Source organism: Leptosomus discolor, chromosome Z, assembly GCF_034619465.1.
Source record: "Leptosomus discolor isolate bLepDis1 chromosome Z, bLepDis1.hap2, whole genome shotgun sequence".
Taxonomy (NCBI): Eukaryota; Metazoa; Chordata; class Aves; order Leptosomiformes; family Leptosomidae; genus Leptosomus; species Leptosomus discolor.
Window position 1 is genome coordinate 5,734,553 of NC_141419.1, and position 118,640 is coordinate 5,853,192.

At 64.6% G+C, this 118,640-nt stretch overlaps 5 protein-coding genes across 9 annotated transcripts; 3 read left to right on the forward strand and 2 right to left on the reverse strand.

Annotated features, from left to right (window-relative positions):
- Nucleotides 1-27,012: 27,012 nt before the first annotated feature.
- Nucleotides 27,013-47,372, forward strand: ADGRB2 (adhesion G protein-coupled receptor B2). 3 transcript variants are annotated; one of them, XM_086480396.1, is made up of 31 exons: nucleotides 27,016-27,814; nucleotides 31,761-31,844; nucleotides 32,867-33,031; nucleotides 34,328-34,492; nucleotides 35,600-35,764; nucleotides 36,549-36,713; nucleotides 36,795-36,896; nucleotides 37,052-37,158; nucleotides 37,576-37,770; nucleotides 37,861-37,929; nucleotides 38,030-38,138; nucleotides 38,213-38,359; nucleotides 38,992-39,067; nucleotides 39,139-39,241; nucleotides 39,494-39,537; nucleotides 40,602-40,728; nucleotides 41,292-41,395; nucleotides 41,685-41,787; nucleotides 42,065-42,215; nucleotides 42,483-42,552; nucleotides 42,685-42,751; nucleotides 42,871-42,956; nucleotides 43,524-43,622; nucleotides 44,576-44,747; nucleotides 44,821-44,916; nucleotides 45,118-45,157; nucleotides 45,326-45,984; nucleotides 46,386-46,421; nucleotides 46,724-46,828; nucleotides 46,973-47,026; nucleotides 47,178-47,372. In XM_086480396.1, exons 1-31 carry the CDS (start codon nucleotides 27,028-27,030, stop codon nucleotides 47,370-47,372), a joined length of 4,647 nt encoding a protein of 1,548 aa, XP_086336522.1. In that variant the 5' UTR covers nucleotides 27,016-27,027. The 3 variants fall into 3 exon arrangements, with proteins under 3 accessions (XP_086336523.1, XP_086336522.1, XP_086336521.1); XM_086480395.1 differs by lacking the exon at nucleotides 34,328-34,492 and having other exon boundaries at nucleotides 27,028-27,814; XM_086480397.1 differs by lacking the exons at nucleotides 34,328-34,492; nucleotides 35,600-35,764; nucleotides 43,524-43,622 and having other exon boundaries at nucleotides 27,013-27,814.
- A 6,984-nt stretch (nucleotides 47,373-54,356) lies between these two features.
- On the forward strand, nucleotides 54,357-75,636 carry COL16A1 (collagen type XVI alpha 1 chain). Its single transcript, XM_086480343.1, has 71 exons — nucleotides 54,357-54,432; nucleotides 56,531-56,593; nucleotides 56,738-56,855; nucleotides 58,641-58,764; nucleotides 58,853-59,128; nucleotides 59,220-59,300; nucleotides 59,619-59,750; nucleotides 60,097-60,150; nucleotides 61,098-61,133; nucleotides 61,609-61,635; nucleotides 61,818-61,880; nucleotides 62,062-62,103; nucleotides 62,184-62,228; nucleotides 62,437-62,472; nucleotides 62,609-62,671; nucleotides 62,811-62,855; nucleotides 62,935-63,030; nucleotides 63,174-63,212; nucleotides 63,504-63,548; nucleotides 63,814-63,849; nucleotides 64,047-64,163; nucleotides 64,269-64,304; nucleotides 64,407-64,442; nucleotides 64,531-64,617; nucleotides 64,689-64,701; nucleotides 64,748-64,785; nucleotides 64,908-64,943; nucleotides 65,041-65,094; nucleotides 65,283-65,399; nucleotides 65,476-65,511; nucleotides 65,648-65,755; nucleotides 65,866-65,988; nucleotides 66,065-66,118; nucleotides 66,189-66,230; nucleotides 66,320-66,355; nucleotides 66,591-66,644; nucleotides 66,721-66,789; nucleotides 66,912-66,965; nucleotides 67,099-67,125; nucleotides 67,203-67,268; nucleotides 67,350-67,403; nucleotides 67,499-67,552; nucleotides 67,654-67,707; nucleotides 67,806-67,850; nucleotides 67,946-68,062; nucleotides 68,494-68,529; nucleotides 68,792-68,872; nucleotides 69,051-69,095; nucleotides 69,462-69,506; nucleotides 70,971-71,024; nucleotides 71,132-71,185; nucleotides 71,589-71,642; nucleotides 71,774-71,818; nucleotides 71,936-71,989; nucleotides 72,090-72,125; nucleotides 72,422-72,484; nucleotides 72,622-72,693; nucleotides 72,898-72,951; nucleotides 73,045-73,089; nucleotides 73,347-73,391; nucleotides 73,504-73,557; nucleotides 73,638-73,691; nucleotides 73,829-73,879; nucleotides 74,031-74,120; nucleotides 74,237-74,272; nucleotides 74,412-74,456; nucleotides 74,563-74,751; nucleotides 74,829-74,895; nucleotides 74,983-75,159; nucleotides 75,259-75,336; nucleotides 75,434-75,636. The coding sequence occupies exons 1-71, from the start codon at nucleotides 54,357-54,359 to the stop codon at nucleotides 75,634-75,636; spliced, it is 4,851 nt and encodes a 1,616-aa protein (XP_086336469.1).
- A 1,054-nt stretch (nucleotides 75,637-76,690) lies between these two features.
- On the forward strand, nucleotides 76,691-80,020 carry PEF1 (penta-EF-hand domain containing 1). 2 transcript variants are annotated; one of them, XM_086480356.1, is made up of 6 exons: nucleotides 76,691-76,711; nucleotides 76,857-76,889; nucleotides 76,956-77,073; nucleotides 77,649-77,804; nucleotides 78,371-78,514; nucleotides 79,076-80,020. In XM_086480356.1, exons 1-6 carry the CDS (start codon nucleotides 76,691-76,693, stop codon nucleotides 79,303-79,305), a joined length of 702 nt encoding a protein of 233 aa, XP_086336482.1. In that variant the 3' UTR covers nucleotides 79,306-80,020. The 2 variants fall into 2 exon arrangements, with proteins under 2 accessions (XP_086336482.1, XP_086336481.1); XM_086480355.1 differs by having other exon boundaries at nucleotides 76,857-77,073.
- A 3,928-nt stretch (nucleotides 80,021-83,948) lies between these two features.
- Nucleotides 83,949-91,041, reverse strand: TINAGL1 (tubulointerstitial nephritis antigen like 1). Its single transcript, XM_086480357.1, has 11 exons — nucleotides 90,735-91,041; nucleotides 89,935-89,998; nucleotides 87,972-88,064; nucleotides 87,763-87,877; nucleotides 86,586-86,709; nucleotides 86,307-86,457; nucleotides 85,796-85,979; nucleotides 85,460-85,505; nucleotides 84,840-84,963; nucleotides 84,269-84,314; nucleotides 83,949-84,089 (listed from the first exon to the last, which is right to left on the reverse strand). The coding sequence occupies exons 1-11, from the start codon at nucleotides 91,033-91,035 to the stop codon at nucleotides 83,949-83,951; spliced, it is 1,389 nt and encodes a 462-aa protein (XP_086336483.1). The 5' UTR covers nucleotides 91,036-91,041.
- Nucleotides 91,042-96,583: 5,542 nt separating this feature from the next.
- On the reverse strand, nucleotides 96,584-115,284 carry KCNQ4 (potassium voltage-gated channel subfamily Q member 4). 2 transcript variants are annotated; one of them, XM_086480345.1, is made up of 15 exons: nucleotides 115,022-115,284; nucleotides 104,743-104,833; nucleotides 103,853-103,979; nucleotides 103,596-103,771; nucleotides 103,379-103,504; nucleotides 103,158-103,295; nucleotides 102,932-103,027; nucleotides 102,571-102,659; nucleotides 101,052-101,207; nucleotides 99,865-99,909; nucleotides 97,841-98,058; nucleotides 97,613-97,715; nucleotides 97,230-97,361; nucleotides 96,930-97,065; nucleotides 96,584-96,802 (listed from the first exon to the last, which is right to left on the reverse strand). In XM_086480345.1, exons 1-15 carry the CDS (start codon nucleotides 115,282-115,284, stop codon nucleotides 96,584-96,586), a joined length of 2,115 nt encoding a protein of 704 aa, XP_086336471.1. The 2 variants fall into 2 exon arrangements, with proteins under 2 accessions (XP_086336471.1, XP_086336472.1); XM_086480346.1 differs by lacking the exon at nucleotides 99,865-99,909 and having other exon boundaries at nucleotides 103,158-103,268.
- Nucleotides 115,285-118,640: the final 3,356 nt, after the last annotated feature.

The following is a 118,640-nucleotide window of genomic DNA, read 5'->3' on the forward strand; positions in this document are numbered from 1 at the left end:
ATTTGCATTTAAATGTGCCTAATCTTTGCAAACTCCACTTGGTATTTTCTTGTAGACACATAAAATACTGAGCGTTTCAGCACATCGTGAGAATGCTGCAGCTCCGGAGGAGCGCTGATGAATGGTGGCAGGAGCAGGTGCCTCGCAGCCGGGGATGCTCACGGGGACGGTGGCAGGGGACGGCTCTCGCTGCAGCGGCTCCGTCTCGGAGCTGCAGCGTGGCACGGCCAGCTCCGGTGCAGGCGGCGGTGTTCAAACCGTGCCAGCTTCGCTTGTCCGTACCGACTCACCGTGCTGCCGGGAGGGGAACGCAGCCTCGCCGAGCTGCTTTGCTTTATTAATAACCTGGCCCTTGATCTTTATTGCTGCCTCGTTAGTGAGAGCCCGGGGGGAACCGGTAACACAAGTGATTTATGCAGTGGGACATGACTCCCCTGGGATGGGCAGGCTGGGGAGCTCCAGGAGGGGCTGAATGTCCCCGTCCTGCAGGGATAACCCAGGGGTGAAGGTGGCATCGGGGTGTCCCACGCACTGCCCATCACCTCTGGGTCTGGGGCAGCCTCCTGTGCTGCTGCTTCAGGTCTTGGCATCCACAAAGGCAGGGGCTGTGGGTGAGCAGACACAGGGTTTGGGTCAGCGGGTGCCTTTGCTGCCTTTATGTCCCACTGGCATTGCTGGTGACAGGAGGGATGATGCCAGGAGAGGCGAGCAGGCAGGGCTGCATGAGCATCGCCTGCCCAGGGAGCGGGATCACAGCCGCAGGGTGGGCTGCTTTGCCCCTAGACCCCTTGCTGCACACCCACGCTCACTTCCACCAGGGCTGCCGCAGTTTAATTCTTCATTAGGCATAAATGCCCTTGGTTTTAGGAGATCAGAATGGACTCGGAGCTGTTGAAATTGGACTTTTCCCTGGCTTTGGCAGGGCAGAACTGCTGCAGAGGAGCCGAGAGCAAAATCCCCCCTGTAGCTTCAGCGGGAGATCAAGAGTAGTCAAGAAATCACGATGAATCCTTGGTCTAATCTTTGTCTTCCTGAGTAATGATCGTTCCCAGCTCCTTGTGCGTGGGCTGCCTGCAGAATGCCTGGGCCCTCCCCAGCTGCTGAGTGGGGAAACTGAGGCACAGGACAGCAGAGCACCAGCCCAACCTGGGGTGGATTTGAGGGTTTGATGGAGGATTTCCCTAGTGCCAGGAGGCAGCAGTGCAGGGACGCTCCAACCCCTGGGATGCTTCCCTCCCGCCTCTTATTTTAGGATAAATGTATTTGTCTGGAGAGGGGAAACATTTCCTTTCATCGGTGGAAAAATTACTGTTTCTTTCATGCAAAGAGTAACTGCGGTGGCGTCAGTGCTTGTGCCCCATGGAGCTGAGGCTGCTCCCCGCCGCAGGCAGGAGCCTTTCCAGGGGCTCATTTTCCAGGGGTTTATGGCTCCACAACAAGAGAAAAACAGCTGCTGAGATAAAGAAATTGCAGATGATCCAGGATGGGTTTGTCCAGGCGGTGGTGGGGTCCCAGTGGCCTGCGGGTCCCTTCCCTGCCCATCCAGGCAGGTTCCCTCTGTGCTGTGTCCCATCCCAGAAGCAGCCACCTTTCGGGTTGGGTGCGAGGTGCTGGGGGTGCAAGGTGCTGGGGGTGCTGGCTGCAACGCTGGCGTGATGCGCTGCACCGCTGCCCTGCACGGCCCTCAGGGGCTTAACTCGCCTGGTTGTGCTTTATGGGCAGCGCACTCGGATCCTCCCCGCGCCTCCGACTCCATAAAAAGCAAACGGCTGCCTTAAAAACTAAAAGGAGGAGGAAAGCACTCCCTGGCTTTCTCCCCCCGCCGTGTCCTCTCCTCTCTGGCTCCAGCTTTCTGATTGCTTTTGCTCTTCTCCGCTTTCCTCCCACCAGGGTTAGACCCTTCGCGGACCCTGCAGAGGGGCAGTGGCAATTCCCCCTTTGGGACTAGTTTCGGGAGCATCCACGAGGCCCCCAGCCCTGTCCCACCCCCTCCAGCCCATGCCACATGCTGGGGTCAGGACTCAGCCCTGGGGTCCCAGTTCCTCGGGAGGGGCATGGTGAGGGGACATGGGGACAGGAGGGAGGGATCGGTGCACGCAACACCAGGGCTGTCGGCAGCAGCCGGGGTTTATTGCTGAGCCCCCGTGCCCTTGGCACGTCCCTGGCAAGGCTAGGGGCAACGGGAGGACCCTCGCCAGCCCCTTTCTTCTCCTGAAGTTCTTTCTCCCCTCTCCGCTTCTGTTTTCCTTGCAAACAGCTTGCTTTTGAAATTCAAATGTTGCTGTAGCCCTTTCCTCACCCGCTGCAGGAATATCTCCCTTTTCATCTGAAAATAATTAACAAATGAACAAAACTCCTGTGTGAAATTAAAATTCATGCCCAGAGGTGACCTCTGAAGCCCAGCACTTGCTGCTGATGGGTTGGGCTGGGTTTTATTTTCCCTGAGTATTTTTTTTCCTTCTTTCACGCTCTCCCCTGCTTCAGAAGGATTCCTTTACACCTCCTTTTCTCTCTCTTTTTAATCGCATTAAATTGCATGCCTCCAGAGATGCTCTCCCTCCCGCCATCACCGCCTCCTCCCCGGTCCTGGCTGTCCCCGTAGGCTTCCAACTCTCCCCCCAGCGAGGGAGCAGGCTCAGCTCGATGTTCCCCACGGGCTCTGGCTCGGCGGGCGCAGCATGTCGGGCTGTCTGGCAGATCAATAAGGTTATTAAATCCCCACCAGCCGGCCGTGGCCGGGCTCCATCTGGCCAGCTGGCACCCAGACACGGGGCCGAGGTCAGCCGCCATGGGAGGATAATTGTTTATAATTGGTAACGAAGAGCCGCGGGCGGCAACTTCGCTGCCGGGGCCCCATGGCTGCTCATCTGCCCGGGTGAGGGGACTTCCCTGCTTGATCCCTTAGGGGCTGGAGATGTCTCGTCGCTGCTCATTTGAACTTGAGTGCTCTGGCTTTGCCTGCCTCGGTGCTGGCTGCTTGCAAACGCTGTGGGGTTCGCAAGGCTCTGCCCTGCCATCACTCCTCCTGCCGAGCGGCTGCTGGGTGTGATGGACCCTTCTCACGTCCACCCGTGGAGAACCAGCCCAAAGCCAGTTTTCTCACCAGAGCAACACGGTGGCCCTGGCAGGAGTAGGAGGAAATACTGAGCCAAGAATGGTGCAAGCTGCAGCCTGGGGTGTTTGGCGGGGGAAGCACAAGAAGGCACGTGCCATCTTGCTGCGTCCGCATGCGTCCACACATTGGGCTCCTGCACCTGATCCCCTTGGTCTGGTCTTGCTTTGCACCCCAGTTGGGATGGGTGGTCGAGTTGGGCCACCCCGGTGCGTGTGGTGGGGTTCAAGGTACAGCGAGGGTAGGAGTGAGCCGGGGCAAGGTCTGCCAGGGACACTTGTGGCCGTGCCACGAGGAGGAGGAAGATGTTCTTTCCCCTGCACAAGCACAGGCTCTGCTGGCTTTGCCTGGCATCCAGGTGGACACCCAGCATGGCTAGCCACGGGTGGGATGCCAGCGGGGCATCAGCTCGGCCACACACCAGGGTTGCTCCTTGAGGATGCTCCTTTGGAGCTGGGCAAGGACCCTCCAGCCCCCCGGGGGAGCCCATGGATTCCCATCAGCTCCCATCCTGCTGCCCTGGCTCTGGGGAGCAGTGAACAAACAGACCCCCACCTCCACGCCCCCCCCCCCCCCCCGAGGCAGCAACCAGCTCTGTAATTAAGCCAAGTGGGAAAGGTTGCCATGGTACCAAAAGCGAGAAGAAACGAAGCTGCACCTTTATTGCTGCTCCCAAGCCTCTGGGTGTTCCCAGCCCCTCTGCCCCGGGGCGGTGGGATGCTGTGGGGTACAGCCGACTCCACGGTCCCCCTGCCTGCCCCTGGCCTCTGCCCTGTGTCTGCGGAGGGGCAGAGGCATCAGGATGGGGCAGCTGGGTCCCGTACCCGGGGCTGGGCCTTGTCTCTTCCCCAGGGATCTGCGGTTGGTCCCCGTGGGCTCCTTGCTCCATCCCGCTTTCCCCATGGCCCCGCAGTGCCCCATGCCATGGGGTAATGTCCTTGTCCATGTGGGGCCCGCTGGGCTTCTGTCAGCATGGTGCAGGGGGCTCTTGGGGGGTTCTCCGAGGGGCTTATATGGATCCCAGCCTTGGGGGGGGGGGGCTTCCCCAGCACCCCAAACCTGCTGGCTGATTGCATCCCCCACGCCCCAACGTCTCCCTGCGCCTGTGATCGCCCTGATGGAGATGGCTCCATCACATCCCGTTGTCCTGGCAACAGGCAAGGATGCTGCTGAGCCAGCCCTGGCCGGTCCCCTCCGGCTACGGGGGAGCTGCCCTCACCCTCAAGTACCCCCTGCACCTGGATCTGAGGGTCTCGCTGCATTTCCCAGCCAGCGAGAGAGAACACTTCTGCCCCAGGGACGGTGGGGACCGTCCCGTCCTCACAGCCCCAGCTCCCTCCACTGCCTCCAGCTGCACCCAGGACAGGGGTGCCTGGTGGCATTCGTGTCCCTTTGCCCACCCCACTGCCCTGTTCCTCAGCGGGTCGCGATTATTTACAGGGCGAGGAGCAAAGCAGGGCTGGCTGCGCAGCGGAGTGTCAATTAGTTAATTATCAGCAGGCCGCCTGCCTTGCTACTGGCTTTAAGCCATTTGCTGTAGGGCTCTGCTGGGACTTAAGAGCCCCCTGCCATGAGCAGGTAACAGCGCTGGGGTGGGGGCAGGCAGAGCCCCGGGGGTCTCCTCTCCAGGGATGGGGTCTCAGTGCAGCCCCTGGTGCCGGAGCGTGACCGTACTGCACCAGCCCAACACCCACCCACACCGAAACCATCCGTCTCACCCTCCCAGCCTCCTCAGATGCGAGGCTTTAGTGCAGACTTGAACCCTGGCTTGAAGGTGCCAGTTTAGGCCAGGGGGACGAGCGGATATTCAAATGACATTTGGGTGAATTTCCCACATTTAAAACCCCCTTGGATAAAGCCACTCTGCATGGAGCAAACGTGCCTTTCACACCCAGTTTAATCTCATTAGCAGCCGCAGTTGCTCCTGGCTGAGGCAGAGGGACACGGGCACAGCCAGAGGCTCAAGGTGCTGGGTGCAATGAGTGAGAGAGGTCTCAGCCACTCGTGTGACTGGGTTGGGATTTATTTTTTCTGCCTCTGCCCCACATTTCAAGCTCGTTCCTTGCCCTTTCTCCGGCCTTGGCCTCCTGTTGTGTTTCTGCTGTGACAAAAATAGCCAAAGAGGTGCTAAAATAGAATTAAGGCGCTTGAATATGTAAATGCCACTTCTGCTCGCCCTCTTGCCTCCTTAATTTCAGCAAGAACGATGCTTTTCCTCCAACCTCAGCCCTAGGAGGCGATTTTGGACCAGGGAGTGCTGGGACGCAGAGCCATGCCAGGGGGTAAGGATTTGTGAGCTCCCCTTGGCACTGATGACCCTCAGTCAAAATGTGAGCATTTTTCCACCCAAAAATCTGCCATCGCTTGTGTCTGGCGGCAGCACGTGAGGTCCCTTTGGCCACCCCGGTGGGACATGGCATCGCTGCCAGCTGGTCCGCGTCCCATCGAGGGATGCTTTACAGTCAGCATCTTCCTGGGAGGAGGCGGGGGGGAATCAGGCTCAGCCCTGCGGCGCAGGGTTGGACCTCTCGTAGAGGAAGAGCTTCACAGCCCAGAGTCGATTCCTTTTCATGCGGTGAGGGGGGATGTTTCGGGAGCGCTGCCATGAATCTCGGCTGCTCCTGTGGCTGCCGAGGGGAAGGAATTAAACACTTTGAGAAGCTGGCAAAGGTCCCTCTGGGAGCCCTGCGGTGGCTTCTTCAAACCCATCATTGGTTTTTCCCTCCCATCAGAAGTTACAATAAGTGGTTGCTGCTGGTGCTGATGCTGCTGATGCCCACTCCGCTCCGGCACCGCAGCCCCCTGCTCTGCACGCTGCCCGGCTCGTGATGCCGGGGTGTGCATCCCCCCATCCGTGCACCAACCTCCCTGCAAGGTGGCTGAGAGACCTGGGGGACCCTTAAATCCCTGCCTATGGCTGCGGGCTCCCATCCCACGCCATCTCCCCCTGTGCTGCTTGCTCCTTCTTTCCCCGGTCTGGTTTCTCTCCGCTGAGGCTGGTGTCGGTGTACGGGGAGGGCTGGGGAAGGCTCGCTCCGAGACGAGGAGGTTTGGGGCCGTGGGTGTGAGCTCTGCCAGTCGGCACAGATGCTGTATTTGCTCACACAACAGCTCTGCTTCCCCCTCCAGATTTTTGCCCTGAAAAACTAGGGCGCAGCCATGCTGCCCACGTCTCCTAATCCCCCCCCCCAGCATCTGCTGCTCCCTGTGCTGGGGGTAGGGGAGCAGACGTGTCCTTCCCGGGGTGCAGCACCCACGGGGATGGAGGGCTCCAGTGATGGATCTGGGGGTGGGGATCAGATTCAGGATTGACCCATTGCTCCGTTCGGTCTCTGCCTGGCTTCCCACGGCAAGCTGCAGTCAGGGCAGCCTTCGGTCGCGGTGCTGTGCCTGGTTTGGGAAGGAGCATCAGGGCATTGCGGGGACGTCGTTGGAGGCGTTTATTCTGGATCCTGTCTTCCCGCCGCAGGCTCGAGTGGAGCAGCATGTCAAGGTCCCAGCATGGCCATGCACCTACCGGCTCCGGCTCCGCACCAGGCGGTGGCAGGGAGGCAGCACAATCTGCATTTAAATGGGGATATTTAAAGCCGGAGTCGGGTGGGAAGCGAAGGAATCAATTTCCCAAGTGGGAGGGCGGGGTGTTATTTTTATATATTATTGGATATGCAGCTTAAATCTGGCCCTGGAAAACGAAGAGGAAACGGGGCGGGGTGGGGAAGGGAAATCGCGTCCCGGCATTCTTGCTCTGCAGTCACCGGCTCTGGATGCGCCGGGAGAATCGCCCGTTGCTGCCAGCCCCAGGCCGTGCCACACCGTGGTGTCCCTCTCCTGCCCCGGCCCCAGCTGGTGTGGCAGGAGGGGACATGGACCCGTGGGCATTCTTGCTCATGTCCCCATCGGGCACCTCCCTGCAGCTCGGCGTGCTGCAGCAGGCGCTGGGTACAAAATGCAAACGGTTGAAGCAAGGGAAGGCAAAGCCATCGAGTTGCCATCAGTGCCCAGGGCTGCTCTGCGCGAGGGGCCAAAGGGCTCGCTGCCCTCTGCTCCGAGCATCCCTCCGGCTCTGAGCATCCCCTTCAGCTCACGGCCGCATGTTTTGGGACATCGCTGGCCCTGGCCTGGCTGCACAGGGTGTTTCCCATAGAGCCATGCATGCTCCTCCAGCAGCAGTGCTGTTTTTTGGAAGTGGGCAGGGGCTCCTTTTGTGCTGGTTGATAATTAAGAGGATCATTCAGAGCCACTAGTAGTGTAGTGTGTTGTCTTATAATAGTTGCGATTCTGTCTCTGTGCCAGCTTCCATTAGCAACAAAACCCACTTATCTTGTTCTTTCCTATCTCTTCCCTTTATATTTTTATCCTTCCCTCTCCCTGCAAGACTCTCTCTCCTCTTTTTTCAGCCCCAGCACCGCAGTAATAATTCTACCAGTCGTCATCTCGGTTGACAAAACACTGTTGATGTGACAGCTCCGAGCTATGAAATCTCCGTTACCGCTCGATAATTAATTTACTAATTGCATGCGCTGCTTCACCATGCAGCTCAGAGCCAGCTCCGGGGCCGGTGGTGCCATCCTGACCCCGGTGCTCGCTGGCCTGAGGGGAGCGATGGGGTGGTCCCCTCCTTGTGCTGGGGACTGCGGGGGGGGGGACACACGAGGACCTCCATGGGGCTGGGGCCATGCTGCTGCTGGCCGTGCTACTCCATGGGGGGCTTTGCCATGGGGTGCCCCCCCCGGTTGCTCCCTCTGGGAGGTCGGTTTGTGGATACAGTTCTCCTGGGAAATGGGGGAAAGTGGGATGGAGGGGAAGGAGAAGAGGGAGGGGAAGGGGCTGGCGTGGGATGGAAGGGGCTTGTCGGGGCAGCTGGTGTGCCCTGTTGGGCCCAGCTTTCTGTCCCAGTGAGCTGCCATCACCACCGACCGTGCTTGAACGAGCAAAAGTGTCATCTCCGTTCTCTGTCCCACTGGAGAGAAGGTTTCAAAACTGGTCTGTCATTTAGAAGAAAAAAGTCCTTCCTCACCTGTCTCCTGGCCAATAAACGTGGGTGTGTGCTTTGCCCCTGTCCCAGGCATCAGATGGGACCGGCTGCTGCCTTCTCACCATGTGAGGGGCAGGAGATGTCCCCAAAACCCCTCTGTTCATCCCTTCCAGCACACCGCAGCCAGCTGGTTTCTTCCTCTCTGTTAAAGACTTGTCCCGTGTCTCCTGTACGATGGGAAGGTGTGATGGAGGGGAGAGGGGAGGCTTCTCCTCCTGCCAGCTCCTTTTTGAACCAATTCAGAGATGGCCTGTGCCTGCTGACCAGCTCCGTGATGGGGAGCTGAGGCTTGGCAAGAGCTGATGGTTCCCACACGGGAATTTCAGGGGCTGTGAAATGTTTTGATTTTCCCTGATTGCAAGAGTCAAAATGAACAAAGTCTGCCGGAGCTGCCGTAACCAAGTGGCAGCTCTTACTCTGACATCGCCACTTGTTTTGTTCCTGGAGGGAAGCGTCAGGTTTTGCTTCATTTTGTTGATTTTTGTTGTGTTTTTTTTTTTTTTTCCCTTTGACGTCTCAAGCCCCAGATGATGCGTCTTCATCTGCAGGAAAACTTCCCCAGGTCTCCAATGGGAGAGATGGGCCAGGATCTCAGCCATGCCTCTATCCGGGGAGCAGCATTTGGGGTTAAACTGCCCTGTTTGGGGTGGTGCAGGGAGGAGAGACCCTCCCCGTGCTCCCTGACCCAAGGAGCTCTGCCACGGCATGGTGCCGCGGGTTGGCACCGGGAACGGACGGACCCTGTGTGTGCCTGCTTGGGCTTTGCAGCCGAGGAGGTGACATGTGCTGGGCTCCTCGTCAGCCTATTTTTAGGAGATATCACCTGAGACTTGGTATTGATTCGTTCCCACCACCTCTACCTGCTCGGGCTCAGCTGCGTTGGCACATTGTCACCCACCACTGGTCCAGAAGTGGGGATGGGGCATCTTGGGGGGGGACCAGCTCCACCACATACAGAGGCAGGAGTGGTGCCAGTGCATGGCTGGGCTCAGCGCCTCACAGGGCTCTGCTCTGAGAGCATGAGGATACACACAGGGGAAGGGAAACTGAGGCAACGGGCTGGTGGCATGCAGGGGAGCTCCGTGCAGGGCTGCCCAGCTGGGGTGGGTGTCACCGGCACGGCACGGCACGGCATGGCCAACAAACAGGGGGTTAAGTGCCCTTCCCCGGTGGCAGGGGACCTTCCAGGGCTGCCGCCTCCTTCCAGGGTAAATAAATACTGTCTCGCCTCTGAAGCCACGAGGCTGATTGTGTGGTAATTGCTTTTTGGGAGATGCAATTCCCGGGCGATGTTGTGGAACGTGTCCTGCCCGTTCACTGGCGCTGTCTCCTGCCAAGATCCGGCCCCAGCCGAGGGTTGGGTGCTGGTGGCAGATGGTGCCGTCCCTGCGGGTGCTGAGGGCGTCGCTGCCACTCCGGGTGCTGCTCACGGTGACCGCGGCACCGCCCTCACCTGCACCGGGCTCCCCTCCACCACAAGCTGTGATCCCCAGGGGCAGGCACCGGATCCAGCCTTCCCATATTCTTCCCAGCCAGAGCCCCCAAACCCACCTGGCTTTAAACCCTCCTCTGCTTTTCGCGCTTTGGGACTCCCTCCTCCCGTTGGCAGGCTGGTGGGCAGGGGGACACGTGTCCCCCCCCCGTGTTTTGGGGGCTGTGGCTGCTCTTGGCACCCTCAGCCAGCGTGTGGGAAACGCTGGTTTGTAATTTGGGATGGGAGAGGAGGGGACGGCGAGGGAGGGCAGGAAGTGCTGAAAGCCGAGGCTGTTTGGGTAAATGAGTGATGGTTTTGAAGCACGAAGCTGTGGCTCTCAGCAGCTTTTGAAGCCTTGGGAAATTTGTCTTTTTGACTCTGCAAGGTGCTCAGGCGGGGAGGGAAATGCATTACAAGTTGAAATGCTTTGAGAGCAGAGGGGAAACGTTATGTGATTCAAGCCCCGTTCCTCCCAGCAAGAGAAACCCGGTGAACACAATATATTGTATTCTTCACATTCCTTCGTCTCTCTGTGCCGTGTGTGTAAACACACTCGTTCCCTCCCCAGCTCTGGGAGCCTGGGTGGTGCTGCAGCACCTGCTTCCCAACCGGCTGGGCACCCATCTCAGCCAGCCTGGCCTGGAGTCATGCAGGGACTGCTGGGCAGGAGCTGGGGGAGAGCCAAGTTCCTGGTCAGGGATAAAGCCCCTTCCCATCCCGAGCATCCCAATGCTCCCCCAGCCTCCCCCCAGGTGGGCTTTACCCCCATCAGAGGTGGAAAGGGAGCCGAGAGCAGATGGAGGGGCCTGATGCTGAGCATCCTGATGCTCCCCCGGCCTCCCCCCAAGGTGGGCTTTGCCCATGGCAGAGCGGGGCACTGGGGGCCATGCCTCGAGAGAGTACCAGGCTGGGGGGGGGGCCGGAGCCGCACTGTGCCAAGCACACGCCGCCCCGCTGGGGAGCCTGGGAGCTCAGCGTGACGTGTAAGGAGTCGAAAATAGAAATCAATGCCGGTTTGTTCATGATAATAAATGGGAGCAAATAGCAAACAGTGGGTAAGTGACTGACAAACGCTGGTATTTTAATGTCCTCACAAAAGACCCATGTGTAAGTGGGACTTTGCATGAGTAATTCCATACATTTTTAATGGTGGACCCTGGGGGAGAATCAATCACGCTGCGCAGTTGAGTTTCCCTAATGCAAGGCACAACACAAAGCAATTTCGTTAGATAAGGCGGCGCTGAGAGCGGCCGGTTCCCCACGCAGCGGAGGGTGGCACAGAGCCACTGGCTCCTCTCCCTCTCTGACGGCAAAGTCCTCCCCGGGGACCTCTTCCTGGGAAACACCCCTTTGGCAAAGCTGCCTGCATCTCCCCAGGGGTTACTGGTGGAGCTGGACTCTCACTGGGAAGGTTTCTCCAGCTTTGTGGGACCGAGCGGTTGTTACTGGGGGTTCGTGCAGGGAAGAAAGCTGCTCAGCTTGGCCCTGGGTGATCCACGGTATGGAGGTGGGTGTGGAGGTGCTGGCTGTCACAGCGATGCTCTCCCCAGCGGCACCCAGGGACACTGGGGTCAGGTCCTACCTTGGGATGTGGGGTCCCGCCTGGCCGCCTCCAGGGCTCCTGGTTTTTGGGAGCATCCCAGTGCTCTGCTCCAGGCTCACCTGCGACCCACGGTGCTGCCTGCGCATCTCTCCTCAACCTTCCCAGGGTGCTGCTCCCACAGCAGGAGGGTGTCACTTGGGAACCTGGGCCAGTTTTGGGCCAGCTCACCCACCCTCTGTGGTCCCGAGGGCTCAGCGTGGCCCCGAGGGTCCCGCAGCCACACACCGTGGCAGAGGCAGCAGGAACCTTTTCTGCAAGGGCAGGCAGCAAGCACTGGCTTTTTGTGATGGAAATGTGGCCCTGCAGGAGCAAAAGGCTAATGTGCTCTGGGTAGCTGCTAAAACTTCTGCCGGGGATATATAGCACCTCATTTATGATGATATTTTTTTATGCTGAAATGGAAGAAAGCAGCTGCTATCTGTACAAACAAAATTAGGCCAAAGGAGGAAAGTAATTTGGTTAAAGAAATAGGGAGATGCAGGGGGAGATGGATAGGAGACAGATGAATAAACACAATCTACATAGAAACTGATAAAAATTCAATTTCTGCTCACACACGTCCTGGTCTAGCTCACTCCCTTCCTCTCCTCTTCTCCACACGCTCCGACGTTGTCTGCAGCCCTCGTGCATCCATCTGGGATGTGGGAGGCAAACACAATGATCCTATTCTCTCGTCAACATGCTGCAAAATTTTCTTTAATTATGGTTCTCTAATTCCTCTGACTCTGGCTTTATCTTCAATATTTTTCCCTTGCAAGCAGTGGGTGTCAGGGTGAGCATCCCACGGGGTGAGTTGTTCCTGGTGCTGGGGGGTCTCTCTGGGCGTGACCCCACTCCCACCACGGTGCTTCCACAGGGCAGGGCTACGGGGTACCCGGGTGGGGGATCCGGGACTGTAACCCTGAAGGATAAAGGGGGTCAGAAGAAATCAACAGCTCTGTGAGCAATCCGTGGTACCCACGAGTCTGGCTTTATTCCCATTCTCAGGACAGGTGTTCCTGTAAACCTCAGCTCCTGGAGCCGTGGTGGGAGCACACTGGGCTCTCCCTGATGCTTTTCAAGCACATTTAGTGCCTTTGGCTGTGGGTTATAAAAAAAAAGCACGTCCAAAAACTTCCCGGGGCCACCTGTGCCCTGCACACCAGCGGCTTCTCTGCGAGCTGGAGTTCTGACCGGCTGCGCAGCAGGAACGATGCCAGGGAGGGAAGGACCTTCCTTGGGTTCATCACAGCAATCCTGGCTGGAAAACTCATCAGCGTGAGCTTAATGACTGACCACAGGCCGGCCTGGAAGGTGGAGCTGGTACATACATTGTCTTTGATCTGCAGCTCCGGTGGCCCCGTGCCCGTCCTGGTGCAAAGCCTGTGCAGAGGCAGTGCTGCCGGGCTTGTTGCCTGCTCCTCCGGGTCCCCGGCCAGCCCGGCACAGGCAGGCAATGCATGACCCCCTGCCTGCATAACTCTGCTCTCGGAGGAGACTTCTGCCTCTTCCTTCACCCTCTGATCGCAGGGGAAGCACCTCACCTGCCAGTGTCAGGACTCACCATCTATGGAGAATGGTCCATTTAGGTGCATTTTTTGCAGAGGCTGCGGGGAGGAATCTGATGCAATGGCTCTGTTTGATGCTAATGATGGTGACCTCTCTGCCTTTCTCAAATCAGGGGCTAAAAGTTCACTCGGACAAGCAAGAGGCCCGTTGTGAAGTGTGGGGCTGAGGTAGAGCAGCTCTGTTGAAGCAGGGCTGTCTTGGGGGGTTGCAGGGCTGACCTCCACCTTCCCCTCCTCCTTTCTCCCACTGCAGCCTCCCTGGCCCACCACCGCGCTCTGGATGCATCCCAAGGTGCTGCACGTCCGTGCCTGGTGTGGGGTGCAGGCATGTGGGGGGCTCTTGAGTGTCCCCTATAACTGGGGACATGGGGCACAGGGCTTTACACCGGTGTGGTCCGTGCCCACGGAGCGAGCGACAGCTCCGGGCGAGACAGGATCGATGAGAGCAAAGTGAGCGCACTTTTGAATCTGTTCAAAGGGCAATGGAGCATGGAAACGGCCGTGCCGCCAGGGAGCAGGGCGTGTGCCACTGGGGCATGGGGACAGCCGGGGCTGAGCCCTCCTCCTGCCGTATACAGAGCCCCAGAGAGACCAGATCTGATTCTGCCAGGTGCTGAGCACCCCTGGCTGGGCCCTGAGGGCTGGGGGTGGCGGGGTGGCGTGGAGCATCCTCATGGTGTGGGACCTGCATTGACCCCAGGGACATCTGCTAAGGGGGCACCCAGGGGTGGGTGCTCTGCTCTGGCCCACACCTTAGGTGTTTGGGAGGCTTCACGCTCTGCACCAAGGGTCACCGTGCTAGAGAGAGACGGAGGGGAGATGGAGGGTGTGGGGCATCCGTGTCCCCGTGCACGCCCACGTCCCCCCGTACACGCCTACGTGTGCGGAGGCTGAGCCGAGCTGCAGCCTGGTTTCCCTAGGAAACCGAGCGGAGGCCAAAATCATGTGGGGAGGTGCTGGAGGGGCTCCGAAACGTGGCCCGAAGAGCTCCGTGCCTAGGGAGCCTCGCTGTCCCAGCCAGTGCTCGGGAGACACCAATGGCAGTGATGGTGCGGTGGCACTCAGGTGGCTGGGGGTGCAAAAAGGGGCTGTGCTGGTGGCAGCTTCATTGCGGTGGGGTGGTTTGGAGATGAAACCTCTGGGCATTCTCCCGGCACTCACAAATGACCAAGATGGGGTGGTGAGGGGCTGTCACCAGTGCTGAGGGGCTGCCACGGGTGTTGGGGCATGTCCCTGCCTTTCCCACTGCTGTGGCCTTGTGCAAGATCTGCTCAAAGCTCACCCAGAGCATCCCAACTTGAGCAGTGGGGAGTTTGAGTCTATCCAGAGCCCCCAGCCCAGTGCAGCCTGTAACCCTGCTGCCCAAGGGGGGCACGTTTCCCCAGGAAGGCCCCATGGAGGGGCGGGGGGTGGGTGGAAGGAGAGCATTGTTTCAGGGCCGAGCCAGGGCATCAGCCCTGGCTCCTTGGGTACCAGGCAGGCGTGCACAGCAAGAGCTCATTGCAGGCAGCAGGGTCACACCATCACCCTGAGTGCTGCCTGCATGCCAGCCCTCCTACACCTCCTTCTCCTCCTCCTCCTCTTCCTACACCTCCTCTTCCTCCTCCTTCTCTCCTCCTCCTCCATGGGCCTTTCGCAGGCTGCCAAGCGAAGATGCATTTGTCGGGCTGCGCGCTCCAAAAGTTGGTAATTCCCCTCCAGGCAATTAAAAGGAAGCCATTTCTCCTCAATCAGCCGTATTTGAATATGGAAATGGTTTTTAATTACTCAGAGTCAATATCATTTTATCACTGAAATGTGTTTGAACGAGGTTTGCCGTATTTGCAGGGCGTCTAATAAGCTGAATGCAAATTCACTGTGATTCACGGTTGTTAAATGCTCTGATGAGCGAGGGAAGGTGCTGCCCTTTGAAGGTTTCGTTCCCAGGCTCCTGACCGGGCACAAAATGCCAGCCGCCCCTCCTGCCCCGCTGGCTGCCACGGCTGCAAAGGCAAGCGGGGACATGGCAGAGGCCACGAACCCCACGGGGACATGGGGACCGTGATTGTCCCTTCCTTGCGCACGGCCATTCCCGGCTTGCCTGTCCCCGAACATGCCCGGGGTCAGCTCCACACGGAGCTAATGACAGCTCGGCAGCGTTAGATCCCTGGCTATTGTCTCCTGATTAATTTGCTAATTATGTTCTGCTTTTATCCAAGGAGCCTGGCGGCCGTGCGGAAATGTCAGGCACTTGTTTATGCCCCGGGTTTCTGGCAGAGTGACAAAGGCAGGGTCCCGGAGGAGCCACGCGTAACCTGGCCCTGCCAACTCCAGCATCACCGCACCGCGGCTCCCACGGGGCCAGGACCGAGCTGCTACCTCTGCCACCACCTCCCCCCGCAGCCCTGGGCCTGTCCTTTTGCCTCAGTTCCCCCCCATGGTGGGAGCTGAATATATCCAGACCCATCTCCCTGCACTCTCCAGGGGTGGGGAGCACTGGCACGGTGGCCTCAATGCCACCATGCCATGGCAGGGACAAACTGCCCGTGGGTGCGGTCCCTGTGCCTCTGCAGGGCTGTCACCAAGGGGCGCAAAGCACACAGCACCCGACCAAAGGCAACCAGGGCAGCCTCCCTCGGGTGCAGCTTGGCGTTGCCCTCATCTACCGCAGCCTCCTGCACCCCGTGCATCCCAGTTCATGGCTTACTGGGAGGCACTGGGGCTCCAGCCTCCTGGGGAAGAGGCCCCCGGAGATGCCAGCCTGCTGCTGAGAAGGGGACAGGGGACGTGGCTGAGTGGCTTCCCAACATCCAACCTCTGGGTTTTCCTGCTGTGAAAACCCATCAGGTGTCGGCGTTGAACGCTGCGCTCCCGCAAGACTGAGCAGCTGAGATAACATCCCCGCTGACGGCTTCGGCCGGGCTTTCTGCAGCCCTCATGTATATTAATCGAGATGAATATTTATGCAAAGTTTCTTGCTCTTGAGCGGTTGCTCATGTGCAGGCGTGATCCGGCTACTGCTGCCGGTTTCGGCAGTGAAATGGCTCCCGTGGCCGGAGGCTGAGGGCAGCCCTGCAGTGGGAAGGGGCAGGCAGGCAGGGCTGGGTGTAAGTTTGCTCCTTGCCAGGCTGCTCTGGCTCAGAGAGGATCTCCCAGCACATTGGGATCCAGAAGGATTTATCCTCGCTGAAGCCCTGGGATGGAGCAGGGCTGCTTTCTGGTGCGTGGAGAGACGGGGGTGAAAACCCCACAGGTGTCCCACGCACTGGTTCCCCACCGATGCTGTGCTCATTCCTCGATCCCACCGGTCCGGGAGGCAGCCTCTGCACCCTCACCCAGCAGAAACTCCCCCAGTTTCTCCCAGAAACTCTCCCCAGCGTGTCTGGCCCAGAGCCTTGAGTCCTTCGAGCTGGTTTGCTTCGTGCCAAGGCATCATCTCCATGTTGGCGCAGATGGACATGGATCAGCCCCATCAGTCCATCCTTCAGCACACAAAGTGCCTGGAAAAATAAAAATGAAGATGCTGAGCTGAAACCCATCTTCTTGGGCACAATGTCCACGTCTGTAGGTCTGGGAGCCGCTTGGGATTGGCGGCTGGCTGTGCCGCCGTGGCAGCGCTCCTCAGTCCAGAACAAACCCCGAAGTGAAATTCATTTCAGAGCTTATTCATATCCTTCCTCTTCTACTCACCGCGCGGGCTTCCCTCACTCCTTTTGCTTTGCTTTTCTCCCTGCCACCTCTAGCAGAAAATTTCACGTGAAGGTTCCTCGGAGGGGAGCAGCGGCCGCGGGTGCTGGGGCTGGTCCGTCCATCCCGGTGATGGTCACCAAGCGACTGGCGAAGGCTCCTCCGCCGGCGCTTGCTGCCTCTTCCCATTAGAGTGGATTATCTTCCAACCCAAACTTTCCTGTTTATCGCTGCTTTTGTTTTTCCACTGGAGCAATTCACAGCGAAGTTTATGGGAAGTGATTCAGACAGGCGGCTGCAGTTACCGGCTTCTCGGGGGCTGCCTTCTGCTCCCGTCTTGCCCCGCGGTTCGAGCCGAGATGCTCCTGCTAAGCCATTCTGAAAAGCTGCTACTCTGTGCCCTGCTCGGGGGAGACAAGCCCTGGGGATCGGGCCCATCAGGGACCACGGGAGCTTGGGGGCTGGTTGCAGCACCCCTGCATTCTCCCAGCTGGGAGCTGGACTCGCTGTCTTCCCCGAATCCTCATCCAGGACCAGGCACAGAGGAGCTGCCACCTCGGTGACTCTCCCCTGTCCCTGATTTCTGTGCCAAATGAAGGGGAAATAAGAGCCCCGTGTTGGAAACGCAGTAGTGCCGGGTGCTTCGGGAGCCCGTGGCCAGCGGGGAGGATTCGGCCGGTCTCTGCCCAGCACTGGGTCTCCCAGTGGTGTCCACGGCAGTGGATGCTGTTAGCCACGGTGGCAGAGCCAGTATAATGATCGTGGCGGCACCAGGGACCTTGTGTCACCCTGGTGGGTTATTATTGCTTTAATGAACAGGTCTAATTCCATCCAGCAGGCAAAGCCCCGGTGTTACAACCTCTGCACGCGTGGGCTCTGCTCTAATTACGCCCTGTGAGCTGCTCTGCTTGCGCTGACACCCAGCCCCCCCAAATCCACAGGCACCAGTGAGGCCGAGAGCCCTGATCCGGCGTTTTCCCCATATCCCAGCAGTTCACGAGGGTGAGGAGGATGCTGGGGGCTCCAGGCACTCGCACGGATCACTGGGGAGATGCTTTGTTTTGGCTGGGGGTCGTCTCCAGCACTTTCCCAAGCCCTGCTGGGCCCAGGGGGCTGGGGGGGGGGGCGGGTGGTGCTGAGCACCCCTCTTGTCTTGCTTTGGGCTGGGGTTTTGGCTGGTGGCAGAGCTCACGCTGGGGGAAGGTTTGCAGGGATGCAGCAGCAACAAGCAGCTACGGAGAGCACCCAGTTGTCCTGGTAACTGTGGGTGCCGCCAGCTCCTGCAGCTCGCACCCCCCCCCCCCTCCCCCCCCAACAGCACCAGAGCCCTCCAACCCCTCCTTGCCACGGGCAGGGTCCCACCTGGGGCAGAGGAGACTTTTGGGGACGCTGCCTGCAGTAGTGGGGAGCCTGGGGCAGGGGAGGTTGGAAACGACTCCCTCGCTGGAAGGGCAGCAGCAGGCACAGGGGGATGTTACACGTGCAACCACGGAGCGTGGCCAGGCCTGGTGGCAGGGAGCTCTTGCAGGACAGAACGATGCAAGCCAAGCTGTGCCACAGCCAGCACCGGGGTCAGGGCAGAGCCCGCGGGCAACACGCAGGCAGCGCATCCGCATCGCGTCCCACATTGCATCGCATCCCGCATGGCATCCCGCATCACCTCGTGTCCTGCATCGCATCCCACATCGCTCGCAGGGCAGCGGTAGCTGGTGGCAAGTGAGGCGTTTGGCAATTTGGAAGGCTATCAAGCGTGCAGACCTAGTCGGCTGCGGGAGCAAATACCTCGCGGGAAGCAGAGAGTGTGACCCAGAGCGCCGTGGGTTTGGGATCGCCCTTGTGCTGAGCTGCAGCCGCTGCAATGATCTGTATTTACAGAGACGGGCCCTAGAATACCCTCCGGTTATGTCTGAGCTAATGATGTTTTTCTCCCTGGGGTAAGGCACAGCCTGAAAAGCTGGTGTGCTTCCTTTCAGCCCTGACCCGGAGGGGATGAGTGTCTGTCTGGGGACACTGGGTCAGGCACCCACAGGCTGCAGGGGAGGACTGGGAAAAGGGAACAGCTGGGGAGGGAAGGAGCTGAACTGCACAAAGGTCTCAGGTGGATACAACGCTGCTTTTCCAGCAGTGCTGGGCTGGATAACGGCTGGTGCTGAGCTACAGATCCCCGGGGTGCTGAGCAGTGGTTCTGGTGGTGCCCCCTGCTACTGGGTTTCTGCCTCTGTCGTGCCCAGCTCCAGCCGAAGGCTGCAAGGGGCCACCCGGAGATCTATGCACCCCCGGGGCTGAGCACAGCGCATGCAGCACCAGGCAGGATGCGGCCAGCAGAGGTGGACGGGTGAGGCGATGGGAACACGCTGCATTTCCAGCTGCGCTGCTCCCGCAGCGTGGCGGTGAGGCCGTGCCGCATCCTGCTGGGCTGCTCGCTGCGGGGCTGGGGCTCAGTGGTGGTGACACCCCGTCCCCTCCAAGGCAGAGCTCGGCCCTGGGCAGGACCCAGGCTGCCGTGGAACCTCTGTGCCGGCTGCTCTCAGGCACCCACAGCCCACCAAGACGCTCAGGTTCACCCCATCTGCGCACGGCCTTCACACGTGAACCTGCAGCTCTGCAGCTCCCCACCCCAAACACCACTGTGGTTCTGGGAGTCTGACATCCTCTGTGTCACACACACTCGTGCCACGTTTGTGCAACCATGGGGTGTGCCAGCCCCATTTCTCACCTGGGGCTGATGCTCCAGGTCTCCCTGCATCCCACACACCCCCCCCCCCCCCCCGCAAAACAGGCCGCACCAAGGCCTGCACGTGCGTGCAACACGGCTGCTGGCAGGGAGCACATGTGCCCTGCACAGGAGGGTGCCACGCACGTGCGTGTGCACGCCACAGCACCCACCGATGTGCACGGCCCACGCAGCAGCCAGCACGAGCAGACCCCTTGGGCGCACGCACAACCTTGCACACGCACGCACGGCCCACGCCTGTCCACGCACGAACCAATTCACGCGTGTGCGGGCACACACCTGCAGCCTGCAACCCCCCCACCCGTGTGCGTGTGCATTCCCCCCCCCCTCCGCCTGCATGCACGCCCCCCCCCCCCCCCCCAAGCGCTGCAGCATCCCGAGGGTCACCTTCCTCCCCCCCCCCCCCCCCCGATCCGGGGGCGGCGGCGGTGCAGCGGGGCGCGGGGGGGGGGGGGGAGAGACCTACACACCCACCTCCCCCCCGTGCCCCCCCCCGCCCCTCCGCCCCCGGCCCCCTTAAGCCGGCCCCGCCGCCGCGCAGGCTCCCCGCCATGCCCGGTGCTGTCACACCGCCCCGCGCCCGGCGCATGCAGCAAGTGCCCGAGCAGCGCGCGCCGCCGCCGCCCCCGCCTCCCTCCCGCCGCCGCCGCCGCCACCACCGGGGCCCGGCGCGCCGCGCGCCCGCTCCCGGCCCCGCGCGCCGCCGCGCTCCCCCGGGCGCGCCCGGGCACCGGCTGCTGCTGCTGCTGCCGCCGCCGCTGCCGCCGCCGCCGCCGCCGCCGCCGCCGCCGCTCGGGGATGGCCAGCCCGCTGCACGCCGCGCCGCGCCGGGGCTACACGCGCTGCTGACGGAGCGCAGGTAAGGGCGGCGGCGGGGGAGCGGGGACCCCCCCCCCCACCCGTTGCACCGAACCCCCCCCCCCCCCCCCCAGTGCACCGACCCCCACCCCCCGCATTCCCGGTGCACCGAGCCCTGAGGTGCGGTGCACTCCGCTCCACCCCCCCCCGCCCCGACTCCGCGGCGCAGCGGGGGCGGCAGCTCGCCGGGGATGCGGGATGCGGCGGCCGGTGCTGCCGGTTGGCAGAGCCCCGGTTCCGCCGTGCCTCCCTCCCCCCCCCCCCCCCCCGCCCCCGCCCCCCGGCTCCCAGCCCCGCCACCCCCGGTCAACTTTCCTGCCCCGGCGGCGGGGCTGCGGGGCCGGGGAGTTGCAGCCGCGCCGCGGTACCGGGGATGCCCGGTGCTCGGTGCGGGCAGTGGCATCCCCGCGGCGGCCCCGGCCCTGCCTGGAAGTTGCGCGGGGCTGCGGCGGCGGGGCGGGCTCGGCACCGGGGCTGGCTGCGAGCGGCGGGCATGCCCGGGGCTGCCGGTCCTCCTCCGGGGCTACCTTTCCCCCCCCGCCGGGGGGTGCCGGTCTCTCCCCGCAAGCAATGCCAGGGCTCCGGCGGCTCCACGGTGGAGGGGCTGCACGCGTGTCGGTGGGCACATGTGTGTTGCTGGGCACACGTGTGGCACCGCAGTGCCATGGTGTGTCATACGCAGCAAGGCCATGGGCGCCCGGCAGCCTGCCGGCATCCCTGCCAGCCCCGGCGTGGGCACACGTGTGCTGCCAGCCCGGCACGCGTGGGTGCTCGACGGGTTGGTCTCTCCACGGTGGGTCTCACCCCACGCCGTCACCCCTGGTCGGGGCCCCGGGGAATCAGCACGCGTGGGCAGGCGTGTTGGCAGAGCCCCGGCCGCAGGCGGGCGGTTTTGCAGCTCTCCCCTGCGTGGGGGCTTTGTTCGGTGCCAGCGTGGAGGGCTGCGGGGAGCCTCCGTGCCACAGCCCTGCTGCTGGGGTGAGCGGCACCCGGGGACCGTGGGCGTGCGGTGAGGGCACACGTGGGCGCCCAGCGTGTGCCGGCGCGGGCACGTGCAGCATGCAGGTGGCAGCCGGATCTGGGGGGGAGTGGGGGAGCTGCTTCCCTTCTCAAGGGCCCTGCGAGGCCTGGGGTGCGTGGCAGGAGCGATGCCACATGTGCCCACGCGTGTGCCCACGCGGGTCACTTGTTGAAGCACGGGGAGGTTTTCCGTAGCCCCGAACGGTGTGTGTGCACCGCGCCTGCACGGTCGGTGCCGGGGTCTCGCGGCAGCGCAGCGTGTGGACAACCCTTTGCTTTTCTAGGTCAAGTCACTGCTGCCTGTGCTGGATGGTGCCTGGCAGCCGGGGCCACCGGTGATGTGGGGAGGTGGCCCCGGGGTGGCCGGGCTGGGCTGTGGCAGAGCATCTGGTCGGGGTTTCTGGCGGGGCGCTGCCAACGGCTGGGGTGTGCGTGGAGCCGGGTGCGGGGCGGTTATTTGGGACTGTCCTCTCCCCTCCTCGAAGGCGGCGGTGGCTGAGCTGAGAAGGGCTTGTGGGGAGGGAGCCAGCCTGCGGGGCTCGCAGCTGGCACCCGTGGGGAGGAGCAGGGCGGCACGGCTGTCGTCACCGTCACCTGGCTGCTCGCTGGCCACCCTCAGCAGGGAGGCTCAGCGCCCTGTTTCCCAGCGGGGTTTGTTACCAGTGGTACGGATGGCGGCGGATGCTGGAGTTGGCCGTGGGGCAGTGCCAGCCCCTCTGTGCCGGAGCCCAGAGCCTGGCAGTGGCTTCTCTTCAAGGCCTGCCCGGCTGCTCATCAAGCCTTGTCACCAGACCTTGCTTTGATCCAAGGAATCTGCAAGAAGCCAGGATCCTACAAATTTGGTCTGTGCTGGAGAGAAAATGGATACGGAGCTGGCACTGTGAGTGGTTTGCTCTCCAACCGGCAGCTGCGTGGCAGAGGTGCTCCAGCGCTGGCTGGGACACACTGCCTGCTCTTCCCGGCTGCCTCTGGCTCTTCTCAACGCCTCCAAGGACCTCCGGCAGTGCAGCTCTTCTGGCCAGTGTGACACCTCTGCTGTGCCAGCGTTGGGTGTTGCGCCGGGTGCCAGGCTCTTCCCGGAGAGCTGCGGTGGGCTCTGTCCCCCGCAGTGGGCTGATGGGCTGTGGAGAGCCCTGCCCTGGCAGCAGCCTCCCGCACAGAGCAGTGGGACTAGATGGGATTTCCTTCGCCTGGGCTGTTCCCGTCGTTACGGAGTCTCCTTGCTCCAGGCTCGACGAGGGCTGCAAGATGGGCTCCTCATGCCCCCCTGCCTGGAGGAAGATGATGCTCGGATGGACGGACGCACAGACCGTGGGACAAGCTGCTAGCTCTTGTCCAGCCCCCATGCAGCCCTTGGGGCTGGGCTGCTGCGATGCCTCAATGCTTCTCCATGGGAATTTGGGCCGAGGCCCTGCAAACTCATTTCCTACCAAGGAGCTGTCCTCTAATGGGGACGGGGCTGGCTCTGGGCCACCCGGCTTGGTTGCCAAACGTCAGAGGCTCTGTAGCTCCTCGGTGCTCACGGCCATTGCATTCCCGCCTCCCCCGCTCTCGTCCCGTCTGTTCGTTCTTGATGTCCTCCAAGAGCGGGATGGAGCCAGGCCCCTTCTCCTCAGGGCACCTTGGAGGCTCCTGGCAGCTCTGGGTCTGGCTGAGACAGTGGGTTACAAAAAATCCCCCTCTGGCGTGAGGATACATCCAGGCTACCACCCCTGCGACTCAGACCCCCACTTTGGAGCCCTCGTGGGGCTCAGCCCCCACTCCCTTTGCAGGATGGAGCTGATGGAGAAGAGGGAGCCGCATCCCAGCGACATGGAAACTACTTGGAAGAGGCCATGGGAGAGCGGTGGGAGCAGCTGCGGCTGCTGCAGCCCCTGCGGGTGCCCTGCTGCTGGGGGGGGGGGGGGGCGGGAGGGAGCTCACCTCCAGGGACCCCCACAGCCACAGAGGGGGAGGCAGCACATGCTGTTCCCTGGCAGAGCGTAATCCCTAATCCCAGTGGAGATTTCACTGTGCTGTCTCTCGGCCTTGCTTTTGGAGTGGAGTTTTACCAACAGCAGTTAAGTAAAATAAATAAAAAGGCCTGTGCTTGCCAGTGCTAGCGAGGCTGAGCCAGTGATTGGCAAAGCGGCACCATTAATTACAGCTCGGCGCTGCTGCCAGCCTGCCTGCTTCAGGAAAGGTGGTGGCAGCGCGCCGGGGAAGCCAGAGGGAGAGGGGGAGTGCGGGGGGGAAGGGGGAGACATGGGAACGCGGAGCCAGGGGGGAAACGTGGTCCCAGGCGCCGGGGGGATTGTGCCGCAGCGGGTGGAAGCGGCACGGATATCCTTCTCCCCGCTGAGCGCCCGTGCATGCATGGGAGCCCATGTGTGCACACGCATGTGCGTGCACGCGCCTTGCAAGAAGCCGTGTTTTCGGGGGGCGAGGGCTGAAGGTTGTGATGGCGGTGGAGTTACGCCGGCGCTTTCGCCCGGCGATGCTCACGGCGTTAATGAGTTGGCAGAGAGGCTGTGTCGGTGCGGCTGAGGGCCGGGCTGGGGTTTGGTGCTGGGGGTCCCTCGCGCCGGGAGGATGGGCGCCGAGGGGCCAGGGCTGAGTGCGGAGGTGGCGGAGGCGGCTTTGAAGTTCCCGGATGCCTTTGAACTGCTGGTGAAGATCCTGGAAATTGGAGGGTCGCAGACTTTCCCGGCGGGAAGAGCTCGTTACGGCGCTTTGTTCGATGGCGTCACCTCTGGGCAGGCAGCGATGTGCTCCCACGGGATGGAGCCCGTTTCGTGGCCACATGGCTACCGGCCAGCCTGCTCCTCCCCAGATGCCATTGCCTTTCAGCAGGGAGCGAGGCCGTTCCCACTGTGGTTCAACACCCCGGACTGCCCGGCCCTTCCTGACCCTTTGTCCTGAACCATCCTCGTGTTAGGAATTCTCATGGATCGTGTATTTTCTACAGCCTATTAAAAGAACACTGTCGGGTTAAAAACCGTGTCTCTCAAAACCCAAATCTCCTTTACTTTGCTATTAATCGTTTCTCAGATTATTAATGCCAACGGGGTTTAGTGCCGCCTGTTTATCACTTTGGGGGCTGGGTGGTTGTTTCTGGTTTTGCCTGGCTGGAGCGGGGCGGCCGTGGCCGAGGAGAAGCGCGATCGTCAGGAGCCGCCCCTTGCCGTGGCGGGGGGATGGAGCTGGACCAGGTCCATGCCGAAATCCCTGTTCAGGCGGAGCATCTTCAGGGGAAACAACCTGTTTGTGCGGTGCGAGCAGGGCTGGTGTGGAGCAGTGCCTCCTCCTGCTGTGCTGTGGCTGCTGGCGAGGGAGAGGCGAGCCCTGGTCGGATCCTGCCCATTACCGGAGCCAGGGGGGATGCGATGGCAGCGACGGAGAGGGACCGTGCTCCAAATGCAGAGGATGGAGAACCTGGGATGTTGCTTCCGCACGGTCGCTTCCCAGCTCTGTGATGGCTCTTTAAAAGCTTTAATTAAAAACCCACCCCCTTCCCTGCGCCCGGGCGGGGAACAAAGGCAAATGGAAGGGGCTGGAGCGGGTGCATGCAGTGGGCGAGCGTGCCAGCCTGTGCCAGCCGTGCTCCGGGTGCCATCCCCATCCCCGGGGAGCAGCGCCTGCTCCTGCGGCAGCCCAGCGAGGCCGTTGGGTGCACCGGGTCCCCGGGAGAAGCCGCCTCCCCCCATCAGCAGGCTTTGCCGGTGGTGCTGGGATGAAAACGCCGGTGCCCGGTGGTTTCTTCTGCCTGGACCGAGGCTGTTTTGAAGGGGCGATGGGCAGCGGGGCTGTGCCCTGGCACCCTGGCGAGGCTGGGCTCACCCTCGCCGGACCACGCGGACGGCCACGCTGCAGGGTGTGAGGTCCTCACCGCGGTGCCAGGTAAGGGGGTGACGGTGGCCTCTCCTCGAACCACTGGGCAGGTCCCGCCGGGTGACTCGGTGCCCCAGATGTTAAATATCTTCTCGGGCCCAGCTTGCAGCTCAGTGAAATATTTTCACTGCAGCAGCAACAGCAAGCGCTGCAGGGAGCGGAGCTGGTGCTGAACGAGCTGTATCAGATTTGATCTGCTCTTAACGAGCTCTGGCCTTCAGGAGCAGCTACGGTGCAGTGCCGTTCTCTCGGGCAGCTGCAGCCTTGGCTCCAGTGAATTTTTGGGGTGGGGGGAGGCTGCCCGTGGCCCAGAGCACCTGGGTCTTGCACAGCGCTGTGTTTCAAACCTGGGGAGCCCTGGGAGGTGCAGCGGTGGGTTGCCTGGCCATGCTCGTCCCCATCGAGCTTTCCAACAGCCGGTTTGCCCCAGTGGCAGCCGTGCTGGGCACCGGGAGGGACGGACGGATGGCGGTGCCGGAGCATCCCTCCTCGCCGCTCCCGGGCGAGGGAAGCAAGCACCATCTTGTGTCCCTGCCAGGCTGCAGGAGCCCCAGGAGCTCGCTGCAGAGCGGCAGCGTGTCCCTGCCTGACCTCCTCCTCTTCCACCTCCTCCTCCTCCTCCCATCCCAGGCTCTCCCGGAGCAGTGGAGGACTGTGACTCTCAGGGAGACCCTTCTCTGGCTTGGGAAGCATCAGTGGGGGATGCCTGTGGGGTTCCCTGCTCTGGCTGCCCCATGGCTCCCTGCTGCTGCCGTTGGGGGGGGGGGGCGGGGGGGGTGTCTCCTGTCAAATTCTCCGGGGTCTCCCGATGATGGAAGTGGCTGCAGGAAAAGTGGGGTTTTCTTTTGCCCCAGATCTCCCTGCTTACATTGCGGGGGGCACCTACGTGGATCCAGCCCCAGGCCTGGCTGCTCCCACCAGCTCCATCCCAGCCCCTTTCTCCCCATGCCTGCATGCTGCTGGCGGGGGCCAGCGGCCGGCAACGAGCCCCCACGCTGCCGGGGCGGCGGGAAGCCAGCGCCAGCCTGTTGCATGAGAGCCGGGTTATTTTTAGCTCTCTAATGTGCCCGTCGTGGCTTCGGCGCAGGCTCGGCCGAGGCTCAGATTCCCTCTCTGATGAGCAGGGGGATGCCCCGGTACTGGGGCCTCGGCCAGGGGTGATTTGGGAGCAGGAGATGTTGTTTGGGGATGGAGAAGAGCATCCCTGTGTTGTGCTGAGTGCTCGGCATGGCTGGGACAGAAGGGAGTGGGGACCTCAGTGATTTTAGAAGTCAACCTCTGGAGTGACATCCATCCCCTGCGGCCACCTCCTGAATGTCCCCCGGCGTCCCTGGGGCTGCCCCCTCCCCACCGCCGCTGCCCAGAGCGCAGGCTTGCCTGGCTGAGCAGTGCCGACACGCGTGCGGTGGCCTCAGCCTCTGTAGAGCCACGCTCTGGTCCCGCTTAATAAGGCCACTGCGTGCATTATTTTATTAATGAGTTATTAAAAAGCTATCCACGGCGATGCTGCTGCGTACCCAGCATGGTGTCCAAGAAATATGTGCTTGAACGATTGCTCACCCTGTGCTGGGCTCTCACAGCAGGTGAGAGGGACACCACGCTGTTGAGGTGCCCGTGCACCCCCGGTACATCACCCCAGGCTCCTCCGCTGAGCAGCCAGCCTTTCCCCACGGTGCTCCAGGGCACCAGCAATAGCTATGAGGCTTTTTATAGCCCCGTCTGGGCAGAAACTGTTTGGTGGCTCCTTGCCCACATTGTGCTTGGTCAGCTTGGCTGGTTGAGTCCAGGGCAGGGGGGGTCACTGCGGTGGGGGTCATCCGGCTGCGGGGTGGGAGCTAGGTCTCTGCTCTGGCGGTTTTGGGGTAAAGTCCCCAACTCGAGGGGTGCCTTGGGACAGGGCAGGGGTCTCTGATGGATGTCCCCTGCCTGCAAGGTGGAGGCTGGGGATGTGGACCAGCTGGGATGCTGCTCCCATACCAGCTGGGGCTCAGTGCAGGGTGCTGACCCCCTCCGCGTACCAGCCAGGGGGCCTGCAGCAGCGTGCCTCCTGGTAAGCATCTGTCTGTCTGTCTATCCGTCTGTCTCTCCCCCAGGGCAAATGCCATAGGATGACCGCTGCTGGTCCCCTCTTACTGGCTGTGATATTGTCTGTCCTGTGGCTCACGTGGGCCTTCGACCCGGCTCCCAGCGCCTGCTCCGCTCTGGCCTCCGGCGTCCTCTACGGCTCCTTCTCCCTCAAGGACCTCTTCCCCACCATCTCCTCCGGCTGCTCCTGGACCCTGGAGAATCCTGACCCCACCAAGTACTCGCTCTACCTCCGCTTCAACCGGGAGGAGCAGGTTTGCACCCACTTCTCGCCCATGGTGCTGCCGCTCGACCACTACCTGGCCAACTACACCTGCGACCCCCGTGGCGAGGCTGCCAGCCCCTCGCCCGCCCGCCAGCGGCCAGAGGAGGAAGAGGAGGAGGAGGAGGAAGCCGAGCTGGAGCTGTGCGAGGGCACAGGGCCCTTCACCTTCCTCCATTTCGACAAGAACTTTGTGCAGCTGTGCCTGGCGGCCGAGCCCGAGGCGGCCCCCCGCCTCCTGGCCCCGCAAGCCCTGGAGTTTCGTTTCGTGGAGGTGCTGCTCATCAACAACAACAACTCCAGCCAGTTCACCTGCAGCGTGCTCTGCCGCTGGCTGGAGGAGTGTCTGCAGGCGCCCGGCGCCCGCCGCTGCGGCTTCACCCACGCCGGCTGCAGCTGCCAGGCGGAGAGCCCGCCGGCACCCCGGCGCAACGGCACACGGCACGCCGCCCGCACGCCCACCCCGCCGCCCGCCGCCGGTGACTGCTGCCCCACCGACCTGCATTCTGCGAATGCCAATGATTTCGACCTGCCTGAGGTCCCCCACGGTGAGCAGGGTGTGGGGGGGACCCCTGGGGATGCACCCCCTGCTCCGTGCATGCTTCCCAGGGGCGCTGTGCATGGAGCAGGGAGGCTGTGCAAAGGATGAATCCTGCCTGTGCACGCTCCCTGGAGCAGGAGGGTGCAAATCAGGTGCTGTGTGCGGAGCAGGGAAGCCGTGCAAAGGGCGAATCCTGCCTGTCCACGCTCCCTGGAGCAGGAGTGTGCAAATTGGGTGCTGTGTGTGGAGCTGGCAAGCCACACAAAGGATGAATCCTGCCCGTGCACGCTCGCCCGGGCAGGAGGGCACAAACGGGGCACTATGCAAGGAGCAGGGAAGCCGTGCGAAGTGCAAATCCTGTGCACGCTCCCAGCTCCAGGTGCACCTTGCCCAAGCGATGGCCGGGCTCGGTGGGGCTGCAGCTCTCTCTGCCCTGGCCGTGGTCTGCCTGGCCCCGTTAGTGCCGCTCCCCGCCGTGCCCGGGCCGGCTGTTTGCCACGGCTGCTCTGGCACAGCCTGCGTGGCCCCGGGGCTTCGCTCACCGCCTCCCCGGCACAGGGCTGCTGCTCGCCTGTCTGTGAGCCCGGAGCAGGAGCCCTGTCACTCTGCATTGGTGGAGACGTGGAAAACAATTTGCAGGTAAAATGACCCTTTCCCGTGGCAAATTACCCTTGACTGCTGCAGCCCGGGCGCTTGTTATTCCAGGCAGGATGTCACGGCACGGCGGCACGGCGCGGCCACGCTATTAACCAGGCGGAATGAAGCCATTTGCTCGTTACGGAATTGCAGGAACCTCAAGTGAAGATAAAGCAGCCGTGCTTCCCCACGCCCCGGGCACTGGGGTTGGGCTGCCCGTGGCTGGGAGCCACCTCGCCCAAGCGCTCCTTTCGCCCGTGGGGCATCTCTGCTGAGCCCGGGCGAGGTGATGCAGGGGTTTTGGGGCGCATCTGGCCAGATGTTCCTCCTGCGCCAGCCCTGGGTGATGCATGGGGAGGAGCAGTCCCCAACTTAGCTGTGTGGAGTCTTTATCCAGCAGATTAGATGGTGGTGATGGGCTGTGGGTATATATATAATTTCATTGGGCTTTAGCATTTATTTCAGGAGCTAAATGTCATTACAGGCAGATCCTCCGACTAAATCCCCAGTCCGTTACAGCTGCAGGGTTATAAATCACCTCATCCTGGGGGGAGATGCTTGAGATGATTTTTTTTTTTCTTTTTCTTCCTTTTTTTTTCCTTTAAATGTAACTCCACATGGATGATAAAGAGCTCAGTGCCAGTTTCTGGTGCCATCCCCATGGTTGGCTTGGCTGACCGTCTGTCCAGGGATGCTGCAGGGGCTGACACCCACCGTATCCTAGGGGAGCAGCAGGTGCTGCAGGCTGCTGGCATGGAGCAGGCCTGCAGGTTGCCCCATCCCTTTGCTTCTCAAGTGGATTCTGCACCTCCCCACGGTTGGTTTGGTGGGGGTTAGTAATGCCGAGCATGGCTCAAAGAGAGGATGCTGGGCTGGGTGCTGGAGAGATCCCTGCAGACCCAGCACGCTCGGGCACCGAGCCGCCTGCCACCTCTCCGCAGACCCGCATGCCGACCGGCTGCAATGGCGAGAGCACGAACCTCTGCTCCTTCCCCAAATTACATTTGACATTCAATTAAAACCTGGAGGCGCCCGGAGGTACAATGTTATTGCGGTGCCGGAGCCGCAAGGGTAATGCGCTTGCCTCGGCCGCACCGTCCACCGTGCCGGTGCAGCCCCCGCGCCACGTTCCCCCCCTGGGGTGTTCGCCTGCATCGCTGGGCTGGGCAGCGGGGCTGTGGGGCTGGAGCACAGAGCGCCCTTCATGGCAGCGAGGGGGGGTCCTGGGCTCCCACCTGGCCTCCCCCCCAGCGCCCTGCGGGGTGGAGAATGGCTGCCTTTCAGGGTGGCGGTGGCAGGCAGGGCCGGGGGGCTGAATGGCGCCTGTGAGCCGAGCCTTGGCGGGCGCCCAGCGCTGATCTCACCGGCTCTCCTCCGCCGAGAGCCGCAGCGACGCGGGGGCTGGCACCCGCCCAGCCGCTCCCGGGGCCTCCCCGCTCCCAGCCGCAGCGGTGCCTCCGGGGTCCCTGACCCCCGTGACATGCCCTCTGTGGCATGGCTCTCCCACGGGGCTGGGGAACGGCGTTGGAGCCGGGGAGATGCAGCCTCAGTGCGATATGGTGCTGGGTCCACGTGGATGGAAAGCACGGATGGGTGTGGAGATGGGGTTGAAACTTTGTGGGGTGACATTGGGTGTGTTGCAGCCGTGCCATGGCGGGGGGTCTTTGGAGCGGGCACACCCCCGCAGAGCCCGCAAAGCTGGGGCCAAGTTGTTCCAGCTCTGGGGCTTGCTCCGGGCTGCGTTTCCCCTCGCCCCAAACCCATCACTCTTCAGCAACCAGCCCCCGGGGAGGTGATGCCGGGATGGGGCTGTGGCTGCTGGCTTGTGGGGACACGACTGGCCTTGGGGAACATCCTGAGGTCCTCAGAAGACTACCCCTGCCCTTGTAGCCCAGCAGCTGTGCCACGGTGTGGGGTGCTGCAGGACCCCCGGCGCAGGACCGGGTGCCAGGGCGGAGGGTGCCGGGAATGGCCACAGCCACGCCGTGGTGACGGCCGGGGATTTAGTGCTCTCTCAAGGAAATTGAATTTGGTGTCTCTGTCGAACACAGCCGAGGAGAGCGCCCTCGTATATCCTTGGGATTTATGGTTTTCCCCGGGCGCTCACCGTGACGTGCGTAATTCTGCCGTGCTGCTCATGATGTGGGCAGGGGGAGCCCCTCAGGGAGCTCAGCCCCGCGGCCCGACAGACCCCCACAGGGCAGCCCCTTGGCCTCGCCAGGTCTGTCTCCCCCCCCCATGCCATGGAGAAAGGAGCCGAGGGCGGCCAGCTGCGCTGGCGGTGACAGCGAGGAGCCCGGGCAGGGGTTACGCTGGGTTGAAGGCAAAAGTCAGTAAATTTGGGTCTGGTTTATGGCACTAATAAGTGTCAGTGCAGGCAGCGCTCCCTGCCTGGCGCTCGTATATCACCTCTGTGTGTTGCAATGGGAGCCGCAGCGTGCCCAAAGCATGGCTGGGGGCTCCCTCGCCAACGCCAGGTGTCCTCATGTCACATCCCCGCTGTCCCTTGGGGACACCACTGTGCTTGGCTGGCAGTGCCAGGGCAGCTCGGTGAGGCGGTTGTGCCATCCCTGGCTGCTGTCCTGGCTGGCACAGCGGCAGGGTGCCCATGGCATTTTGGGGGGCCACATGCCCGGGGTGGCATTGATGGTGCTCAGGGGAGCCTTTACTGTTTCCCGTGGCACACGGCGTCTGCCGGCAGCCACGGCCCCTGTGCTGCTGTGCCATGCCTGGGGCGAGCGCATGGGAACTTGCCAGCACCCTGCGCCCGCATATGGGGACAAGGGGCCCTGCTGCAGGACAGTGGGGTGGTCCGGGGGGTGTGGGGGAGGCTGGGGAAGGTGTCCCCACCCTGCACCCGCAGCTGCACCTCCCGCCGAGCCCTCCACATGCCAGTTAATTTCACGCCAAGTGCTCTTGATGGATCTCTTGTTATTTTTGGTGAGCCGAGCCATAAATTTGTGCCACCTCACTGCAGCGAGCTGTTAAAAGGGGACAGGAGAGCACCTCTACCCAGCACGGTGGGGGCACAGGCACCCTGGCCACACTGGGGATGCGGCACCCTGGGCCGTGCTCCAGCTGGAGCCGCTGTGATGGGGGGGGTGATGTGTTTGGGGGAGCTGTGACACATTTTTGGGGTTCTGTGAGTGTGCTTAGCCATGCTCAACCATCTCTAGCCCTCGGGGATGCCATGCGGTGCTCAGTGTGGGGCCAGGCATCCCTGTGTCCCCCCTGCAATGTCCCTTGACCCATGGTGGCCCATCCTGAGCCCATCCCCATCCCCTGTCTGCTCTCACTGGAGTGCTTCTTTCTTCCAGGCAATGCGGTCGAGGAGAACCAGAAGGTGAAAACCCAGTGGCCACGGTCAGCGGACGAGCCAGGCATCTACATGGCCCAGACAGGTACCAGCGCTGGCACGGGGACAGGCACAGGGTGCTGGCGGCGCTGGGCTCGGGTGCCCGTCCTTGGGCAGGGATGATGGAGATGGAGTGACTCCCTTTGCTTCCTGCCCACGGACTGACTTAATTTGCTCCATTTGTATATTTTTCCTTTACACCTTCCTCCGAGGGTTGTAAAGCAAAAAAAAAAAAAAAAAAAAAAAAATTCCATTAATTGTTTCGTTCAAATGTATTTATTTGGCAAATCCATCTGGGTAATTTCAGCATGCTTCTCCCCCCTCCCCAGCCCCCCATGATTTATGATCAGAGGGCTCGGAGGCGAGCAGGAGATGGATGAGCCCCGGTGCTGGGAGAGGAGCTCCCACTCCGTGTGCCTGGCATGCAGATCTCCTCCCAGCCACGCTTGGCTGCTCACGGGGGTCCTGCCCCCCCTGGAAGCTGTTGGGCAGGGCGTGGGGTGACCCCAGTGGTGACTGGGTCCAGCCCCGGGGTCCCCGTGTGATGCAGTTGTCATCTCCGTGGGAGCTGTCCTCTGGAGCCTGCGTCCTGCCTGTCTCCAGGACAAATCGTCCCCTTTGGAGCCCTCCTTCATATATTCCTTTTTAATTTAAACTGATGGCCTTTTCTCCTGGCCTGTCCAATAGCTTCAGAGACATCATCAAGCTTAATAAGAGCTGGGTTGTTGTAAATGTCAATGCTCTGCCTGGGTGGGGAGAGGGAGCCATACCAGGCTGCCCACACCGCCCCAGGCTGGACGCTGTTCCTCGTGCTGGGTGCAATCCTGTACCCCCACCCTTTCTCAGGTGCAGCTGGTCTGGAGGGTGGCATGGGCTCCTCCTTCACCCCACTTGTAGGACATAAAGGACAGTGTCATCCCTGCCACCCACGGCACCTTGTCTTCATCCCTGTGCTCACGGGTGCTGCCTGGGCGCTTTCCCATCCCCCCCCCATGGGGTGTCTGCTCACAGGACCTTCCCCAGCCCCCCCAGACAGTCACTGGCTCTCAAGCTCCATGTCTCCCGCAGGGGACCCAGCGGCGGAGGAATGGTCCCAGTGGAGCGTCTGCTCCCTGACGTGCGGGCAGGGCTCCCAGGTGCGGACGCGCTCTTGTGTCTCCTCACCCTACGGGACGCTGTGCAGCGGGCTGCTCCGGGAGACGAGGACCTGCAATAACACAGCTACCTGCCCAGGTACGGGGAGGGGGGGGCATGGGGGCACTGGGGAGGGGGGGCTGCTGGTTGGGGGGTACCCACCTCTGGCTGGGCTCTGCGTCGGTGCTCAGAGTGGGTGCCGAGTGAGTGGGTGGCTGGGAAGAGCAGGGACATGTGTTGCTGGGGGGGGTCTCTTGTGGGTGAGGGCTGCTGGGGGTGGATGAGGAGGGCAGCTCTGTGCGGCAGTGCTGTCGTGGAAGCAGGCATTGCCCATCCCGCGCTGGGCTGCTCCCAGCCCTGGTGACATCCCCCCATTGTCTCGCCTTCCCGGCTGTATCAGCTCTTGGGAAACCCTGTGGGGAGCAGTGACCCCGGGGAGGCGGCTGGAGTGAGTGTCCCAGTGCCCCATGCTCCGCCATCGGGGGTTTTGCCTTGGGAGCAGCTCAGCCGGCGGCCCCTCTCCATCCTCCCTCCCGGCAAAATCTGGGCTTCCCCAGGGTGTCTCTGAGGCTTTGTGCTGGGGAAGAAGCGGGGGCTGGAGCCTGCGCCGGGGGACTTGGGGCCAGGCAGCTGCCTGGCCTGGCATGGTGGGGGGAGCCCAAGCTGCTCAGTGCTTCGAGGTCAGTCGCAGGCAGGAGTGGGCAGGCAGGATGCTGGGGGGTCTCACTGGGCCACATACTGACCCGTTTGTCCATGGTGGTGTCCGTGCGTCTTGCACGGGATGCTGGGAATCAGAGGAGCCTCGGGGTGCTGCAGTGGCAGCTGGTTGCCCTGTCCAGGCCTGGGATGTTCTGGGGGCTTTGCAACCCCAAAACATGCGGGTGTCCACTCTTCCCCATACCGGGGAGTGAGCCCTGTCCCGGCACTCCAGGGACATCGCAGCTCACGGAGGAGCATCCTTTAGGATGCTTGTGCGCCACACGGGTCCCTGCTCTCTTCCTGGGTGAGCTGAGCTCCCGTGGGTGTGATGTGTCTGAGGGGGTGGCTGTGCCTGGTGGATTGGCATGGGTTGGGGTGAAGTCAGGCTGTGCGTGGGTGTGGGGGGACATGCGCCGCCAGTGCCGGGACCCTGAAGGGGAGGATGGAGCAGGGCAAGGAGAGGCAGCGGCACCGCTGCGTCCTCGGTGCCCTTGGGGTTTGGGGCGTGATGGTGGGGCAGATGGTGCCGGCAGGACATGGAGAGGGACTGGGAACCGTGCCTGGCTCTACCACGGAGCCCTGGCCCAGGGCACGAGGGGTCTGCCATGGCCAGGACCCCTTGGTGCCAGGAGGAGGAGGAGGCTGGAGCCCCGCGGGGCCGGGAGCGTGCGACGGCGGCGCTGTGCTGTGTTGCAGTTCACGGCGCGTGGGAGGAGTGGTCCCCGTGGAGCCTGTGCTCGGTGACCTGCGGGCGAGGGGCCAGGACCAGGACGCGGCGGTGCGTGGCCTCGCGGCGCGGAGGGAAAGCCTGCGAGGGCCCCGAGCTGCAGGCCAAGCCCTGCAATATCGCGAGCTGCCCGGGTCAGTACCTCCCTCTCCCCCTGCTCCTTCTTCTCCCCTGGGAACGTCAGGAGACTGCGCCGGCCAAGAGCCAGGGCCATGCTCCCGGCACGGGGCTGCAGTGCTGCGAGGGATGGGTGGCACCGCCATGGGGACCCGCGACAGCCCGTGGGCACATGGGTGCTGTGACATGGGATGCACCCTCCTGTCCGCACTGGAAACCCGGATGGAGAGCCGGCTCTGTCGGCTTGAGCCTCTGCTGCGGACAGCGGGGACCAGCCTGGGGAACACGGAGGAGCCAGCTCCTTCCCTCACCATCTGTTGAGGCTGACTGTCCCCTGCAACAGGCAAAGCGCTGGCACTGGGTTTGGCACAGGGACGTCGTGGGGCACCAGGGAGTTGGCTGGAGGTGGCGAAGGGGGTCGGCTGCAGGGTCTGTCTGTGCGCGGGTGGCAATGCCATCTCTGTCCCTTCCTCCTGTGTGCCAGGAGTCGCTGTGGTGGTGGCCGTGGGGTTTCTGCGGTGATGGCCAGGGATGCCACATCGGGGCCAGTATCCCTGTGGGGACTCCACGTGTGGCATGGGGAGGCTGGCGGCAGGCTGGGAGCAGGAAGGAGTGCAGGAGCCGAGGGTTGTGCAGGGTGCACCCCCTCTGCAGCAGCTCTGGCAGGGACATGCCAACCACAGCACGTGGCTTTTGCCACGGGAGCCCCATGGAGATGCTACTGGAGTGATGAAAGCTCCCAGCAGCTCCTTCCCCGCCTGCCCTGGCCCGTACAGCCATGCTGGGGCTCAGGGGTTTGGTGGGGAGCAATGCCAGGGCTGCTGGGTTTGGCAGGGAGCGATGCCGGGGTCCCGCAGCGTGGCCACGCAGCAGGGCTGGGCGTTGCGGTGCAGCAGGTCTGTAGGAGCAGCTGCTCGGTCTGTGGGGACCAGTCCCGGTGACAGTCCCACTGGCCGGGGCAGGATTTGGCACTGGCTGTTGAGGTCGGCACATGAGGAGCCGGCACATCCATAGGTTGGACCCGTTGCACGGAGAGCCCGGCGTGGGTCACGGGGAGCTGGGGCCGCGCGGCCGAGGGGCCGCTGGCCAGTGGGGGCTGACGCCGCTCTCGCTTGTCCCCGCAGTGGAAGGGCAGTGGCTGGAGTGGGGCGCCTGGAGCCGCTGCTCCGTCACCTGCGCCAACGGCACGCAGCAGCGGACGCGCAAGTGCAGCGTCTCGGCCCACGGCTGGGCCGAGTGCCGGGGGGCCCACGCCGACGCCCGGGAGTGCTCCAACCCCACCTGTCCCAGTAAGGCCCCGCGCGCTGGGGGGGAGCGGTGGGGGAGGCCACGCGTGCTGCTGGCACAGCGCGTCGGTGCACAGCGCGTCACCGGCCGTAAAGCCGCTGCGGTGTCACCTCCGGTGACACGAGGATGCTGGCCCTCCACTGCAGATGCGGGCGTGGTGGGGAGCAGGAGCCAAAGGGTGATGCCAGGGACCAGCAGCCGCCCACCTTGTGCCGGTTGCTGTTGCCGGGCATGTCCTGTGTCACGCTGGGGGGGACCCGTCGGTGCCTGGTGACCGCAGGTCATGGCGTGTTTTGGGCGTGCAAGCACCTACGAGCATTCGCGTGTGCACATGGGGCAGCTTGTGGGGCTGGGGCCAGCTCTGGGGAAGGGAACACTGGGCAGGGGGGTAGTCAGGCCAAAGGATGGACCCCGTCCTCATCCTGTCCTTCGACCCCATCCTTGTCTCGTCCTTTGACCCTCCGGCATCAGTCGCGAGCACGGAGGGAGGCGGTTGCTGCGCCGTGGCTGCCGCGGCAGCCGAAGGGAGGGAGCGGCTCTGCCATGCACTGAGGGTGCCCTTGGGCTGCCGGCGGGGGAGCGGCCGGGTGGCTGGATGGGGACGCTGGTCTTGTCTGAAAGAGATTCCGATCATTGATCCATGGATTTCATACCCTGCGGGGCTTTCAGTTCATGGCACGGGGGGCAGCCGTCGATGGTGCCCACCAGCCCCGCTCTGTCCCCGTTCCCCCCCGGTGCCACTTAGCATGCCGAGCCAGGTGTCCCACGATGTCCCCATCCCCACAGCCGACAGCAAATGGGGCCCGTGGAACCACTGGAGCCTCTGCTCCAAGACCTGCGACACCGGCTGGCAGCGCCGCTTCCGCATGTGCGAGGGCACCGGCATGCAGGGCTATCCCTGCGAGGGCACCGGCGAGGAGGTGAAGACCTGCAACGAGAAGAAGTGCCCAGGTATGGGACAACCCCCCCGCCAGCCCGGTGCCCATCACCCTGCATCTGGGCTGCGCCTGACACCCCCCTCTCACCCCGCAGCCTACCACGAGATGTGCAAGGATGAGTACGTCATGCTGATGACCTGGAAGAAAACGGCTGCTGGGGAGATCATCTACAACAAATGTCCCCCCAACGCCACGGGTGAGGGGCACGGGGCGAGCAGCCCCAAACCCCCCACGCCCTGGAGCAGGGCAGGGGGCGGCGGGTGGTATTGGGGTGCCGGGCAGCATCACCCGTCCTCAGTGTGCTGGGGAGGTGGTTCCAGTGCCGACGTTGAACCCGGTTCTCCCACGCAGGGTCTGCCAGCCGCCGGTGCCTGCTGAGCCCCCACGGGGTCGCCTACTGGGGTGTGCCCAGCTTTGCCCGCTGCATCTCCCACGAGTACCGATACTTGCATCTCTCAGTAGGTGCACGCTCTGGCGCGGCTCCCTGCCCCTGCCCTCCCCTCCTCATCGCTGGGGGTCTGCTCCGTCCCTGGGCAGGGAATCCCAGCAGCCACCTTGCTTCACCGGTTGGCTACTGCATGGGGAAACTGAGGCAGGGCTCCCCGGGCAGGGCTGGGAAAGGAGACCCCATCCTAAAGCAGGAGGGGGACCCTGGTCTGAGCTGTGCTCCTGGGTCCCTGCGAAATGGCTCTTGGGATGGGAAGGACCCGCCCCGCCATGGTCCTGTGTCCTGCTGCTGCCCTAATTAGTGCAATTAGCTCTGCAGTGTCCCCAGTGCCCCCGCTCTGGGCACGGTGAGGACATGGGGACATGGAGCACTGCTGGGGAGGGGGGTGCTGGTGGCCGAGTGACACCGGTGTCCCCCCCCATAAAAGCTGCGGGAGCACCTGGCCAAGGGGCAGCGGGTGCTGGCAGGCGAGGGCATGTCACAGGTGGTGCGGAGCCTGCTAGAGCTCATGGCCCGCAAGACCTACTACAGCGGGGACCTGCTCTTCTCCGTGGAGATCCTGCGCAACGTCACCGACACCTTCAAGAGGGCCACCTACACCCCGTCCTCTGAGGACGTGCAGGTAGCGGGCAGGGGACGGCGAGGGACAACCCCGGGGAGGTGGCGGCGGTTGGTCCCCAGACCCCAGCCCTGCTGAGCCCCGTCCCTGCAGCGCTTCTTCCAGGTGGTGAGCTACATGGTGGATGCGGAGAACCGGGACAAGTGGGAGGATGCCCAGCAGGTGAGTGGCAGAGGGCAGAGGCAGGTGGCAGGGTCAGCCGGCATGTCCCCACCGTGGGGACATGTCCCAGCGGCTGCGGAGCCTGGTCCCTCGCCCGCAGGTCTCGCCCGGTTCCGTGCACCTGATGAAGGTGGTGGAGGACTTCATCCACCTGGTGGGGGACGCGCTGAAGGCCTTCCAGAGCTCCCTCATCGTCACCGACAACCTGGGTGAGCGGCAGGGTGGGCACGGGGCTGCGGCGGGTGCAGGGAGCCGGCCGGTGACACCCGCTGTGCCCTGGCAGTGATCAGCATCCAGAGGGAGCCCGTCTCCGCTGTCTCCAGCGACATCAACTTCCCCATGAAGGGGCGCCGGGGCATGAAGGATTGGGCCCGCAGCTCCGAGGACAAGCTCTTCATCCCCCGGGAGGTGCTCAGCCTCGCCTCCGCCGGTGAGCGCGCACGTTCTGCGTGTGTGTGCACGTGTGCGAGTGAGTGTGCGCCTGGGGCTGTGCGGGGGTGCGCACGTGTGTGAGCGTGCACACGTGTGTGAGTGCACATCTGGTGCTGTGCACATGCATACACGTGTGAGCATGCACGTCTGGGGGTGTGCACGTGTGTGTGCGTGCACGTATGTGAGTGCACATGTGGTGCTGTGCACATGCGTGCACACGGAGCATGCACATGTGGTGCGGCGCACATTCGCACGCACGTGTGAGCGCACATATCCAGGAGTGTGCAGCGCGTGCATGTGTGTGAGCCTGAACATGTGTGAGCTGGCATGCGTGGGGCTGTGCACGTGTGGGAGTGCACATCTGGGCATGTGCACATCTGGGAATGTGCACATCTGGGGAAGCACGTGTGTAAGTGTGCATGTGTGTGAGCGTGCAGGCGGCCTCCTGCCAACCCTCGTGCCTGCGTGTGTCCGCGTGTGCCGTGCCTGTGTCAGGGAGGGGGCGCATGTTCCCTCACACGTGTCGGGGGCAGGCGTGTGGGCTCTCACGTGTCCGTATGTGCTCTCCGAGCCCACGCGTGTGCCGGGCGCTGCATCACGGCGCTGCTCTTCCTTCCTCTCTCTCTGCAGAAACGGAGGAGTCGTCCCACTTCGTCATCGGGGCTGTGCTGTACCGCACGCTGGGGCTGATCCTGCCCCCGCCCAGGTGAGTGGGGCTGCCCGCTGTCCCCCGTGCCGTGACCCCATCCGTGAGACAACCGGTGCCCCTCCTTGCAGGAGCCCCCTGGCCGTCACCTCCAAGGTGCTGATGGTGACGGTGCGCCCACCAACCAAACCCACGGAGCCCCTCGTCCTGGTGGAGCTCTCCCACATCATCAACGTGAGTGTCTCCTTCCTGTCCCATCACCGCGTCACCTCTCGGGCCATGTGGGTCCCACCGGCCCCTTTACCCTCCCCAGGTGCTGAGAGCCAGGCAGGGGCCAGCAGCTCCCAGCTGGTGGCCACAAGTACTCAGCTCCACACCCGTGGTGGGGACATGCTGAGAGCCGGGCAGGTCCCCACGGACCAAATACCCTGGTGGGGGTGGGAGCAGAGCAGGGGGTGAAGCACTAACCCATCCTTCTGTCCGCAGGGCACGTCCCACCCGCAGTGCGTCACCTGGGACTACTCAAGGACGTGAGTGAGGGACAGGGACACCCTGGCTGTGCCCTCGCCGGTGGGCAGAGCTGGACGACGGGGCTGGGCTGTCCCTGGGGAGCTACTGGGAGGGACAGGGAGCGGGGACCAGTCCCTTCCCATGGCCGGGCGCCTCTGACTTGCGCTGCCGCGGGATCGATGTGCCTCGGCGTGATGCCGGGGACGGATGCCGCCAGCCTGCCAGATGCGATTTGTTAGCGCGGAGCCCAGCGCTCTGGCAGGAGCGAGGGAAAGTAGGGCACGGCGGGGGGGAGCGGGGGGGGTGGCAGTGCTGGGTGTCCCCCCCCAGCCCAGGTGCCTGTGGGTGCTCTGCGCCTCGGGGCGGCTGGTTCCAGTGCAGCTCCCCTGCTGACGGGGAGGCATGTGGTTGTGATGAATGTGGCAGTTCTCAGCCTGGCCCCGGGGAGCTGCGTCCCCAGCTGTCCCACAGACCCAGTTCCCGGTTTCCCTGCTTTGCTGGGAGCTGTGGCTGCTCTCCCTGTGAGCGTCACTGTGGGGTACCCCCTCCCAGCTCCCTCCCGGGGGTTCCCCACGGCAGAAGGGGAGCATCACCCACTCCCGGGCAGGTCTGGCTTTGGGGTAGCACATCTCTGCTGTGTGAGCCGTGGCTCATGCTAGGGGGGACATGGCTGATGGGGGGGCTCCTGGGTCTGCTTCTGCCTGCCCCAGCGCTGCCTCAGTCCCCCTCCATCCCTACCATCCATCCTCCCGGGCCTGGCCTCCTCCCTCTGTGGTTTAACACCCTTCGGCCCCCCCCAAACCTAGGTGGGATGATTAAAAATCAAGCCTTCATGTTGCACCGCTCCCCAGGGGGATCAGCACCAGGGCAGGCGGGGGCAACCGGGGCAGGGATGGCTTCACCCCCCGCGGTGGGCTTGAGGGATTAACCTGTCCTCTGGCAGTGCCCCCCCCCCCCCCCCCCCCCATCTGCCTCCCCTCCCAGGCAGGGACAAGCAACGGGTTAACTCGGGAGAGGAGCGAGGGGCTGCGTGTGTGTTTGATCATTTCAAATTGCTCTCCCTCGCTCTCGTCCCATTAATCAGGGATGCTGGCTTGGGAAACTGGGACACGGAGAGCTGCCAAACCCTGGAGACCCTCCCAGCACACACCAAATGCCAGTGCCGCCAGCTCGCCACCTTCGCCGTCCTCGCCCAGCTGCCCAGAGACCTGGTAGGGGACAGGATGGGGACAGGGACGAGCCTGCTGGGGACACAGGCCGTGGATGGGGGGTGATCCCCGGGCTGCCGGGCTTGGCTGAGGTGGGGGTCTCGAGGGAGGATGGGGATGGGCAGGGGCTGCATTGCCTGCAGGCACCTCGGTGGGGTGGGGTGGGCACTGGGGGGATGACGGGGGTGTCTCCCACCACCCAAGGGAAGGGCTCATGCACCCCCTGGCACCCTGAGGGTGGGCTTGGGCAGAGAAGGGGGTGTTGTGGCTGACAGGGCTCGATATGGGGCGTTGCTGTGTGCAACGAGGGGAGGGGGCAGGCCCGTCCCAGGCACCCCCCCACCCCATTGCTATTCCGCCCGCGTCCCCCGTTGGCATGGAGATGGGCACGGGTCCCCGGGAAGGCGCCTTGGCTGCACGACCGCTGCCACCGACCCCCTCCGGTGCCTGTGGGTCCCCAACTAGGGGGATTGGAGGGGCCCAGCGGGGGGCAGGGGGCTGGCAGGGAACAGCCATGGTGGGGGGCTGGGCTCAGCCACTCCCCCCCTCCCTACATTTGCCACCAGGCCATGGACCCCTCGGGCTCGCCATCGGTGCCACTGATGATCGGCTGCGCCGTCTCCTGCATGGCCCTGCTGACCCTGCTGGTGATCTACGCTGCCTTCTGGAGGTGACCCGGGGACAGCTGGGGACCTGGGGGGCGCCTGGGGTGCAGGACCATGTGGGGAGGGGGCAGCGAAAGGGGGCATGGTGCAAGCAAAGGCTCAGCATCAATGTGATTAAATGCAATGCGGTGGGAAGAGAATAACCCCGGTGGCAGCCGGGTGGGAGAGGTGTCCGGGCTGCCTGGCACTATCCTTGGCCCAGAACAGTGCCCACGTGCTGGCAGCATGCAGGGGACATGGGACAGGGACGTGGGACAGGCTGGCGCCCCGGCCCCACGCTGCTCCTGCCCGCAGGTTCATCAAGTCGGAGCGCTCCATCATCCTGCTCAACTTCTGCGTCTCCATCCTGGCCTCCAACATCCTTATCCTCGTGGGCCAGTCCCAGATGCTCAGCAAGGTGGGTGCCACCACCGTGCCACCTTCGCAGGGTCCCTAGGCGGGCACGGGGGCTGTGGTGGAGTCTGAGCCCTCTTTTCCCTGCTGGCCGCCTCATCCCTGCTGGCTCCTAGCAGCAGATTGGATTTGGATTAACTCGATCTCGGGATTAAATCCTTTGCGCCGGCAGCTTTGACACAAACCTTGCCTGAGCGTAGGAGTTTAACTGCCGCAGTGCCGGGCACGCGGCCGCGGTGGTGCCGCGATGCCTGCCCCGTGACGTGCCCGCGTCCCCGCAGGGCGTGTGCACCATGACGGCCGCCTTCCTCCACTTCTTCTTCCTCTCGTCCTTCTGCTGGGTGCTGACGGAGGCCTGGCAGTCCTACCTGGCGGTGATCGGCCGGATCCGGACACGCCTGGTCAGGAAGCGCTTCCTGTGCTTGGGATGGGGTAAGAGGCTGGCAGGGCTTGTCCCAGGATGGGGTGGAAGGGAGGCACCACACACCCCTCCCTGGTACCCCCCAGGGTCATCAGAAGGGGAAACTGAGGCACAATGGAGGAAAGCAGAGCCAGGTCCCTTCAACGTGGCACTCTCTGACCAGCCAGACCACGGGGAGCTGCCAGAAGGGCCCCATCCCTGTCCCCATCCATGGGGGCTGGCACAGGGGGGTGGCGTCATTGTTCCCCTGCAGCTCCAGCCTCGTCTCCCTTCTCCAGGGTTGCCAGCCCTCGTGGTCGCAGTCTCCGTCGGCTTCACGCGGACCAAAGGCTATGGGACGGCGAGCTAGTACGTGGGGACAGGGGGACACGGGGCTGGGCGTGGGGACCACTCCAGGCTGGCAGCAGTGCTGGGAGCAAGGGATGGGGACAGGGAATGTCCCCTCTCCATCAGCCCCTGACACACTACGGTCCCCTGCAGCTGCTGGCTCTCGCTGGAGGGCGGTTTGCTCTATGCCTTCGTGGGACCCGCTGCTGTCATCGTGCTGGTGAGCTGACCCGAGCCTTGGACCCCCAAAAGCCACCCCGGTGCATGGCAGCTCCTGCCAGCCCCGGCTCACGGAGGGCTCCATGCCTGGCCCTAACGCCGGCGCTGCTCTCGCCCAAGGTGAACATGCTGGTTGGCATCATCGTGTTCAACAAGCTCATGTCCCGCGATGGCATTTCAGATAAGTCCAAAAAGCAGCGAGCTGGGTAAGTGCCCTGCGCCCCGCGGGGCTGTCCCTGGGGCTGGCGCGGAGGCACCCTGCCCTGCCGCGCCGCGGGGCATGGCATGGGGTCTCCTCTGGGAGCGGGCTGAGGACGGGGCAGACTTCACCTCATCAGTGGGCGGCAGAGGCCAAGCCCAGGGCAGCCGCAGCCCCTTGTGGAGGGGCAGTAGCTGGGGGGGGGGGGGGCACAGTCACCCCCACACCTTCCCCCGGGGAAGGGGGAGCCGCACACTGCGGACCCCCCTCCCTGCCACCAGCGGAGGGGGCTGAGCCCTGCCCGCCCCATCCCGCTGCCGCTTGGCCACCCCCGCTTGTCATTAACAACTGCCGCTGCCCTCGACTAACCCGGCTCTCTCTCTTTCTCTTTTCCTTCTCCCATTTGCTTTTTGCCTGTGTCTGTCCATCCATCCATCCATCCATCCGTCTGTCCATCCATCTGTCCAACCCAACCCCACCCCCCCTATCCCTGCCATCCTGCTCTCCCACGGCCTTGCTCCTGGCCCGGTCCTGGCCGCGGGGCGCCGGGGGGGTGGTGGTGGTGGGCACGTAGCTCCAAGCCCCCCCAATGCGGCAGCCTGCTGCTGAAATGCACCAAGTGCGGCGTGGTGTCCAGCGCGGCCATGACCTCCGCCACCGCCAGCAGCGCCATGTTAGTGCCCGCCACGCGCCCGCTTCGCCCCCCACCCCGAGCACAGCCTTGGACCCCAGGGAGCAGGGTGGGGGGGGGCTCTGGGCATCACCCTAGGGAAGGCCAGGCTCTGGGTTGGGGGTCCTGTGGGCAGGGCGAAGGCTGTGTGCTCGGGGTGGCCCTGGGCGCGGGGTGCGCGTGCCCCACCGCGGCCATCACGTCTGCATGGCATGGCTTGCCGCAGGTCACGTCATCTCCGGGGTTGGGGAGCAGGGGGGCTCAGCTCCTCTTCCCCAGGGTGGCTTGGGAGCGGGGAGGGCATGAGGGGCACCACACCATGGGGCATGGGATGGTCCTGGCCTCGGGGGCATCACCGGGACCCTCTTCCCGGCATGTGAACCCCCATGGGTGCTGGCTGGCATGTGTCTAGAGGGCTGGGCTGTGACCACTGCCACCCTGGTCACAGGAGGTCCCTGCTCCCAGGGGCTTGGTTGCAACAGAAGCAGCCCCAAAATTCACTGCTAAAAAAGAAAGAGATCCCCTTTCCGCTCTTCTTGCGGCTGTGGGAGGGTGACGGTGACCCCGCATCCCCCCAGCACCCTCAGGCTGTGCTGCCTGTGTGGGGACAGGGACACAAACGGCTGTGCCCTGCCCGGGCTGGCTCATCAGTGCCGATGGCTCAGCCTTGAGGGGCAGAAAGAGCCTACGAGTCCCCTCGCCCTAAGACAGGCAGTGCCCTGAGCACCCAACCAGCGCCAGCTTGGGGACACTGAGGAAGAGGGGACAGTGGGGGGCCTGGTGGGGTGCACAGCATCCACAGGGTGTTTGGGCTTGGGTCTCCGTGCTGCGCTGTGCGTGTGCGGTCAGCCCCGGCCATGCTTGCGAGGCGGGGGGGGGGTGATGCTCGGGGGGGTGCTGTTGCGGGGCAGCCCTGGCGTAACGGGCTCACCCCGGCCCCTCTCTCCCTGCCCCAGGGCATCGCTGTGGAGCTCCTGCGTGGTCCTGCCTCTGCTGGCGCTGACCTGGATGTCGGCCGTGCTCGCCATGACCGACCGGCGCTCCATCCTCTTCCAGGTCCTCTTCGCCGTCTTCAATTCCGTCCAGGGCTTCGTCATCATCACCGTACACGGGTTCCTGCGCCGAGAGGTGGGACGGCCCCGGAGGGGTGCCATGGGGGGTACCCCTGGCTGCGGGGCCGTGACCGGCTCTGTCCCCGCAGGTCCAGGACGTGGTGAAGTGTCAGATGGGGGGGTGCAGGAGCGAGGAGAATGAAAACTCGCCCGACTCCTGCAAGAACGGGCAGGTGCAGATCCTGGTGAGTGCGGCAGCGCCGGCACGGGCTGCAGCGGGCACCGGCAGGGCTGGGCAGGGCTGTTTGTCCCGGCTGGGGCAAGGTCCCCCTTGCAAACGCTGTTGCTCCCTGTGTTGGCCAAGATGCATTGATTTCCCCATCTCTCTCCCTCTCTTTCTCTCCTCTCTCTCTCTCTCTCTTTCCCCTCTTTCTGTATTTTTATAGACAGATTTTGAAAAGGACGTTGACCTGGCGTGTCAGACAGGTGAGGTCTCCTCTGTCCGCTGCGCTGGGGATGGGGATGTCACCATGCCACGTCTGGGAGGGACAGGCAGCATGTGCTGGGGGGGGCATGATGCCACCACGCGAGGGGTCGGTCCAGCCCTCCTGAGGGACCCCCAGGACCAGCTCTGACCCTGCTCCCTGCCCGTAGTGCTGTTCAAGGAGGTGAACACCTGCAACCCTGCCACCATCACGGGCACTTTATCCCGCATCTCGCTGGACGGGGACGAAGACCCCAAGCTCAACACCACCTCGGAGGGTGGCCTGGGCTTCTCCACCCTGCCAGGAAACATCCCTCCCTCCAGCATCCTGGTCCAGGTTCCCAAGATGACGCCCAACGTGGTGGCGGGCTTGAGTGAGCTGGGTGACCCACCAGCGCAGCCGCTCGCCCTGGAGGCACCGGGTCCCGTCTACCTGTGCACGGAGAGCAGCCTGCGGCCGCTGGAGTACGGCTGGCTGCGGGCCCCTGAGCCCCCACGGGAGAGCGACTACATGATGCTGCCCCGCCGGACCAGCAGCCTCAAGCCCTTCCCACGGGAAGAGAGTACCCTCGGTCCTGGCACCGAGGAGGGGGTGCCCGGCGGGACGGGGCGCCCGGTGGCTGAAGGGGACACCTACCCTGGCTTCGTCGCGGTGGATCACGTCAATGTGAACTTGAACCAGCCCTACGGGACGGTGAAGGCCCCCTATGGCCTCCAGTTCAAGCAGCACCCCACCGTGCGGCAGATCCTGGCCTCGGAGCTCTCGGAGCGCAGCCGCACCATGCCCCGCACCGTCCCTGGCTCCGCCATGAAAGTGGGGTCCCTGGAGGTGAGTGGGGGGAGCTGGTGTGTGAGCGTGTCCGTGGGCACATGCACGGGGAGGGAGATGTGTGGGAGGAGGTTGGGCGAGTGTGCAAGAGCATGTGTGAGCACGTGCACACGTGCAGGGATGCATGAGTTGCCCCCGTGCTGGCTGCTCGGCATCCCACCCTTCGCTTGGGGCTGCCATCACCCCAGTAGCGCAGTGGATGAGCTGCACGTCCCCCACCTCGGCTGGGAGCCCCCTGTCTCCAGCCGGGCTCTGCCCCCTGCGAGTGGCATGGCTTGGGGCTGGCGTGAGCTTCCCCCCACCCCTCCCTGCTCCCCTCTGCACCCTGGACCTGCAAAGACCTTTCCCTTTTCTTCTCCATCTCCTCCCCCCTGCTCCGGGCCCTGCGTGTCCCTTGCCAGAGGAAGAGGTTGCGATACTCTGACCTGGACTTCGAGGTAAGCCCTGCCATGGCAGCGGGTGTCACCGGTGCCCGCCGTGGGGTCGGGTGCCATCTGGTGACTGAACCACTTTGTCCCTGGTTCCCCCTGGCTCGCTGTCAGCAAAGCAGCAGCCGAGCTTGGATTACAACACCAACGCCGAGCGGGAGTGTTGCAGTGGGCTCTGACGCTCACCTGCACCGTCTGCCCGGGGTCTGGGGGTGCCCTGGGAAAGCAGGGGGTGAGAGGGGGATGGGGAGCGGGTGCGTGCCAAGGAGTGCTGGATGCCGATGGCCGTGGGCTCTGCTCTCGCCCCGCAGAAGGTGATGCACACGCGGAAGCGCCACTCTGAGCTCTACCATGAGCTCAACCAAAAGTTTCACACGTTGGACCGGTACCGGGCCCCGGCTGCTGGCTCCTCCAAGGTGAGGTCCTCGGGGTGCCGTCCTACCCCAGTCTGCACTGCTCCACCTTCCCCTGCATGGACTGGGGCATCCCGGGGAGGAGGGGGGAGACGAGGCATCCCTGGGATAATGCTGGGGCTGAGCGCTGTGGGTTTTTTTCCACAGCGAGAAAAGCGGTGGAGCGTCTCGTCAGGCGGCGGGGAGAAGAGCACGGCCAACGTAAGTGCCTGAGCCCTCCCCGGGGGCTGATCCGGGATGGGGACGGAGGATGGAGGTGGGTGGCTGTGCCCCGGGGCTGGGTGCCGGTGGGACAGAGCCACGCATCACCGTGCAGCCCGGCCGCTTGCTGCAGCTGCCCCTCGCCCCGCAGGATGCGGCCAGCCCCGAGGAGCAGCAGCCGCAGGCGCCGGCCGCGCCACTGAAGCCGTGGAGCACGTTCAAGGCGATGACGTTGGGGTCCCTGCCCAGCGCCCAGCGCGACCGGCTGGAGCTGCGCCGCGCGGACTGGGAGGGCCCCTGCGCCGGCCTGGATGCGGCCGACGGCGACTTCCAGACGGAGGTGTGAAACCCCGCGCCCGCCGCCGCCGCCTTCGCCCCGGGGAAGGACGAGCCGAGACGCGGGGTTTGCTCCGTCCTCCTCGGTGGCTGGGGGGGGTCCCTGCTTGGCCGGAGCCATCCCCATGGGAGGGACTACGCTCCCCCCCCCGCCCCGGCTGCAGCCGCCTCCCGCCCGTCCTCGCGCGGTTTCTCCTCCCTGCCACCCTCCGGACACGGGTGTGGAGGGGACACGTGCACCCCCCATGCTCACCCACCGATCACGCCTGCACCCCCTTGGGGCAGGACCAGCCGTCGAGGCCGTCGGATCTTCGTTCTTTTCTACCGGGATGTTTCTTCACGCCGTGCACCATGTGCACGCGAGCGGTCGCCCCCCGGGGCCGGGCTACCCTCGCCCCCCCCCCCCCCCGGGGCCCCGTGGCCGCCCCCTCCCAGCCCTCCCCACCGTCCCCACCCCACGGGGCAGGTGCTGTCGTTGTTGGAAATAAAAGTTCACTCTCTGTGGTGCCGTGGGGCTGCGGCCGCCGCCTCGTGCTTTGTCTCAGGAGTCTGGTCAGGGAGGGGGGTGGCTGTCACCCATTGGGGACCCCTGGTCTCTCTGCTCCCCCCCTGGCCACCTCCCTGCTCGGGCTGTGCCCCTGCCTGGAGCCTGCAGGATCCTGCTTGCTGAGGCTGAGCCCGCGCCCACGTGCTGCCTTGCAAATGAACGTCTTATCGCGGGAGCCAAGAGCCGTAAATTACATGGTAATTAATCTATGAGCAAATTAGTAACTTTGGAGGCAATTACAATGCAATCTGCAGAGGCATGTAGCGTGGGGCGCCTCGCGCTGCCGGAGCATCCCTGGCATCAGCACAGCCGGAGCTGGGCGTTGCAAAGCCGGTGTGCTGCCCCCGGCACCGGGACCGGAGCGCTGGAGCAGGGGGGGCTGGCGGTGCGGCAGTGGGGCCAGCAGCCGTGACCATGAGCCATGAATGCCAGGCTCGTGCCGGACCAGGAGCTGTGGTGAGAGAGCAGGGGCAGGACTCGAGCTTGGGGCAGGGCAGCGCTGGAGGAGAGGACATCTTTGCATCACGGCTCTCAGCAGCTCATGGCATGGATCAGGTGCCCAGGCAGATCACCTGGACTGTGGCGCCGAAACCCTCCCGCTGTGGCGTGCCGTAACACACCAGGGAGGGCCACACGGCTGCTATGATGGTGGGAAGAGTGCCCTGGCCGTGGCTACGGCTTCTCTTTGGAAGAAGCCACCAGAGCTTCCCTAAGGGCTCGTTGCGGTGAGGACAGGCTCAGCACAGGCTGCGGGCGAGCAGGCAGCACCCTCCAGCCCTCCCGTTTCAGGCAGGTGACTCTCCCGCAGGGATGAAGCTGGTGGGAGCGGTGGAGCTGGCAGTGACCCCCTGCTCCTGGGGGATGCCAGCACTGTCAAGACCTCGGGGTAAAGGATGCTGCCCAGTTTGGAGCAGTGGCCCCCAAAGTGCAAAGTTTCACTCCTCATCTGCGCCATGGTGCTGTGCAGGTTGCTCAGCACCCTGCAAGCCCCGGGGACCCCCCAGCCCGTTGGGTGCTGGGGATTGAGGGCACCACCAGCCCCCACCATCCTGGGCAGCTGCGCTTTCCCCTGACGCAGCATCAATTAGTGCTCATCAGCACAGGCCTGGGGCCGTGGAGACGTGATTGCGAGACGAGACATGAATTTAGGCAGGCGAAGGGGAGCGTCATTAACCGAACCCACCTCGGGAGCCTGTGGAGCTGCCAGCGCCCACAACGAGTCAGTCAGCGCCGGCGCAGCCAGGAGGGATGAGCTGTGCCTGTGCCCATGGGAGGGGGGACCCCCATGGAGCCAAAAAGGGGTGCTGGAAGGTCCTGCACCAGGGTGCTGCAGGAGAGGACTATGTATTTGGGGGTGGGGGGACAGAGGGGTGGCAAGGCTGAGGGAGGGAGGGAGCAAACATATCCTGCACAGAGCCCCGGTTCAGCCTGGACATGCTGCCAGTGCCACATGGCGATCCCTTCCCTGCTCCCAGTGCTCTGCCTGTGATTTCCCCACCAGCTCTCTCGGCCTCCCAGTGTCTCGCCAGAGGCTCACTGGTTCCCACTGGCACAGGGCCCATGGCGGAGCAGTGCCGCAGGGGGGGTGCCTGCAGGCCGGGACAGGAGATGCTGCTCCTGGCCCCAATGCAGCCGTGCTGGGGCACCAGCGCAGGATGCAGCCCCTGGAGTAGGGGTCTCTCCCCGGCCCCCTAGGCAGTCCAGTTAAGGCTGAAGCGCTATTTGCATAACCCAGTTCATCCCAGCACCGCCCAGCTCAGGCCTGGAGCATGGGAAGAAGTGGGCTGGGGGCTGCGGCACAGTGATGGGAGCAGGGAGGAAGCGAAGGAAAGGGCCAAATTCTTCCCTCCCCACTGTTAGGGCTTCCTCAAACAAAGCAGAAAGCAGAGACGGCGGGTCCCGGGCCTGGCACAGCCATCTCCTGCCCCCAGGTTTGCCGACACTGGGCTGGTGCCAGCTCCAGTTGTGCAACAGATGCTGGAGCCACACACAGGGAGGAGGCCAGGCCCAAGCATGGGGGCTTCGGCTGCCCATGCCGGGCAGGAACGGGGCTGCAGGAGAGGTTACAGGTGGGTCACAGGGTCCCACGTGGCGAGGGGCTGCGGTGAGGCGCGGCCGCAGCTCCTTGGCCCCGTGGAGGCTGTGGGGCAGGAGGCTGGGCAGTGGTGTGGGGGCGATGCTGTGGGTCAGGGGCACCAGCCCCCTTGGCCTGGCTGCTAATTTTGCTAATAATAGCAGCTGCGTCCTCTCGCTGCTCTTGCTGGGAGCCGCCACGCACTGGGATCCCCCCACCCTGTGCTTCGGGGGACCCGGGGCCAGCTCCAGCTCCCCTCCTCTCCTTTCCCAGCCAAATACAGCCGTGAGAGGCAGCGTCAGGGTTTCCTGGGGCATCTGTTGGCAATTAGCAGCTTTTATTACTCATGGAGACGCCATATGCGGTGAGGGAACGGAGCCCGGGCAAGAGGCGCAGGCTTGCGGTGTGACCCAGCGCGGGGGGATGGGGGGAACCAGCCCCCAATCCTGTGGGTCCGGCCATTGACCAGTGGGTACATGGTGGGTCCGAGCAGGTTGGAGAGAGCTCTGGAGCCATTTTCCATCTGCAGCTTCCATCTGAGCCAAGCCGCCCCCCCCTTTCCCTGTGCCAAAAATGTTTGGTTTGGGGGGCGGAAATGATGGAGAAACTGCTCTGAGGCTGCGCAGCCCACAGCGGCGCGGGGGGACGGCGAGCTCTGCCTCTTGGCTCCCCAGCCTCCTCTCCCTTTGCTCTTCGGCAAAGTATTTCCTCCAAAAGAGGCAAAACTGCTGTTTTAACGCCACGGAAACAAACGGGCCCTGTCAAGCTGGAAAAGAATCCCCGCGGGCTCTTTCCTTCCCAGTGAATGCTGGATTTGGGGGGTTTGTGCCCAAATCAGTGCAGAAACAAATGCCGAACCGCCGAGATCCTCGCCACAGGAATTCCCTCCCATGTGCTGCCCGGGCCAGCGTGCCGGCAGCTGCCTGTGAGCTGGCAGGGTCCTGCCAGCGTTACCCCAGCCCTCACCCCCCGGCAATGGGGGTCCCTGGGGGGGAGCCATGCTGGCAGCGCCGGGGCTGAGCTCAGCACGGAAGGTGGGGAGACCCACGGCTGCCGCATGACACTCAGGGTCGGAGGCAAATTGTCTCCAGCTCGAAAATTGCCGGGCTCTGCTCCGGCTCGTGTTTCTTGGCAGCCGGCGTGGCTGTTTCTTGGAAGCGCAACGTGCCTCTGCTTTTTTCCGTGCTGGGTCGGTGGGCTGGGGCCCACAGGATCTGGCTTTCCATCCCCCAACTCGGCATCGTTCCTGCTCCCCCCCTTTGCAGGGTGCTGGGGAAGCAGGATCTGGCCTCTTTCTCCTGGAGACACCGATCCTGTGCGCTGGCACAGCAAGGGGAAGCAGGAGCTGGGGTTTCCACGCTGTGGGTCTCCCTCGCATGGTCCCAGGGCCAGTGGGGTCCCTTCGTGCCACTGGACAACCTATGCAAAGGAGCACTCTGGCAAATGAGGGAAACTGAGGCATGGGAAGAGCAGCAGAAGGGATAGGTGCAACTCCCCCAAAGCGATTCCCAGCTGAATTTGAGGGCCCTGGAGCTGCTGGGTATGTTGGTTTTAGCAAGGGGTCTGGCTTGAGAGGAAGGGACGAGGCTGCCCTTTGTCCCTGCTCTGCTGCAGGGTGGGTTGTGGGGCCATGCTTTGTGCCGAGGGTGAGGGCAGATCCACCCAGGAACTGCCCAAACCCCACTCGTGCTCATGCAAGGGGTTCGTTGCTGCTGAGTGGCCCCCAACAAAGAACAGCGCAAGGTGAATAATTGTCCAATGTACAGGAAATATAAAAGTTTCGTTATATTTCGTACCCACTTGCCTTAATTACCCTTAATTACTACAGCAGGCAACTCACAGGAGAATCGAGTGCTCTGTCACTGCATCTCGGGGGCTGTCGGCTGAATAAATGGCAGAGTCGAGCCGCTCTTCAAAAGCAGCGTCGCTTGGTTTGCCCGCGACAGCTTATTTACTGTGGGCTGAATAAATATCAGTTGTTAATTAGAGCGCGTTTATTGAGATGCATGCGTCCCTAACACACATTTGTAAAGCTTCAGCGTAAATAGATTCATCACAATTTGGGAAGAAAGCAGCTGAGGAGGGGCCTGGTGGCACAGAGCCGTGCTGGGCATCCCTCGGAGAGGGGATGCAGGGATGGGGACCCGGGAGGAGCACCCAAAGCTGCTTTGCATCTCCCAAACCCAAACTTGCCCTGGGTGGGCCTGCTCCCTGTCTGCTCCCTGCCTGCTCTCTGCCTGCTCCCTGCCTGCGGGGGCTCAGGGTAGCCCAGCTTGCGTGGGCAGGGGATGCTGGAGCCAAGCTGGGCAGGGCAGTAGGGCACTGTCTGGGGCTGGCACGTCTCTGCGGCACGGAGCTGGACACTGCACACAGGCGGCGTGACCCGGGATGGGTGCCGGATCCCTCCAGGGCTTGGCAGGGCTGGCAGGGCCACGGCTCTGCTGGAGAGGCTGGTTCAGCTCTGGAAAGCCATCAGCTCTGCTGCTGGGGACAAGGCGGGGAGCCCTGCCAGGCACAGGCAGCATCCCTGCTGCCATGCCAGTGGGGGGATGGCAGCAGAGACCCCATCCCAGGGCTCTGACCCCACGCACCTCGTCCTGGGCTGGACTGTCCCCAAGCCACTGGGCAAGGTACATCAGCTGTGGTGCTCAGTGGGGTCCAGCTGCTCCCCGGTGCCACGGGCTCTGCCTGGAGCTGCACCCATCTCGGTCAGGTGCCGGGTCCCGGTGCCACGCCGGTGGAGGAGCATCCCTGGAGGGACCCCCTCCTCCCCAGAGAGGCAACCATTCTGGCCAGCGATGCCATCACCGGTGCCAGCACCCAGGTCCCCTCTGGTCCCTGGCGGGAGGAAGAGCTGCTCCACAGGGATGGTAGCCAGGGGATAGGGTTTACCCCCAGCTTAGGGATTGGGGTGTCCCGCTTGCCCCCCGCAGGGGGTCCCTTCCTCCGGGCGGGGGTCCGACCCCAGGGGGAGGGGGAAAGGAGGGGTGGGGAGGGCGCTACGGGAGGAGGTGCCCGGGGGGGGGGGGGGGGGGGGGAGGAGGAGGAGGGCGGGGAGGCGAAGGCGGGCGGCGGCTCGGATCTCCCCCCGCCCCGGGCTGGAGAGGCGGAGGGCGGGCAGCAGCCGGGGGGGCGGCTCGGACCCCCCCGGAGGGAGGCGGGGAAGGCGGCGGGGGCGGCGCGGCGGAGTTCCCGGTGTCCCGCGGCGCTCCCACCGCCCCGGACCGGCCGGACCCGCTCCCTCCCCGCCAGCCCCCGGCAGCCCCGGGCCCCGCCGAGCACCGCGCAGGTGAGCCCCCGGCCCGCCCGCCGCCCCCCGCCGCTGCCGGCCCCGGGCACGGGGAGCGGGGTAGAGCCCGGCACCGGCGTCGGGCAGGAGCGGAACGGGGGGGGATTCCCCGTAATTAATCGTCATTAATCACCGCCCCGGGCGCGGGCGGGCCGGGAACGGCGTCCCGGAGCCGTGGGGACCTGCCGGTGCGGAGGGTGCGGGGGTAGGAAAGGCGGGAGCAGCCGGGGGGGGGGGGGGGCGTGGGGAGCAGGGTGGGTGCAGGGGAGGGAGCAGGGTGGGTGCAGGGGTGGGAGCTGGGTAGGTGCCGGCCCAGAGGAGCCAGGAGGCAGCAGCGGGGAGCCGGGAGGTGCAGGGGTTGTGCGGGAGGTTCGGGGCAGCGGAGCTGGGGTGCAGGCAGGGAAGAGCTGGTGGGTGCGAGAGAGCCAAGTGCAGGCAGGGCCGCTGGTCACCAGGGTCCCCCGATGGCTGTGCGTGGGGACGAAGGCGCAGGGGTGCGTGTCCCGCTCTCGCAGGGACGAGCAGAGCTGAGCGTGTCCGCTCTGTCCCGACGCCCGGCTCTGGCTGCCTGCAGCCCTGCCTTGCTTCGTGGCAGGAAGCAGGCAGGAGGGAGGGCAGGTCGGGGTGACCTGCGGGGTCTGGGCCACCCTGGGGAGCCACATGGGGCTGGGAGATAAAACAGGAGGGAGCGAGACCTTCCCGAGGGTTGGGGGGGGTCTGTGCAGGAGGCACCTGGTTCTGCTCTGGGGCACCCCAGCCTCTGTGTTTCCGGATGTTTGGAGTAAATCCAGGTGCCAGGGTTGGATTGAAGCCCAGGATGCCGGGATGCTGGGGCTCACCCTGTGTTCTTGGGCTGGGTGCAGAGCAGACAGGGGATCCAGCAGTGAATGGGGGGGCCACACTGACCCCCAAAACCTGCTTGAGCCATGGCCAAGTGGGTCAGCATCATCTCTGTGCCAGTGGCTTTGCTGGCAGTGTCCCAGCAAGCTCACGGGACGGTGCCCACAACATGCTTGTCCCACTGCTGCCGATGTCTCTCCCTTGCAGGCAGCTGTGTTGGCCCCGAGCTGCCGCCACGGGCACCATGAGGGGTCTCTGGGCCCTCGCGCTTGCGGGGCTTGTCAGTGCCTGCGAGGGGAAGGAGCTGCCGTCGGCAGAAGGTAAGGGAAACTGGGAGCGAGGGCTCGGGATCTGCACAGGAGTGGTCCCCTCCTTGCCTGTCCATGGGGAGAGGAGGGGAGTGCTAGGTCAGACCCGGGGATCGCAGGGCCGAGGTGGCCAGGGGAGCCATGCCAGGGTCTCATGCAGGGGCACACTGGTGGCTGCAGACATCGGCTCACTGCTGAGCGCCGGTCATCCCGGCTTTGGGGCTTTACTCAGCATCCCGTGCGGGTAGGGGGCTGGGGAGAGCCAAGGCAAGCCCTGCCATGAGGAGCCAGCCGGGGGACACCCCGCCATCGCCCCCGCAGTGGCCGAGCGCCGGGAACGCCCCATGGCCCAGGCTGTGCTCATGGAGGGAACGGGCTTGGCCACGCTCCGGCCGCGGGGCGCTTGCTGCCAGCTGGCAGTGAAGGCAGCGCCGACCGGCAGCGCCTGCGGGAGCCGGGTCCGGGCGGGAGCGAGCGGGGGCTGCTCTGTAGGTGAGCCAGGACCGCTCTGGGCAGCGGCGAGGATGCACGGAGCTCCTGAAGGGGTTTTGGCCTCTGACTGCGAGGTGGGAAGAGGTTTAGCCGTGGTGCATACCAATGGTGGAGGGCTTGGGGCTGCTGGCGACAGGGGGACGATGACTGAGCCCATGGGGGTCCCAGGCTGTGGGGCCACGGTGCTTGGGTCCCAGTGTAGGGCCGGCTGCAGCTCGGGGTGAGCTCGAGGCGGATGGCGGGGAGGAGCTGCTGGCAGCAAAGCCGCGGTTGCATCAGTCTTTGCGGGGGTGGAGCGGTGGCTTATCCCGGGGGGGCCTGGGGGCTGCCCGGCTTTGCCTGTGTGAGGGACCCCGCGGCCGGCAGCAGCACCCGCTGTCCTGCACGGCACGGCCACCTGGCTCTGAGCCCGCATGGCGCGGCCACCTGGCTCCAGGCCACTGTCCCACACAGCACGGCCGCCCGGCTGCAGGCCCTTCGTGAGGAAAACGAGGGTTGGGGGAGATGAGGTTTTCCCTTAGGGGCAGCGCTGGGGCCAGGAGAGGCTTCAAAGCAGATCGCGCCCGGGGTGATTTATACCTCATTTTCTGACCCCTGCCCCGCTGCGGATGATCTCACCGCCGGCGGGAGGGAGGGAGGCTGTGACACGTGCCTGCGGCACCAGCTCCGGTACTGCAGCCCCTGCTGCTGCCATGGCGGGGGTCCCAGCATTGCGGGGTACCTCTACACTGCTGCTGGCCGTGTGCGAGTGAGTGGTCAGCCTGGGGGAGAAGCGCTGTGGTGGTGCCGTGCAGAGGCGGAGGCGGGCAGTGGGGTCACAGAGGCCAGAGCTGCCCCCCAGGAATGGCCGAGGGCCGGGGAAGAGGTGGGTGAATCATCAAGGGCCACCCCTGCTCCAGGGCTGGCGTGCACGGGGACAAAACAAATTCCTCTTTCAGTACTCCCTTGTTTCCTCCTCTATCTCACGCCTCCCAACATCTGGTAGCATCCAGCGGAGGTGGATTGATGCTGCTAAAGCAATAATACATCAGCGCAGTTGCAAACAGCACCAGCATCCCCATCATCGCGACTGACACGGCATTTCCTGCGGCTCAGCCTCTCGCCAGCCCCTGGCTGGCCCCTCGCGCCTGTTCCCTGGGGCCACCGGGTCTGAGGATGTTACCAGGATGGGACAGAAAGGCCAGCGGGCAGCTCTGGGTGCCATCTCCCCACCTTGGGTGTCCATGGCGCCTGTCCGAGTCTCCTGATGCTGATTCCAGCCGCAGGGCTGTTTTGAGGCGAAACACGCAGCAACTGGGAAAAGCATTTCACCTGGTGAACTTGCTGCAGGAGGCGGCGGGGGCCAGCTCTGAGCTCACCGCCCGTCCCTTCCAAACCTGCTGCTTCGCTCCCGGTGGGCTGTTCGCAAGGAGCCGGCACTGCCGTGGGAGCGGTGTTTGCTGGATCTGTGCTGCTGCACAGCTGCCAGCAGCGTCAGTGTGCTGGGGGGCCGGGGTGAGCTGGCAGCAGCCCCCCAAGACCCACCGGGGCTTGGGGGGCTCCACATGGTCAGACCCTGCTTATACAGCCTCCCGCTGCCCTCGGGGACACAGCGGTGACTTGCTGATTTGCCTTGCAGGGGAGCCGTGCCCGCAGCTCTGGGATGAGGATCTGGTTGGGGACAAGTATGAGAACATAACGGGTAAGGAAAGCCCCTCTCGCCCGCAGACGGGGTCCCCACGCAGCCCCGACTCCCCAGGGATGGGCTCTGCGCCCTGCCTGGAGAGCGTCAGCCCTCGGCACACATGCCAGGGCCAGGTCTCACCTCCTCCGCTCTGTCCTGCAGGTTTTAACCTGATTAAAAGGTTCGACCTGCTGAAGATCTCCTCCATCAAGAAAGTCCGCAACCCGAGGGGGCCGGTGGTGCTGCGGCTGGGCCCTGTCCCGCTGGTCCAGCCCACGCAGTGAGTGCCAGTGGCTCGTGGGGTGGCCCTCGGTAGCCAAAGCACCGCCGGGCACCATCCCCACATGTTTTAAGGATGGGGCCCGGGTGAAGCTTGTTAGGCTTTGCCGTTAGCTCATGCTGGAGAGGTCGGGCAGGCACCCAGGGGGGACTCAGAGGTGCTGGTGGTGCAGCCCCGGGGCTGCCCAAGCCACCTTTCTCCTAGAAAGTAAATCACGGGCTGCAGCAGCTCGGCTGGGTCGTGGCCAGCCCTTACGCAACCGCGGCTCTGTGGCTGCTCTCTGTCTGCTCTCCCCAGCTTGGCAGGCGCTCGCCGGGGTCTAGACAAGCTCAAAACACTGCACAGCTCTGAGCAGGCACTGCTGGGTTTGCTGGGGCCACAGGGGTCTGCTGGGGGAAGCACACGGAGACCAGCCCTCAGCCCCACCATCGCCGGCACGTCCTGCCCGGCTGTGCCCGAGGGGCAGGGGCTGGCAGGGATGCTGCAGCGTGGCGAGGTGGGAGCAGGTCCACGTCCTCGGGAGCTGTTCCTGGAGGAAGCTCCTGCGGTTTGCACGCCTGCCTCCTCCAGCCCGCCTGTCCCCACATCGCCCCGGGGCTGGCACACAGCTACGCCGGGCATGGGGTGAAGGAGACCCAGCCTTGGCTCCTGACCTGGGCAGCCAAGTCCTTAGATGGCTTCGAGATGGCGGATGCTGCAGGCTGGTGTTGCTCTTGGCCGGGTGCCTGCGGCAGCCCAGAGCCAGCCCTGAGGAGCACTTGGCGTCGAGCTGGCCCTGGAAGTCAGGCTGCAAGCTCCAGGTGGGCACCCATGGGTGCCCCTCCACCCTGGTCCTCCTCCCCGGTGCCCAGTGAGGACAGCCTTGTGTCCCACGGAGAGCAGAGGGGACCTCTGGGTCTGGCCTGCTCCCCACGCCTTGGTCCAGCTCCAGAGCAGTGGCTTGGAATATCGCTGGTGTGGTGGAGCCGAGGCTGGGAGCAGAGCAGAGCCCGAAGCAAATATTTCCATGGTTGAGCGAGTTGTGGGTGAGCTGGGCATGGTCCCACCGGGGAACGGCCGCCCTGCTCCCTGCCGTGTGAGGGGGGACCAGTCTGCTGGCTGGAGGTGGGTGCTGTGGCTGCCCCCTGCCCACCGCCTGCATGGGAGCATCCGTCCCACAGAGCCTGCGGGGTCAGGGATGCATTTCCCGGCTGCCCAGGGAGAAAATTCAGTACCGTGGTGATAAGTGCATGGCGCTGGGCACTGCAGCTGCCCCAGGAGGGCCGTGTTTGGGGGTGTGCAGTGGAGACGGTGGCTGTGCCGTGGGGCAGGGATGAGGACAGCAGTTGGGGGTGCCTGGGACAGGCTGGGCTCAGTCCCTTCCACCATGTCAGCATCCAGCTGGGGTGCGAGGATTGCGGGCCTGCACTTTGTGGGGGACGATCCGAGCTCCCTGTGCCATGCCAGGATGGGAGGAAGCGTCTCTGCCGTCTGCCTCGTGTTCGGCTCCTGTTCCATAAGTGCTGCCATCCAGCAGCCACAGCCCGTGTGTCCGGCCGGGACACAAACAGCTCCGGGTCCAGGCACTGCCATGTGGGGCTGGGGATTTATCCGCCCCGATGGCATCCATGGTGCCACCGGTGGGGACAGACCCTGGCGGGACCCATGGGGGCTGTTGGGGTGATGTTGTCAGCAGGCTCCATGTGGGTGGAGGTGCTGGGGACGGTGCTGCCATCAGCCTCGGTGCAAACACCGGCATTGGAGCTCAGTGCAGGGTCTGGCCGCCCCTGATGCCTGTCCTTGCAGGCAGGTGTTTCCCCACGGGCTGCCCCCCACCTTCACCCTCGTCCTCACCTTGCTGCTGAAGAAGAACAGCACCGGGGAGCACTGGTACCTCTTCCAGGTCACCGACCGGCAAGGCTACCCCCAGGTATGGCCCCAGGGTGGCGGGATGCACCGGCAGCGAGGGGACAGCCAAGAGCCATCCCTGAGCATGGTGTTGTGTCCTCTCTGCCCAGCTCTCCCTGACCGTGCACGGCCCCGAGAAGAGTCTGGAGTTTCAGGCCAGGGCGCCGGGGGCCGGGTTCGTCAGCGCCGTCTTCGCGGGGAAGGCTGTGGCATCCCTCTTCGATGGGCGGTGGCACAAGGTGGCGGTGGCTGTGCAGAGCCGCGCCATCTCCGTCCACCTCGACTGCGCCTCCATCTCCTCCAAGCCGCTGGCACCCCGGCGGGTGCTGGCCCCGGAGGGCAACACCTTCCTGGGGCTCGATGCCATGCGTGGCACCCCGATCCGGGTGAGTCCCCGTGGGGGTGCGGGCACGCTCTGCCTGCAGTGCAGGATCCGTCCCTGCCTGCCCCTGACCCGCTGCCCCCTTCCCGCTGCAGTTCGACATCCAACAAGCTCAGATCTACTGCGACGCCGAGCTGGCCAGGCAGGAGGGGTGCTGCGAGATCTCAGCCAGCGGGGTGAGTGCCCCGCCCTGAGCCCCCACTCCAGTCCTGGCTGGATCCTGGCATTGCCCTGGGAATTCCCCAGAGGGGAAACTGAGGCACGGGCGAGGGTAGAGTTCCCCTGTGGGCCACCTCCTGCCCGTGGTGGCTGGGGATGCAGGGCAGCTTTCCACCAACCCCAGAATGTCTCTTGATGCCTGTCCCCATGGCCAGCGCTGGGCACGATGCAGGATGCATCCCTCTCCTGAATCACACTGGCTGCTCGGGCAGGGCTGGAGCTCCCAGCTCTCACCCCTGCAGCCCCCCTATGACTCCCCCTCTCTCTCCCAGCAGTGCCTCACAGAAGCACCCAAGACCCGTCGGCAAGCAGAGCTGATGCAGAGCAGCAACCTCATCGAGATCTCGCCGCAGCCCGAGGGCCGGGTGTACACCCGCTGCTTCTGCCTGGAGGAGCCGCTGGGCGCGGTGAGCTCCTGCATCCCTCCGGCAGCCTGGCACACGTCCCCATCCCAGCACAGGATGCTCCCGGCCACCGTGCCGGGTGCTTGGTGCTGCCAAGCTGGCAGCCACGTTGATTCAGCCCCTGGAAAAAGCCTTGCCTCACATTTTCCGCCAACACCAGTCTCGGTGCGAGGGGAGGGAGGGAGCTCGCAATGACCAGACGCCGGGGAGCAAGGGAGGGGAGGGCTCCTGCAACCCCACCGCTGGTGGGCACCAGCCTGAGGCAGGTCTCACCCATGGGTGCCCCAGGCAGGATAACCCAGGGGTGCATGGAGAGGTAACTCCCGGGGGTGCTCTTCTGTCTCCACAGGAGCCAGCGAGGACCTCGGGGAGGACTGGCCTGAAGGGAGATCACGGGGAGAAGGTGAGGAGGGGTGGGAGAGGGTGTCCCAGCCTGGTTGCCCCGGTCCTGACACACTTGGCTCCGCTCTCCTTCCTCCCACCAGTGCCGGGGCCCATTCGCACCCCGGGCTGGCTCTGTCCCTGCTGCGTTCGGGAACTTGCTGCTGCCGCCAGAGCTGCAGGGACGCCTGCGGAAGCGCCTGCTCTGCTCCCCCCAGCAGGAATTGAGGCCCCACTTAACTCTCCGATGCTGCTGGAGTGATCCCAGCCGTGGCCAAGGGCCTCTTTGTTCCCTCCGAGCGTCTCCGGAGTGCTGCCAGAGCTGGGAAGCATCTCCAGCGCACCCTGTGCCTCATCCCTGCGTGGCCCCGTCCCCACAGGGCTGCTGCATCTCCATGGTGGGATGCTGCCAGGGATTCACGGGACTCAGACCAGGTCCAGCAGCGTGGGTTGGGAGCCATGGGGTCCATGAGCCTGCGTGGCTTTTCTTCCCACCCACTGCTCCATGTCACTTCTCAACAGGGTGACAGGGGTCCCTCCGGGCAGCTGGGGACACCCGGGAAGGGTGTGGGGCTGGCTCTGGCTGAGGAACAGGAGCCCGGGGGGCTGCGCTCAGGCAGCCCCATCCTGCCTGGCCCCGATCCCATGGGAGCAGGCTGGAGCAGCTGGTTTGGCCCGGCGGAGCTGCGGTCAAGCCACAAAGCCGCAGTGAGAGCTGGGTGCCAGGCCAGCGCTCTCCTCGCCTCCCTGGGGACACGACGGAGGGGAAACGCTCTCCTGGCTTTTTCCTTCTTCACCCCAGGCATCACCTCTGTGCCCCTGGGCACCCCAGGGCTGGCAGGGAGAGATGCTGCTGGGTGAGCCCCGTGGGTTTGGGGTGCCCAGGGGGTTGTGGGTGCTGTAGGGTTTTGGGTGCTGCCACGGGCAGTGCGTGGAACTGGTTCAAGCCGCCATCCCCATCTCTTCCAGTGCCCGCCCTGCTCGCCGCAGATGGCCTCGGCAAACGTGAGTGTGCTGCCAGGCAGCCCCAGCTGTGCTGGCAGGAGGTGATGGGGACCCCAACCCAGCCACTGCCTGGGCCAGGCTGGGCTGTGAGCTGGGGATGGCAAAAGCCACCAGGGTGCTGGCTCAGGGGTGTCACCTGCCGCTCTGCCATCGCTGCCAGCCCCCCATGACCCACGACTCCTTCTGGCCCTGGGGCCCGGCAACATCTGGCTACAGGGAAGGTCTCTGATCCCTTCCAGATGTGGCCCCATTCCTAAGGCAACCTCTGGCTGGAGGCATGGGGCTGGTGGCAGGGGGATGGTGGGTGTTTGGGAACTCCGCACTTCCCATGAGGCTTCTGGGGTGGCACTTGGGGACAGGGTGTTGGGCAGATGGGGACCATGGAGGGACAGGGTTCTCTCCTGCTGCTGTTTTGTGGCAGCGTGCCCTTTCAGTGCTCCGAGCACTGTGGGACACCTCTCTCCTCTCTCCCTAGGTCACACTCGGTCCCTCGGGTCCAAAGGTAGGTTTGTCACCCCCCCAGGACACACAGAGCTCAGCTCCAGCAGGGATGTGGCCACGCAGACCCTCGGCTGTGCCAGGAGCATCCCTGCCCAGGAGCCGTGGGCCCTGCTGTGGGCACACATGTGGATGTGGGGAACACCCGTGCCCCATCTCGTCACCCGCACCTCCCTTCTCTTGCAGGGTGGGAAGGGCGAGCGTGGCCTGCCCGGCACCGCTGGCGTCAAGGGGGAGAAAGGCGACCGTGTGAGTGTCCCTGGTCATGTCCCAGGCAGGGACCCCCCTGCCCTGCGGGCGCTCCCTACGGGGGTCCCCAGCACATGGGGGTCTCACTGCCCTCGGGTGTGCTCCTGCCCTCCGTGGCCCCCCATCCTCGGCCATGGCCGGTGCAGGCAGAGCCCCTGAGGCGCTTCCCCCCCTCCCACAGGGTGCTGACTGCGTGCGCACCCACCCTGGTGGTCCTGTGCAGGTGAGACACCCCCCCACCCTCCGCATAAGTTCCCCCTGGCTCTGCTGCACCCCTTCACCCCACTCCCTCCTCCTCCCCAGTGCGCTGAGGGGCCGCAGGGCGAGAAGGGGCAGCAAGGAGAGGTGGTAAGTGATGCTCGGCAGATGGGGCACGGTGTGGGGACCTGGCGGTGCTCCCCCACATGTGTCTCATGTGTACCCCAGGCTGGGGTCCAGCCTCAAGGAGACAGCTCAGTGGGTGGTGGTGGGATGAAAAAAGGAGCGGTGGTGCGAGGGAAGCCCTGCACGAGCCCACCCGTGGGCACCCACTTTTTGCCCTGCCGTTTCCACGCAGGGGATCCCGGGGGCAGCCGGTGCCGATGGGCAGAAGGTAAGTCCAGCCCACCCGTGCGTCCCAGCATTGCAGCAGGGGGTCCTGAGATGGCGGGAAAGGTGCCAGGACCTGCTGGTGCTAACCTGGGTGGCAGCATGGGAGATGGCATGGGTGACACCCATCCATCCCCCAGGGCCAGAAGGGTGAGAAGGGAGACGGGGGACTGCAGGGCAAGCCGGGGCGCCCAGGACGTGATGTGAGTAGTACTGGGTGGTACCTGGGCATCCCCTGGGGCACCCCCTGGGCAGGGGGGTCCAGCCACTGGACCAGCCTGCCTTGTGCCGTGCACGGTGCTGCACATGCTGAGCCTTCACACCCCGCTCCTCTCGCGGCAGGGCCGACCCGGAGAGATCTGCGTGGTGGGCCCCAAGGGCCAGAAGGTAGGTGGGGACTCTGGGTGCGGGAGGTTGGGGGCACCCAGCAGCGGCACCAGCACTGACATCACCTCTTGCCTTCCAGGGTGACCCTGGCCTCGTGGGACCTGAGGGGCTGGCTGGTGAGCCGGGACCCCCGGGGAAGCCAGGCTCTCCAGGGATTGGCTTTCCAGGGAAGCCGGTAAGGACCCCCGTGCCGTGGGGCTGTGCCTGGGTGGTGTCCCCGGCTCAGCACAGAGTGGCTGTGGGTGGGCATCACCCCGTGATGGGGCTGGCTGGCCAGGGTGCTTGAGCAGGGCTAATGCCATCCTCTCTCCCATTCAGGGTGACCCTGGTGGCCCCCCGGGTCCGAAGGGAGAAAAGGTGAGTGGGGGGGGGGGAAAGGGGTCCTGACCACCTCCGGTCCTGCCCGAGGGCAGCTCGGTGTGGTGGGTTGTGCTGGGGATCCCCGGCTGGAGCTGGATCCACTGCGGCTGAGCCAGTGTTGGCTTGCAGTGCTGCTGGCTGGGCGAGCTCCAGCTGGGTGGCCCAGGACTCAGCTAGGGGGGCAGGAAACCCCCTCGGGGTGGGGGGAGGGGAAAGGTAGCACAGGGGTGCTGGGGTGCCATGGCTTTCTCCCTTGCTGGGCTCAGGCTCTCCCATCTCTGGCTCCAGGGCAGCTCGGGAGCTCCTGGACCCGGAGGATCTCCTGGGACGCCTGTAAGTATCATGAGCTTGGAGCCAAAGCCCGGGGTCAGGGACGGGTTTCTTGGCTCAGGGTGTTGGGGCTGCTTGGCTGGAGTGGTGGTGATCCGAGCCCAGGCGTGGAGAGGGGTTTGGGAGAGCTGTTGGCCTCGTTCAGGGATGGGACTGTCCCATGCCACAGCTGGTGGCAAGGGTTGCGGGGTGCTGGGGGGCATCGCCAGGGCAAACCTTGGCCTCGGGGCTCCCTGAAGCAGCTCCATCCCCTGCCTTCCTCCTGCAGGGAACCCCCGGCATCCTGGGGCCAAAAGGAGACAAGGTGGGTGCAGCGGCAGGGTGGCCCGGCGGGGGGGTTGTGCCACACCTTGCTGTGCCACAGCCACAGGCTTGGCAACCCCTGCCAGCATAGCTCCACCGTGGTGCCCATCCCTTGGGCTTGAGTCTGCTTGGGGCATCTTGGGGGCCACCCCAAGGACCCCCAAGGCTGGGGCTGCTTCTCATACTCCCTGTGGTCAGGGCGAGCCGTGCGAAGTGTGTCCCACCATCTCGGAGGGGATGCTCGGTGCCACCGGGCTGCCTGGCAAGCCGGGACCCAGGGGAGCGCCCGGAGCACCCGGCAAGGACGGGGTCTCGGTGAGTCTGAACCTGGGGGCTTGCGGGCGGGTGTATGGGGTTGGGGGCAGAGCAGGGTCTCGTCTCAGCATCCTTAATGCTCCCTCTTTGTTTCCCCCTCCCCAGGACAGACCTGGCCCCGCTGGACCCAAAGGGGACAGGGTAGGTGACATGGGGCTGAGGGGTGGGCAAAGCAGGGGGACACTGAGCACCATCCAGCCCACGCTGGCAGTGCCCAGCCCAGCTCCTGTGTTTCCTTCCCAGGGAGATCCTGGCCTCCATGGGATGAAAGGAGAGAAGGTGAGTGTCCGTCCCTCCATTCCACCTACGCGCTCGGTGGGCAGCCGCTGCGGCCCCCCTGAGCCGTGCCCTCTGCTTGCCCTCACAGGGGGACTCCTGCCTGTCCTGCGACGCCCGTGTCCTCGCCGCGCTGCTGCGGGGTCCCGACGAGGGGCTCAAGAGTGAGCTGGGACCAGTGCCCCTGCAGCCAGGGCTGCCGGTGAGTACACGGGGCTGAGCCCCCCCCTCTCCTGTGCCAGAGGGAAGCCCCAGCCATCCCGTGGGTGCTGGGTGTGTAACCACATGGGGCATTTTGCAGGGTGAAGCCGGGCTCCCCAGACTGGCTGGCATCAAGGGCGAGAAGGTGAGTGACCCCAAAGCCCACCCCCCTTACTGCACCCGTCCGAGGGAGCAGCAACCGCTGCATCGCCCCATGGGGTCGAGGCAGCTTCGGCTTCCTCTGGGGCCTGACCTGATGTCTTGCAGGGGGATGGTGGCCAGGAGGGAGCCATGGGCAGACCGGTGAGTTGGGTGCAGGGGCACAGGGTGGCTGCTGGGAGCCCGGGGGTGCAGGAGCTGGATGCTGGGGTCTCACCTCTGCTGTGGCTTCTTGGTGCAGGGAATCCCAGGAGACAAGGGTGATCCAGGCGTGCGGGGGCTCAAAGGAGAGAAGGTGAGCCCTGCGATGCGGATTCCCTGGGACATTGCTCCCTGCCCTGTCCATGAAACCTCCCCACCTGAGACCTGTGCATCTCATTGCATGGGACAACTCTGAGATGGGGAGAGCAGCAGGGGCTGCAGGCCCCCCCCTCACACCCCAGTGCTCCAGTCCCCGAAGCCACCAGGATGTCCCTTCCGCAGGGTGAGCCATGCGGGCAGTGCCCTCTCATGCCACAGGCTCTCGAAGGGGCAGCAACGGTCCTGGCTGTACCTGGACCACCGGGGGAGAGGGGCCAGGGTGGCCCCCCAGGCAGAGCGGTGAGTGACCCCCCTACGCTCGTGGGTGCCCATTTTGGGGGATACTCTTGCCTGACCCATTCCTCCATTCCCCCAGGGCAGACCCGGCGATGCTGGCGAGAAGGGGCAGAAGGTGAGAGGGGCTGGGGAGGGGGCTCTGGCAGGGCTGGGGGTGGCAGAGGAGGCTGTGACACCCCCCGAGCTGTGGGGCTGGGAGAGTGCTGTGTGCCCCCCTGCCCCATGTCAGCCTTGTCCCCTCTCTTTGCCAGGGGGACGCAGGCAGCCCTGGGGACCCGGGCACCCCGGGCATGGCTGGTCTCCCGGGGCTGTCGGGTGAGCCTGGCATTAGGGGTCCGGCTGGCCCCAAAGGCGAGAAGGTGAGACCCCCGCACTTGTATGGGGACCAGCATCCCATCACGGTGGCATCAGCCACCCTCTCCATCTGTCACCTACCCTGACCTCTCCTCCTGTGCTCCCTCCTCTGCAGGGAGACCCCTGCGAGCCTGGACCCACTCCACGTGGGGACTTCTCAGACGTGGTCGGCATCCCAGGAAAACCCGGTGCCAAAGGGGACCAGGGACCCCCGGGCATCGGCCAGCCAGGCAGACCCGTGAGTGCCCCCTCCCCACGGTGCCGTGGGTGCCCGGTGACACCGTGCCCTCGGGGCTGACCCTGGTGTGTTTTAGGGGAAGCCGGGACTGCCCGGGGTTCAGGGCCCCACGGGGCTGAAGGGGCTGCAGGTGAGTGCGGCTGTGGGGGGCCGGGTGTGGGGGGTCCTTGGAGTGGCTCACTGCCCCTCTGTCTCCCTAGGGAGAGCCGGGACTGCGGGGGATCGGCCAGCCAGGACCGCAGGTAGGTGTGCGGGGTGCCCATGCCATGCTGTGCCATGCCGTGCTGTGCCAGGCGCCTCTGCCAGCTTTCATGCACTCTGGTTTTCCCAGGGAGAACCCGGGAGCACTGGACCACCCGGGACACCTGTAAGTAGCATTTTGGGCTGCCCAGCCCTGGGAGATGGGGCAGCCACCAGACCCCCGTTTCCTGCAAGTGGGGGGCTTGCACCCCTGCAGCATCAGCCCTCCACCGCTGCAGGCGGTGACAGCAGGGTCCTGGCCAGGCCACCCTGGGGACAGTGCTGTCACTGTGGCTCACTGGGTCAGCAGGGGGGCTGGCTCAGGCTGCTGGGGGGAGCTAACACTCTCTCCTGCCCCCCAGGGCCCCCCCGGACCCCAGGGACCCCCGGGGATGGCAGCAGAGAAAGGTGCCAAGGTAAGGGAGCATCCCCCTGCCCTCCCTCACCCCCCCCCCCCCGTGCCCCCCCACTCCTGCTGTCCTTCCTCTGCAGGGATCTCCAGGGCCCAAAGGTGCTGTGGGACCCCCTGGGCCACCAGGGTCCAGCGTCACGGGGCCACCAGTAAGTCCTGCCCTCCAGGATGGGCATCACCATCCTACCCCGGCCCCTCGACGCTGGCTAAAAACTGCCGTGCCGTGGTCTGAGCCCAGAGCTGAGCTTCCTCACCCTTCTCTTCCTCGCAGGGCCCTGAAGGGCAGCAGGGGCTCCCTGGGGTGCCTGGGTCCAGTGGGCAGCCGGTACGTACGGGGGGTTCAAGCATGCAGGTGCCAAGCTGTGCCCTGGTGCTTGCCTGGCCGTGGGTGGGGGGCACCAGGGGGGGTGGCCCGGAGGCCACCAGCTAATGCCCATCTCCGTCTTTCCTCCTCACAGGGGGAGAAGGGCTCCCGGGGCGAGAAGGTGAGTTGGGGTTGGGATGGAGCCATACCCCCGTGCCACCCCGCTGCCCTCCCTGCCCTCACCCCCTCTCTCTGCAGGGAGACCCCGGGGAGTGCGCCTGCCCTCCCAGCCCTCGCCAGGACCCCAGTTACGCCGGGATGCCGGTAAGCGCCACGAGCACCCGCGGGCACTCCCAGGCTCCGCTTCGCCCCCGCTGAACGCTCTTCCCCTTCTCTTGGCCCCAGGGAGCCCCAGGACTGTGGACCGGGATGTCCTGGCAGCCGCAGCCGGGCCCGCAGGTGGGTGCTGCCCCTGCTGCGCTGTGCCCGCCGGACCCCTGCCTGCCACCGCCTCACCCCCTGCCTCTCTGTGTTTGTGTTTTGGGGTGTTGCAGGGTCCCCCTGGTGCCCCTGGACCCCCTGGTCCCCCCGGTGCCCCAGGCCGCCAGGTTAGTGATGGGAGACGGGAGCAGCAGCGGGCGAGCAGGGACTGATCCTGCCCAGCTTTTAGTGCAGGGTTTAAATATTCAAGCTCTCTCCTGGGCTTTAGGGGATGCCAGGACACAACGGTTTGCCAGGCCTGCCCGGGCCGGCTGGAGACCTGGTAGGTAGCGGCTGTGCCCACGGAAGCTTCCCCCACGGCCACCTGTCCTGCTCCCCCCAGCACGGGGACCATCCCCTTCCCTCCTGCATCTCTTCCAGGGGCCACTGGCCGTCATGGCAGAGAGGAACATGGAGGTGCTGAAGGTAGGAGCGTGGGGACGGGGCACCTTCCCACTATGGGTTGTGCCTGGGGAACCCTGAGCCCCTCGGGGCACCCCTGACTCCCCACCTCTTCCCAGACCCTCTGCGGGGACTGCGCCCAGCTGCAGGCAGCCTTCGAAGCACCCAGCGGCGTCAAGGGAGAGAAGGGGGACGGGGGCATGCCGGGTGCCCCCGGCAGCGAGAGCTGTGCCCACGTGAGTATTTGCCCACCTCTGGGTGGGAAACCCAGTGCCCAAAACCCCCTGGTCTTAGTGGGTCTTGGGGTGAAGTACAGAGATGCTCCTGAGCCCCTGGGCATCGGCTTGCGTGGCAGTTGTGCAAAGCAGCAGGTGCTTCCAGGGCTGGACACGCTCCGGGCACACTCTGGACACGCTCTGGGCACACTCTAGACACGCTCTGGGCATGCTGGTCCTGCCTGACATGCAGGCAGGCTCCCATGCACAGCTCCTGCCTGCCTGGATGGGGTCCCCAAGGAGGGTGATGGGCTTGTCCTGTGCAGGGGCCAGTGCAGACTGGAGCAGCCCGAGGGGTGTGGGATGTGGGGCTCCGTGCCCTGCTGTGCCCCACGGCTCCTCCAGTGCATCCCTGCAGGGGATCCCTGGGTGACTCCTGGGTTTTCTTCCAGTGCTTTGCCCAGTTCCCGAGAGCGGAGGAGGCTCGGGTGAGTGAATCGTGCCACTCAGCACCTTCTCCCTGCCCCTGGGGCTGAGCTGCTGCCCTGGTCTGGCTCCCCAGTCCCCAGGGTGCTGCAGGGATCGTCCCTGCTGGGGCAGGACCCAGCACCGTACCCCCCGTTGCAGGAGCAGCCCTGGCTTTGGGGAGCAGAGGGTGCTTCGGGGGCACTTGGCGGGGCATGACAGGGCTTGGCCGTGGGCAGCGGGCAGAGCCAGCCCCAGCTCCTGACACGTCCTCGTTCCCTGCAGGGTGACAGCCCTGACCCGGACTGCTTGGGTGATCCCGGGCTGCCGGGCGCCCCCGGCATCCCTGGTGAGAGAGGAGAGCAGGTGGGTGCACTCCCCACACGCTGCGCTGCCCAGTTCCTCCAGCAACCCCACCCACCATCCCAGTCCTTCCCAGTGGCCACGTGGGCCGTGACTGGTCCCTTGGTGCCCCTCAAAGCTGGAGTGGGGCCAGGTCCCTGTCCCCCCTCTGGTCACACCTAGCACACCCATCTCTCCCCAGGGCTCACCAGGACTGCGGGGACCCCCGGGGCCACCCGGGCCCATCGTAAGTACCCGTGCCCGGGGTGGGGGGCTGCAGGGCTGCGTGGGCATCATGCTATGGTCCTGGGGGGCTTGAAGCCCCTCACTGCAAGTTGCCAAGGGGGCCTGGCACCCTGCCCTGAGGCCATGGTGACGGGCAGAGGGCCAGGGCAGCGGCGAGGCAGAGGTGCAGCATGGCATGGCTGTCCCCCCGGTGACTCTGGAGATGGAGGTGAAGGTGCTGCCAGCGCGGAGATGGAGCAGGAGCCCGGCTTGGTGAAGGGTTGAGGCCAAGCTGACCCATGCCCAGCCACTCTGCGGTGCCCAGAGGGCTTAGCCCAGGCTCCCGGGTGCCATTTCCAGGCTATGACCTCCCTGTTTCTCCCCTCAGGGCCCTCCAGGCTTTCCTGGAACGCCTGGCGCACCCGGACTGCCCGTAAGGACCCCGCACGGCCCCGCTCTGTGCCCTCTGTTGCTGCCGCTTGGTTTGGCTGTGTCCCCCCGTCCCTGTCCCCACCCCGGGAGCAGCCGCAGCCCAGCTGCCCCCTCCACTTCCACTCCATCTCCATCCTCCCATTTCCACCTCCTCCATCCCCATGCAGGAGGTCTCGGTGGACGCAGGGTCTGCAGGCTTGGGAATGAACTTCCTGAGCTCAGGGACCTGGCGCTGGCACTCGCTGGCCCCGGTGCAGCTGGCTCTGGTGCCCCATATTGGGGCCCTTCACTGTCGTGGGACCCGAGTGTGCCGGGGATGGCCGCAGCCTCCGGGCTGGCTCGCCTCAGCCGCTCTCGGTGCGCTGGGGAGATGCTGCTCTGGCTTGGTGCCTGTGGCTCATTGCAGCTCCTGCAGGGTGGGCTGGGTGTGCTGGGTGGCACCTGGCTGCTGTCCCTTCCCCAGCTGTCCCTTCCCCAGCTGCCCCCAGGGACTCTTCTCATGGGGGCTGGGAGGATCCCCCCAGTGCAGCCGGTGCTGCCTGGGCTCATCCTTCTCCTCCTGTGGTCCCTGGCTCCTCTGGGGTCAGCTAGCCTCCACCACCATCTCCATCTTCATCTACATCTCCATCTTCATCCTCATGTTCAACTCCATACTCCTGCTCCCACTCATCCTCCCTCCTAGCACAAGGCAGCGGGGGGGCTGCACCCGCAGCTCTTGAAGGATCCTGGCGTCCCTCACGTGTGCTGGTCGTGTCCTGCTCCTGTCCCCTTGTCCACTAATGTCACCGTAACACCATGGTCTGTGTGGGTCTCTGTGGGTCTGTGTGGGTCTCTGTGGGTCGTTGCTCTGTGGTGTGCCAGCGTGTCCTGTCCAGCCTCCACTGTCTTGGCACCATGTCACCCCACTAACCCACCCCAGCGGTCCCGTGACTTGGAGCCCGGGGGCTCCTGGCTGTCACCCATGTCACCCATGCCTGGCATGCCCCAGGAGGACGGGGAGGCAGCGGGTGGCACCAGGCTGGAGCTGTGGCCTGATGCGTGTCCTGGGCAGTGGCCAGGATGCCAGGAGCTGGGCATCCCATGCAGCCTCCCCAGGGCTGAGTTTTCCACAGCCCCATGGCACTGGGGCTGCCTGTGGGTCCTGCCCACGGGCCACATCACGGGGGTCACCAACAGCAGTGACCTGTGTCTGGGGGTGAGTGTACCCGGCCATGCTTGGGTGCTGAGCCTGGTGCACGTGGCTGGCGCTGTGGGTGGAGGGAGCCCAGCTGAGCCGGTCCTCCCCGGTGCCCGGAGGTGCTGGGCAGGCTGGGACCAGCACGGGCTAGTGGAGTTCACAGACCCCATGGGCCACACCGGTGTCCTTGACCCCTGCACTCTGCCTGGCTGTGCTGCCAGGTGGGCACAGCCCTGGGCAGGGGCTGCAGGAGACACCCTGCATCTCCTCTCTTCTTCCCCCTCCAAGGGTCTCCAGGGGGAACGTGGCCCTGCCGGGCTTGCTGGAGCCAAAGGGGAGCCGGTGAGTGGTGTGGGAGGAGGGGACAGAGGGGACACCGGTGCCCCGTGGGCTTTGGGCACCTGGCTGGGGCATTGCAGATGTCTCAGCATCGTTCTCCTCCTGCACAGGGACCTCCAGGGCAGCCTGGGTACCCTGGCGCGACGGGCCCCCCTGGCCTCCCCGTGAGTACCGTGGGGAGCCAGGCAGCATGTGCCAGCCCCCAGCCACCTCGTGTGTCCCAATGTCCCTCCCTGGTGCTCACTGGGGCCCCCCATGCTGCCGAGGCAGGCAGTTGGGAGACCCCAGTGGGCACCAAGTGCCCTGTCCCTGTAGGGCTCATCCCTGTCCCACCCAGCCCCTGTCCCACACATTCCCAGCGCCCTACCCGTTGCCCATCTGTTCACCCCATCAATCTGTGCCCCGTGCATGCCCCGTCTGTGCCCCATCTTTCCCCATCCATCCCTGTACCCCATCCATGCCCCACCTGTCCCTCCACCTCCCATCCATGCTCCGTGCCCCATCCATGCCCCATGTCCCAGCTCATCCCCTGTCCTGCGCGGGACCTTCATCTCCTTCCTTCCCCAGGGCATCAAAGGCGAGCGAGGCTACGTGGGGCCCCCTGGGGAGAAAGGGGAACTGGTGAGTCCCTCAGGGCCGGTGCTCCAGGGGCAGAGGGGCTGGGGACTCTCCCAGGTGCCTGCCTCGCCGTGGGCACCAGGGCTGAGGTCTTCCCAGCCACATCCACCTGACCCTGTTCCTCCTCTTCCCAGGGACCCCCTGGCTTGGATGGCCTCCCCGGTCCCACAGGGCCAGCGGTAGGTGCCTACTCTGATCGGCTTCTGGGGGGGCTGTGGGGAGGGAGGGGGCGTAGCTGTGGTGGCCCGGGGGTGCAGCGAGATGCTCCCTCCCTACCTCACCCCCTCTCTCCGCAGGGACCAAGAGGTGAGCGTGGGCTCCCAGGCAGCACCGGCGAGAAGGGGGACCAGGTGAGCACCCCCAAGGGGGCAGTGGGGACAGGGATCCCCAGGACCCCCATCGGGCAGGATGCAGCTGTCAGGGTTCGGCTCAGCTCTCGTCTCTCCACAGGGTTTCCAGGGTCAGCCCGGTTTCCCGGGGCCACCGGTGAGTACGTCCTGCTGGGGCTACCAGAAGCGATGTTCCAGCACAGCAGGGTGTCCCTGGGAGATGATGCCTGGTCCCAGCTGTGTGTCCCCATGTCCCCACGGGGCTGGGTCGCCAGCAGGAGATGGGGACAGGGGTTTCTACCAGGGGGACACAGGCACATCCCACGGGATAAGGTGCAGAGAGCAGCCCCAGAGCAAACCTGTTAAAATGAGTTTGGAGACAGCAAGCTATGGGGTGCTGGGCTCTCCTGCTGTGACACCCCCCCCCTCACTCAACACCCCTCTTCTCTTTAGGGGCCCCCTGGCTTCCCAGGGAAGGTCGGTCCGACTGGGCCACCGGGACCAGCGGCTGAGAAGGTGAGTGCCACCGGGACATGGCTGCGTGGTGGCCTTGCTCATCCCTTGGGCTGGTGGCCGGGTTGGCCCCTGCTCTGCAGAGTGGCCGAGGGGTGCCCAGCCCTGGCTGCTCCTGTGACCTCCTGTGGCTCTTGCAGGGCAGTGAGGGCATGCGTGGCCCCACGGGGATGCCAGGACCCCCTGGACCCCCTGGACCCCCAGGCATCCAGGTAAGACACCCCCACCTATGCCACTCCTGGGGACAAAGGGGACAGGACCACTGGTATCATGGCGCTCCTGGGGAGTGCTGCTGGCTGGACCCATTCCCCAGAGACCTGTTCCCATGCCCTGGCGTGACCAGAGCCGGTCCCTCAGGGACCCCCAGAGCCCCTCAGTGCAAATCACCCACTGCCACCCTCACCTTGTCCCCACAGGGCCCCGCTGGCTTGGAAGGACTGGACGGCAAGGACGGCAAGCCAGGGCTGCGGGTGAGGCTCTGGGGCATTCCCAGCTGCTGGCGAGGGGGCAGCTACCCTGCAAGCCCCCCCGGACACCCCCAACCCGTGTCTCTTTCTCTCTAGGGTGACCCTGGCCCCCCCGGGCCACCAGGGATGATGGGTCCTCCGGTGAGCGACAGTCTTCCTTGTCACCCCTCCCCGGTCCTCAATGCCTGGCATGTCCCTGCAGCCAGGACCAGGTGTCGCCTGTGCTGGGACTGTCCCATCGCGTGCTCCCAGGGACACTGAGCCCGAGGGGGTTGGTGGGCATCCCCCCCAGGCTGGCGCTGCAAGTCAGGGTGCCTGGTGGAGACCAGGGTGACGGTTGCCTGCCTTGGTTTGCTCATGGGAGCCGGGACCCCCACCCAGCTCTTTTCTCCCTCTAGGGCTTCAAGGGGAAGACGGGGCACCCAGGTCTCCCAGGACCGAAGGTGAGCAATGGTGGCACTGGGGGACACTCAGCGGTGACAGCCCCGAGGACCTCAGTTTTGGGCCAGGGTCTCCACGTGCTGCACTGCCCAGAATGTCCCTTCCTCCTTTTAGGGTGACTGCGGCAAACCCGGCCCCCCGGGGAGCACGGGACGTCCAGGAGCAGAGGTGAGCAAGCGGGTGGGTGGGTGCGGGAGCCCTGAGCTGGATGGGCCCCCCACTGCCCCTCATCATGCTTCCTTCCTCAGGGTGACCCTGGACCCATGGGACCCCAAGGCCGGCAGGGACCCCCAGGGCTCATTGTAAGTTGGACTTCCCCCCACGGTGCACCGGGACGGTGCTCATGGCAGGGAGCATGGTGGGGACTCCCTCCAGTGCAGGGAATGGGGACATTGCCCATGGCCCCCCCTCCACTCACCACCCCTCTCTCTGCCCCCAGGGCCCCCCTGGCAGCCCAGGGCAGCCGGGTCCCGCTGGCCTCGCCGGAGTGGTGAGTACTGCCTGGGGCTGCACCCTGTCCCATCACAGCCCCAGCTGCGGGATGTGGGGGTCGGGTGGGTGCCACAGAGAGCAGTTTGGGGTTCACCATCCCCATCCTGCCCTGACTCTGATGCTCCTGGCTCCCTCCTGCCTCCCTGCAGGGGCTGAAGGGTGAGCGGGGCTCCGTGGGGGAGCGAGGTCTGCCAGGGATGCCAGGACAGCCGGGACCCCCAGGCCACCCAGGACCACCGGTGAGTACAGTGGGGCACGAGGGGTGGCACAGACCCCTGCTCCCTGGTGCAGCGGGGACCTCGAGGACAACACCGTGCTGGTTGCCATCTCGCACTGCCCCGCTTTGATTTTGCAGGGGGAGCAGGGACCAGACGGACCCGTCGGTAAAGAGGTATGAGCGCGGGCTTTGTGGCTCTCCTGTCCCATGGGACTCAGGACCGGATCGTGGCATCCTCTGGCCTGGCCATGGTGTCCCCAGGGTGCCCGTGTGGGGAACATCCCTCCCACCTCACTCCTCTATGTCTCCCCAGGGCCCCCCAGGAAAACCTGGCACCGTGGGACCGGCCGGCCAGAAGGTGAAGGGACAGCCTGGCTGTGCCACCACAGCCATCCCGGCACCCCACAGCCCTGCTCAGCACCGGGCCTGCTGGGGCTGAGCCCTGCCTCTCCGCATCTCCACAGGGTGAAGCTGGATCCCCTGGCGAGAGAGGCTACCCTGGGGAGAAGGGCAGAGCCGGCATGCCCGGGGGGCCGGGGAAGAGCGGCTCCATGGGCCTCGTGGGGCCACGGGGACCCGCGGGGGAGAGGGGGCCCCCTGGCTCGCCGGGACCTGCGGGCAGCCCCGGGCTGCCAGGACCCCCAGGGATGATGGTAAGGAAGGGTGACCATGCTGGCCGGGGTGCAGGACCACATGCCCGGTGGCAATGGCCCATCATGTGTGTCCCCAGGGAGACGTGGTGAATTACGACGAGATCAAGAGGTTCATCCGTCAGGAGCTGAGCAAGATGTTTGACGGTAACAGGGTGGCAGGGGCGAGGGCCAATTGCACCCCGGCGTGGCCTCATCCCCGCCGGTGCTGAGCGCAGCTGCCTCTCCCCGCAGAGCGGATGGCGTACTACACCTCCCGGCTGCAGTTCCCCGTGGAGATGGTGGCATCTCCAGGGAGACCCGGTCCCCCAGGGAAGGATGGGCTGCCTGGCCGGCCGGGACCCCCCGGCTCCCCAGGGATGCCAGGGCAGATCGGCAGAGAGGGACGGCAGGGTGTGCCGGGCATGCGGGGTAGGTGCTGCTCCCTGGGGCATTCCCAGTATCCCCCCCAGTGCTGGGGTGTCGTGGTTGTGTTGGGGTCTCACCCCTCTCCATCCACCTCTCCTCCAGGTGAGCCAGGCGCCAAAGGAGAGAAAGGAGAGAAAGGCGTGGGGCTGATGGGGGACAGCGGCCCCCCGGGACCCCCAGGTGAGCCCCCTCCCTCTGCGTGGCAACCAGCCCCATGATGGAGCTCACTGCCACCCCCGCACCCTGCCACCTCCCTCTTTCTCTCCATCTCTTCCAGGTCCCCAAGGGCCACCAGGCTACGGGAAGATGGGCCCCCCAGGCCCCGTGGGACAGCAGGGCATCCCCGGCATCCCCGGCCCCCCAGGGGCCACGGGGCAGCCGGGCAAGACGGGGCACTGCAGCCCAGCAGACTGCATGGGTGCCATGCCCCTGGAGCAGCCCCTCTTCCAGCCCAAAAACGTGAAGGGTCCTTTTGGCTGAGGGGACCCCCACGCCCCCTGTGCCTCCCGCCTTTGCTGTTAATATTATTTCCCCGCTGTGCCGGGGCTGTGCCTGTCCCGCGGGGGGTGTGGGGGGTGTGTGTGTGCGGGTGTTGTACAGCTCCGTCGTGATCGTGAGGGCAGGTGGATCCTGTCCGGCCAAATACACCCGTGCTGGTGCCCCCGTGCCTCCTGCCTCCTTGCTCGGCCGCGGGCTGGATCTCTGCCTTGTCCCCATCCCTGTCCCCAGTCGAGGGACATGGATCTGCCCAGTCCTGGAGCCCCAGCCCAGCAGATGGGGCTCAGGCCACCCCAGCCGGGGGAACAGTGCCCCTGAGCCCCCTCCTGCCCCACGGCCCCGGGTCTGAGGGGGGCATCCTGGGGAGATCCCAGCCTTGCCTCTGGGTGAATCCCAGCCCAGTTCCTGGGGTGATCCCAGCCCTGACTCCAGAAGATCCCAGCCCTGATCCTGAGGGATCATAGCCCTGCTTCTGGGGAGATCCTAGTCTTGATTCCAGGGGATCCGAGCTGTGGTCTGGAGCGATTCCAGACCCGCTCCTGTGTAGATCCCAGACCTGATTCCAGGAGATCCTTAGCTGTGTTCTGCGGCGATCCCAGCCTCTGGGGGAATCCCAGACCAGCTCCTGGGGAGATCCCTGTCCTGCTCCTAGAGGGATCCCGGTCCTGGTCCAAGGGAGATCCCAGCCCCACTCCCAGGCTCATCCCGTTATGGGGGATCCCGCCCCTGCTCCTGGGCTGATCTCGGTCCAGCTCCCGGGGAAACCCTGGCCCTGCTCCCGGGCAGATCCCGACTTCGCTCCCGGGAGGACCCTGCGGGGCTCGGTGGGCCCCACCCCGCTCTGTTGTCGTTGCCGCCTTAAGCCCCGCCCCCGCCGGGCTCGTGCTTCCCACACGTCACCTCCACGCTTCCTCCCGCCCCGCCCACCTGACCCGGGAGGGGAGGGGGGTGTTTCTCCGCGCAGCCAATGGGGTCGCGACCACCGCCCGTGATGTGACGTCAGCGGGGCGGGGCCAGCGGGGGCGGAAGCGGTGCCATGGCGGCGTACCCGGGGCAGGTGAGGCCGCGGCGGGGTCGGGCCGGGGGCAACGCCGGGGGCCGGGGCGGGGTGTGCCGGGGCGAGGGGCGGCGGGGGGGGGCGAGGGGCGGCGCGGGGGCCGGTACCGGCACCGGCCGCCCACCAGACTCTGCCCCCTCCCCAGGGCTTCCCCGGCGCTGGACAGGCCCCCGGCGCGGCCCCGGCCGGCCCCTACCCCGGGGCTCCCTACGGCGGGGGGCCGCCCGGTGCGCCCTACGGACAGCCCCCGCCCGGGGGTCCCTACGGAGGCGGCGCCGCACCCGGAGGCCCCTACGGACAGCCTGGCAGCGGGCCCTACGGCGGTCCCCAGCCCGGGCCCTACGGAGGGGCGGCTCCCGGAGGTGAGTGGGGCCGCGACGGGTCCCTGGGTGGCCCCGGGACAGAGGTGCAGGGCCGGGGGGTGGGTGGGTGTGTGTCGGGGGGTATCCCCCAGCCCGGTCCCGCCTGTGTGCCGGCTCCGAGGGGTTGGCTCGGCGCCCCTCGCCCGGCTCAGCTGACTTCGCCGAAAGAAACGTCAGAAGTCCCGGTTTGATGTTTTAAAACCCCGAGGAAGAGGAGGGAAGTGCCGAAGGGGCCGCAGCCCTGAGCACCAGCGATAAAACCTCGCAACCGCGCAATCCGTCTCCCGGCGCTGCCAGGCCGGTGGGGCGGCAGCCCCGCCGTTCGCTCCCCAGGCTCCAGCTACGCGAGGGCTCCGGTTGATTTCCCTTTCTCTGCCGCCGGGCGCTCCGTGCCCAGCCCCGGGCCTTGCTGACCTGTTCTCCCGGGACCACACGGCTGTAAAGAGCCGCTTAGAGCAGAAGTGCTGACTGGCCCCTGGGTGCTGGCTGCCTCTCTGCAAGCCATCCGCAGGACGCGCTGGCCCACAGCCTCTCCGAGCGCTGGGGAGAGCTGCTGATGGCCTCTCCCCGCGCAGGGAATGCCCCCCCGGGTGTGGACCCGGAGGCTTTCTCTTGGTTCCAGGCTGTCGACGCCGATCGCAGCGGGTACATCTCCGTGAAGGAGCTGAAGCAGGCGCTGGTCAACTCCAACTGGTCGACGTTCAACGATGAGACCTGCCTGCTGATGATAAGTGAGTCTGGGCTTCCCTCGCCGTCCTGCTCGTTTAATTCTGGTCCGTTTGAGAGGAGCCTCGATCGGGGGGAAGCGCAGCCCAGCCCGCGTTCCCCTGTTACCTGGGCATTGCTTACCTGAGCGGGTGGCCTGTAAATGCTCTCTGGAGTGAGAGCTGGGCAAACCGAGCGGTTCCGAGCGCCCATTTGGTGGAGGGCACGAGTCAGGGGCCCAAAACACTGCTTGGAAAAGGGAACCCAGCTCTGCACGAGGCCGAGTGAGCCCCCGCTCCCAGAGAGCCGGGGAGAAAAGGGAGGGAGAGCTCCAGTAGCCAGCCAGAGTCCAGAGTTGTCTGGTTCCCCGGCTTGCCCCAGCGTTGGGTTTTGGTGCTGTTTCCTACCGACCTCTTGGGGATCGAATGGTCCTGATTGAGCGCAGTCCTGGTGAGGGAGGGCTTGCTTTTGGGGCCGGAGTGGGGTGCCAGGGAGCTGCAGCACAGATCCCGAGCTCTCTGAGAATTTCTGCAGCGTGTCTTTGCTCCACTCCTCACTGCCCTGCTCCTGATCTTCGCTCCTTCCTCCCCAGACATGTTCGATAAGACCAGGTCGGGACGCATAGACGTGTACGGCTTCTCGGCCTTGCTGCGCTTCATCCAGCAGTGGAAGAACCTTTTCCAGCAGTACGACAGGGACCAGTCGGGTTCCATCAGCTTCAGCGAGCTCCAGCAAGGTGGGCGAGGGGCAGAGACACCAACTTGGCCCTTACCGAGCTCCCTGGGGACCTCTGTCTGCTCTGCCTGGTGTTTATTTCCAGCCTGGCCCGGTGATGACTCCTGGCACTGTCCCTGCAGCAGGGCTGGGTGTCTCTGAGCTTCTGGGTGCCTCCCATGAAGCCGTGGCTGCGGTCCACGCCTGTTGCAGCACTGGGGCACGCTGGGCTGGCTAAACCGGCCGTGGCAGAGCTGGCGCTGGGCCTTCTTGTGGGGCAGGAGTTGAGGAGCCGCAGCAGGGCTGTGGCACGAACTTCCTTCCTTAAGGAAAACCCCAAATGCCCCCCAAATGGCAGGTGGCTAAAGCCTGTTTTCTGGGAGGAACTCTTGGGCGTGTGTGTGTCTGATGGAGGGGAAAAATCTCTGGAATTCGTGCCCTGGTTCGGCTCCTCCCTCTGGAGAGCCCTCAAGCACACCCACCGTTGGAAGGGAAAGAGGTGTGTGCCAGCCCAGGGGAGGGAGGGCACGGTCACTCTCCCTCCTGTTTGGGAAGGTGTAATCCGAGTGTTTCTTGCTCCCAGCTTTCTCCCAGATGGGCTATAACCTGAGCCCCCAGTTTAGCCAGCTGCTGCTGGCCCGCTACGCCCAGCGATCCTCCAACCCCAGCATCCAGCTCGACCGCTTCATTCAGATCTGCATGCAGCTCCAGAGCACGACCGACGCCTTCCGCGAGAAGGACACGGGGCTGGTGGGCAACGTGCGGCTGAGCTACGAGGACTTCCTCACCATGGTCGTGACTCGCATGATGTGACGCCCTCGGCAGCTCCGCGGGAGCAGCAGCCGTCCTCGGCCCCGTGCTGGGACGTGGCCGAGCCTCCCAAAGAGCGAGCTGTTCCCCTGGGCTGGCTTTCCAGCCGCCTCCACCTGAGGAGCCCTGAGCCTTGCTGGGGCCCTCCCAGCTTCGATTCCTTGTGCCCACTCGATGGCAGCGGGGGCCTCCACGCCAAACTGGAGCCCGTGGGGGTGGGACAGCCAAACCAGTAGCGAGCCTGTGCCACGCCTCCCGGGGAGTGCTTAGATCTTCCCTCGCCAGACACAAAATCATACTGAAGCCCCATCTACGCTGTCCCCCTGCTTGGCGGGATGTCTGCAGGGGAACATCTCTGTCTCAGCCTGCTTTTGGGGACTCTGGTGGCCAAGAGCTGAGCCTTCGTTTGAAAAGCAGCAAGAGGGGCGTCAGTGATGGCAAAGCTCATCCCTCCCTGCCTCACAGATGGCCCTTCCTCACCGGGAGTGCATCCAACCCCTCGGCTGTGCTGGAAACGCTCCAGCTTTCCTGAGGGTCTGAGCCCTGTTTCTCTCTGGGCTGCTGGAAGGGGCCACCTTGCTGCAGTCACACACAGGATCATCAACCCCCCCTTGTTGCCAATGTCTGTTTTGGTCCGTCTGTGTCTGCCAAAGCCAAACTCAGAAATGGTTTAGAGCTTATTTTTATGGCTTTTGAATAAAAGGCGATGTGCACTGCTGGCGGGGGGGTGTGTGTTTGCGGAGCGGCTCACGGGGATGCTGCCCTGCCTGGTGTCCTGGGGCCAGCAGCAGCTCTGGGTGCGTGGGGGGGGACGTGTCCCTCTGTGCCTGTACCCTGCTCTGGGCGCTGCTCCCGGGGCTCAGTATACGTTCCTGAAGTTCTTACGTGTTTCACGTTGACTTACAGAAAATAAGGTGTTGGGGTCTCCTGCTGAGGTACAACCAGGAAGGTAAAGATTTGACCAAAGGTTTTCCCTGTGGTTTTAACATGATCTCTGGGCGATTATCCTTTAATTGGCCTCGATGAGAAATGTGCTTTTATGAGAGACACATTGCTACTACATATTCGAAGGAATTGTTATGGAAGAAAAGAGTTAAAAGTCCGAGTACCTTATCTGGTGCTGCGAGAAGCAATAACCAGATGTCGATGTTTTCCTCGGCTTCAGCTAGAAGCAGGACTCTTTGTCCTGGAGCACCACTAATCATTCCAACCATATTTCTCGTCGTCTTCCGTTGAGTCAGAGCTGCCCAGCCTTGCGGAGAGGTTTAGAGCGAGGCACTGGGGGCTGTCCTCCCACTGATGCTGTCACCTGCGCTGTCACCCGGGCTGTGGCTGTCACTGCCTGTCACCCCTCTGGGCCGGGGCTGAGTCAGGGTGGGGGGGGAATGACCCCGGCTGGGGGTGGGTTTGTGTGTGTGTGTGTATATGTAACAGCCAGGGAAGTGTCAGCGTACGCACAGGGGAGCAGCTCTGCGTGCGTAGACACACCCCCACACCGTGAGAAGCCCCCGTGCGAATATAAAGCTGCCAGCACACACGAACAGACACCCCCCCGTGTGTGTGTATGTGCACGAACACCACACTGTGCACACGCACAGACACTATCACCCCTCTGTGTGTGCGTATATCTATATATATAGATACACACGCACACACAGGTGTGGGGTGTATGTACGTGTGTGTGTATCTATGTATATATGTACACACACGTGTAACTTTATACAGGATACATGTGTGTGTACATGTGCACACACAGAGTAACAGACACCCCTGTGCATATATACACACACGCTGACAGGCACCCTGGGTGTGTACACACACACACACACACGCTAGCAGACACTGACGCTTGTATAAACACACACCACACTGCATGTGGGCGCGCACGCGCGCACACACACACACACACACTCTCTTTCTCTTACTGACACGCCGTGTGTACACACACAGAGTAACAGACACCCCGTGTATGTACACACATAGACACACTATCCTGTGTAGACACGTGCGCACGCACGCACGAACAGACACCCCGAATGTATGCACATGGTTACAGCTACTGTGTGTGTCTACATAACTAAACATCAGTGTCCGTGCGCATGTGTGCGCGCGCATATGTGTGTGTATAAAACACACACACACACACACACACACACACACACAGACACCACTTGGGGGTGTTTTTTTGGTAGTTTTTTTTTTTTCTTGATATTAATATAGATATCCACAGACACAAACTGCAGGTTTTTTTCTAACGTATACATGCGTGTGCACACACACACACAGACACACACACTGCTGCTTATAATACATACACACACTGAAGGACAAGGCTAACTCTGTGTGTGTGTATATATGAAAAAGTACATATACACCCCCCACCCCCCCCCAACAGACACTGCTGGGGTTTTTTTTTTTACACACACTAACAGAGACTGCTGGGGCTGTCTGTGTTGTGGTGGGTGTAGGGGGGTGTGTGTGTGTGTGTGTGTGTGTGTGTGTTTGTGTGCGTGTGTGTGTGTGTGTGTGTGTGTGTGTGTAAACAGCCATGTCTGCATGTTCTCACACACACAGAGCAGTCTCTGCAGACACCCACTCCCCCACCCCCACCCCCGCACCCACACACGGGGAGGTGGGGGAGGGGTGGGTGTGTGTGTGGGGGGGTGTCAGCAAGTGTGTGGCTGCACATACGGCCGCTGTGTGTCCGCACACCCCCTGTGCGTGCCCGTGTGTCTTCATCATCCCTCCCCCCCCCACCCCCCCCAACCCCCCCGCGCGCGTCAGCCCCAACACGGGTGTCACAGCGGGAGCGCAGGTGCCGCCTGTCCCCGCCAGGGGACGCCCCACTCCGCCGGTGGGTGCTTGGGGACCCTGGGACGAATGTCCCGACCCGGGGCGGGGCGGAGGAAAGGGAGAGAAAACACAAAGAATAAATTCATTTTTTTAAAAAGCCGACAACACCACCCCCACCCCCCGGGCCTGCTCAGCTCCCCCACCCCACCCCTGGCCATGCTGCGGTGGCCGGGGGGGGGGGGGGGGGGCTCTGGTGACACGCCTGGCTGCGGTGGCATGTCATGTCTGCCTGCGGTGGCACACCTGGTTGTGGCGGTACTCCTGGCTGTGGGGGCACCAATCCTGGCTGCGGTGGCACTCCTGGCTGCGGTGGCACGCCTGGCTGTGATGGCACTCCTGAATGCGGCGGCACGCTTGGCTGTGGTGGCACTTCTGCCTGTGGTGGCACTCATGGCTGCACTGGCACACCTGGCTGTGGTGGCACTCCTGCCTGTGGTGGCACTCCTGGCTGCAGGGCAGCTGCAGGGGCTGGGGTGGCTGCGGTGACACTCCTGGCTGCGGTGGCATGCCTGGTTGTGGCGGCACTCCTGCCTGCGGTGGCACGGCTGGCTGCAGGGGCTCGGGTGGCTGGGGTGGCACGCCTGGCTGTGGTGGCAGTCCTGCCTGCGGTGGCACGGCTGGCTGCGGTGGTACGGCTGGCTGCAGGGCAGCTTCAGGGGCTCGGGTGGCTGCGGTGGCACTCCTGGCCACGGCAGCCGCTGCAGTGGCCCACGTGGCTACACGTGCCTGTGGCGGGTCCAGCGTTGGCCGCCGGTGCCGGCCGCGGTCACGGGGAGCCGGAAGGTGGACAATGAGCGGGGCCTTATCTCGCCCCACAGCCCTTCCTGGGGCCACGGCTGGGTTGTCCCCCCTGGGACAGGGCAGGCGGGGGGGGGGGGGGGGGGGCAGTGGGGCCACACAAACCCCCCACCCACCCGCCAGGGCTGGGGAAAGAGCAGATCTTCCTGGCACTGAGGCTTCAATAAGTTTATTTACAAATAATAAAAAGCAAAATAAATACAAAAAAGTCTTAAAAGTACAGCCCTGGGGGAGAAAGGGACAGGGGGACCCGGGCTGTGCCCCAGTTGTGGCCCCACCAGGACAAGGACATCGTGAGGCTGAGCCCTCCCCTGCCCCCACAGTCCCCAGGGGGGTGGCAGGGGCCATAGCACCATAGGGAGGGGCAAGGGGGGACGGTGGGGACCCCAGCCCTATCCCCAGCCGACAATACCCAGCCTCAGGGGCACGGATGAACCCCCTGGGCCCTGCTGGGTTATGTTACCCCCCCCCCAGCTCCAGTGCAGGGAGCTGGGGGGGGGGGGTGGGGGGTGTCAGATATGGGGGTGCAGGAGCCTCAGGGGCTCCTACAGGCTCCCCCAGCCCCATGCCCACCAGTGGTGGGAGGAAGGCGGTGAAGCTGCCAGCGCCAGGCGGGGGGGGGGGGTGGGGGGGGGATGGCCGCCTTTGAAGAGCCCCCAGTTGCCATCGAAGCCCAGCCAAGCCCCGGGCGGGGGGATTAGCGGGTAAATCCCAGGGGATGCGGGAGCAGCCCCAGGGGCACCCCCCGTGCATGCACCGCTGCACCCAGCCGCCGTGTCAGCACAGCAAGGGCACGCAGCCCCCGGCGATGGGGACCCAGGGGACAGCCCCATCCCCCTGCCCAGCAGTATAGGGCTGCATGGGCGTCCCACCCCACGGATGACCCCAGGAGGGGACGGAGGGGGCTGCGGTGCTGGGCAGGGCCATCGTGGGGACAAGGACAGCTGTGGGGCTGGGGGGACCCTGGGGTGGGAGGGCCGTGGGCAGCGGGGCGCTCATTTGTGGGGCATGTCCTCCATGCTGACGCGACCCCAGACGCCCACCACGAAGGTCTCCACCTCACACTCGTTGACGCCGCGGGCGATGCGGAAATGGCCGCCCTCGCCCCACGCCGTGCCCCAGGAGTTGGCGGCCGTCTGCGGAGGGGACACGGGACATGGCTCAGTGCCGGGCGGCCCAGCAGAACACCCCCCCCACACACTCACCCCCCGTCCCCAAGCTGAATCCCAAATGGGCACGTGGGAAAGCAGCACCTGTGCACACCCACCCCCGTGACTGAGCCCCAACAAAACTCGTGACACCCAGCACCACTCACCCAGTATTTTTGGGTCTGGCCATCAGGCAGCTGCTCTTCTCCCCACCTGCGTTGGAAGGGCAGGACAGTGAGACGGTGGGGGTCCCAGGGCACCCCATGGGACTGCACCCCATACTGTGAGCATCACTCCACGGGGCACTGCGACAGCAGGGTGCTGTGTTGACCCCGCTCATTTCCTGGCTCCAGCACCTCCCCAGAGGCCAGGCAGAGGCATTTCCATCCGCTCCCGAAACGCAAGCAGGTATATTTAGCCATGGGGAGGAGGAAGGAAGCCACCGGCACAGGGCAGCTGTCCCCGCTCCCCTCCTCGGGCTCTGCACCTCCAACCCGCCTCCCTCCTTGGAGGGGGCTGAGCACCGTACACTTGTGTCACTTGTGGCCACAGCCCTGGGATGAGCATCAGTCCCCGGCAAGGCTCCCCGCCATCGCGCCCTGCACCCTCCTTCCCTCCCCGCTTCCTCTCCCTGCCCAGAGGAAGGCGACACCTTTCCTCCCCCAAACAGAATGTTTCTCCCTGGAAGAGCAGGGCTCTCTGCACCCCTCTGAGCCCCCCATGCCACCCCCCACCTACCCAGTGATTTTGACGGAGTGGGTCCCGTGTCTCTGATGCTTCGGCCCCTTCCCCTCGGCCACCGGCGTGTGCCGATAGATCCCGCTCTTGTACATGAAGAAATCCTCGTGCACCTCCAGGATGGCTGTGGGCAGGGGGAGAGGGTCTGGGGACGCTGGCCCTGTCCTGGGGGACAGTGCACCGAGCTCCTGGGGCTCCACGTCCCCCAGGGTGGAGCCTATGGGCACCGGGGACACAGGGCATTGCCCAGGAGGAAGGAAGGCAGCAGCCGGATCCTCCCCCAGGCGATGTGACAAGACTCAGAGGAGGATTAAGAAAAAAAAATAAATAAACCAAAACCAACTGCCAAGATGGAGATTAAATCCCAGGAGTTAATGAGCAACAAGTGCCCGCTGGTGTGGGCAGCGTGACGGGCACCCTGGGGCTGGAGAGAGCACGGCGCTGCCCAGGCACGTGGCTAAACATTAAGCAGGGAGAACAGCCAAGGTGGGGGGTCCTGGCTCCCACACCGTCCCCCCAGCCCCAGGCAGGGCGGTTTCCCCCACCCACCTTGTCCCCCCTGGCCATTGCAGCACTCAGCTTTGTGGCATGAGGGTGGGGTGCCCATGCCGGCTCCCTACCTTGCACGGGGCCGTTCTCCATCAGCTCCTTCATGATCTCCTTCTCCTGCAAGCACAGAGCTGGGTGGTACCAGGGTCGGGACCCCCGGCATTACCCTCCTCACCCCCCACAGACGCAGGCAGAGGCTGTTTCGGCACCCACAGGTGGGTGTTGTGGAGACGCCGGGTGCAGGAACCACTCCCCTGGTCGCCTCCGCAGCGGGTTTTTCCCAGTTTCATTTCCAAACTTGGCTTTCCCAGGCAAACCACCCCGAGCCAAGCCCCTTCCCGCTCCCCACACCAAACGGCTCCTGCTTTGCCCACGCTAGTGGCTCTGCCCGTCCCGTGGGCACTCACGCTGGAGGAGAGGCGGTAGGCAGGGGTGGACTGGTAGATCTCGTTGGCGTGGGTCTGGGGGTTGGGGCAGCGTGCCGTCGCCTGCCGCTTGCCCCTGCCCGTGGAGCGGCTGTGCATCATGCAGGGCTGTGCCGCCGGCTGGCTCTCCTGGCTGGTGAAGGGGTAGCACTCGTCTGTCACCACCCTGGGCAGAGGGACAAGGACATGAGGAGCGGAAGGACAACCCAGTTCCATCCCCACCCTGGACAGAGGGACAAGGACACGAGGAGAAGAAGGATGACCCGGCTCCATCCCCACCCTGATCCCCACTCTCCATCCCCATCCCCAAACCCCACTCTCCATTCCCACCTGGGCTGGCAGCCCTCGGTCCCTGCCTGCCCAAGGGACAGCCCTGGGGACAGCATGTGCACAGGGCACCCCTGGACTCTCCCCAGGTAACCAGAGCCTTGAACCCCCTTATCCCACCCCAGCACCGGGGCAGCCTCTGCCCTCCCATCCCATCCCCACTCACCCTCGCCTGCGGAGGTACCACCAGGCGCCATCCAGCCGTCCCCCGCTGCAGCCCCGCTGGTTGCGGGTGTCGCAGGACAGGAGGTTTTGGGGTGACAGGGCGGGCGTCATGTGCCCCATGGAGTGGATGGAGATGCGGTCCGAGGCGACAGCTGCGAGTGAGCAGGGGGTCAGGGAGCGGCGGCTGCTCCCCTGGGTCCTGCCCTGCTCCCCAGCCCCGTGGCAGCAGCTTTAGTCCCTGTCCCCACCGGCCACCCCATCCCGTCCCGTCCCATCTCACCCGCCGTGGAGAAGGCCCAGGAACCGGCACAGTTGCCCTGGTCCAGGGGCTCGTGGATCATCCCGGGCCACTTCGCGGCTGCATCAAAGTGGCGGGGCAGCACCTCGTTGGAGTCCATGTTCATCTGCGGAGGCAGAGCCGAGGGGTGCTCACCACACAGGGAACCCCCTTCTTTCCCCCCAACTCCCAGCAGCCCAGGGCGCATCCTCAGAGCCGTGGCCAGTGTTAGCATCCCCCAGCCCCACTGCAGGGCCCCTCAGGATGGGGACACCCACCACCCTGGCCAAGCGTGACCAGGATTGGGGTGCCCCCTTGTCCCAGAGAAGCCGGATCCCTCAACTTCCCCTAAATTCAGGCTTCTCAGCCCCAGCGGCTCCTTCTGCAACAACAGCACCGAATCTCCGGTCTCGGACCCCAGCAAGGGCGGCGCTGTCCTGCCGCAAGTGCATGGCGCTGGGTGCCTCGAGCCCCTCATTGCGGCCTCTGGCCGGCTCTCGCCTCACCGCTGCATCACGCCCAGCCTTTCCGCTTCGGCTGGAGGGGGGGGGGGTGACAGGGAAGGACGACGACAGTGCCCCCGCCCCGGCCATGCACTGCTCAGCCTTGCTGGGGAGGACGCGGCCACGACACCCGGCTTATCCCAGCGCAGGAAGCCCCTCTAAAATTAAACCTGGCTTGGAGTCAAGGCCACGGCGCTGGGTGTGCACCGCGCGCCACGCTCGCTCCCCGCCAGCACCCATGGGACCCCCTGGCTGCTGCCCACCCTGAATATGAGGGAGGGGGGTTGGCTTTGGGCGCAGCCCCGGGGGCAGGTGGAGGCACCCCGCTTGCAAAGCGCTGGCGCAGCCGGCTCTGCCGACTCAGCAGCTGCGGGGCCGGCTTTCCGATGGGAAATCGGCACGGAGGAGCGGGGGAAAAAACAACACTGGCAGCCCGGGGATTGTCAGGGGGAATTTGCTGAGCTGCTGTCTCCAAACACAAGGGCTGCCCGCGGCACCCACCCAGCACGGCCCCTTCCCTGCCTCCCCGCCCTGGGTGCAGAGCCCCTTCGTGGGGTTGGGGACACTGCGGGGACATCGCTAGCCAAGGGGATGGTGAAGCATTGGGCTAAGGCATGGGACGGGCAGGCTCAAGCCTTGGCGTGCCTCAGTTTCCCCTTGCATCTGTGGTGACTCACGTGCATCTCGTTCATGTTCATGACGGTGGGAGAGGGCCGGAAGGTACCCAGGCGGTGCCGGATCCCATCCTCCAGCGTCATGCCCCAAAACTGGCTGTAGTTGGCGGCTCTCCAGCTGCGTGGGAGGAGGGGGAACAGGTCAGGGGTGCCCCAAAAAGCACCAAGAGGTGAAGGACCCCTTCCCCATCCTCCCCGGACCCAGTCCTTACCCATAATTGCCCCTGTTGATGGCATCGATCAGCTCCCCATCCATCAGGCAGGCATGGTCCTCACACTGCCACTGCCCACCAGGGCTGCAGGTGCTGCAGAGAGGACAGCATCGGAAGGGACAGTCAGCTGGGGAGGGCACAGTGTCCCTAGGGTGACGGGGGGGACCCCAGGTGGGTGCTGCCTCTCCCAAACGGGGGACCCACTGCTGTCGTGGGCAGGCAGTGAGGGTTTGGGGCTGGTTCTGCACCAGGGGCTGGGGGTCACACCATCGTTTGGCACCTCGGGATGGGTGAAGCTGGGCCAGGAGCTGGCAGACAGCCCAAAAAGTGGCCCTGGGGGCTGTCCCCCCACCCTGGTCCCTGCAGGAGCCTGGAGGGCAGACAGAGCATGGGACAGAAAATCAGCTGAAAAGCAGCCAGGCCTGCAGACATCAGAGCGGGGCTTGGATGCCAGCCCAGGGAGGGGATTCGGGGCCGGCTGTGTCCCCCCCCCCGGGGGTGAGCCACTCTAGCCAGGTTAGCCAGGAGCCCTGTAGCACTCATGGGGAGACCCAGGGCAGGGGGTGGCTGGGAGGGGTATGTTGGGTCTGAGTGCCCCTGGGGAGCCCCGGGCTGTGCTCCCCCCGCACAGAGAGCAATGCTTGGCATGCTCCCTGCTGCTCGTCGGCCGAGCTCCAGGCACACTCTTCCCTTTTAAGGAGCCATGCGAGGCCTGAGCCGTGTCCCGCCAACCCAGCCCCGATCCCGCCGGTGGCACCTGCACCCCTGGCACTCACCCCGCTCCCTATCCCTGAGCGCTCCTGGTGCCGCGCTGGTGACCCCACATCTGGCTGTTAATGCCTTGGGGACTCCCATGGGAGCACCTCGGGGTGCAGCCAGCCGGGTGCCCACAGCAGCCCCCTCTGCTTCACCCAGGCATTGCATTTTCCTCCTGCCAGACCCCGCAGGAGCTGGGCAGGGACAAGATCTGGGGTGAAGCACTGCAGAAATTGCACCTCTCCAGGAGCCAAGTGCAGAGGAAGAGGGTTTCGGCAGAAAAGCCTCAGCCCCCAAGGGCCAGCGCTGTTGGGGAAGGGATGATGCTTTCCCAGCAGCAGGGACCAGGCATCCAAATGCATTGCTCAGCGGACTTCAACCTTCCCCCGCGTCTTGGGGACAGCTTCCAGCCCCACGGTCCCAGAGAAACGCCAGACGGCATCGGGGCTTTGGGGAGGGATCGGGCTGGCTTTTCACCTCCAGCTCCAGCACACATGCCTGCACACACATGCACACACACGTGCTCATGCCCTTGCACATGCCCCAGACGAAGCCTTTGATTTCCCTTATCTGCTGCATCGCTGTGAGCCAGCCAGCCCTGCCACGGTTGCTCCTTGTCTACGGGCAGATCTGCACCCGCAGGTTGCCCTATCCCCCACCTCCGGGATGCCATTAATACCACCGCAGCTGTTTCCAGATAAACCCCACGCTGCTCGCTAACACAAACAGCAAGCTCCTGGCGCGCAGCGCAGACGAGCTGCTTGCACCCCAGCCGGCTGCAGGGCCGGACTCGACCCATTTGGCATGGAGCTGCCACGACTGACGGCTGCAAACACCTCCCGTCAGGCTTGGGCAAGCTGGGCTTGGACCAGCGTGGCCAGAAAAACCCCAGCAGAGCCAGGCTCAGCAGCCCGCAGCCAGCCCGGCCGCACGCTAACCCGGCAGAGCGAGCAGCTCCCACGAAGGCATGTGCTGAAACTTGGGAGCGGCTCAAGGCCCCGGGCTTTCTGCTCCGAATATGCCAGAGCAAAGGCATTTGGCACTGGCCCCCGCCACCCAGCTCGGGCCCTGTGCTCCCGTGCCCACCGAGCCGGGGGTGGGCAGCCCCGGTGCTCGCAGGCCCCCCGACACCCTCCCTCCGGGCAGGCAGCATGCCGGCATCAAGCTGGCGGTTCTCGCATGGCAAGGGGAGCGCAGAGGCACTCACCACAGGTTGCAGTTCTCCCGGTACGTGGCTCCGGTGGGGTAGTTGCGACCGGCACGGGCACAGCCTGGATGGGAGAGGGGAATGCCCCGGTGAGTGTCTGGCTGCGTCAGGGGTCCCGCCAGCACCCCCATGGCTCCAGAGGGTAAATCCCAAAGGGGAAAATAAATGCGGTCCTTAAAGGCAGGCAAGGTGCCTGGCTGCATCTTGGCTCTGCCAGACCTGCGATGGGGACCAGCTCATGCTCTGGGTGGGAGTAGAGCTGGCTCAGCGCCGGGAGGGTTAACCTTGGGGCTGCCGAGCACAGCCGGCCTTGCGGGACAGGGATAAAGGGGCCAGTTGTACCCGGGAGCTGGCTCTGCTCTGGAGAGACTTCTTAGAGAGCCTTGTGCCGCATGGTGGGGGCTGCCCGTGCCCCCATCCGCCCTGCCCACCCCAGCTGCCGGGCGGGTTAAATCAGGGCCAGCATCCGCCTGCCCCAGACATGACCGGGAAAGCTGGGCTGGAGCCCCCCCATGCCCCTGCTCTGCCCCATAGGCAGCTGGAGCTGCCCCTCTGCCCTCTTGCCGCTCCCAGCCCCATTTTTGGGAGCCCAGCCCCAGCCCGGCCGCTTTGTATGAGTTTCCACAGCTCCGAGAGGTCCAGAGTGCCTCTGCAGCAAGGGCAGGGCCATGGGGTGCCACATCTGGCTGCACCCATTACCCCAAGGGGCACCAGTGGCATCGCACAGCACATGGGGCACCCCAGGGCTGGCTCCTGGCACCCACAGACCCTTTGCCCGATTGGGCTGGGGGCTGCCTCACCTGGGGCTTTGGTGAAGGGTGCCGGGATGCCCAGGCAGTACTCCCAGAAGTCAGGGCAGCAGTCGGAGATGGTGCGGTTGCAGAAGAGGTCACAGTAGCAGAGGGTGTCGTGGTAGGGCACGGTGCAGCCATCGTCGCGGCCGTGGCAGCACACGTCCCCTCGCTGGCAGTAGGACCCGCTGGCATCGTAGACCCCGTGTTCGTACAAGCCGGGGGCCAGCTCCCGGCGGGTGCGTACCCGAGAAGCCAGGGCCTCCTGGGCTAGCAGCCAGAGGCAAAGCAGGGCCCACAGCAGGTGCATGTTGCCGGCAATGTCCCCAAACCTGCGGCCATTGCAGAGGGAGGGCAGTGAGCAGGTGGGGGGCAGTCCGGGGGTCCTGTGGGCACAGGGTAGCTCTGCACCCTACGCCAGCCCTGTCCCACCCCGGCCAGCACCCAATGTGCTGCCCACTGAGCTGCCTCCCGGGTCACCTTGCCCCTGCCCTGCCCTCGCCCGGCACCCTCCAAATCTCCAGTATTTTTAACCCCCCTTGTGACCACCCTGGCTCCCGGGACGTCCAGCACTGTGCCCCGAAACACCGGCTGCCTCCCAGGTGCCCACTCCCCGGGCGGTCGAGGGGCCCTGTGCCCACCCACACCTTAACCCCCTGCTCCAAAAGCAACAAACCCAGCGGGTTGGGACTCGCCAGGGCAATCGGAGGGGCGGCCCGAATCCCCGGTCCCACTCCCTGCCGCCGCCGCGGAGGCGCGGGCAGTGCGATGAGTTGCCAGTTCTCAGCCCTGGGGGCCGGCGTTGGGGACCCCAGGAGAGGGGTGGGCTGGTCCGGGCAAACCCACTGGGGAACCCACTGGGGAACCCACTGGGGAACCCGCAGGTGCGCGACCCCCTCCCGTCCCCCCTGCCCCGTACCTGCCGCGCCCGCCGCTCCGCGCCGCCGCCGCCGCCGAGCGTCTCCTCTGGCCCCGCCGCTCCTTAATAGCCGCACCCCGGCCGGGGCGGGGGAGCGGGGAGGCGCCGGGGGCAGCCACGATCCGGCCGGGCCGCGCTGCCCCTCCCCGGGCGGAGCGGAGCGGAGCGGAGCCGAGCAGGGGTCGGGCGAGGGGCTCCCGTCGGGGCGGGTGGGAGAAACGCGGCTCCAACGCTCCCCCCTGCCCCAGCTCGGGGTCCTCGGTGGCATCTTTTTCCCCCGCGGGGCCGGGGGGCTCGCCAGCTCCTGCTCCCCTGCCTGTGTCTCCTCGCTCCGTGCCCTCGCAAACTGGGAAGGGGTCCCAGCAGCCCTGCCAGCACACCCCCACCCCCCCATGCTCCATGCAGGGGGTTTCCTCCCGTGCCCGGGGCAGGGTGTGGGGAGGAGAGGGGGGCTGCATGCCTCCCCGCTTCCAGCACCCCAGCTGCATTCAGCTGGATGCAAGCGAGAGAGGGACATCCCATTACAGCCCAGGGCATGGAGTTGGTGTCACCTGGAGTCAACCCCGTGTCCCTGCTGCCAGGTGCTCAGGACCCAGGGAACCGGGGGGGGGGGGTGGGGGGGTGGGGGGGTGGGGGGGTGTCTTGGCCGTCCCACAGGCTCCAGTTCCCTCTGCAGCACCAGTACTCGCTGCGGGGGTTCGGCTGCCCACCGCGGGGCTCCTGCCTGTCTCCGACCCACGAGGAGTATCTCATGGTCGCTGCCAAAGGATTCCTCGAAAATGCCTCATGGCAGCCAGGCCGGGAGGCACGGCAGGTGGTGGGGGGAGTGGGGCTCTCTGGGTGGCTGCAGGAGTTGGAGCAGGGGCTAAGCACAGGCCCAGTGGCTGGAGGGCTCCTGGCTCCCAGTTGCAGCCCGCGGGGAGGATGCTGTGGCTGGTTGGGGTTTGCATCCATGCCTGGTGCCCGCGCACGGGGAGCACTGCATCCCACTGGGCGTGAGGGCTGCCTGCTCCTTGGATCCTCAACGTGCTCTGGGTGCCCAAACGAGGGTCCTGCAAGAGCCCCAGCTGCTGGGACCCCTTCCCAGCTGCTCTGCCGGAGCTCTCAGAAGGGCCTTTTCCTGCAAGCGTGGCCTTGGGCAGAGCGTGAGGGCTGCTGAGCGCTTCAGGAAGGAACTGGGTCCGGCCCGGAGTCCGACTGTCTACAACCACACGTACTTTCTCCATGACTGGACTGACAGGAATCCAGGGTGAGTCACGAATTCCCCAAGACCCTCAGGGAACAAAGCAAAGCCACTAGCAAAAAGGACATCCCCAGCTTCTGCTCCCGGTCCTTGTGCTCCTGCTAGGCAGCTCCCTGGCAGCAGCTGAGGGTATGGCGGGCACTGCCAGCAGATCTGGCCCCTTCCCATTCCTGCTGCAGCCCCCAGCTCCCCCCCAGCCGATAAGGGCTCGTGTGCAGAGGCAGGAGTGGCGACAGTCCAAGTGCTTGCAAGCCCCCCCAACCCGTCACCCCCTTCCTGCGGCGGTGCTCAGCGTGCCAAGCGTCGCTCTCGGCGGGACGCGGCGAGCCGGCACTAAGGGGTCACAGCTCGTTGCGTCCCTCTGACGCTGACATCTCCCCCTCGCTGCATGTCCTCGCTGGCCAGGCCTGTCCCCAGGGAGTGGCAGCTTCTCGTACGCGTGGGGGAGGCGAGATGGAGGGGGCCAAAGTCCGGCCGGGGCACCTTGGGCCCACGTGGCTGTGGCAAGCAGAGCCGAGCACTGGGGACTGGCACGCATGCCTGCCCTGCCCTCGCTGCCACCTCCTGCGGCTGCTCCGGGCCGGAGGGAACAGGTCCCAGCACCCAGACCCCACTGCACTGAGTCATGGAAAGAGCCCAGGTGCAGGTGGGTTGTCCCTGGATGTCCTGCGGAGCAGCAGGGACACACGCAGGCTCTGCTGAGCTGCACCCATCACACGGCGCTGCCATCCCCATGAAGCCCCTGCTGTGGCGGAGATGCCTCCCTCCAAACCCACCCTTGGAAAAGCCACCCAGGTGGCCGGGGGCAGCCAGGCAGAGGCCGGTGCAGCGCCACGACGGCACAGCTCGTTCACGGGGGGCTTTCTGCGTGCTGCCGCGTCCTGGCCCCCGCTTCAAATCCTCGGCTTCGAAGCAGCCCCAGGGCTGCACGCAAGCCAGACACGCGCAGCCCTGGGGGCGGCCAAGGCTCGCCAGGGATTGCACCCCACATGCCAGGCACTCGGTGGGGCTGGGGAACCAGAGTCACCCCGAGACCCCCAGCCAGCAGGCTGGGGCAGCATTGTGGGCAGTGGGGTCAGTGCAGCCGGGGCAGGGACGTGCTGGCCTCTGCAGTGCTTGGCGCAGCCCAGTGCTCTCGGGTGAGCCAGGAGCGGGTGTGTTGGCAAGCAGCAGCCAGGAAAGGCAGGGACTGACCTGCGGCGAGCCCCGGCTTCCTTCCCGGTCAGCGCCGGGGCAGGACGGCGCGGAAAGGGGCCACCGCCGGCCCCCGACACTTGCAGGCTGGGGGCCACATTGTCTCTGTGGGGTGCCAGCACACGGGGATGAGGTGAAGGCTTCGCCGTCCCTTGAGGGGTTGTGGTCTCCTGGGGAAGGAGGCTCACACCCTCGCTTCTGCTGGGATGGCCCTGGGGACATTGCAGTGTCATCCCCATTTGGGGACACACCATGACACTTCGAAAGAGGCAGATTGGGCACGGCCCTTCCTGGGCCAGCGACCCACCCCACCAGCCCCGTGGCTCCAAAGGAAGGGCATGGGCCTCCCAGCAGTGGCATCAGGCCTGCAGCCCCCAGGCACGTGGCACCATAGAGACTGTGAGGGTGATCAAGCTGGAGCCAGGGCCCTGCTTCCATTTTGGGGGGCTGCTGTAGCTCAAGGGTAGTTCAGAGGGGGGGCAGGGAGGTGGCCGGACGCCTGGGTCTTTGGCCGGACGCCTGGGTCGTCTGGCCGCGGTGCTCGGCGCAAGGGCTGGAGTGCCACCTCTCGGGAGAGCCGGGAGAGAGACAGCAGGCAGGCAGGCAGCCTCTACTCCAAATTTTAATGGAACAAATAAGTTAATAAGTTAATCAAGTGAGGTAACTACCGCTGGCTGGGGAGGTCTGCGGGGACCAGCCAGCCCCGGGGTGGGTCCTACGAGTTAGTTCTTGCGTGCAGCTGCGGGCAAAGCTGTCACATGCACCCTCGCCCCATGGCCGGGCACCCATGGGACCCACACACCAACTCACCGCTTGCTCACCCACCCGGATGTCCCCTCGCACCCCTGTGGCACCGCTGCCCCACAGCCCGGATGGGGGAATGGGCACCCCTGGGGTGAGGGGAGGGGGTCGGGGTGGTGCAGGAGCAGGGGGGGAGGCTGCAAGCGGTGGCCCGCGCTGGCCACATGCACTAACGAGGCAAGAAAAACGAGCAGGGTCGGGGGTCCCTGCTGCCAGGAGCAGAGGCACAGGGGGGCTTGGGAAGGGGGGTGCAAATCCCACAGTTTGAAGCCCAGAGAGGGGCTGCACCAGCAGCGAGGTCTGCCCAGGTCAGATCCCAGCACTGCGACCGCGCAGGTGTCACTGCTGAGCCCCGCAGGGCACCGAGACCCCCAGGACACCCCCGGCTGCGCAGGAGCAGGCACCAGCCCCAACTCGGCAAACTTTGGCACGACCATGATCGCTCGCAGCCTGGCTCAGCCCAGCGTAAAACCGGCCCTGGGGTTGGGGCAGCAAAGGGGAGCAGAGCAGCACGGGAGCTGCCGCAGCTCTGTCGCGAGTGGCATGCAAGGAGGCATGGCCAACACCTCTCTGTCCCCCCCAGGCAGTCACCCCCCAGGCCCGGCTCGTGCTCCCCGAGCCACGGAGGGGACGGGGACATGGGGAGGGACAAACTGAGCACTGCAGGACCCAGCAGGGAAGGAATCCTCTAAGCAAGAGCAGCATCTGGGACACAAGAGAGAGGGACGCTCCTTGGGGACCGCCGTCCCCATTGCCTGTGCCTGCATCCCTGCCTCCTCCACAGCCCCTGCCCAGCCCGGTGGCCCCAGGACCACCCTTGGGCAGAGGTTTGTCACCCAGCCCCAAGCCCCCAGGCAGGCCCCCACGGGCAGCAGGATCCAGCCCTGTGTGCTGGTAGGGGGGTTTGCTTATTGCCTATGTCCCCGCGGGTTTCTCTTCCCAGGGGTGTTGCATATTAAGACATTATTGCATAAATATATATATATATATCTCCTATATATATATTGCCCTGGGAGCATGCACGGGCAGGCAGAAGGCTCTGCTGTGCTTCTAGAGGTTCAGCCACAGCTGCAGCGCTGCAGCCCTGCGAGCAGGGAAACAACCCGTGCAGAGGAGGGTGAGGGGGGACAGACCCCCGCTCCCCAGCCGGGGGTTGGGGGGGGGGGGGGGCCTGCTGCTGCCCTGACCAGCAGCAACGCAGGTAAAAACCACACTGGGTTGTGCCCCAACGCCCCTGCTCGACACCGGCAGCGGAAGGGAGATGGAGCCTTGCATAGCTGGCGGTGACCCTGGCTCAAGGCCAGGGGACCAGGCAGGACCCTGCTGGGGAGCTGGACATGTCCTGAGGGCTGGGGCTGGGGGTACGAGCCAAACCCCAGGGGACGGGGCCAGCTTGGAGCATCCCCACCATGGCTGGGGAGCACTCGAGGCCCCAGGAGCTGGGGGGGCATCTCACCCCCTCCAGAAAGGCAGAAGCATCCCAGGAGTGTGGTCTGGCCACGCCACAGTGCCACGGGCTCCCACCCCATCCCCACAGCAGGCACCCCGCTGCAGCCGTGCCCCCGCAAAGGAAGACTCGGTTCAAGTAACACGGCGAGGGACGTGGCTAGACGGGGCCGGGCGATGCCACGCTGCTCCCACGTCCTGGCATCCCGTCCCACCGGCGGTGTGCTGGCAGGATCTGTCCCGCTGCCTCCCTGCTCAGTCCATGTTGGCGCTGGCCGACCTGGAGATGTTCAGGGTCTGGGCAGAGACCGAGATGTCCTCGTGGTCCACGGGGCTGTGGTAGTCGGAGGTGATGTCGGGCTCACAGGGGGGCACCTGCACGGCGGCCAGGCTGAAGGAGTTCACGGAGCCCTTGCGGAGGCACTGGGAGTAGAGGCCGAGCAGCAGGTCCAGCTTGTGCTCGATGGACTGCACCTGCAAGGGCGGGCAGGGCTGAGCGGGTCCTTCCCCGCAAGGAGGGGGACCCGGGGATCCCAGCTCCCCCATCCTGCAGGCACCAAAGGGACAGTGACGTGCTCCCTGGGGGCCGTCCCCTCCTGACCTGCCTCTCCACTTTGACCACACGCCCCATCATGCTGAGCTCGTCCACCAGCTCCGACTCCAGCGCTGGCTTCTCCACCTTCTCCCGCATCTTCTTGTCCGCAGCGAGGGCCCCCCTGCCCACGATCTGGTCCACGCTGGCAGGGAGGGAAGACCCCATCACTCCCAGCATGTGAGACCCCCACAGGGGATGGGGCCCTGGGAACATGTCCCACCCATCACGATGGGCCAGCACCCCTCCCAGCGGGCACGGCTAGGGGTGGAAGACCAGAGCCCCCCCACCGCCTTCAAGGCAGCTCACCGCATCTGCAGGCTCTTGATCCTGCCCAGCATGTCTAGGTGGCCAGCTGAGTACTGCTCAATGACATCTTTGACGTCGTAGGGACGTAAGGTCTCCTTGAACTTCCTCTTGGCCACCAGGAACTTCAGGATCCTGCAGGGACACCCAGGCTGGCTGCAGGACACTGGGGAGGACTGGGGGTGCCTGGGGGGCTCTGTGCCAGGGGCATGTGCAGAGCACCAAGGTCCTGATCGCCCTCCCCATGGGGGAATGAGCCAGGAGCTGTCCCTGCTCCCTGCCCGGCCTGGCCACCGCGATAGGCTGGACTGGGGCTCTCTGGACGTGTGCCGAGAGCCATGGAGGAGCTGGGGGACACTGGGGAACACAGGAGGGGACGGTCTCACCTGACAGCCCGAATGAGGGTCTTCACTGCTGGCATGATGTCCTCAAAGGTCAGGTCACAGTGGGAGCTCTTCTCCTCGCTGCTGTCCTCCGGAGGGCAGTCAGCTGTCGGTGCCAAGAGTGGGTGGGTGGCAGAGACCAAGGGCTGTTGTGTCCCCCCCAAAACTCCTGCAACCCCCCCAGCACGACCCCACAGCTGAACCTGAACCCCACCACTCCCCAGGGCTTACTTTCGACCGAGGTCCGTGGCTTGAGCCTCAGGGATGCGCGGAAGCGGGTCCGGTCGTTGAAGCTCCAACTCTTCTGCACTTTGGTGGGGCTGGAGGCCTCGGGGACATCCTCGATGCTGGGGGAGCGGTGCAGGGGGGGGCCCAGGTGCTGCCTGCCCCGGCTGCCCTGCCGCTGCGAGTTGCTCAGCCGGATGCGGTCCTTGATGCCCATCTTGTTGCTGCGGGGGGGAGAGCAGGGTGGGCACCATCAGAGGTGAGCGAGCACCTGGGGGGGGACAAGGATGGGGATGGGGAAGGGAGCGGATCCCCGCTGTGGGAACACACATGGTGCCCACTGCGGTGGGGGTGAGGACGGGGGGTGGCTGTGCCGACCTCACAGAGAGCCCGTGGCGCACGATGGGCATGAGCCCCCATGCGAGCCAGGCCAGGAGCAGGTGGTACCACGTGCCCGTGCAGGGGCAGCTTTGGGGTTACGCCTTTAAACACCTTTTTATCCCCCAAAAGCAGAGAAAGGAGGAGACAGACAGACAGGGAGAGCGGGCACAGACAGGTACGGCAGTGGGGGCACGCAGCAGAGCTGCCAGCAGAGCAACTGGCGCCAGCCCTGCAGGGAGCAGCCCTGCTCCTGCCCCATCCCCGCTGGCACGGGGCATCCTGGGGCACCCAGCCAGGCCCTTTCATCCTCCTCCTCCTCCAGGCTGCACCACCTAATGCATGCTCTGCTCCAGCAGCCCCCCTCCTGCCCTAACACGAGCTCTGCTCCTGAAACCAGCTGCTCCGCTGGGTTGGGGAGTGGGAGAAACAACAGGCACCATTTACGTAGGACCTACACAAAAACACCATCTGGTGCTGCCCTTCCCGCGATGCGGGACCACAAGCACACCTTGGGACGTGCAAGGAGGCCAACCAGACGTGCAGCCCTGTGAGCAGAAGCCAAAGCCACGGAGGACACGGAGCAAACCCCACATCTGCTGCACAACAGGGTCCACAAAACCCCGGGGGTCCTCCTGGATTTCCCAGGCCAGGGTCACAGGGCAAGGCAGGGGTGCAGGCAGGGCAGGCAGTGCATCGGGCTCCCAGCCCCTCCCCATGCTGGTGAGCTGGTCCTGGGCAGGCAGAGCTGCCACAAACCCCCATGCGGTGCTGGCAGGCTGTGCCGGAGGACAGGGAGGGCTGTGACCTGTGGGACCAGGCAGCAGGACGGACACGGGATGTGGTTTATCCAAGTGCCTCAAGTTTGCTGCTGTTGGGCTTAGCAAGGCCAACAGACTGGGCTCACCCGTGCTGCACAGAAGGGGAAACTGAGGCAGGGGTAGCTGTGGGAGCCGGTGGGGGACAGTGGGGACAGCCGGCTCAGCCCAGGCCATGCACAGACCCCCCTACCCTGCAGAAGGATCACCCTTCAGCCTCTACCCCCTCTGCCTCGGCCCCCCTGATCCCCTCTGCCCCGCAGCCAGCAGGCAGCCTGGCACGGAGCACCATGCAGCCCCGGTGCTCCCCAGCCCTGCGCGGCCGCCCAGCGCAGGCAGCCGGGACGGGCAGGCAGGCGGGACGCAATACCTCCATCTCCACGTGCCCCACGTCCGCAAGAGCCTTCTCTTACCACTAAAGATCGGGCTGGAGGGTCAGGGCAGAGACACAGGAGAAAAAGAGTTAGCCCATGGAGCATCCCGGGCCACTGCATCCCCGACCCCTCGGGCATGGCTGCACCCCAGTGCGTGGGCGCAGAGTCCCTGCCCGCTGCCGGCGAGCATCTCCCGCTGCACCGGACTCAGCCACCCCCCTCTGCTGTGGAGGCAAAGAAGCACAAGTAAAATTGTTTGTGTAGGTCCTGCATAAACACTCAACGCCTGCCCCGCAGAGGAAAGTGTGGTTTCTCAGCGGCGGATCTCTGCGATAAAGCCGTTTGGTGATGGCACGTGGTGCCGAGCAGCTGAACGGTGGCGACTGCGAACACCGCCGGGGCTCTGTGGACCCCCAGCCCCTGCCCGCTTGCTGCGGCCAGTGCCGGGGGCAAACGTTACCTGAGGCGTAAGCACTTGTGCGGCTGCACGTCCTCCTCCTTCCAGCTTGGGGGTGAATGGGGGGCACAGAAGGTTTGGGGGTAGGTTGGAGGGATGGAAGGAGAGGAGAAGGGTGAGGAGGAGAGAGAGAAGATGAGATGTTATGAGAGGAGATGCTTGCGGAGGAGACAGGGGGAGGCTTGGGGCCACCCCCCAGGTGGGATGGCAGGGGGGTTGCAGTCACTCCCCTGCCAGCTCATAGCTCTTCACCAGGAAACAGAGCCCAGGCCGGTGCTGCCACAGAGAGGAGCCCTCCAAGCCCAAACTCACCTCGGGGCTGGTGGGGGAGCAGGTACCCCCTCGGCCCCGACGCCTGCAGTGGGGCAGCCGCAGCCCCACAGCTTGGCACTTCCCCATGCTGTGCCAAAGCTCCCGCAGCCCCGTCCAGGACATCACAAGGGAAACTGAGGCACGATGCCATGGAGGAGTAGCACTGCTGCTCCCGACCTAACCCTGACGCTGGCCCAGGGCTCTGTGCTGTGCCGATGTCCTGGGTGGCAGGCCAGCAGCCGTGGTGGCACGTTGGGGTCTCCGGGATGCTTTTCAGCCAGACGGGACCAGGGACATGATGCAGAGCAGCCACCACCAGCTGCATGGCAGCCCCAAACCATCTTTTCTCTTCTCATAGGCACTGGGGCAGCTAGGCATCGCTGCTTGCCACTGCTGTGGGCATGGGAAGCCCGTCCTGGACTGCAGGAACTGGGTTTTGCTCCTTGCCTGGCTCTGCAGCCAGGCCATACAGCCCCAGCCCCGACGGGCTTGCAGCACCGCCTTTGCAGGGCCGTTTTCGGCCACGCTGGGTTACCCCGTGCAAGGTCCTGGAGTGGTGGCTGCATCAAAAAGGGCAGCAAAGTGGAGCTGAACGTTGCAAGAGGCTTCATGATGGTACAACACCCAGAGTCCATCCGCAGGGACCAAACAACCTCCCTCTGGAGCTGTGAGGCAGGAGCGGTGCTGGCAGCCAGTGGCACAGCGGGAGGGGTGCCCCGGCATGGCGCTGGGTGGGGAGCGGGGTTGGGGGCTGCTCCTCTGGGGTCCGGTCTGGAGGTGATGGGCACCACGGTGGCATCGCAGGTGGACACAGATCAGTAGAGGAGAGAGGGCAGAGAGGAGGGAGAAAGCGAGGCCATGGGGCTGCACCCTCCTACCTTTCCCCTGAACAAGCGGCAGGGCTGATGCTTTTCTGGCCAGGGGTGAAGGAGTGATAAGGTGGAGGGGCTCCATCGGGCAATTTTTTCACCTCTGAATTCCTAAATCCTCCGTTGCGGACTCGATGCAAATGCTCAAACATTAGGACCAGCTCTCTGAGGTTGGGGGTTAAATAAAAACATGGAGAAATTAAACTTTCCAAAGCAAATGAGATGAGCAAACCAAGGCTGAGCAGAGACGGGTCCTCCTCTGTGCAAACCAAAGCAAACCCAGAGCAAAACAAAAAGCAAAACCCAGCACTTTCTTTCAAAAGACAGTTTCTTAACAGCTCCGACCGGTGCTGCTGGCAGTGGGTTGAGGCAGCAGCAGGTGCTGCTGGCACCTGGGGGTGACGGTGCTGGGGAGGGGGGCACTGGGAGAGGGTCTCACAGAGGCTGGCCACGGGCAGAGAGGTTGGACCTGCGCTGAGAGGGATGGGTCAGGCAGGAGACAGGCATGACAACCACCCTTGCTATGAGGTGGGGACAGGGGGACCTGCCATCATCTGATTTGGGGATCTGGGCGCTGCTGGAGCAGCCAGGAGGGGAAAGCTCAGACCCGGCAGGGATTGAGCATGGCCTTATCTCAACTCCCTGCTGCAAAAGAAATGGGTCCTGGCACAGCAGGAGGGGCCAGCAGAGCCCCCCCCCCCCGTGATGCCAACGCTGGGAGAGCCCAGCACCACGTTCGGCGGCGATGCTCAGGAAGCCGGATCTCCTCGGTCGGGGACCAGAGGGACTCGCTGCTGCGGCTGTTAAGAGCCTCGTCTTTCAAAAAAGAAAGAGTGAGACAGAACAGTGAATTTGTCACTGCAAAGGAACACACGGCCGGAGCCGGGGCAGGATGCACAGGCAGAGGCAGGCAGGAGGGCACGAACACAGCACACCCCACTGCCAGCCCGGAGAAGGACACGGGGACCACATGGCCAACCCTGGTGATGGGAACACACACGGCGTCTGGAAAAGCTTTGCAGAGTTGCAGAGTCTTCGATCCACCCACGGTGGCAACATCCCCGGGGCCACGGGAGGGGAGAGTGCTGCAGGGATGGGGCATGGGGGTCCCCAATGGGCGCCCCCACAGCTCCGGACACTTTGTCACTGCGCTCGGAGCCGGCTCCCACCCGGCTGCAGCTTCATCACCCCAAGCCACCAGGTCCCCGTGGCCGGCAGCACCATCCTCTTCCCTGCGGCGGTGCTGGAGGAAGGCTATGGATGGGGCAAGAGCGGACAGGGTGGGATGGGTGCTGGGTGCTGCAGGCATGGCGAGGATGAAGGAGGGTGTTGGGCATTTCGGCAGATGCTGCGCTGGGGCTCCGGCATCCCGGGGCTGAGCAAGGCGTCCGTGCTGCTCAGCCCCACTGAGCCCTCGGTGGCTCCACATGGCACCTCGTGGTAGGGGTTGCCCAGGTTGCCCGTCATCCCAAGGCCCCACAGGGACCCCCCCCAGGAGCCCCACAGCCCTTGCCCACACCCTGCCTACCTGAAGGAGGGCAGGAGGCTGTCGTAGTAACACCATGTGGCCGTCAGGTACACGCGGCTGATGTCCGTCGAGTACAGGCGCCAGGCAGCCTGCACGGGAGCGAGAGCCCGTGGACATCGGGATCAGCCCCTGTGCAGCTGGAAGGCAAGACCTCCCCCTCCCGCCCCCCGACACCAGCCCCTCCATCCCCCTTGGCCACCACGGGCAGAGTCCTGCCCAAAGAAGCCAGCGGCTGGGCGTGAGGTCAAGCGGCTGGGTCCTGCCTGCAGCAGGCAGGGACAGGCAGAGCAGACAGGGCTGGGGGGGGACAGCGGTGCATCCCTGGGAAGGGATGGGGCAGGACATGCCCGCTCTGTGCTACCTGGATCAGGTTCGCCGCTGGAGTCCGTCTCTTCTCAAAGTGCTTCTGCCGATGCTGCTCCTGCACTTTGAGGGCGAAGCCGGAGCCCAGGATCCCCTGGGGATAGGAGGGGACAGCATTCATAGGTGGCGGTCACACCCACCACCAGCCAGAGTGGATTTGGCCCCTTTCTCCCCGATTTCTGCAGGGCAGGAGGCACAGGGACCCTCTCCCCGGTCCTACTCACAGCGGGCAGCGCGAAGAAGGAGATGCCGAGCAGGGCGAAGCCGGCTGCCAGCATCCTTCCCAGCCACGTCTGCGGTGTCTTGTCCCCGTAGCCGATGGTGGTGAGGGTGACCTGCCCGGGGGCAGAGTAGGGGGAGGCCTGGAGGGAGCTCCCCCACCGCAGCCCCGTCCCACCCTCCTCATCCCCTCCCGGGGCTGGGGGGCCGCGGCGGGCGAGCTTACCGTGCCCCACCACAGGGAGTCGGCGTAGGTGGCGAACTGGACGTTGGCATCCTTCTCAGCCAGGTAGACGAGGAAGGAGGCGAAGATGAGCACCAGGAAGCCGATGTACCAAGCGGTGATGAGCTCCTGCTGGGGCAGGGGAGGGGGTGAGAGGGGCTCTGTGAGGGGGGAAATGCAGGGGGGGGTGGGGGGCCATGCTGGGACCCCGCAATCTCACCTTGCTGTGGGCATAGACGACGGAGCCCAGCAGCTTCCAGGTGCCGCCGCGACGGTCCATGCGCACCATGCGCAGGATCTGCAGGAAGCGCATGCTGCGCAGCGCCGAGGTGGCGAAGATGTTGCCCTGGGTGCCGGCGGCGATGACGGCCACCGAGGCGATGAAGACGATGAAATCTAGGGGGACAGCGAGGGTCAGGGGCGCAGGCTGCAAGTCCCCAAATCCCTGCGCTCCCCCCCCAAAGCCCCCCTCAGTACCTATAACGCAGAAGGGTTTCCTGGCAAAGCGAAAGCGTCCCCTCCAGCCCCGGTAGCGGCAGCAGCAGCCGGCCGCCCAGACGCGGGTGATGTACTCCATGCCGAACACCACGATCATGACAAACTCCTGGTGGGGGGGAGAGGGGGGGCAGGAGGGTGAGGTGGGGGGGGGGCAGGGGCAGGATGAGGTGGGGGACTCAGCTGGGTGGGCAGCTTTGGGGGGTGGGGGGGGGCAAAATGAAATGTTGGTGCTGAGGAGGGTGCAAGGGGGAGAGTGGTGTCCCCCCAAGGCCACCCCCACCCCCCCCCCTCCCCGACACAGCCCCGGCTGGAGCCATCCCGAGGGAATCAGGGCAGCGAGACAGGAGCTGCAGCCGTCGAGCCTGTCTGAGCAGCCCGGCTCTCCTACCTGTGCCAAGCTCACACCGAGCTGGGTCCTTTTCCTCCGCCGTCAGCATTGTCCTCCTACCTCTCGCACAAACAAGCCCCCGTTCTGCTTACTCACGGGAAAGTCACAAGGACCTTCCCAATTTAGTCTCCATCACTCGGAAGAACTCCAGCGTCAGCCGTTTCTGACAGTTTGGGGGGAAGTTGCCTTTTTTTAGCCCCTCCTGCCCTGCCTTTTCCAGCGGTTTACACCTTTCCACACCCCAGAGGTCCAGCTGCAGCGAGGGGCCACCCCGAGCTGAGCGGACACCCGCAGCAGCGAGGCTACCCTGCAGCTTCTCCCCAACGCGCCGGAGAGGCTGCCGTCGTTAACACCAACGATCAATAGTGAACCGTGGAACTGGGGAAGGGGCTGGAGGGCTTTTGTCCATGATCTTGTCCGAGTCTCTTAGGGTGTAATGCGGGGAGGGGGAGTCCGAGCGACAGCCCTGCTCCCCACTTACCAGGATGAAGAGGCACTGGTTGGCCAATTTCTGGTGCTCCTGGATGGTGGAGAAGACCGACAGCACCAGGCAGCTGAAGACGAGGAGGAATCTGGAAGGAGAGCGTGTTGGCGTGGGCATTGAGGCCGGGCGGGGGGACTCTAGCCTGCAGTGCTGGCCCCTGCTCGCAGCCTGATCACCCCCAGGCGAGACCTCCACGGCCATGGCTGAGCCATCGGGGACAGGGTTTGCCCCTAGATGGTGGCATGGAGCAATTTGGGAGCCCAGGAGCAGCTGCCCACGGGTGCAGAGGCAGGGCTGTGCCTAAAGCCTGCCCGCCCCGAGGCTGCCCGTGGCAGTGGGATGCCCAGTGCAGGCAGCACCTCCCTGGGCCAGGGCACCGAGCCCATGGTGGGAACCCTCTGCTCCCTGTGCATCCCCCCAGCACACCCGGGACAGACTCTCTGCCCAGCCTCGAGCAGGGCCTGGGGTCGCGTGGTGCCCCCCAAGCCCCGTGCCAGAGAGAACATCGCTCCCACTGGTCCCCCTTGCGATGGGGACCAGCCCTACGTGGCACCCGTGTCCCAGACTGGGCTCGTGGCCCAGCACATCCCTCGGCTGCCCCACAGGCACCGAGGAGGAGGACCAGGCTCCAGCGGCCATGGGGTTCAGTGCCAGGCTCTACCTGGGCAAAACAACCGCTAATTAAAGGCAGGGAGGGAGACGGGGGGGTCCCGCAGCACAGCAGGGTGCAGCTGCTGCAGCAAGGGGACCAGAGCTTCTCCTGACTGTCCCCAGCATCACTGCCACCGTGGGGACCTGCTGGGGACACGGGGGCCACCTGGGAACAGCCAGCCCGGGGGAAGAGTTAACAGGGAGCTGCCCTGAGGCTATTTGTCCCCAAGAGCTGGGTTAAGACACGAGGGGCTTTGGCCCATTTAAAATAAGGAGGGGAAAAAAAAAATTGACTCTGAAGCTGAAGCAAATCAAACTCCAAAAATACATTTTTTCCCCTGATCCAGCGATTCTAAAAATGGAAAGCGGGAGGGCTTGTGCCACCGGCCCACGTGACGGCATGCAAAGGGCCACCGCGCTGCCAGAGACAGCTCCAGAACGGCACAGGGGGCTCCAGGCACCTGCTGGGCACTGTGGCCCCACTGTGCCGTGGGGAGGCACCACCGGTGGCACCGGGGCAGCCAGGCTGAGGCAAGCAGTGCAAACACGGTGGCCCTGACACCCTTGTCGCTGAGCTGGTGGGCACCCATCTCGCCCTCCCAGCACCATCTATCTCCCTACGGTGAGCAATGCCCACGGGACCCATCAGCGGTGCTCCAGAGAGCACAGGGGGCTCAGCTCGGGGAGATGCTGCCCAAAACCCGCTCAGGAGCACCTTGCCATCTCCTCCTGTTGCTGACGTGGAGCTTTAGAGCGGAACTGGCTGTCTGGGGTGGCCGAGGGGTGAAACCAGACCCAGCCTGCACTCCTAGCCCAGTGACAGTGAGGAGGCACTGGGCAACGCAGGGGAGAGGGGACAATGCTCTGTGCCCTCTGCAGGACCACCCAGGCCAAAGGGATGTGGTGCAGATGCTGAGAACTGGGGGTGGGGAAAGCCAAGGACCCCCCCCCAAGGCTCAGCACAGCCCGAGGACACACAGACCCACCCACCGAACCCACAGTTTGTGCTGTGTAGGGCTGGGGGCTCTGCAAACCTGGGCATGGCATGAGGGTACTGCTGGGTAGCAAGTGGGGTAGCACTCAGCTCAAAACCCAGCCCAAAGGGGACAGGCAGGTCCCCTTCCCTGAAACCGCTGCTAGGGGCAACTGGAGATGGGACCAATGGCAGAGAAACCCCAGAGAATGGGAGAAGGGCTGGATCCACAGTACGGAGAAGGGGGAGCTGGAGCGACACACCACGTGCCAGCTACAGGAATGAAGGGGCTGGTGGTGTCACAGCCCCGACACCGCCCTGCCCTCACTGCGGAGGACGATGCTCCTCTCCCAGGCACTCCCCATCTGCAAGGCAGAAGGCTGGAGCCAGTTCCTTCTCCCTCTTAATTATTAATCGAGCCCCTTTCCTCTGGTACAGCAGTTCTGCCATTAACGCCACTGACAGCCAAAGGCACAGCCCGGCACAGCGGTACCCCCGTCCTGCCCATGCTGGCACGGAGGGCAGCGGCGCGGCGGGCAGGGAGCACCGAGCAGGTCGCTGCTCTCCTGGCCACCGCGCTTGGTCTGAGGAGCAAAACAAGACCTGGCTGAGCAGCCCAGGGCAGAGCCTTTCTGCTTTGTGCATCATCAGCAATAAAGATTATACAATCAGGATTTAGCAGGCAATTACATGGGCAGCGAAGCACAAAGCAGAAGAGAAGGCAGAAATCTCCCAGCCTGCAAAGATTTGTGCCTCTCACCCCGGCAGGGAGGTGGGGGTAACTCTGGTGCCTGGGCACACGCTGCTCCTGCGGGGACGTGCTGTGGGTGGCCCTGCCTCAGGCAGCGGCAAGTCAGGGTGCCTCCGCACCCAGCCGGACCCGGACTCATCGCCCGTCCCCATGAGCAACGGAGACGGTCGGCAAAGCTGTGCCGCAGGAGCGGTGATGGAAACCTGCACCCCTGGGGTGGGGATGCCTCCCGCCCCGGCATCCCACAGGATTTGGTGAAGGATAACGGGCATGCGAGGCCCCACGGGGCCGGCTGGGAAAGAAACTTTCTGAGAACACATCACCTGCTAGGAATTAACTTGTAAAGCCTGGGCAAACGCCCCGTCCCGGCTGCCGGCAGCGCCTAAGCGGCTTAGGGAAAGGGTCAGATGCCTGAAGGCAGCTCGGCGAGCCAGGAACCAGCCGTCCCCCCCAGTCCCCCCTTCAGGGCGGGCAGCGCTCTGGGGCAGAAGTGCTGCTCTCAGCAGCTCTGCCCTGCTCCGAGGGCTTGGCCAACCTCTCCATCAAACACCGCGTGGTGCCAGCAGTGCCAGGCTCCCCGCCGGCGCGCTCCCCCTCCCGAATTCACTGCTTTTCCCACCCACCAAGCAGGGCCAAATTAAAAAAAAAAAAAAAAAAAAGAAAAAGAAAGAAAGAAGAAAGGAGCGCTGCCAGGGAAAATGGGGATGGGGCAGAGATGGCGGGGCAGGACCTGGCAGGAGCCTCGCTGCCTCCCTGCTCCCCTGCGCCAGGCTCCCGGGGGACGGAGGGAGCAGATGCTGTTGTTGCTGAGCTGGTGCATCAGCTCTCCCCAATAAAACTTTCCATCACCAGCCCCCACCAGCTGGCAGCCCCCAACCCGAGGGTCTCCCGCTGCCACCCACACACCTCCCTGCTGGCACACGTCCCCGTGCAGGAGGGGACATGCCACCGGCAGCTTGGGCGCAGGGATGGGACCCCTCCAGCTGCTCTCACCCCTGCAGGAGCAAAGCCTGTCTGCAGGTACACTCCTCCCCAAAGTAATAATTAAAACCCAGTGGGGGGCCCGGCTTGGAGAAGGCAAATCTCCTCACATTAATCTTCATTAGAGCGGACTTTGCCATATGCTCACACCGGCAGCGTGGTGCCGGTGGAGGAACAGGTGAGCCGGGAAAGCTGCTGAGCTCAGGGGAAGCGGGGCCAGGTCGGCCCCGGCCAGCGAGGAGCAGTGCTGGGCAAGGGGGCACCAGCCAGCACCCAGTGCCCACCTGAACACCCCTGGGGAAACAGGCTGCACCCCAGTATAGCCTGGGCAAAGCTGTGCTGCGGCACCCTGGTGTCGATGGGACCGTGATGCTCAGAGTTGTGTAGTGGGACAGCACAGCCCAGCCAGGCTGCATCCCCCAACCCCAGCAAGCAGCCGGTGTCCAGGCTTGGAAGAGGGGGTGATGTTGGGCACCCCCACACCCCAGCAAGGCTGACCTGGAGGCCGCTTTGCTCTCCCGCTGTGAGGAAGCCCCGAGCTGGGGGCACAGGCAGTGTCAGGGAGGCTCACGCTGACAGCCCGGCAATAACTCAGCGGAAGGAAAACACCACGCGCCGTAGGATAAACAGCTCAGCCAGGGGACGGGCAAGCAAACAGCCTCTGCCAAACGGCACGGCTCCATTCCCCGGCCAAGCCTGGCCCCATCGCAGCACTGCCAGGTCCCCACGGTGCTGGGCAGCAGCTCTGGGTGCCTGGCCAGGCTGTCCCCTCCCCGGGCTGTGCCACTGCGGGAAATCACTCTTTGGGCCAAAACTGCCCGAGCCCAGCTCCAGTGGGGATGGTGACGGCAATGGGGACGGTGCTTCGCTCTCCAGCCTCCCCAGCCCATGAGGTTCAGCTCCCTGAGCACCGTCTGCAGCTGTATAAACAGCGTGTCTTATAAATCCCCCATCCCTTGCCCCAGCAGCCCTTCAGGAGAGGTGGAGCAGGCGGCCTGTCTGCTCCGGGGGATATAAATAACCAGGGTGTAGTGGGCCTGTTTGCGCCCGTAACCATGGCAGGGTCCGTCCCGCGCTGCAGAGAAGAGAAGCAGAAAAGCTCCGAGCGTTTCCCCATGGTCAGGGAAACCAGAGCTGGAGCCAGGAGCCGGCCAGCCCTACCATGGCACGAGCACCGCAAACCCCAGCACACGGTCCCAGCCTGGTTATCATCAGCGCTGGGAGAGGAAAAGTGCTGCTCCGAGAGCCCTCCTTGCCCCCAGACTCGGGGGTACCGGGGGGGTAAGGCAGGACGGGGTGTTTCCAGCACCCTGACACAGGCTAGAAGCAGGGCTGGGGCAAGGAGCCTGACTGCAGGCTGCACACCTCCTCCTGCAGCCCAGCAGCACCCACAGCAGGGACCCGGCAGCACCCATGGCAGCAGCTCTAGATGACATCCCACAGTGCACAGGAGCCGATGGCCCCCCCCACCTTTCTGCTTCAGCAAGCAGGAGCCAAATCCTGGGGATGGCATCACCCATCACCCTTGCTCTACACCCCCGTGCTACCCACCGCCCCCCAGCACCCTGGCCCCACAGTCCCCACGGGGAGCACGGTCACAAGGCTCCTGCAGACGGTGCCAAGACGCTCACACGGAGCAGCTGAGATAGTTTCGCTCTTGAATCATCTGGCAAGGAGCTGGCTTAAGGAGGGGTAAAGAAAACCAGCATGTTTTCAGATGCACCTCCTGTGCCCAATGGGCCTTGCACCCTGTCCCCACCCTCCAGCACCTGGGGACTCCACAGGGGTTGGGGGACCTTTGGGGCACAGGGACACGAGTGGCCCCAAGAAGTCGAGGCAGGCTGAGACCCCAACTGCATGGCACGGAGGGCAGAAGCACCCACAGGCAGAGGGGGCAGGTCCCCGGGTGCTTGCTCAGCCTCACTCCGACCCTCATCCCCAGGGATTGCTGCTTGGAGGGACAAATAACTGAAGCCTCTCCAGGGTGACCGAGCATCACCTCTGCACCCCCTGGCAGTGGGGCTTCCCTCACCATCGGGGCCAGCCAGCCTCGGACACCTGAACTGGCACCTCCTGCTCTGGGCTGGGGGGTCCGATGGGAGCGGCAAGAAGGGAAAGGCAAAAAAAAAAAAAATTTAAAAAAAAAGGGAGAAAAATCAATGCACAGTTTCATGTTGCGCCGAAGTCGCTTAATTTTATGCCCCAGTGACACCGCATTAGGCTGGGGAAACTGCTGTGCCGGCTTCTCTTCCCACTGGCATTTCCCCCAAACGCAGCTCCCGTTTCAAACCCCGGGAAGGTGAGCGGGGCCGACCCCAGGAGCAGAGCCCCCTGCTCGAAGGGCACGGCTCCGGCAGCAGCGGGGCACAGCTTCCCCAGCCCCTTTTCTTTTGGCCATACGAGCGCAGCAGCCGGATAGGAAACCACCACACCAGCACCTCTGGGAGATGCCAGCGACAGCAAGTCAAAACCTCGGGCTTAATGCAAGAGGGTTTTACCAAGCAGGCGGTGGAGACCCAGCACAGCGCAGGGGATGAAGCAATTGCTCTGCAAACCCTCCCCGGCTCTGGGTGAGCTGGTGAGGGCCTGGCCTGGAGCTGCTGCAGGCACCAACCGCAGTGGCAACCCCCAGCATGGTGGCGAAAGCGCTTTCCCGCTTGCTCAAGTGGTGATGGAGGGATGCGGCGAGATGGGGGAGCACGGCAGAGCTGCGGTTCCATGCCGGTGCCCTGCAGAGGTGCCTGCCCTGCAGCAGGGCCGGGATGCAGCGCGGGCGGCGGACCCATCCTGCCCACCACAGTCCTCTCCCGTAACAGGACCCAAGCGCAGGGAAACCCTGGGAGAGACCGTCTGTCAGCAGCCTGGTCCCTGGCCAGGAGCTGGCCGGTGCATGGGGGGCACCCGCCAGCTGCTGCCCTGCGCCCATCGCACCCCCACCACCCCGCTGCCCCGAGCCAGCGGGGATTTCCCACAGCCCCAAGGCACCCGGCCAGCCCGAGGCGAGGAGACCCCATGCCTGGCATTGCTCACCCAGTGCTGAGCAGGCTCAGGGACTGCCCCAGGGCTCTGCCACCCCTCTGCCCCCCACAACGTACGTGGGGACCCAACACAGCAAGGGTAGGGGTGCCATGGGGCAGCTGCCCTATGTGCCTAAGGGATGGGCACCCTCCAAGCTCTGCACTCCCACCTTTTCCTTGCCCCAGGGTGACACTTTCACAAGGGAAATAAAACCCCTTCAACTCAGCAGTGTCCAGGTGAGGTGCTGCCAACAGCAGCGGACAGGGGAGGTGCCCGGTTGGCCCGGCACGGGGAACGGTGTTTCAGGCAGGGGGTTGCAGGTTGTTACTGGTGCTGCGGGCTCAGTCTTCCCTAATTTGCTCCAGGTCAAACTGTTCTTTATTAAAGCATTCCTCCAGGAAATGGAAAAGTGCTGAGCTGAGCTGCTGGTGCACCCAGCAGTTTCGTAACCATCGATACAAGCTCCCAGACCCCGGTTTCCATCGGGGCAGCAGCGCTGAGAGCCACTGGTCACACAGAGGGGCTGGCAGATGGGGAGGAACAGCTTGAACTGGAAACCTCCCCGGTGCAGCTCCAGGAGACCCCTTGGGTGGGCTGGGCTGGCAGCAGTACTCATGCCAAGGGCAGAAGCCTGCAGTAGTATTTCCTGGGAGCAAGGCAGTCACCGACAGCCACACACCACAGAAGGCAGGAGCTGGGTATGAGAACAGCCTTCCCGTTTGTGTAAGAGGTGGAGATTGGAAAAGGAAGTTTTTATTTGCCTTCTGGCTATAAAGCCTTTAGGTTAACACTCTGGTCACACTCACAGATTTGCTCTGTAAGCTCCAGGCCTAGAAACTCTCATTTCAGGGGGGCAAGGCGCAGCTTTGCAAGCCCAGCAAGCCGGCCGAGCCCAAGCACATGGCTCCATGGCCGTGGTCAGCATGGGCTTAGAGGGGATGGGGCTGGCCAGCCAACACCGCACACCTCAGCCCTGCCTTTACACCTGCACGGGCACTCACTTTCACACTGTCCTCTTCCTGCAGACGCTGGACCCTGGGAGCCTGCAGGGTCACCCAGAACAGGGGGCTCCAAGGGGCCGTGAAGCCCCCACAGAGCCCAACGGCAGCTCCGAGCCCCGCAGCCCATCAGGCAGGGCTGCAGGCAAGCACCCAGCACAGCTCAGGGGCTGCAGAGACGGTGCAGCCACCAAAGCATCCTGCAAGGTGGAGCAGCACCAGCCCAGCCTGGAGTGGGCGCTGGGGACGGGAAGCTATTTGGGATCAATTTGCCAACAGAAAGAGACTGAACTTGTCCAATAAACGGTATCAGCTCAGCCCTGCTACGTGCTCCCAGACACTAAACTGCTCAGGGGAGGGAAGCGCTTCACTTCTCAGCGGGTATTTCCATTTTAGCAGTTTTCAGCCCTGTCTCAGAGCCAGGCTGCTCGGGGGGAGGCAGCGCACAGGCATGACTCAGAGGACAGGTCCTGTGACCAGTGTTGCCCCAACCTTGGGTGACCTTGGGCCATGGGCTTCATCTCCCCCATCCCTCAGTGCTCCCCAAAATAGGAGTTAACACCTTCCTCCTCTTTTTTACAAAACAGTCCTTAGCTATCGAGGCACACAAGTCATTCCCAAGAACTTCAATGCCCAGCACCGCAACAGCTTAGCAGCTCCCATCTGCTGTGGGAGAGGAAAAAAACCCAACCCAAACCAAAACCAACTTTGAAGAAGGCAGAAAGAAGCAACATTTACAGGAAGGGCTTCACGACCAGACCTCGTCACCTTGCACCCACTGTTGCATCTTCCCACAGGCCTCGGGGGGTCCCTGGCAGGACTGGCTGCCCTGCAGCATACCTCGGCCGTAAAACTAAGTGAGCAAGTGAACACAAACCCCCCCGTCCTGCTAAATTCTTAAGACTTTTCGTTCCTGTTATTGACTCCCCATCACGTCCATCCTCAGCAGATGCCGTGCCACCGGCCCCGCTGCACGTCTTGCCCCCGCAGGGCAAAGCCTGTGTCCCAGGGGAGGTGGGAGCTGGGCATGGCTGGGGTGGCAGAGGAGGGACCTGGGGCTTGGTGGGCTCTGCAAGGGGAGCCACTTGGTCCGATGGGGTTGTTTCTGGGGCAAAACACACGCAGGTCGGGAGGAAGATCTGGTGGAGGACACTCAGGCACACGCGTCTCAGCCCGGAGATGAGCAGGGGGATCTCTCTTCCAGATCCCAGCGAGTACCTACGCAAAAGAGTCTGATCCTCCTTCCCTAGCAGGAGGGTTTGGCTGCCGTCGTTATTAATTCCTTGCAGGAAAAGCTCTTTCGAGGGCAGTATTTGCAACGTAGGTATTATTGCCGAAGCACACTGCGGAGGTGTCGGCAGGCGTTACAAATGGGCCCTGGGATCCTCTCCTGGCTCCCTGGGGAGCTCAGGTGCCCTCTTATCCAGTGACAAATTCATCCTGCCATCCCAATGTGCTAACTTAGGCAAGACCCACTTTCCTGCCTCTTAACGAGCTCCGGCTCACGCACCCCGCTAACGACCCAGCACCGTGTCACCACTCTTGAAAGCGGAGAGGCAGTTTTTGGCTCATGATTTCAGAGGGGTCCAGTGCCCACCAGAGCTGTGGGGCACACACCAAGCACACTTGTAGCACACACGAGGCAGAGGGGGAAACCACCTCCTTCCCCACGGCTGTGGCTGGGCAGGGAGACGTGGTGTCCCAGCAGTGTCCCAGCAGCGCAGCTGGAGCAGAGTGGGGGTCCTGTGTTGGGGCAGCCTGAAGAACCCCCCAGCACGGAGCCTCTTTCTCTCCCCACAGCCTCTGGGTGTGTTACGGGCACTGCAGATCTGCAGCCCTGTTACAGCCCTCCAAGCCAACAACCCCAAGGGGCTGAATCTGTTACTTGGCCACGAGCTGAGCTCGCACGTCTTGGAGAAGCTTCTGCTTTGCCAAAGCCATCGCATGCCCAGGTCCAGCGAGAAAAGCTGGAGCAGCACCACACTGCCCGGGAACCGGCGTTGAGCCTGGGCAGGGAGCAGATGTGCTCCTGGGAGCATCCCGGGCTCCGTCTCGGGAGAGGGATGTTGTAATGCTGGGGATCAGCAGCAGCCATGACCCAGGAACGAGCACAGCTCTCGGGGTACAGCAGCTGCTGCCCGCTTGCAGGGACGAGAACACCCGTTCCCCACCTTCCCCCATCCCACCCGGGCACAGCTCCAGGGACGCTGTGCTGGCACTTCTGCTATGTCCCAGCACTGCTCGGGGTACACAACAGGACAGGGTCCCTGGTCCCATCCAGACCTGCCCTGTCACCCCTTCAGGGGTCTCCTGCCCTTGAGGACTCCCCACGGGCTCGGAGACCCCAGCCAGGGCCCTGGGCACACACAGCGAGGGGACAGGGGCAGAGCGGGACGGTGACGCCGGCTCCATGCGGGTCCCGCGTCCCGTCCCGTCCCATCCCACCCGGGCAGGGGCTCACTGCGCCCGGGCCACCCCGGAGACCGAGTCCCATCCCCGGGGGACGCGCTCTCCTCCTCGCACCGCAGCCGCCCGCCCGCCCGAATCCGCCGCTGGGCTCAGCCCCCGCCGCTCGCCCCCGCTCCGGGCTCCCCGCTCGACGCCCCCCACCCCTTCCCCGGCCCCGGGCTCCCCCAGCGCCCCGCTCCCACCGGCCCCGGCACCGGGAGGCGCCTCCCTCCCTCCCCCGCCAAACGCTCACGGAGAAACTTCTCCGGTGGAACCCGGGGCTCGGCGCCGGGAGCGACGGCTGCCCCGCGGCTCCTCGTTACTCCGGCACCGGCAGCGCCCGGTCCCCGCCGTCCTACCGGGACCAGCCGCTCCAGGACCCCCGGGAACAGCCCCTGGACGGCGGGATGTTGCAGCCGGTAGCCCCCCCCCCCGCCCGGGACCCCCGGTACTCACATAAAGACGTGGTAGACGAAGGCCCACCCGCGGGGCCGCTCCAGCACGTTGTAGAGGCAGTTCTGCAGGCGGCGGCGGCAGCACCGCGGGGGCCCGGCGGGGCGGGAGGCGGCGGCGGCGGCTCCGGGGCGCGGTCCCGCCAACAGCCCCCGGCGGCGGGGCGGGGGGGTCCCACCGGGCGGCCCCGCGCCCTCGGTGCGCACCGCCGTTAGCGCCGCCGCCGCCCCCCGCCGCTCCCCGCCGCCCGCCGCCGCCCCGGCCATGGCGCACCGCCCCGCTCAGGGCACCGCCGCCCGCCGCATGGCCCCGCCGGCGCCGGGACAGGGACCCCCGACCCGCCCGGTTCCTGGACGGCAGCTCGTACCGCTCCCCCCACCCCCACCCCGAGCAGCCCCGTACCGCTTCCCCGGGGCCACCTGCCTTTAGCTGCCCGCCGCCGCCGCCGGGCCCTCCCCCGCCACCGCCCCGCCGGGGCCGGCCCGCCCCGCCGTACCTGGCCCCCGCCCCCGGGGCTCTGCCGGGACGGGGTGGGTGGGGAAGGGGGGGACGCGGGGCCGCCCCCAGCAGCAGCAGCAGCAGCAGCAGGGGCTCCCCCGCTGTCACCCCCGGCCCGGCTTGGGGGACCCCTCCCCACGAGGGGGGTCCTCCTGCTGCCCAACAGCAGCGGGCGGAGAGTGCCCTGGCCACCGGGTGTGGAGCATCCCGCCAGCGAGCATCCCAAACCACGGGGTGGGCGGCATCCCGGGAGTCAGCCTCCCAAAACCCAGAGTATGGAGCATCTCTGGAAGGAGTGTCCCTGGCCACCACGCACGGAGCATCCCAGGCACGGAGCATCCCAGGGACGGGCTTCCCAAGCCAGCCCACATCAAACCTCCCGGGCTGTCTGGGCCTGAGAGCCGCAGGCCAGAGCACTCCCCCTTCCTCTCTAGGTCCAGGAATTGCTGGAGGCACGGTGGGACAACAAATACCTACAGAGAGACTTCATGTTGCTTGGGAAGGGAAGGGTATGTCCTTGTCCTTCCCCTCCCAGGCCAGGAGCCCTGCCAGCTTGTTCCCCTCGGAGGGTCCCTGCAGCAGGCACAGCTCACCCACACCTGTACCTATCCATCCTCTGCAGACTCAGCTTTGAGTAACACTCTAAGTGTGTTTCCCCACCAACACCCACAGCCATTTGATCTCCTGCCTTACTCCTCTAGGCTCCACACAACCTCCCGCTAACAGATCGGGAAACTGAGGCACGCTGCTGAGAATCCCCTTTACAAGTAAGCTGGGGTCAGAGGTGCCCCTGCCCCAGCTGTAACCACACGTTCTCCACACCCTTGCAGAAGCCAGGTCCCTCCCACCCCGTGTGGGTGCCCCAGAGCCTGTGCTCCTGGAGAGGAGAGCAAGTTAAAGGCTTTGGTCAGTGAATTATTTAACGTGGCGGTTGGAGATCCTGGCACCGGCACGGGCCCTTGTGAGCACTGCGGTATTTGGTAGGTCTTGGAAAACACACCCAATAAATAGGCAATTTTATTTACTCTGATACGGGGGAAATGGTGCAGGCACAACCCACCCCAGGAACCAGCCTGCAAACCCCCTGCTCTGAGGATGCCTCTCCCTCCTACTGCCATGCAGACCCCGTGACAGCAAGACAGGGATGAAAGCCATGTCTGTGGAGGCTGAAATCCTGTAAATCTGAACCAAATTCTCCCCAGTGAATCTGTGGTGTCTCCTCCGTGCTCCCCTCCAGCCCTAACCCCTGAAGCCCCTTCTGAATGTGCTCCCCAAGGGGATGCAGCCCCCAGAGCGTGGCCCTGGCTGCATGCAGTGCACCCCCAGCACATCTTGCCCCCCCGGCAGACACTCCCCATAGCCGAGCTGCCACGGCGGGAGCACACTGACCTTCATCCGTTTGGTTCAGCGTATTCCCCTCGGTCACAAGGTTTAGGTTTCACCTGGCAATTGATTAAAGCCTCTGGGCTGCGGAGGGGACCGAGTTAAGGTGACCTGGAAAGGACTTTGGCCAAGGTGGGTGCTCACTTGAGAGGAGTTGGGGAGCTATTTTATTCCTGCTGCCCCTTCGCAGCTGGATGGGGAATATCCAGGCTGATGTCCCAGGCTTGCCAGAGAAGCCTCGGCAGAGCTACGTTTGTAAGTGAAGAAGAACTACTGCTTTTTTTTTAAAACGAAGACATCACTTCTCTAAATTGTTTGCTGGAATCAGCAAGCTGCTAATAGATTAGGGGAGAAAGCATGCTGCCGCCACCCATCAGCTGCCCTCTCCGTTACTGTCACTGTCCTGCCTCCTCAGGTTTTGCTTTTGCAGGCTGGACCCCGAGCAGCCCCCTGGTAATGAAAGAAACTTCAAAAGCTGCAGGCGCAGCTGTCCAGGGCCAGTGATGCCCATCGCTCCCGGCTGGGCTGAGCACCCGGGGGCTGGTTAACAGGGACACGGAGCTGGTGCTGAGCTGGTGCTGTGGGTCACTGCACGCGGGGATGGGGCAGGTCCCACCGTGCCTTGTCACCTGCCCAGACCTTGGGAACATCCATTGATCCTGGAGCTGGGAGATTTTGGGATGGAGCCAGGGAGTCTGAATCAACAGAGTACCGCCCCATCCATCAGAACGGGCGGAGGTTTTGGGAAGCTGTGCTGGTCTCTGCCAGCTTTGCCCCCCACGTCTGCCCGGCCACAGGGGTCCCGTGGACCCCCTTGTGTCCTCTGGCCCCGGTGAAACTTCAAAGAGGATTTCCAAGGCCAGGTGATGGTGAGCGGGGAGGCCTGCACGCTTGGAGCCTGCTGCCCTCTTGGGACTGCAGCTCAAGTTCCTGGCACGGATGGGAGGCCGGGATTTGCATCTACAGGATTTCCAGTAAGTTTTGCAGCCCTGGTACGCAGCTGCAGGGCTGCGGGCCGGGGAGAGGGGCAGGTGGGACTGGGAGGAGCTGGGACTCCTCACCCAGGTACAGGGACCGGAGCAAAGCCCCAGCCTGGCTCCCTGGATGGGGCAATGCTGGGGAGTCCTGGGCAGAGCTGGGGGTGGCATCGCAGAGGGGAGGATGCAACCAGCCCCCTCGGGGCGAGAAAGCCCGATTTGGTGCTCAGTGGCCGGGACAGATAGAGCTGGAGGCAAATGGCCTGAGGGGACCCAGGGCTGGCATTGCCCCGGGCACCGGGCGAGCACTGGGGACAGCCGGCAGCGGTGGCAGTGGTGTGCGGAGCGGGGAGGGCTGCAGAGCACCTGCTTCTGCTGAAGGCTTGGCCTCGGCCCAGGGCAATTAGCTCCTGGCATCAGTGCTTGCACACGCTCTGACAAACAAGCGGCTGGGACACCCTGGACTTGGCAGGACGGGGAACCCTCCGGGCCAGGGGCTGTGAGGCTGCTCTGCCCGAAAGCCAGGGCAACCCCCTGCCCGGGTCCCAGTGCTGCTGTAGGACTGTGTCAGTGCTCACCCGCCCTGATCCCAAGCTCAGAGCGATGCCAGCATCGCTGGGTGGGGTACATCCCAGAGCAGCCCCACGGGTGGAACAGGGACGCCTCCGCCCCGCTCTGCTGCAACGCTGCCTGTGCGGGGGGCAGGACGGGGCAGGGGACTCGGCTCTTTTCCCAGCTCTGAAGGCGAGGAAGGAAGAACGGAT

Bases quoted from the DNA above. Each gene is read 5' to 3' on its own strand.
- ADGRB2 (XM_086480396.1), top strand. From the start codon at position 27,028: ATGACCGCTGCTGGTCCCCTCTTACTGGCTGTGATATTGTCTGTCCTG. The intron at 43,623-44,575 runs GTTAGTGCCCGC...TCCCTGCCCCAG, and splicing joins GCCACCGCCAGCAGCGCCAT to GGCATCGCTGTGGAGCTCCT. The intron at 44,917-45,117 runs GTGAGTGCGGCA...GTATTTTTATAG, and splicing joins ACGGGCAGGTGCAGATCCTG to ACAGATTTTGAAAAGGACGT.
- KCNQ4 (XM_086480345.1), bottom strand. From the start codon at position 115,284: ATGGCCGGGGCGGCGGCGGGCGGCGGGGAGCGGCGGGGGGCGGCGGCG. The intron at 97,716-97,840 runs GTAAGCCCTGGG...TGGCACCGACAG, and splicing joins GCCACGGACCTCGGTCGAAA to CTGACTGCCCTCCGGAGGAC. The intron at 97,066-97,229 runs GTGAGCTGCCTT...CCTCCCTGCCAG, and splicing joins ATCAAGAGCCTGCAGATGCG to CGTGGACCAGATCGTGGGCA.
- COL16A1 (XM_086480343.1), top strand. From the start codon at position 54,357: ATGAGGGGTCTCTGGGCCCTCGCGCTTGCGGGGCTTGTCAGTGCCTGC. The intron at 61,636-61,817 runs GTAGGTTTGTCA...CTTCTCTTGCAG, and splicing joins TCGGTCCCTCGGGTCCAAAG to GGTGGGAAGGGCGAGCGTGG. The intron at 65,756-65,865 runs GTGAGACCCCCG...CCTCCTCTGCAG, and splicing joins CTGGCCCCAAAGGCGAGAAG to GGAGACCCCTGCGAGCCTGG.
- TINAGL1 (XM_086480357.1), bottom strand. From the start codon at position 91,035: ATGCACCTGCTGTGGGCCCTGCTTTGCCTCTGGCTGCTAGCCCAGGAG. The intron at 86,710-87,762 runs GTGAGTCACCAC...CTGCCTCCGCAG, and splicing joins TGAACATGAACGAGATGCAC to ATGAACATGGACTCCAACGA. The intron at 85,506-85,795 runs GTGAGTGCCCAC...CTGTGCTTGCAG, and splicing joins CCTACCGCCTCTCCTCCAGC to GAGAAGGAGATCATGAAGGA.
- PEF1 (XM_086480355.1), top strand. From the start codon at position 76,691: ATGGCGGCGTACCCGGGGCAG. The intron at 77,074-77,648 runs GTGAGTGGGGCC...CTCCCCGCGCAG, and splicing joins CGGAGGGGCGGCTCCCGGAG to GGAATGCCCCCCCGGGTGTG. The intron at 78,515-79,075 runs GTGGGCGAGGGG...TCTTGCTCCCAG, and splicing joins CTTCAGCGAGCTCCAGCAAG to CTTTCTCCCAGATGGGCTAT.